The sequence below is a fragment of the Mercenaria mercenaria genome, chromosome 10 (assembly GCF_021730395.1).
Source record: "Mercenaria mercenaria strain notata chromosome 10, MADL_Memer_1, whole genome shotgun sequence".
In the NCBI taxonomy this organism is placed as follows: Eukaryota; Metazoa; Mollusca; class Bivalvia; order Venerida; family Veneridae; genus Mercenaria; species Mercenaria mercenaria.
The window spans coordinates 42,788,809-42,923,369 of record NC_069370.1 but is presented as its reverse complement, the minus strand read 5'-3'; the positions used below and the strand labels follow the sequence as shown (position 1 = coordinate 42,923,369).

The 134,561-nt window shown below is 31.8% G+C and overlaps 1 protein-coding gene across 1 annotated transcript; it reads right to left on the bottom strand.

Annotated features, from left to right (window-relative positions):
• Nucleotides 1-23,538: 23,538 nt before the first annotated feature.
• LOC123561793 (homeobox protein Hox-B1-like) lies at nucleotides 23,539-107,347 on the bottom strand. Its single transcript, XM_045354399.2, has 3 exons — nucleotides 107,301-107,347; nucleotides 57,925-58,616; nucleotides 23,539-29,249 (listed from the first exon to the last, which is right to left on the bottom strand). Exons 2-3 carry the CDS (start codon nucleotides 58,529-58,531, stop codon nucleotides 28,891-28,893), a joined length of 966 nt encoding a protein of 321 aa, XP_045210334.2. The 5' UTR covers nucleotides 58,532-58,616; nucleotides 107,301-107,347; the 3' UTR covers nucleotides 23,539-28,890.
• Between the last annotated feature and the right edge of the window lie 27,214 nt (nucleotides 107,348-134,561).

Genomic DNA, 134,561 nt, shown 5'->3' with positions numbered 1-134,561 from the left:
GATGTCGTAATGTTTTAATATGTATTTTAATAATTTGTACCTTGTTAAAGGCCTTATTGTAAATATGTGATTTAATTCATTTGTACCTGCTTATGTCATAGCATAATGAGTTAACCTTATTATTATTATTTCAGAATTCCAAAAGGCGTTGTTCTTGAAACTTCATTGATCTGCTTTCTCAGTGACAAGAACCTGTGACCTTCCTCTGCCTCTAAAATCTAAGATCAACTCTTTGCCGGCGATACCGTGAACTGCCTAACGATCATCTCTTTTACAGATTCACAATCCCTGTAGAAAGTGCTTGCATGACAAGATGTAGATCTAAAAGAAACAGAGAAACTTTACATTTAACCCTTCGAATTAACAAGGTTTGCACATCACCTTAACATTAAATGTGTCATAAAACATCTAGATTAATGGTCCAATGTTAGAATTTGTCCCTCAAAATGAGTACCTTGGACCAGATATACCGCAGATTTCTAAAACATCTAAATGATAACCATATGTGCTAATAAAGCTCTGGATTTTTTTAACACAAGTTCCAACAGTGAATGACTTATTAATCCTTACCTTGCTTCTACATCTAGAACCTCGCTAAGTTCGACTGAATCTGTTCATGAGAGGTAATGAATTGTGCAACACCCCTCACGCCGACTGGTACCGTCCTTTTAAAAGCGAAATTCTATTATAGTAAAGACGAATGTTCTCCATGACCCTAAAGGATCAGAAAATATAACAACACTGAGTCTTAGTACGGAGAGTGTTTTTACAGCCGCCACACGACACTTTAACACTGCTATTATGAAAGTTTATAAAATCTGGGAAAAGATCCTTTGGAAGCACAAGACGCAACCAAGCAACATAATAGCAGACTCAGTTTGATTGAGTATGTTCATGAGAAGTAATTAGACATGCAACACCCTGCACGCCCTCCCCTCGACCTCCACCCCGCTCCCTTACACCTTTAATATAAATAAACTTAGGACGAACTCCATACTTTCAAAGAACTAGAGAATATAATTATGCGTAACTGCAACTGATGATAATATTTTTTAAAAATAAACTTTCTCTCTGACAGATATATCAGCAGATACTACGTTAAACAGTGTAACAGTGTCCAAAATAAGTTAACAGTGGTTTGTAAGAAGTATTGAATTTAAACAAATACCGAGAAAATTATACTATAACTTTACTATAGCACCACTAAACACATTTTTAATGAACAGCAAATGCTTTTTGACAGCAAATTTAAATTTGTATGGACTGGAGATATCCTTTAACGTTTAGGGAGACTTTCCGTAACTGAACTTTTCTTGGAAGCCAATACCACCAACCTTTGATTGAGAGAAGCGCTCAATATTACTGAAAATAAAATGAAAATTGGAAAGACAGTCTAGCCGACACTTATGACCTGTTTCAGCGGTTAATTAATGGAACGTAGTGTTCACTAAGGTAATACTTGAATTTATACACACGACTTTACATAACCTGACAATATATGTTCAACTCTCTTGGAGTCATGTAGCCTATCTATCTAAGTAAGTCAGTTGCTCATTCCTAATATAAGACCTGCTGTCCATGTTCATAACAAATTGAGTAGTATGGAGTCTGTTTTTAGGCACTTAGTTACACTATGATACCAGAAAGAACAGGCGTAATCAATGTGGCATTGGATCAGTGACTTTACTAAGAAAATTTCTGGTGTGTAAACTTCAATACTTAATGCGTGTTAATATTTGTCCACCTATGAAAGTTTGCCAAAATAGTACATATGAAATACGGCCTCTTCTTTAAGTACGTTTGCGAACTACTGAATGTAACATTAAAATCCAACACGGTATACAAAGAAATATTCTCAAAATCTCATTTTTTGTGAGCGCAGAGGTATTTATGACCAAAATATTTATGTATTCCAAAATGTTTCCCGTAACCTTTATTGGCTGACGTACAATGTTGCATATAGCATAAACGAGGTACGAACCGTAACATTTTATCTTTCAAGCATTTTTTTTCTGTTTTTACGTTAAAGGGAACATCAACTTTTAACGAATCACACTAAAATGCTACATAATATCCATATTTATTGGTCTAAAGATTATATTATTATGGGCGAGGAACCTGGGATCTCGGAATATCGTTTGAATTTCAGAGCCACATATACATTTCCGAACATTGTGATACCGACGTTTGATATTGTGACTTTTAACTGGTCTATCCGAACTGTGAACTTGTCTCGTACCCCGCATACGAAAGCTGAAGTGGAGTATATTGGTTTTAACTAGTCTGTCAGTCTGTTACGCATTATTGAGCGCCCAACCAGGTCAGCTCCTACTCTACCTTTTATGAATGATCACAATGGCATTTGAATTTCAAATTTCCTTTGATCAAATGTAATTATATTTGATTATTTTACAAGTCGGAGAACAGCTTTCCGTGCTCTGCTCTTTATCAGTTCTATAAATATCAAACTTTTTTTTTGCGTATTTGTTGTGTTGATTGAAACATAAAAATATAATTGTAAACATTATTTTGAATTTTAAAGACATCCTCCAGTCTGTTCACACAATTTTGTCCGCTCTACTCTTCACAAGTTTACTATCTTTTGTGTGGCAAGTCATCGTGAAATGAGTTATGCTTGAGCCTCTTGATAAGTCAGTATGCACCTTATAGCTATATATTTTCACATGTCGAACGCCCTTTTAATTGCTTTAGTTACTTTCTTTATGGTCATTCACCGTTATATATTATGCAGTAAAGATATATGTTTAATATTCTCAAGTTTCCATTCTTTTAACAGGCGATATGGGCCTTTAATCACTCGTTATAAGGCTAATAGAAATATAGCATCCCATATCTCACCCATCTAATACTGCTGACTGTAAAGTATGTCAATGCATGTTAGGCGGATTATTACATTTGTCAGCCTATAGCAACGATTCCAGTCACACACGCACGCACGTACGCATGCACACGAATGCAAAATCACACAGTAAGACAAATAGACAGCGAGGCAAAAACGAACTATAAAGGAGCACAGTAGGGCACCGCCTAGGAACGGACAGTTGCAAAGCACCAATTGGGAGCTCAAACCGGTATACCTCACTCATAAGTCTCAGTCACACTACGCCGTATAGCGTTAATGGACGTTCAACGTATAACAAAATTTTCAATCCGTTCGTGTCCGTTCGCATGCGTTTCTTTTCCGTTTCTCATGCGGCTCCTGCGCTCCTTGTCCGGCGATGTTCGTTTCATCCGGTGGAAGGTTTTGAGCATGTTCAAAATTTAGAACGTACACCACCGGACAAAGTTTTCCGTTAGATGCAAGGTAGCAATGCTCTGATATGTTTTTTATTCGTTACTCGTGCGTTCCCTATTCTGTACTTGTCCGGTTCGCATTCGTTCTTGTCCGGTGGACCAGATTCACGGCCGGACTAGTACCGGACATTCAACGGATGTAACGTATGTTCAACGGACGATAACTGACAAGAACGCTTTGTCATCTTCTCATGCGTTGCGCTTACGTTTTACGCGATACAAGTCCGTTACTAGTACGGTGATATCCGTTAACTGAACGTTGTTCGTCCTATATATGTGCGTTAATCTTTCGGTCATTGTGTGTTTTATGCGCCCAATACACCGATCGCGAGAGCACGGAGCAGCAGCGGGGATGCTTTTCGTCACCGGATAACTTTCTGCTGCAATTTTTCTATACGTTTGGCGTCCGTTAACGCTATACGGTGTAGTGTGACTGACACAATAGTAAACACTGAAAAAGGAGAGGGAGCGTAAGACCAATATAATACAGTCGTAAGAGCATTAGACTCCTTGCATTTGCATTAATTCATACAACGTGTTAAAATAGGATTTTACTACTTTTTATTACATTCAAATCGTTAAAATCATACCAAGTTTAAACAATTATTCCTGATTACTCTAAAAGCAGTTCTAAACTTAAACAAAGAAATATACTTGTTACTACAGCATGAATACTCAGCGAATCTGCCCTAAAGTCCCATATTTTGATTTGATTGAAATTGCTTTAAAGTGGTCAAACTTGAATGTGGGTTTTCCTGTTAGACGTTTGTTCTTGTTTTTACGGGCTTGACACCCCTATACAAAATATACATATTTTTGTTTTTCAAAAGTTTAGATATGAAAATATAAAAGTTTACAACTTTGAAACTACATCACAAATGTAATTATTAATATTTCCTGAAGTTTTAAAATGGCGTTTATTTACAAATTTTGACAGCACCATTTAACCATGTGACTTTTATTCAAAATGTTCATTCAATGAAAACATCATTTAGGGGCATAGTTGTCTGAAAGACCGGTTGAAAATGACAATTTTCGATTTTATCTTGTAATAAAACGATATATTTGCACTTGCTATAATTACTTTTTGTGACATTTGACTGTTTATTTCATGACCAAAGTATTAGAATTGAGACCTTGTTCCAGATACTGATAATTAAAATGCTCTTAAAACAAAACAACAAAACAGAACGGACAATAAAACATTAGACATCCTGTATTTTTACATATCCGCTTTTAGCATATTTACATATACAATATAAAGTACTTCACATATAAATGTTTAACGGTCACTAAAACAACTTTTCTAACAATGTATTTTAAGTTGTGGCGTACCGTTTTATTTGCAGAAGAATAGATCCACGGTTCTGTCTCTTCAATGAAACGACCACCTGACAAAGTTTAAAGTTTATGCAAACATTTTAGAAGATTTAACATACATAAGCATAAAAATGCAATGTATGACTGCAAAGATGAACATGTTTCAGAGGAAAAAAGGTGCTTTAATAATAGACACTATTTCCAAAGGATCTCCTTATGGATTTTATCAACTAGTACAACAGCAATCTCTTAGTGTCGTGTGGCGGCTGTAAACAGACTCCGCGTACTTGGACTAAGCATTGTTATATGTTCTGGTCCTTTGAATTCGGCTTAAGCTGGTGCTAGGGGGCGTGAGGGGTGTGGGACCTTGTGTTACTTCTCACCAACAGATTCAGTCAAACCGAGTCTGCTGTTATTTACATGGTTGTAATCTATATTTCTAAAGGATCTTCTTATAAATTTTATTGCTATCACAAAAGCAATATTTAAGTGTTGAGAAGCGGCCGTAAAAAGTCACTGCCTACTTGAACTCAGTGTTGTTATATTTTCAGATCCATTTGGATCATTGACTCAATTCAATATCTGTAATAGAATTCCATCTAAGCTGGTGCTAGGGCGCGTGAGGAGTGCTACACTTTTCATTACTTCACATGAACAAACTCAGTCAAACCGAGTCTCCTTTTATTTCTCTTGGTTGCATTCTATGCTTCCACAGGATCTTCTTATATATTTTATTAAATGTTTGATTCTTTGAATTTTACATTTAAGTCAAAGATGTGATACTCCCATCAATCATTTTGTACAGTAACGAGGGCAGGTACTCTTTCAATATTGATAGTCTCTGCACCAGACTAAGACAGTGGCAGTCCTATCATTTCGTTTGGACAGTTACGGAGACAGTACTGATAGTCATAGCATGATAGCGCTGTACTAAGTAGGCGGTAGTCCTATTGCTCCGTTTGTACAGTAACTGAGCCAGCTTCAAAGAATAAGAATGCGGTAGATTAAAACATATGCAATACGGTTGACGTAAGGTAGAGTGATGGTCCAGTTTGTTCTAATTTCTGCAGGTCAACTTAGCAGCGATCGTAAAATATCTCACAGGTTTTTGATTTGAGTGTTATTTTCAGATCATGTAGTTCATTCAATGTATCTGCATAACAGATTTCTTGATTCCGTTTCAGTCGGGGCGTTAGGGGTGTCGCACATTTCATTACTCTCATGAACTGACTCGGTCGAAACGAGTCTTTAATATTTAGTTTGGTTGTGTTCTATGCTTCGAGACGGACCTTCTTATAAATCTTACTATCTTATTGGGTCAATCTGAAGAGACTTGAAAGCTTATTATGGAGTAGTTTTACATGCCACAAAAGGGCATACGTTTTATTAATTTGATCCGGCATTTTAACCATCAATTTCAATCTTAAACAATCAAGTGAAGACTAAAGGTACATCAGAGCCAGCACACAACGTAAGGTAACAATTATTCAGTTCAGTTTTATTCGCACAAAGGCTCTTTTAAGTTCAAACACGGTAATATATGTAGAATACGAGAACTATTGATCCATAGCATCGATGTCATGTAAATAAATATTGCCTTTACCAGTGAGTAATGCATTGATTAAAAGTACTTAATATCTATATATATTTGTGCGATATACTACTCGCAATATATAGTCGCACAATATAATTTTTGTAATACCAACTGATTTGCTACAATAAATGACTCGAGTTACCATATCTATATAATTATATTGTGCAATCAAAATGAAGGTACTGACGTAAGCAGTCCAGAAATATAGGACCTGCTTTACAGCTGTAAAGCGTTTGTAAAAGATCTGTTGTTGTTTTTTAAATCACAGCTTTAAAATTAACAATTGTGAACAGTAATCTAGAAACGAGAATATGTGATAAAAGAGACGATTTCAACTTTGAAATTGTCAACTTCCCCCACCTTGATGGAGATGTCCCTCGAGCGACATCATACGGTGTCTGTATTTCGGAACTTATTCGTTTTGCAAGAGCTAGCTCAAAGTTATAGGACTTTAATGATAGAAATCTTCATATCTCCAACAAATTATTACAACAGGGTTACCGATATCATAAACTACGGAAGGCTTTCACTAATATCGTCTGAATTATTAAAGAAGTATAATACTAACCTTAAAACACTTTTAAAACTTGGTCTTACACACCCGGTATACTATGGAGATGTAGTTTATAAAATTCGGAAAATTAAACATAATGCTTATTTTAATCAAGTATTTGTAAAATGTGTTAAAAAATTTATCAAAAGAGGATACAATGCGAAAATCGTTAAGCACAGTACATGTTTGGTGATTGACCCTCTATAGTTAATCGCTACGCTTTCCTATTATAATTAAGTGTAAGACTCTTTGATGCCTAATCAAAATGGACGGAGGGAGTGGAATTTTGTCTTGCAGCTTGCTTAGTCGTGCCCTTAAACGTAAGGCTCTTGGTGCTCTGACTTCGGACAAGTTGTTGAGTACATTGGTGTAATTATACCTTAGATTGACTCTAATTTTATGTTTTACATTGTTTTGTCTAACAGAGAATCTTCACAAGCATGAAAATAGGGTAAGTGCGAGGTTGGCATGCCCTAAACGCGTTTAGACCCCAAGTTTCCTTTATATAGGTTATTGGCCGTTCCAAGGCGGTGCCCCTATTTTCAACATGTTTGCTGTCTGTCTCGTATTTTGTGTTGCGTATGTTGTCGTCTTTGTTGTTGGCGTTTCTTTCCTCTTTCTTCTCGCTACCCCCATCGCCCACTCCCATCCTTTTCCCTTGCATTTGCGCTACCTTGTAGGCATAGGAAATAGAGATCAATATAATTGCACCTTACTAATCCTACCAGGTGTTCTGTATTACAAAAGTGATTCTATTGTGACATTTTGATACAAGCAAAACTGCATTATCTGCACTATAAAATACTTACTGGTATTTCATTTTATTATCGGCGTGTTAAAAGTTATTTTTTCACCATAAGTAAGTTAAAAAAATCATAAGAACCAGGTTTTGAGGGGTAAATCAAATACATATGAATAAATCCTAAATGTTTTTGTTGTGCAAAAAAGTATCATATTGTGTCTTAAACCATTTTCATTTTCCACTCATTTATGTAATTACAAGGGAAGTAAACTAATAGATATCTCTGCTAATAAGAACTAGCCCAAGGCAAGAGTTGTCATTCTTTGCGGATCACAACTTTAAATTAAAAATTTAAACTTCTGTAATTGATATTAACAAAACTATCATAAATTACACATTTGTGAAATCAAGTTTGGTTATTTCAAGGACTTGGAAATCAATTTCTAGACTTTATTTATTGAGTTTCTATCATTGAAAATTTTAGGACCTATCTCTATACTTTGCCTTTGCACCCCTCTCCTTTTGCAAGGAGTAAGTTATCGTGTCCACCATTATTTTGGCCGCCGGCCGTCCGTTGGCGGTGACCGACTGTTTTTTTTTCCTGCTTGTTTGTGTGTGCGTGCGTGCGTGCGTGCGTGCGTGTGTGTGTCTTGGGCGGTGCCCCACAGTGTTGTTTTTTTCCTGACTTGTATGTTTGTTAGTTGTGTGTATTGTTTTCTTTTGTACGTGGATGTCTGCACTGCGGTGGTTTACGTTGTAGGGTTACTGCGTTTTAGGAATCTGGCTTTCCCCCTTGCTCCACTTTCCCCCAATACCCGTCCGTTTTATCTACCTCTTACCCATTCCCGCTCTTTTTTCTGTAGTTTGCATATAATTAAAATGTACTTGTTGAATTTCTGAAGCGAACCGTCTACACTATTTTTCTTTTACAGCATTTTTTTGTTGTGGGCCTACTTTGCGAGGCATGGCTCTATGGCTGTGTTTGGGGTGCTCTGTGTTTCCGGGAAATCTACCCTTACCTTTTATGTTTTAAAAAACCTGTAAATGAATGACATGAAATAATAGCTGCAGTTTACAAGTGTAAAAAATTCAGGTCTAAAAATACAGCTGTATAACTATTATGTCTCAAAATAACATCTGAAATTGTTTTTGAGAGAAAAATGAGCATTGTCAGCCATCTTTAATGTTTTTTGGTGAGATATAACAGTGACATTCAGGGAGACACAACATCTAAAATATTGGAATTTTAACTGTTATGGAGTATGTGTATTTGTCTAAATGTCTAATATAGTTGTAAAAGGACATGCATATGCAAACACATGCATTAATGATGTACACTATATTTGAAGCAAATAAGTTTTAAAGAAGTACATGCAATTAGAATATTGTAATGTGTTTTCATGATAAAGAGGTTTTTATATACAAGATCTGATGGTTCTGGTGTTTCTAATTTGCAACTCTTGTATTTTGCAACTGATATTCTTTAAACACATGCCCTATGAAATAGATCATTCAGATTTTCTTTTTTGTGATATTTGCTACCCTTTCTATAGAATTACAATTCATCCTAAACTTTTTTGTACCTCTGCTTTCGTCCCATGAAATAATGCCCATTTTCAACATCTGTAAAAAATTTACAGCTGTAACTGTTGGGCAAATTTACAGCTGTAACTTTATTAGTTTTACAGCTGTGTTTTTACAGCTGTATCTAATTTGCATAATTCAAACTGTTTACAGTCATTTTACAGCTGTAAAGCGAAGCATACGGGATAAATGTTTGTTTTCCCTGTGCTTACATATGAGCTTTATAATAAAAAAGAAACACACCATTTCTCTTCACTGGAGATGTCTGCTTTGGCAGTACGTATATGCAGGGTATTCCTAACATACTTTATTATTAACATATTCTTACGATTATTCCAGCTGATGTATTAGATGCACTATTCGAAAAAAAAAGTTTTCAGATAATAGAGGTAGTTACAAAGAAAACAAATTATGAGAATACATCACCGGTGACACTTCTGCTGATAATGATTCCAACAATCTAGACAATGAAGATATATCTTATACCTTAATTAAAACAATAATGATTATATTTTATTACCATATTTTCAAGAGTCTGTTTTAGTCTTTTTTGCAGATCACTTTCACCACTGACGAGAAATAACGCCATTTTGGATACAGACTACAAAGAATTTCTAGACATAAATAGAAATATTTATCTATAATATTTTTACTGCAAATAAATGAAGTATTTTTTTTGTTCCTACTTACAGGAATGAACGGAAAACTGTACTAACTCGTATATTTTATTTGAGTTACATCAACCATCGACATAGGGGCTTGATTTGCATTGTATTTGCCATGAAATAATCATTGATTTACACGAGAAACACACCTTCATTCCTGCTTACAGTAATAAATAGATATAACTATTGTAAAACAATAACATAACACATATTATTTTAAAATGTATGGTCAAGAACTTTATAAAACATAGTATGGGTTGTCCTAAAGTTTGGTCCGAATCGTCTGGTCATGTTTGCCCCGTCGTCAGGCTGTGAGTTGTCCTGGACCATAAATTCTATGGAACCATTAACTGTTGTTAAATATATATATATATGATATATATTTATACAATGGAAAAAAAGAACAAATTCATTTTAGATTTTTTGTGTGTTTATTTTGTGTAAGAGATTTGGAAAAGCTGACCCTTTGTGAAGACGCTCCTACTCCCAAACCATATAAAATATAAAGCCACTGCTTCTGTAGCGATCATGAAATAGTTTTTCCTTTCAGACTTTTTGAGATTTATCGAAAAGCCTCTCCAGCAACAAAACAAAGTGAATAAAAAAGCGAATAATCTTTTATGAATCATTGTGTTTCATCATGATTACACAAGCTTAACATCTAACGCATTCAAATATAAATAACATAAAACTGAGGCATACAAAGCACCTAATTACACTATATCTCGTTTTTATTACAAAATATAAAGCCATGTGGAAAATTACAAAAAACAAAAGTCACCAGACAATAGAAAATGCAAGAAACGATTAAAAGCCCCGCAAAAATAGTGGTGGTTTGACATTTACGAGCGTGTGTCAATAAGCAGTCAGGTTTTGAAAGAGAAACTATCGACATATATTCATAACTATGAATATTTGTGACATGGGCAAATTAACAGGTGATATTAATAAAAGGCAATTAAGCAATTGGTGATTGACGTTTACGCGATTGTTCGAAGCTGAATGTCCCCAAAAAGTCAACCACCGACCAGTAGTGGACATTGCGACAAAGAAGTCTTAACTAGTGTGTTTTGAATCGTTTGAAAACGTGACGTACTAGCGTTTAGCATAAGAACACAACCTACAAGAATGTCCTTTATAAACATTGAAACAATGAAGCAAAACAATAGCAGACTCGGTTTAACTGAATATGTTTATGGAGCTAATCATGTGCAACACCCGTCCAGTACACAGCACCAGCTAAGGGATGGCCACTGCCAAATCTAATTGTATATAGTCCAAATATGAAGAGTCCTAATCATTTTTCTTTTCCTTGTGCCCCTGTCAACATCATCATGTTTTCTTGTACTTTACTACGTTTAAATATTTGTAGCATTTTATCAAAATCCGCATGCTCCTATCGCAAGCTAGATTAAAATGGCGGCGTATGGATTTCAAGTCCTGAAAAGTAACACTGAAAGAAGCGGAAAGGAGTTAATTTAGAGATTGTAGTTAATGACTCGTAAAATTCTTAAATAAAAATTACCCTTTCTTTTACTTTTTCTATAGCAGGGATATATTTCTTGATAGGAATATGATTCTCTAAAAATCTTGATATTCTAGAAAATGTCGAAATAGCATTATCATGCAAACGCATTGCATATGAAATATAGAATAACATGATTTAGTGGTGTTCAACAGGAATAAAGATCAAAGAAACATAAAACTTAATAACACAGAGCACAAGTACGGGTAGACGTTTTACTTTTATACCAAAAGACTTCAAACAGTATTTTATTTTTTTCTAATAATTTACATAGAACACTCACAAGCGAGAAAAAATGTATTATATATTTATTCTTTATTATAGTCTCTTCACTGTACAACATACATCATAAACATTAATGCAATGTACAATGTCATTCATTTTTTTAATTATAAGAGACTGCAACAGATAAAACTGATTTCTACAATAACAAGCTAAACGTAACTTTAAAATATACTCAATTTTAATAATATTATTATTACTTAAAATTCAAGCATTTTTGTCTAAAATATAGGAATTAGACATAAAGTACTGAAGCATTGCCATTTAAAAGTTTAAAACAGTCTTATTTACACTGAACAAGAGATGAAACAATTGTTTACAGACTGTCATGAATATCTACATTACTACATATAAGAAGAACATAATTCCAGTGTTATTGATACAGCTAAGCTGTAGTTTCATTTACATTTAATAATTATTATTATTTATGTTGTTAAACTTCTTTAAAATCTATTTTTTTGTTAAAAGTAATTTAGAAAGTCTTAGTGAACATTTAACATATAAACACATTGTAGCAAAGTGATGCATTAACAATAATTATATATTGTTACACCTAATTTTCGTCGTTCGTAATACTTACAATGCCAAAATGCCCTTACCATTTCTGTCTGATTTTTAGCGGAACCATATTGGTTGCCAGCATTTCTCCGCATGTTGCATAAACTGTGCATCCAGAATAAACAAGATAAGTTAATTTCTGAGTAACATTACTATTTTTCCTTTCATTTCTTCTGTAAAATTTTCAATATTTTTAATGTTCTCATGAAATATGAGGATAACATGCGATACCTGAATGATAATACCTGCAAATGTACTAATTATATACTTTTCTACAGCAATAACGTTCGTCACCGGTATATCAAGAATATTTTGTTTACATTTTCTAGTAAATGGATTGCTGTTTTTTTTTAACCTTACCTTTTGTATTTGTTTCCATTTGGTCTTTTTTATACGACACTGTAAGCGATGAAGTATTTATATCATTGTTTAAAATTTCCATTTCAATAGCAACTTGTTCGTTTTATTTTCTTTCTACCCGCTGGATTTCTTTTCAAGAATAAATGGGTCCGGCCGTCGGCTAGCTCAGTGGGAAGAGTTATTGTTTTATAACTATTTAATTACTTATCCAGTATTGGTTATTTAATTATGGTGAAATTTATTGCAGTTTCCATAATTATTACATCACTAATGTAAGTTGTTTAGGAACGATATACCCGATATGTAATATCAGTTTTGACAATGATCTGTTCAGAACATTTTGTGAGGCTATGTTTCACAAAACAAAAGTAGATTTCTCAGAAGCACAGAGCACCACAAACACAGCCACAGAGCAACACATTTGCAAAGTAGGCCCACAACAAAAAGAAGCTTAACGGAAAAATATTATAGACGGGTTGCTTTAAAAATTCAACAAGTACATTTTAATTTTATGCAAAATATAGAAAAAGGGGGAGGAAGGGGTAGGGGTAGAAAAGGGGAGTTGCTAACTAAACTTCATCTCAAAACAACTTCAGGAAAGGAAAATGTACACTAACGGGGTTCGTATATGTGCTATCCTACCTTCCTAGGTCTTAGATAATAGTCATTTGTCTGATATTGATAGATATTAAGTTGTGTGATTATTTCATAAAGGACCCTTATAGAATTTACCAAAGAATTATTTTTTCTGAGGCATCTTGATTTTAATTTGATGTTTATAAGTAAAATTCAAACAAAATACACAGTCAAAATGTGTAACTGTATCACATTTGGAAAAAAAACATAGTCATCTTGTACTGCATGAATATGGTTTGCGTGATTATATTTATGCTGGGCAGTGCCAGGTATCATTACAACCAACATACTTCAAAACTCATCGCTATTTGTTATCATCTGAAAATGCTGCTCGAAACTATTTTAAAACAATCTTAAAAAACAAGTAAGTACTGTTAGTACTGAATTTTGTTAAGCATATATATACCATTTAAAGTGTAATGTTTTATATTTAGGGTTACTTCCCTTTACATGTAAGTACACAAGAATACGATTAGGCTGAAAGCAGACGAACATTTTTATAACTTTTTACAAAAAAAGTGTTTGTATAAGATAAAACACAATGTGTCTGTCACATTTGAACTTTTTGTGTAATTTTTATAAAAAAGCAAAGGTTAACGTTTAGGCATCTGTGAGAAAATTGATACTTTGCTTTAATATGAGATATGGAAAGTAAACGAAACACAATATGTTTTCATTGATTATTAAATTAGATACATTTCGGATGCGTTTTACAAATCTACAATATATATTACTACTGGTAATGACGTTCATGAACATCTTTCAATGGACATAAGTTAACTCTTTTAGAATTTTTGAGTCAGTTAACTTATGCATTAGCCCTAACCAGGGTTTTCAGCCTAAGACAAATTTTTTAGATACATTGCCCGGAAAGAATCTAAGATGTATGTTGAAATGTTATCAGGGAAACACATAAAAGGACACTTTTTCGGCAGAGAACAAGATATCTTGACTGTTTGTCTATCTTCGATTTTGAAGGGTGTCAGTTCTGGCGCTATAAGCAGAGTAAATTAATACCACTACGTGGTAAAGGTTATTTATTGTTTGGGTGTTTTTATTTTCTTTCATTTCAACTAAAATATCAGGATACACTTCGTTTACGGGAACTTAAAATTGTGAAATGTCTGTTGTTCAACCACTGACGTCAATGATGATAGGAAGGTAAAATTGATGACAACAGATTAACGCTCGATATTTTGCAGCACTACGTTTTCAGTTATTTATGAAATGAAGTTTCGAGACATACACCTACATTGTACAACGTTGTGACATGCGTTTATTTTTTTATAAGGGTCTGAATTGCATGTACGTCTATGGAAAACTTGTTTTGTGGACTTCATTTCTATGTTTCCATCATTGCAGTCATTTTAATTTATGTTTATGTTTTATTTATGCTCAGCACAAGTATATGTTTACTCATACCTCCATTTTACTTGTAGCCTGTTGGACTTTTGTCCTTGCATTTAAAATTGGCAACGTTTTATAATTGTTTCAGCGACTGAATTATAGTTTTCTACATTCTGCAATGAGTCTCCTTATTTTGTTGATAGATCGTCGTACAGTACAGTAATATAAAAATAATCCATACTGTTGTTATAGTATTGAGTAGAATTATTAGATATTAAAGTTCAGTCTCTTTAATTCGTAGATTAGGGTCAATCAGTAAACAATGCAACTGCCTACATGAGCATAATATAACTACATAATATGACTTATGTATTTTCCTAACTCAGTTTTGCATGTTCCTTTATACATGCTTCCATAAAATTGTACAAATACATTATGTTGTTAACAGTCAGTTAAAACGCTTGTATGAGCTTCATCTCTTTCCAACTTTAAAAAAGGTTTATTTGCTTAATACAAACACACATTCTAACTTACCTAACTGGGACCTCCATAGCCAAGTGGTTAAGATTACTAAATTCAAATCACTTACTCCTCACCGATGTGAGGTCGAGCCTCATTTGGGATGTAGAATTCTTCAAGTGAGGAAGCCATCCAGCTGGCTTACGGAAGGCAGGTGGTTCTATCCAGGTGCACGCCCATGATGAAATAATGGCTGAAGGATCACATTGGGTCTTCCTCCAGCAGGAAAAAGCTAGAATGCGCAAAATGACCCATATTATATTCTTACTTACTTTGTCAGTCAGTTATTTATCTATTTAGTTAGTTGGTTTGTAACGTAAAATCGCGCACCTGCTAGACTGGTTGAAAGTTATTATTATTAGGTTAGTAGACTAGTGCTACGTAGCTTTAAATTTTTGCACTCATTTTCCTTAATTTATTGACAAACCATTGTAATAAACAATACTGGATAAGTTCAGCAATGTCAAAATGATTAATGCTGTTGTTCTTTATTTGAATTAATTTGTATAAGGTGACTAGATGGTAACTTGTTATTTATACGCCGAGATTCCTAAGAGTTTGGGTAGAAATAATTGCTAGTTTATAAAATAAGGAATAGGATGCCATTTCAATGATCATTTCCAAAAATCATTTCAGTTCTACTTAATTTATAGACCACTTTTTCTACATTTACTTATATTGTGTCATTTTATTTGTTATCTGCCTACTCATATCACCACCAAAGACATGCATTTCGATTCTCTGCAACTTCAGAGAAAATTGATGCCTTGCAAAAGATCATCAGGTGTGCGCCATTGTTTTAAAGAGCCTTTTTTTTTAACTGAATACAATTTTGAGCATTTTCTAGATTCTGCATTATTTTCTGTATATAGTTGTTTTTGGTGGGGTATATAATTCATTCAGCAAAATTCAATTCAAATATTACATACAAGCTCAATGGCTTTTTCAATACTATACTAACATTGGTGTCACTGCTTACTATAAGTTATAAACAAAATGAACAACTTTGACAAATAAAAAAAACTGATTTAAAGCTGAATCTATAATATAACTGTAATACATAAATAACAATTTCGTACAAATATTACTATTCAGTTCTATATTACTGATTATAAAAAGCTGTTATTCTACCAAATTTGGCATATATATTTTCAGTCAATTTTATCTATTGGTTATTTCTGTTTTTAAAACTACATTTCAGTTCTGTTTCTATATAATTCTGAATATATATTCTACACTATTTTTACAGAAGTCGTCAAAGCCAGCTCAGGCATAACACACTTCATAGCAAATGCTTTGTTTTGCGGTGTTTAGTATCAATCCGTTAGTATTCTGACAAAATGACGGTCATATTTTGATAATGTTCAGCTTTTTTATATAGATATAAGCATAATATTTCTCATATCTCTTATAAAAATATATTTCATCAGTACAACTAACGAACGTTCCTGTTCGAAAAAAATCGCTAGATCTTTCTGTTATTTTTCTTCAAAATATGTCCGCAAAAGAACGAATGAGTTTTGAAATGTGTGAGGACATATCAAGTATGTCAAGGACAAACAGAAGGAAACACTACGGGCAACATTTTAATCCTAAACAGCACGCTTACAATATTTAAGTGCAAAATGTAGAACTACCATCTAAATTAAAGTATGTCATTTTGAAAACAAATACATTTACATTTAACAATAGATATGTGTGTTTTTAAAAGTTGGAAATACCTGTAAAACTATGGCAGACTTGTTTTGGGAATTTTTAATTTTGCAATATATACCGAGCTTCTATTTTTATTCTATGTTCGTCGTTGTATAAAATGCATTATTAGCAACTGGTAGATTAGGCTAGCAAGAAAATGTAAGGAAGTAATGAACAGGCCTGCTTTGTTTTTTCAAGTGATAACACTATTCTTTTATTTTTTATTTCAGACGTTCAGTAATGCCATTTTGGCCATTTTTCTTAAATATAAAAAAGTTATGCATGTAATAATGACAGTTGTGCTAAGAATAATACATGTGCAGAATTTGAATAAGTACAATAATGTCAAATAAAAAAATCTATCATGATTATTCTTTTCTAATTTTGTGTAAGATGACTGGGCTGAAATTATGAACAGAACAGAACAGAATTTTATTGAGACTTTTACATCGTACATCGTGTAAACACCAATAGTTACAATACATGTCACCTTATCTTATTCATATATGTTCTTTAGAATGTCGACTTTGCAAAGAAACGGATTAAAATTAATAATTCTTAGTTACTTTTAGTATGCCAATTGCCAATTGAACATTTACAAATAAGTTTGCAACTATGTTTATCAGTATTGGTAAAAGAACACAAAGATATTTTAAGGTTTACTTCTTTATTGTCAATATCACTTCTTCATCCTGCCTGGCTCCACAGTGAATATACCGGCAACAGACATGTTCACCATTAACTCGAATGACTCCAACTTACAGTGGAATCTGTTTGCTATATAATAGAAGGCATAAATAAGATCCTACGTAGGAAACAAAACAATAGTATACACAGTTTGACCGAGTCTGTTTATGAGATGCAGTGAAATGTGCAACCCTAGCATCGGCTGAAGAGGAACACTTTTGTACAAATGTACTGAAAAAAATCCTCATTGATTGAAGGACCAGAAAATGAAAAAAAAAATAAATAAATAAAAAAAAAAATAAATAAAAATAAATAAAACACAGATACACTAATATTTTGACTAGGCAATTTTTGAATACTAGTCAATACCAGAATGAAATTTCAAATAAATTTCATTTTATTTTCTTAATCTTTACCGTTGTAATTGATGTATTGTCGCAAACCAGTTCAAACAAAACTCATTTTTATACAAGTTTTAAATGCTAAATAAAAAAAAATACACAACAGAATAGTAAATGCATGTATTGTCAAAATTTAGAATTGTTTTAATCAAAATAATTCCGTTAAAGGCGTACGCTAGCATTCCCTGTATATGAGATGGGCGAAATTTTTCCCAATACCAGAATTTATTCAAACTTTGGATATTGAAGGATAATCATCTAAGAAACAAAGGCATGCAATAAACGTCATAGGTCACCAGTATTGAAAAAGAGTTATCTGCTCTTGAAAACGGCATTTTCATATCTTTGTTTCTAGATTTCGCCCGAATTCTAGCGTACGCCTTTATGGGAAATGTTTTTACAACTTCAGGTGTTTCTACAATCAGTTTGATTACCTGTTTATCTTCATGTGATATTTTGGAAATATGTTCGTATTTCAGTGAGTTACATGTCATCTTTTATTCCCAAACACCAGAGTTTACATTTTCTCTAAGAGGTTGGGGCACTCGTGAAAATATTGCATCTGATGCTCACTCGGTGAAAGCTATTTCTATCTTATACGGAAACAAACAAATATTCTACATATCTCCTTCCTAATTGTGTATGGCCGTCAACCTTTCGCGAGTTCTCATCTGCTGTCTTCAACAAAATAACTAGAGAGACAACGGAACAATTTTGATATTGATGGTACTAATTGAGAGCTTCTTTATTTAGAGTGTATAGTTCAGACTGTCTTCTGCTACCAACGGGCGTTGATCCCAGTTTATTTCTATGTACAGGATGGCATACAATGTTATGTTAACAACAGACAAATTAGCTGACCAAATGCAAAATATACATCATTAAATAGTTAGATAAATGCTACTGACAATATTACAGTTGAAGGTCAAGGTCATAAAGGGAGATAATCAAAACAATAGATTCAATAATACTTTCTATGACAAATATATGAGAAAAAAGGCATGGAAAATAGTATTTAACAAGAAAAGAAATAATGTATTTTATGTTTCTAACAAACAATGTGGCAGTCATATTAGAAAAATAAAAATAAACGGCACTATGACCCTTTAAACGTTTCTTCAATAAGGAACTACCCGGCGAAAGAGTATATGATGACAAATTTCAAATGTTTATTGTTTTAACAATCGATTGAATATTGATATCTACTTTTCTACCCTTACATCGCCTTTTGTTTCTTTAATCAAATTAATCAGTTTCAGTTTATACTCACTTCGTGCAATTAACATTGTTTCGAATACATGTGATTTGGTGACCGTATAATTTCCTTTTTCGACTTCGAATTTCGCAAACAACGTCGACACTATGCCTAGATTAACTTTACAGGTCAAACGACGCTTAACTCGGAACATAAAATATCCCGTTTTATACTTCTGCCGGCAAGAAAATTAATTCATACAGTCCTCCCTAAATAAATGCTAGAAGCTAATTTTTTTTTACCAACGAACAACCAAGATAGTTTTGTAAGCTTTTCATCGAGAAATATGCACTCATTCTCTCGAGCGTCGGGCTCCTAAGTCATGTACTAGTCCTGCTACAGAACTCGTACATAATCTCGTTACAAATCTAACAGCGGAGAAAGAAAATGACCCTGTACAGTAAGACTGAAGTTGGCGTAATTAGAAAATAGCATGACCTATATTTAACTGTTCTATATTTCTTGTCTAGGTAATACGTTTTAAGATAAATATATCTCCTAGTAGGTTTTATATGGCCGTCAACCTTTTGCATTTTCGCATCTGCTGTCCTGGACTAGATAAACTAGATAACAACGAAACAGTCCTGACATTGATGGTACTAATTAAGAGCATCTTTGCGTCTATGCAGAGAGTTCAGTATAAAAATCTTAGACAGAATGCAAAAACCCAAAGTAGCATCTCTAGGGAATTATTTGAACGGTTTCTAAGCTATAGAGGACAGTTTTCCGTAGTGGAGTTACTGCAAGCTATTAAGACTGGTTTAAAATCTCGGTTTCTAGTACAAATGTACCATAAGTTAGAATCTTAATATTTTAATCGTTTGTTAATTATAGCAGTGGTACATATAACTTTCAAACCTTATGTTCCAGCAAAGGCCTAAATGTCTGTTATCAATTGGATGTCTCAACCATATACTGGATAGGTTACTTTCTGTTTTCCGACTGATGTGCAACCAGGTGAACAGCAATGTTGTTCAGATGCAAATTATTACATCACTCGGACTGCGACCTCGTGATATATCTGAACTCCAAACAAAAATTTTATTCGAAGACAAAATCACTGTTTGAGACATATTATGTCCATTCTAACACGACATCGAAGATTTCTAAGTGGAGACACCCACTTTGATGTAATAATTATGACGTACAAACACTCATTGTGTTGCATAATAACATCATAATTCCAGTCTTCATTGTTTAATAGGGAAATAAATAGGTTGTGTTAGATTGTCGCATAAAATACAGTAATATACTTAAAAGATTATTAACGCGACATTCTTTTCAATGTTTACTGTTTTGTACATTTCATTTTCTGGTCACTACCAGCACGTGTAAGTGTTCATTCTTGTTACTTATGTGTGCTAAGACATTAATTAAAAACTTTTATTATCCAAACACTTAATCACTATATTGTGTTTAAAGGCATTTTATTTTGTTATTAAACAAAGAAGGCTGAACATTGTGTGTTATTATACATTCTAAGACGACCAGCGAATAACCTACATACATGTAGAGCAAAATCTATCTCGGGTTATTCTGCAATAAATCACTCGCAATGACGTCATCCGATCCAGGTGCGTAGCACGGTCGTAAAAAGTAGTTATCATTTTTTCTAACACTGTTGATACTAGTATGTCGTGTTAGAATCGGAATAACAAGTTCCCAATTGTGATTTATCGTAGAATAACCCTACTGGTACTGATGATAAACCCGGACAGATGATAAAGTCGACCACCTTAGAAATATTCGATTGCAATCGGTTATTTATAAAATTGAACACACCATCTAATAGTTTTCACTTACAACACCAACTGGTGTAAACAAAAACAAAATTGGTAAATATTCTGTATAAACAAATGACTTACATTTATTTGTATAAAAAATATTTATCCAAAATTACTGGGGAAGAGGGTGTTTTTTGCGCATGCTCACTGTCGAAACATGAAGGCCTGACATTTGGTAACTTTTCATTTCTTGATCAGGAATGACTGTTGCAGCGTTTTGGGGAAAGTTTCAATATATTAATACCAAGAAAAGTTTGTAAATGACAAAGTGTTCGAATTTATCATCAGTCAACGTTCATACAGTCCCCATTTTACATACCCCTTTCAGGGCCTCACTTCGTGTGAGTTTGCTTACTAAATATAAATTTGAATTATTTAAAGTTTTCAGCAAAGGTAAAGCTTTATATTGATACCGACCATTGATTACAATTTGCAGAAATAAAAAAGTTACAGGTAAAAAACCTCATTTTCTGTTCGGGTTTATTATTATTTCTTAAACAATTCATTTTTCTGACGTCACAATTATTACGTCATATAGCGTCAAACGGCATTGCGGCGCGCTGGAAAAGAAACCAACGGAAAACAGGCAAATATTTAATGAATGTCGTCAAGGATGTACTTTAATATCGTTGGTAACGCGTTAGAATTGAAATAATATATCTTGTCTTGAATGACATAATTGTTTGTCGATCATATCACTCGGGCTGCAACCTCGTGATATAAATTCTTCGCAGCTGAACTCCAAACAACGACAAATCACAAAAAGAATATATTATTTCTTAAACATATGTTTTACTCTATACGTCTTTTCACTAAGTAGTATTGTCTTTATATTATTGTCTTTGCCATGTATTTTGTTATTATATTTGTTTTATTCTTTTTTTATTATTACATGTATTTCATTTATTTCCATAAAAATGCAATACTTTTCGGTACATTTTTCTCAAAATAGGTTTTAAAGTTTTGCTCTGAGTATTATATATACTTTATATTGTAGCCATTAATTGTAAATAGTTTTAATTTCTGCTTTGATAGTTTTTTCAATTGATATAACGGTCGCTGAAATAGATCTTTGTTTTATCCATATTTTAGAATATCTAGCTCAACCATGACGAAAGGGTATTACTGAAAGTATAAACCACAGGAAAGAAAATAAAGGAAGTGGTGGGGTCCCCGTCCCAATAAATTAAACATTAAACGTACAATGAATTTGAATAATTTGTTTTGACGTCTACCTTGCAGTGGAGACGACGAGAAAGGAAAGTTCATTATTAATTAGCTTGTTCAAAAACAAGTTATTTTAATGTATATATTTCATTTGACACTATGTGTTACATACTATAGAAAGAATGAAAAAATTGCACTCTAAGACGTGTGGACTACATGTAAGACTGGCCAAATATATTATCTCTTTAAATAAAGTTATCATCATTAAATCAACGTCCAAGTATTTCCGCCATATATTCTCTAATTATCCGTCATATATGTAACCACAGTCCATACTGTATCAGGAAATGAAGTCAATTGAATTTTGATATATATTTTTGGGCGTGGTTTTACTCGCTACCGCAGTTGAGAATGGTGAAAAGCTATTGTTGTTGCTTAATTCATATGTAACCTATATGTTTTTGTTTGTTTTCTAGATGGAATTTGCTGTCTGACATGTTTTTTGTTATAAAACTGCATTTTATTAAGGTGACATGGACTTACATAAAAGACAAACTATAAATTGAGTAATTCTCTAAATCATTCCATCTGGTAACAGGTGGTACTGAGTCTCACACCATAATGTCATACCAACCGAAACCTGCGCCCATCAGGCGGGTCAAAGCTTTGATTCTTTAAATGTACCAAATTGAGGAAACCATCCAGCTGGCTATCGAAAGGTCGGTGGTACTACCCAGGTGCCCGTCTGTGGTGATATAATGCACGGAAGGGGCACCTGGGGTCCTCCTCCATCATTTAAAAGCTGGAAAGTCGCCATATGACCTATAATTGTGTCGGCGTGACGTTAAACCAAACAAAACAAACATATAAATGTTCCATTTGGTATTCAGCCTACCAGACCTTTCCATAAGTCAGAAAAGGCGAAATGTAGTATACATGCATCTTGGTGATTTTTTATGTGGATGTTAGGTATGCTAATTCTTATCTAGTTGTCCGAATATAGAGTGTTAAGTTTTATTATATGGTCTTACGACAATAGTTATTGAGTCGTCATGTGTGTCTGGGTTTGTTGAAAAAAAAAGAGTCAATATTTGTGTGTTAAGTTTTGTTGAAAACAAATGTAGAGTTGAACTGGGATTCGGATATGTGATGTCAAGTTTTGTTGAAAACAGATATTGATTCGAATTGATTGTCTGGATTTGTGATGTTTTGTTGAAAATAGATATTGACTCGGAATTCGTTGTCCAGATATGTTAAGTTTTGTTGAAAACATATATTGATTTGAATTGGGTGTACGGATATGTGATGTAAAGTTTTGTTGAAAACAGATATTGACGCGAATTGGTTGTCTGGATTTGTGATGTTAAGTTTTATTGGAAACAGATACTTAGTCGAATTGGGTGTCTGGATATGTGGTGCAAAGTTTTGTTTATGTGGTTTCATGTAATACAAATCTCTTTCGTGATTTTAGAGTTTTGTGTATTAAATGAAGAGGCTGATATAATGGCGTCTCAGGTAGCGATAATGGCAAAAAAAGAACAAACAACGATAAAAAATTAACAATGTATATATTTACGCCTTCTTATATATTGAATCATAGTACACAAAGTTTGACTAAACAACATAAACGTTAGTACAGAAAATATTCATTTTTTTTGTGTTTCACATGTTTCGCATGTTTAACATTTATCACTCCAAGTTATATTGGTATTGATTTATTTCATTCACATTGCTCTTGACTGCAATTATAGCACCTAACTGCACAGTCTGAGACTTGATATATGGTCCATGTAATTATGTGTATTTCTTTTGGAAATGCATATTCTGAACTGTCATTTTAGATTTATCACATTATGCCTGAAACTTTTCAATGTATCAAACCTGGTAGGAATGTTTTGAGTAAATAGAAGGAAATATCTAATAAAATGAAGTTTGGAAAGAAAGAGACTGTGGAAAAAGACATTTAAGAATAATTACTCGTGTATGGCAAAAAATTTATGCGCCCATTTTTTCCAATGTTTAACATTATTTATCAGAAAGTCAAAAAAAACAACCGATTATTCATTTTTTCTAAAACTTGGAAATCAAAACATCCCTACTTCTTAAACGTAAATTTGTTAAGAATTTTACTACCAAACCCCATGTTTTTATAAATAGAAAACATATAATCATTAAACTTTAGAATTATGTGATTCCATGCTTTCATCAGTAACACCTTTGCTTTCAGTTGTTTACTTCTACACCACCGTGTCCTTCTAATCAACGTTCAACTTCTAATGTGTCTATACACTGGTTTGCGAAAGTATTAGATAAATGTATTAAAAAAACAAAGAAAACAAATTGACAAGTATAAAAAAATAAACACACCAAACCACTGAAGTGAATTTGCAAGAGATGTTGACTCTTATTCTTGTATTAACGAAAGAAATCAAAATAAAACATGTTGATTTTTTAAGAAACCAAACTGAAGCGTTAGTAGGAACAAACAATGCTAAAGACACTCACAAAAAGCAAATATCATTTAAATCTTTGTATTGGAATTAAGATGTATGCTTTAGTGTTTGAGGTAGAAATTCTCTTTGATAGCACAACATATATTTCAGGACGATTAAGATATCTGCTTCAATCATAAAGTTTGCATTTATGTGAAAAAAATAAGAAAAGAAAACCAAGACTCTTAAAGCTTTTATCAAGTTAGCCTGTTAAACTACACACTTTAAATTTTGGTTTGAACTGGATATAAAAAAAATCTGAAAAAGACTTGACATCGTTATTATCGAAATTTGTAAAAAAACAACTGTCTTTAAAACAATTCGAACTTGGGCGACTGAAAATTAGTAAAAGTAAATTTCTGTGACAAACATTTTATAAATCTAATAAAATATTGACGTTTGTAAAACTGCTTATTGGTAAATAATATAGGAAAAAAAATTCATACATTGCCATGATGATAGCACTTGTTTCGCCTTAATTTTGTTAATGATAAAAACAAAAATAACGATTGAAATTGAATTTTTGGAATACGTTACTGGCTAGAGAATAGTGACATCTTGCATACTTGCAATTATGAATTTTGATATATCAAAAATATTTAAAATAAGTATATTCTAAAGAAGTAACCAACATCTGTTTTGTTTCGGGGCTATCTGAGGCTGCTACGCTTCCTTTGTGACCACAACCAGCTGATACATCAAACTTATAAACTGAAAGGCAATGTCAGTCCATCTCTTACATCAATGAAGAAATATGAGGCTTTAAGGAGTCTGTTACAAGACTTTCTAAATAAAAGAGTTGTCCATGATACTATTCATGATACTATTCAAAATCCCAATAGCTTTTTATCCATCTCTTACACCAATGGAAAGACATGGTGCACTCCGGTGTCCGGTAAATATGAGAGTTGTTCAATAAATTCTATTTAAATCCCATTTTTTATGATGTTTATTCATCGCCTACACCAGTTGGGAAACATGGAGCTGTTCGGGGTATTGTACAAGACTTTCTAAATAAGACATTTGTTAATGGTACAACTATAAAAACCAAGATTTGTTTTCTGTAATCACTGTCATAGAAAATGAAATGCAAAATACTTTTTAATCTAAACTTAAGAAGTTTCAAGTTAAAACATGAAGAGCTGAATTAGGTTTGCAAGTTGTAAGTAATGAACCACACACGTTATAATGTCACATTAGATATTAAACAACGTTTAGAATAATAAAAAAGTTTATGCTTTGAAAACGACAGAATTAACATGATCTACTCAACATAACGAGAAAGAAAGTTTTCAAAAGTAATATTACAGAGCATAATTATTTCAGCAAATCAAAGTGAACGAAAAATCCTTAAGATTTTCAATATTGAAATGAAAAAATGGCAGATCATCTTGAGCATGTACTGTAGTAACAAAAATAGTTCTTTGACTATTTTCACTGATGAAATACCGTTAGTAAAATGTCTCAAGTACAAAAATGTATGAGATATTATTTTTCTGTTAATATTAGTTAAGACAATGTTTGTTTTCGACGCTCTGTGTAGAAATCAAAGTAAAGTCAATCAACCTATTTTTAACAAAATGAAAAAAAAATCTGCAAACTGGTTATGTATCAAATAGAAGTAAGTCTTGTACGTATCTACTGTTAAGTAAGTCGATTGAATTAAAAGCCTTCCAATTTTGTACCAGATGATGTGTAATTGCGTTCATCAATTATTGCATTTTCTTCGTCTATGCAACAAGAATATTTTTATTTGTTTTCGAATTCTCTATCATACCATTATATTTTTCTGACACGTTCAATTTAATACGATGTTTTTGTGGGTATTTATAAATATCTTAAAGTTTTTGTGTCATTCGCGCTGCTCCTCTTCTGTTTTTGTTTCAGAATAAATTGCGGATTCGCGAGTTACTTGAACTTATTTTTTTTTACAGTTGAAGTAATGCTTTACCACATAAAAGTCGAATGAGGTAACGCCACAAGATTGATCAGTATATGTGTTAAACTAAAATTGATCACTTATGATCTTAACTATAAGCGAAGTCATTAACACACTTAGAAAAATTAAAAGTTAGTCTGACGTGTTGTAAAAGCGGATCTGTACCCGTTCATTTTTATTACGTTGAAAAATAAATAATATCTTTTTCAGTATGTATGTTAACTTAATTACAACCCTACCCATCCCCCACTCTCAATTTCAAGGCTTTGCGAAAGTTAATTTTTACCAAAGCTTATGCTTTGGTAAAAACTGTTTATACAGTAATGGTAAAATGTACATTTAGGATTTTGTGTAACGTTGACGTTATGGTGAATGACAGACCGTCAATTTTCGTCACTGTGAAATGTATCCAGTAAAGTAAATTTGATAAAAGATTCACTATACCTTTGTTAAAAAAAAGTGAATCTACATTTTACCGACCAAGTGTTTTCCTTATTTTTCAGTTACTATTTTAAAACAATATGTGTTTTCTATACTTTTATATAAATAACAAATTATAAATCCAAAATATGGCGAATGATATAATAGTGACGATTCATTTTCTTTCTTATTCATTTTATTTTAATATTTAACATGAATATTTGCATTTCGTAGCTCACAAATACCTTCTACGATTTAAGATGAATACACAATAAAAATAAATTGAGACCGAATGTAAAAAATGAATAATAATGATTTATTTAAAAAAAGCAGAAATTCAGAAGATATGATAGAAAATGAAATTTCCGGGGTTTTTTTTTTGCCGCATATAGACAGTTTGTGATGGTGCAGTTGACTGACAGAGCGTCGCCTTTTATTTACCAAGGCACAAATAATATATATTTGAGGATTTTTCTCTTGATTATACACAACAGACATAATCGAAATAATACATAACTATTATTATTGTTGTTTACTTATTTATTAATTTATTTATTAATTTAGGTTGATCACTCTACTTAGGTGTTGCACGTTAATTAAATTAGAATTTTAAAATAAAACAGTTTTGCTTTTAGCACGCCTTTTGTTAGCTTATATTCCTCTTCTCACATTCATCTTTTTGGATTAGATTGTTAAAAATTACGCTTATTTTTTTCCCGGCTGATCAGCATTTGATAAATAATTTGAAACATAAAAAACTGTAGACAAGAAACACTGCTTCTTCTTTATGAAAATCAGTAAATTTTTGGACAATCGAAAACAAATTTATTCGGAACAGTTCAAATTATAGAATAAAAAGATATGCTCTTGGAACTTCTTCTAAATTTGCAATTCTTCAAAAAAAAAATTAGGTTGTAAGTCTCGCACAGATATGAAGAAAGAGAACTGTTTTTAAAATATTAACTAGATACTCTTTTGTTATATACTGACCAAAAGAGCTAACCCGTCAGTTATTATTTTGATCATGTGGTAGCACAGATAACTAAACTATATCCAATTAAGTGTTAAATTTTGTGACAGATATTTTATATTTGTTATCAATTTTTTTTACCGCCATACATTCAAAATTTTATGAAAATTTGTTTGCCAGGGAGAGTGGGGGTGAGGAATCATGTCAAATGAAATCTATTATTTTTTGGCAAATATCAGAATGGCGGGTTAGCTATTTTGACAAATATAAAGAAGTGAAAGCCATGCAAACTCTGCCACCGTTCTAGAAACAGATAAACATAATCCGGACAAGTAACAAAAATATAAGTTATGGTCGACAAGAGACTATGTTCCAGACAAATTAAAGTACAATGAGATACATTTTATTCCATTATAAAAATAAGCAGAAAATGTCAACAAGTCGTGAACAAAGTGAAAACATGGGAAAATGTGAAATATATTATGCATATTAGTAAATTTTATACACGTATAATATCGCAATGTCACACAAAAGCATGAAAATGTTCAGTCTTTACAGGAAAATTCGCGTATAATTGACCAATTTTCGACATAGGTATCACTTGAGCTCAGTTGTGTGCTAAATTGCGGATATACAACTTAGTTTCTAAACGACTAGTTCTAACTTTAACACATATATTCGTGAGCACTTTTAACCGTTGTTGTAATTCACATGAATCTGTTCGGAATTTCTCAAACAAATTCCATATTGCACATAATTTTACCAACGACGAAACTGACAAGATACAACTGACTATGTTGACGCCATGTTTTTAAACGCCACGTGATATTTCAAAAGAAGTCACGTGTTCATGTATGACTAGACAGCACAATATGGCGGACATAAGTTTGGGTTCATGACAATAAACACTCCAAAAATAACTCCATTATGAAGAGTGCAGGAATTCTTTGAAACGATTATGCAATTATTGTTAGGACTTTCACAGAACTATCTATTCCGGCTAGGAAAGTAATAACTATCCATTCCAGCTCGGAATGTTTGTTCGTTTTACTATTTGAGGGTCAAATGCTCAAGTATTATTTATCTCGTATCATGACACATGGCTATTGAATTGACACCCATGGAGTCAAGTCCTATTTGACAATTTTCTCTATTAGCAGAGCTAAACTGGGCTTCTCTCATTCGCTTTTTCTGTTTCATTCTCCGATTTTGGAACCATATTTTAACTTGTGTCTCGTTCAGTCCAAGCGAAGCGGCGATCTCTATTCTTCGTGCCCTTGTAAGATATTTATTAAAATGAAATTCTTTTTCCAATTCAGTAAGTTGTTTGTTAGTGAAGTTTGTCCGACCCATGTTCGAGCCTGCACCACCGGCGGTCTGTGCTGTCTGAGCTGCGGGGTAACCATAGTCACCGGTCTTTGTTATAGGTGGAGCTGTTGCTGAAAAAATGAATGGTAAGAATTTTATGAACTATACTAACGAAAACTTAAGTTAAATGTTTTGCCACTTATAGCAAAACACATTATCTTTAGCAAACCAAAAGACTAATAAAACAATAGTTACTGCATAAAGAACTTGTTTTCTAGACAGATATGTATAAAGTATAATTGTACCGTATAACATCTGTCAATAACTTTACGATATATGTATTGTTTCAATTACCTTCTGTTTTTCTTATAAGATTTTTCTTCTTTTCTTTTCTATTAAAATTTGTTCCTAAACTGTTTTTTCTAATATGAAAATTTTCCATTAGGTTTTCTTTTTAAATTTGTTCCAAACTGCTTTTTTACATGAAAAACGTCCATTATTTTTTCTATTAAAATATGTCCTGTTTTTTTTCTAATATGTAAATTTTCCATGATCTTTTCTATTTAAGAAAATATTCTAAGATAATAAAATTTATTGCTCAAGGTAAAATAATACTGCTTCTTGTATATTTTAGGAACTGACTATGACCGCGTTTTGAGTGCGTGTGATTCGGTCCATTTTGAGAAAATTCATTAGGGTTTTTATAAAGTGTATTAATTACTGTTATCTATAAATTGTTCTTGTTAAGGATACTTTTGATGTCATTCCTGAGTTTTGCATATTTGTAAATTATAAGTTCATTATTTTGCCTTATTATCTTGAACATTTTAAAGTTGCTTAACATGACATGACACTGTATGTACTGCTATACAGTCGTATTTTGCCTCGTTACTTCAAAAATCTTCAAAAGTTACTTTACATGCCACAGTACTGTAAATATTGTTATACATTATATGATATAAAACAATGACGTAAGTATCAAATCTGAATAGTTAACAGTGGTCGAAATTTCGTTAATGTTAATTAGCTATATTCAAAAATTTCAAATTGATTCTAAGTACAAAATTGAAGAAAAACTGCTCTAAGTCATTTTATTCTTTAAAAATGTAACAAAAACAATAATTATGACAATGAACGTTTTTGATGTAAAATTCAGTTTCAGTCCTCACGTTTTAATGAATTGTAATATAATATGTATGTCAATTGAGGTCAAAATTTAAAGGTATCTCCGAACATGGAAAGCATGTTCAGGTAAGGCGACCTAAAATTTGCAGCGCCAATGGTCGGTTTGCATAATGTGGTAAAACGTTGTATGTTTTAAGTTACGATGGTAACTGTTACACAAACATTGACACTTACAATACATTGGCCCACCCATTAGACACTAATTAACATTACTTGTCGTACATAAATATCGAGTCACCTAGTCTATTGTCGTTAAAGTTAACTTTAAGTTTTAGAGGCCTCCGATTTTTGCCATTTCATGGTTTGACATTCATTGCTTGTCTTGTGCCGCTACTTCTGTACTAGCTTGGCAATTATAATTCAAAAATACAAGTCCCCCAAATTTCGAAGTCTGCATGTCACAAATTTAATGTGGTTGAACTGACATTTTCACTTGTATTAATAATTGTAGGAGGATGTTTTTTGTTTATGGTATGAAAAATGAAAGAAGTTTTCCGGATGCTTCGTGGTGATTCAGTCGAATAAAAAGTCTTATATGCTACTTTGTATGTTTATAAATGATAAAAAAGCATATTAATATTTTTGCATTTTAAGATTTGTTACAAATAGTGTCACAATTTAGATGACACATTGTTTTTGATTGAAACTTTTTACTGAAAAGCAGAAAGTAAAAACTTAAACTTAAATGACATTTATTAGACCGTTATTTGATTCTGTTCTGTTTTATTTTGGCGTTTCTTATAGCACAAAGCATAAAACATTATATAAAAACACGAAACCATTAGAAAAGTAAGAAAAAAGAGCTAAATATTCCCAGCTTCAGAAATATTCTAGGTAAAACATGTCTTTATGCGTTGAATAAAACGAATAACAGCTTTTGAATCCATTGTCTACATTCAAGTTAACGCAAGTAAAATACATCAGCCAAAAGGAATAACTGTTTGCACAATAGACGTCAATGCTTGCAGGGAGTCTACTCGTTACCTTAATCTAAACCAACATTTTTGAAACCGTATTCATCTACCAGAGCATAGTTTGTACGAGCAAAACAACATTTACGACGACGTCGACGACGATGAAGATGACACTTAAACAGAACAACAAATTTCATTTTCATTTAAACTGGAACGTTAAAGTGTTATTCATTCATTTCTAATTCTTGTAAAATGTTAGAAAGACATATAAAACTTTTTACTTAAAACTCTGCTAAGATCAGCTTTTCAACGAATTATTCTTTACTATCAGTACATACATTCTTTTTAAAATTCAAAACTCATTATGTGTGTGACTTTGCTAAAATTACAATGTATGCATACTTCGGTAAAGGTGATGTCATAAAATGTAAATTGTGATGGTTACTTCCATTGAAGTGAAGTCTAGATTATGTGCCTGGCGACTCGGAAATTGACAGCTTTATACCATTTATCATTACAGATTTATGCGTGAAAGTAACATCAAACGGCGGTTATAATAATTAATGGTATTAATGTATAATTTTATCGTATTGTTTTTGCTCACTTTAGAAATCATAATTATCAATGCGGTAGCAGTTTTAAAGTTTATGCAAATGAAACGTTGCCGTGAAGTGTGTTTGAGGACTACTTTTTGCAGTGTAAGAATACCATAAAATATGTATTTAGTGTTTATATATATGTAATGTGTTTGCTTCATGTAATATCGACGCCGCATTGTCTTTCTTAGTTTACCAAGTTTTATTTCAATTGAAATGGTGCGTAAATGTCAAATATTAAGAATGCAGGGAGTGTATATTAAATATTTGCGTGTTATTATTCAATGTACAATGTTGGGGGAAACAAAAAACAAAGTCGCATATCCGATACAAATTGGCGCGTTCCAACAACGCTTCCTTTCAAAAGCAGTGTATTTATAGATGTGTAAACGACATATATACATGGAAGATTTAAGTATAAAACGACAGAAAACACAGGACAAAACATATTAGCCTTTGTCCTGCTATATTTCTAAAATGGACTGGTCTATCATTCAGTTTGGGCAGTACCACTTATTATTCAAAGGGGAGTTCACTAAAAAATTACTGACTGAATAGCGAACAGTGCATGCTGATCTTGGTCCGCACTGGCCGCTATGGCAAAATCACTTGCCACCAACAGGCTAAAGGTTAATGAATACAGTCTTGTTAAAAAAAAGATATTGTTGCCTCATTTCTAACGGTTTCGCTACGCATACATCTCTCCTACAGACATCGGTTAGAAATGTCAAAGAAGCCAGTCAACATTTCTACCAAACATTTTTATTTTTCATTTGAAATATTTCTACTAAACACTTATTTTGAGACAGAGTGCTTCTACTTGTAAAACCTTCGGTCGACCTATTCTTCTCTCGGAACTAATTGATTTTCAGAGAAATGTTGCCGACCGGCTTCAAAATGAATAACGAGAACAGTTTCGATTATATTATTTCATTTATCTTTTAAATAAATTCTAAGCTTGGTGTTCACAATATGTCACTGGAAAATAGAGAACTTACAAAGACATAGGCAATAACTCAACACTTTCAATTACACGTTAAAGAACTGCATATGGATGCTAAAGAGTATGAAATGTATTAATTAAACGAAGTGTTATAACGAATTAATTAAGGTCAAAGTGTTAATTTAATTGCAAAATACTTTTTATGTGTTTTAAAGCAGTTTAATCCTGTGTAAATATTCAGAAATAAAACGGCGTATAATTGTTAAGTTAACGCTTTTGTTACTAAAAATCTTCAAAATATTGTCATCGGCCGAAAATTACATAGTAATGATTTGAATTCATGCGAGTCATTTTACTTTTAAAATGAAACAAAAATAGGACAACACTTGTGTATTATTTAGATTTAAAGTAGTGAGATATGGAAAACTTTTACAAACATTGTAATGATTGAATGTGGAATGGTAAGATTGCAAAGAATAATTTAATTTCTTTCTGTGGTAAAAGTCCGTTTGAACATCTATTATGAAACAGTACAATATTTTTTCGGTGATGTGTTTAATCTGATCTAAAGTTTGCCCTACAACAGACACAAAGTTCACCAGTAGACTCAGACAGTAGTTAAAACATCCACACGTACTCTTGCCAGAAAAGTAAAACCTTAAAAGTCAGCCACTCTGTTGTTAGCAAAATATCCTCTCGAAGACATTTTTCTTCCGACTTCTCAGCCGAAGTTATCTTGTTAGCAAAGAGAGCATCAATCACTATAGCACCTTGGTCTGTCGGCAATACGGCCGAAACATGTGAAAATGAGAAAAAGGAATTAAATTAAGCGGAAAGATTAATAGAGCGTCGTCAGCAATTTTGGGGCCTTTGCGTCTTTTAAGAATAAAGGTCTTATACTATTAAGTAAATGCCTAATCATTCGAAGATGAAAAACGAGCAGGACAAAACCCAGAATTGCTCTGAAAAATGCATCTGATCTTTATAGATATACGGAATTTAGAATAGTTTCTTCTATCGCTTTTCAAATTTCTATTGTTTTGATGTAAAATACTTCGTCTCCAAATGTACAAAATCCAGAATATTTTTTTTATATAAATCAAACACAGTGGTTTGCGCCTAACAAATTGCCTCGACGAGTTCCTTCTTACAAATACTCACATCTTCGATTTTCGTGGATTTCTCTTTAGTAGCATTATACACTTCAACTTTAAATTATTATTTACTCAGATAAATAAATGAACAAGCGACAAGTAAAATATATAAGAAAAATATATTTAAGAAAAGGAAACAATACAAATTAATTCAAAACATAGAAAAAATTGTAACTTCTTATATACTTTATTGTAAAACATTGTTTACCAATGATGTAAAACATTATTTTCCAATGAGGAAACTTAAATAAATTAAGAGAATTAAGAAAATATATTTAACGTTAGAAAATACGAGGAAGAAAGCAAAACTTAGGTTGTATTTGATGTGATTTGTATTCACAATGCATGTCAATACTGTTTGAAGTTTTGTACATGTCATTATCTCGTGATTTACATGATTCTGAAATCTTTTGTGTTGCGTCTCAATAAACACGTGCTCGTTAAACATTCAAATTTGATCTTTCATTTAAGATTCGAGCATGAAAATAGGTGGATGAATGGTAAAGTAAGGTTTAAACATTAATATATGAAGTACAGAAGTATCTTTAAATCTCTTTCAATATAAAGAAAAATAAGCTGCGCCGTAGTAAGTTCAGTGTTTATATCTCTCCCTCCATCGAGTCCCTCTACCTTGAATGTCCCAGCTTGGTGCTCTTTCTAATAATCGCCATCTTTTAAGAAGAATAATCTTCACAAAATGCAATAAAGAACTGTATACTCTATCTGCCGAAAGTTTTGTATTTTATTTGGAAAATATCAGATGACAACGCTCCCAACCCGATCCCGCCTCTTTTCCAGCAGAATTCGTTACTCAATTTTCACTAAATAAAAAAGTAAGAGTAACCGTTCAGTATTCTTTATAGAATAAAACTCCTTTCTTTCAATTTTATTCCGCTGCATTTTTACAGTATGTGTTTCTGAAAGTCACTTTAACCCGTAGCCTGCTGGCGGCAAGTGATTTTGCCTTTGCGACTAGTTGCAGACCAAGATCATGGTCTGCACTGTTCGCTATTCAGTCGGTAAATTTTCAATGAACACCCTTTCGAACAAAAATAGTACTGCCCAAATCGAATGATGGACCATTCCATTTTAGAAATTTAGCAGGCTTATAGTTAAAAACAGAATTGTGAATTGTGCAAAACGAAGCACGCATCAGCAACCTATCACGTTAAGTGCAACGTCAAATTAATGATGAAGCACGTATTACGTTGGTAACAAATTATGGTAAATATAGATATAACTTGTCGCGTCATTCCTGGAAAATACAGTATGTAAATATGCGTGAAATAGAGATTTTAATTGCTATTCTAGTCTTTGTGTGATACCATATTAATGCCATGGTGAAAAACGTTAGAATTTGTCTCGTCATACCTAAACTCTGTTTTTCTTCATTTTGCTTACTCGGCATCAAATTATGTCTGATGTCTGGCGATGTTTTTCATCAAGCAGTCCTTCAAATATGCAAATATGTTTGTAAAATAGCAATTTGAAACTAATCTATATATTCTTTATTCTCAGAATATACTAGTAACAAGTAGGAGAATTATTCAACGCCATATTCGTTTTGATTTTCGACTGTATTGTGCACAATTTTGTTATAGCCGTTAGAAAATTGTAGGGTTTCTTTTTTTGTAGAAATTCAATGGAAATTAGTTAAGGTACATTTTTCTTAAGTTAAAATAGAAGCAGTATTCCCTCCTTTTTGTCAAACGTTTTTTTTTTTGTCTCTAGAATTCGGAATCTCTTAATGGTTTTCATAATGCTTCCTACATGCAAGATTTTTACATATTTATTTTTTCCTGCTTTGAGTTCAGGCACATTAAACAACATTTTATTCTGTTTAAGTATCTATTCTCTTTTGTATAACTTTTCTATTTCACATGACAGGTAAAAATGATGTATCTGTGAGAATGCTGGACAAATGGTTCCGTCTTAGTGAGTATAATACGTTGTTTACCTTGCATTCGAATCCAATATTGCGTTTAATTATGAGGATAGACAGGATGAGAATGACAGACTTGTTTTAGCGATTGATTGATAGTACTCTTGCATATTGCTTTTGCCATCGGCTTATGGATTGGTAAAGTGATTTCACTGGCATGAATGTCACCGCGGAGAGCCGCTACGGGAGCACATGCAATGAAACAGTATTTGTCGCCTTTTATAGGCCGTTCTGAGGTGAGTAAAATGCTCCAGGTAGGAAAATGGTTTAGAAACATACTTGTTTTACTATAAATAAATCAATTTATTGGTTGATTGTTTAAGCAGTTGATAAAACAATGGTTCTCGGCTGTAATTATTTTTTTTCCTGGAGAAACTGTTCAAGTGAACACCAAGGAAAACTCCATATATAGAATAGCTATATAATCATATATCAATTGTATGGTAACATGTGGGGCTTTACTCAAGTGTAATTAAATAGATTTGGCTAGATCAATTACACTGCATATCAGTATTGGTGTTGTACACAACAAATACAGAAACGAATTCTGGGTTTTAGTAAAATGTAATGCTGGGAAATGAGTTCACTAAAAGTGTCAATGTTGAAAAAAATGTATTATTTATATTATAGCAGGATTAAAGAATTCTCTTGTGCATACTTAGAATTTAGAAAGATGAAAAAAGATGACACTTTTATTTCAGCATTTCTTTCTTGTCCGTTTGTTTATATTTGAATGTAAAATATGTTTCAGATTAAAGACAGTATAAGTGTCTGTATCTATATAAACCAATAAACCGCCGACGACCGCCGTTAACACGATCCAAACAGTTTTCATTGTAGCTTTTCTATTTTATAAACATTACAAATTAAACATCTGAAGTTATGAAAAGTGTCCATTTTTCAGGAATTCTTTTGTTCTATCAGTTCACCAGCAAGGAAAGTTAAATCTACAAATCTGGAAATGGCAGTTTCCTTTAAGATAGTGGACCCGTAATGACACTCGTTAATTTCCGTGCGATTACGTATACTCCGTATCTTACTTCGGCATTCTTCGTCGGTCACATGACCATGGAGTTTCCTACCTGCCGGAAAATGGCGAAATAGCATAAGGAGAATATATGTTATCAAAAGGAAATTGTCCATTATCATTATGAGTCCACAGCCTTAAAATTGTATGCTGATTTGATTTTCAACAATAAATTTTGCCACAAAAGGAAGCTGTAAAGCATTCCCCATCAAAGAGCTTGTTCTTTTATATTCAGATTAGGAAGCTATAGGAAAAGCTTATACAGTAAATACAGCAAAATATGAATATGAAAAAAGACTTGTGCATAGCTTGATACTGATCAATTCAATAGAAATTGATTGATCTTGTTATAATTGGTAGTGTTCCTTCCGTGCTTTGCCAATTATGTTCAAAGAGTTCACTTTGGACAAGCCGAAACACGAGTCCGCTAGAGCAAATATATTTGTTCATTATACCAGTCCTGTTTTTCTTGATGGAGGCAGAACCACAAAAGAAATCTGCTATATGCACTTTGGTGCTGTAGAAGTTGGAAATGAAATTTGCTTTACAAACCAGTTAAGTATAAATATTCACACGTAGTCTTCCATTCTTATCCTGTATCCAGCTGTATCAAAATACACAAAATGTATACTGAATCGGTAATTCTTTCTAGTTTTCTGTCATGTATAATTTATTTTCTTTTATATACATGTAATTGGCGTTGACACTTATAACACCTTAGTTTAATTGTTCTCATATTCTGAAAGAGCTTTGTTAAGTAAACTTAAAGGGTTATAAACTGAGGCTGAGGCAAATTGTGGATGAAAAATTAAAATCCATTACATCATTGTTGAAACGACGTTTCTTGCTGTTTCCGACATGCTTAGTAAAAAATGATATACGGTTTCTTACTATGACGATGCCGCCGCATAATTTTCATCCTTTTACTAACTTGAACTACGTATGCCAGGTTAGAATAACACCTAAAACTGCTATAAAATGTTACATTCCATTTCTCTCTTTTGATACTACTTATTTTTTATCACGGACAAGATAAGGATAACTAAAGTTTGATGGTCAAATTCTTGATTGGTGGATTTGTCATATGCTTTCGCGAATTTATATGTTTTCATACAGCAGTTATTACAGCAAGAGTAAATTCGGCTAAACGGGCTCTTTCTATTTTCTTTAATTAATTTAGTAAAATAGAATAAATAAATCATACACTATTTCTTGAAAACATATCCGAGTATCCCTTCGACACGCATGTAAATCATCTACTTGTAATAGTTTCTGCTCAAAGACAACTGTTTAAGTAATAGGTGATGTTGACTAAAATATACATTTTGTACATATAGGTTATGTTCTTATTTTACTTTTCATATTACACACCAAATTCTATTTTATTTTTTAAAACTGCTTTTGATTGTTTTTGGATGTACATAAGCAAAGCTGGTTTGCACATGGTTGATTTTGGATGTGCATGTGCAAACCAATTTTGCTTCAAATGCTACAGTTTAAATACAGTTTTTTAACAAACACTACTTCCCAGAATATACAGAAAACAAAAACTAATTTTACAATCTACGTAAGTTGATTATTTTCCAAATTTAATAGTTTTCTGTGCTTTGCCATGAATACCAAATTTACTATAGTATTGTTTTGTGGTACGTAAATAACCTGGAGCAATCAAACACAGTTGCAACAGGTTCGCTTAAATATATCATATATTACTTTTTACGTCAGTTTACGTGCCTTCTGAAGTCACAGCTTTGATGATATACACATTAACATATGTTCCTTTATCATTTTAGAATAGAAAATATGATAATTTACTGACAACAGCTTTGCTGGTTTTGATAATATATACCTCTTCCGCACACACATTTTGTTTTATTCTTTGTAATTAATCCTCCGGCAATGCTCAAAGTTCGAGCAACAGCTTTTCAATCTCAAACTCATCCCATTCATTTTTGAGCTATTTTTCTTCGAACTTCAAACTTGATAATATATAATATTCAGATGTTTTTGTTTGTTAAAAAAAAGAACGATTATGATGACAGAATTTTAAGCTTTTGGGTGAAGAATTTGGTAAGCACAATGAAAGGTTGAAACGCCAAATATTCATTCAGTTAATATTTCAATCTGAAACTGAATTATGACGTTGTCTTATTTTCCATTTTTTGACGTCTTCTGTGACGTTAATTGATAAACAACAGATGGCACTGAAGGTCAAAAAGGGAACTGATGTGTATAAAGCATCTTTGGTCCAACTGTCCAGTCCTTAAACTGCACATGGCTCTACGTAAGATAATTATTTATTTTGTTATATCATACTTAATAAATATAGATTCAATGACAATGCAGTATGTTTGAATAAAGAGGGAAAAATGCAAAATGCAAATAAGGTTTATTGTTTACGGAACATTATCAATAAGACAGTTTCCATACGGTTTTGTATGCAAGTTCGAAGATGTAGATATATGTAAAGTTCCAAATGCTTTCGGATTAGCAAAACTCAAATACTACAAATTTATTTTACTTCATACAGCAGCCCAAAAATATGTGTTATAGCTGTTCATTGAAATATTTGCTATGTCACAAACACATGGTAATGAAGGACAAACATTTCATATTTGTTTTGCGCCATAAAACTCAGCAACAAGTTTTTAGTTTCATGACATGCTCCTTTTTGCCTTGTGTTGTTCATAATGCAAACTGTCTGGGACAGCTGAATCAAACATCCTCTGATGACGGTAGTGGTAGCAAATTAAGGAACACTCCACTTAGTAATGTCCCTGGTTCAGTTCACGGAGTTCTAACATAAAACTACTGGCAGGTGTGTTTGAGAAATACTGTAAAAATATCGTATTATTTTTTTTTTGTCTTTTTCCTACGCTATGAATCTTGCGCAAAATGTAATGCAAGTCATCAAATGAGTTTAATTCCGATTAGCAAACATTATGTTTTATTTACATGGGGCTATCACATAAATCAATGGACATTTGGACCAGAGAGTTATACAATATTTATGAAGTGTCTTCGTTAATGAAATCAACACAGTTATAGGCGTAACAATATATCATTTGTCCAGATGATACATTTGTATATTTGCCTTGAATATTTTTATTCGTTATAAAGAAGCAAAGAGGCTTTCATCAGGACTCAGTCAGGAAGCTAAACCCTTTCCAAAACCGTATGTATTTAGTAATGTTTATGTTACTGAATTACCAACTCTACTAGAACTAATCAAAACTTTTCCATATGGGCTCCAGCTCCGCTAAAATGTAACATGTTTGTCCGGAATAATCAAAACACGTAAGTATTAATTTGACAAGTGTTTCATTTCCTTGAAGAAGAAAATACTATTACGTATATATCTAGAGCATCATAAACAAATACAACAATCAACCTGACTGATCCTTTTAAAGACACTCATATATATTAGCCTTAAATATTTAAAAGATGATTCATATGAATATTTGATGATTCTAACAGACAAAAATGACAATATCAATTAATTGTTATTTTAATGTGATTGAACTCTTGTGAATTCAGTAGAATTCTTATTGTTTGGAATATTTGTTTGATTGACACAAAAAGTTATTTCTTCATGTATGTTATAGCAAGAAGGAAATTGCGTTAATTTAACATTAATTGTTTAAACGATGTGCTTCAATCTCTACGCTAATTTCTTCTTCAGAGCATTTCTGTTCTTACCGTTTTCTCTGTTTTGATTCATTATTTTTGCCAATTTTAAACGTTTCAGAATGACACCCTATGATGAATGGAGAGAGCGATTGTTCCAGCTTTGGGAATAGTGCGTGAGACGATAAAATTGTGTCCCTTATGTGCTATAAATCAAAAGTGGTATTTGCTTTAAATTACGTGTCAATATTGCCAGAGTAGAAGGACCAGTTTCATTATTGTGTCATTTAAGTCTCTGCCTTGACAAACTATTGTTTCTGCAAATAAACCGGACAAAGATGGTACAGACATGAACTGCAACATTTAATGAATTCAGTTTCGGTACTATTTGTGGACAAAGACGGTGAAAAAAGAACGACACCGTAGCATCTACTATCGAAAGTGTGTGATTTTAAAAATATTTTTTCTATGAAACTTCATCAAGATGGAATATGGAAGTTCTTCTCAATGAAAAAGTAATATTGTGATACCTCGCTTTCATAGATGTTTGTGTCTGTCAGCCTCAGAATTTGACCAAATAGTATTTTTATACATTTGTCAAAAGCAAACAATATGACGACTTAAATCTACATGAAAAATAATATAATAGTAGAGTTTAAGTCATCTTTTATTTGAATAAGATGTGGTATCACCCACATTTCCTGCTTGTTAAAATAGGTCTGTTTGTAATCTAAAACGTACTCTAATAACACGTTTGTGTAACGTTGTATATTTTTTCTGTTGATATTAAAGAAAAGCAAGCAGCGGGTATTCTTATATTAACGAATTATAATAAGAAACAGGAGTAACTACAATGTTTTATTTTGCACAACTAGTTTCTGTTAACATTATACTGAGTCTAAAATACGTTGCATCGATTGTAACCAAGCATCGAATGCCATATCACTTTCATTAATTTGCCCAACAGAGAAAAACGCTAGTACTGAAATAATTAGTTAGGACCTCCTATCCCCAGAGGCAGTTTCAAACATGTAATTATGCTCTTGGATGCACAACCTCAATATCAAGACCGAAAATGTAAACATTTGTTAGAATATCAGTTCAAGAACGTACACGTGTAAGAATATCCAAGACACGTGACCATCACGTGAATGTCTTGCAAAAGAAATATTTACAATATTGATACAGGTGCTTGGCAAATTGAAATCGATTGTCACTAAGTTTTTATAATAAGTTTGTAAATAGAATCCTTCAAGAATAATTAACAATAAACTTGTTGAAAACGTGACTAATGATTACGAAAGTAAGTCTAGTACGCTCCTTGACACAACTGTTTAACTATGAGAAGTCGTCCATATTTAGATCTACAGATACTAGAATCTTTTCATTTAAAAAAACTTCGTATTCCCAGATTGGATTGTTTAATTAAGATTTTTAATTAGAAAGTGTTAACTGATACAAATCTCCTATTCTGCAATAAAAGTAAAATAATAGATGAACTAAAACACCGCTGATTAAAAATAAGCCTGAAAGTCAGCAACAGTTTTGAGAAGAGAAAGCATTAAAAGTTTTGATATGAACGCATGTTTTTGCTATGCAAACTCTTAAGGCAATTAAACGCTGTTATGTGCATACTAGTGTACTATTGACGTAATGTGTTTACTGTTTAAACAGTTTTAATGGTATCAAGTATATTGTAAACATTCTCGTCTGGCTTAATCCATATTGTTAAAAGTTTAGATATGAATGGACCTTCCTCTGCGAAGAATAATGATGACCAGACAACCGTTAAGCAAATACTAGTAAGCAGTGGAATAAGGCAATGTGGTCCACTAAGTCCGTTCTTATTTATTTTATTTGGTTGGTTAGCCATACTGTGTTTACTCTTTAAATGCATAATCAAAAAGTATTGCGTGTGTATTGTGTAAATTTGTACACCGCAAGTTATGTAATGCATTAACTAATAAAAGTTAATTTGATCGATATCAGTCTAGTTAGATGAGGAATTTATTTCAACCTGATGTAAGTTACTAGGCCATCCAAATTTCTTTTTAAACATGGTGTAATCGAAAGAATCTGAGTGGAAAACGGGTACATATTTAGTAGAAAAAAAAAACGTTATACAAAAAGGTCATTTTTTATAAATGTTCGTTTTTGTTCTACACCTACTGATAGAAAAAAGAATGCTACTTTTTCTTAAAACTAATTGTTCTTTTTCGTGGTCATTATGATTTATGTCGACATTAAAATATTATTTTACGATTTTAATCCTTTTGATCAACATATATTAAACATTAATGCCGGACTACCGGCAAAATAAATATAAAATGAATATAAAAACTAAACAAAAGAAAACATCATATCTGATAAGTTTATTATTTTCAGTTGTCAATTTTGGTTGTCAACATAACCGGCTTTTCTTTGGCAATTTGACAAGTTTTACCTAAGTCTTCCTTATCAACAGCAATAAAACTATTTCTTTTCTCTTTACCGCAATCATATGAACAAAATTATCTCTATAAAATTTTATTCGTAAATTACTGAAAATTTCACAACGATATTTGATTTATCGTGCTTTTTGGGAACCTTACATATATTTCTTTCATCTTTACCTTTTGGAACAAGTATACATTTTCATAATTATGTCTGGACAACATACCTGCCCAATGGATGCTTACAATGCAATTTTTATTCTTTTTCCTTGATCTCAATGAAATTTTAAATTATGAACAAATTTAGACGGTAAATTAAATACAGGACACATCACGTACGACAGGGCGAACGGCAAATTTAAGATAAAGTGTTGGGCAGGCATGCAAGATGACATTAATATTTTTAACCGGAGTCAGCGCTCGCGTCTGACTCGTTCAGGCATTTTAGTTTGTGTTTTTTTTCCTCTTACAAAACATGTCTGCAGCTTTAATTACTATTAGTATGGTTGCTGAAAATGTGGTATTAATTTCATTGTTTAAATTAAACAAACAGATTTCAATTTTTGTCTGAAAATGGGACGATGTCTGTTTTATTTTTTAACTGAAAACGAAAATGCGAATATTTATTGCGGTGATAACGAAAGTATTAATGATGATGATAATAGTGGTCATGAAATCATTTTTGTACAATGGAGACTGACGTGTTAATTATAGTCAATTTGGCGTTGCTGACGATGACACTGGTGATATTAACGGTGATGATGATGATGATAATGATGATGAAGACAACAACAACCACAATATTTACACAAAATAACAATGATGATGATGTTACAAATATAATGACGATAACAACAACTACAACAGCAACAACCTAATAAGATTAATAGTATTCATTCTCATCATCATCATCTTCTTCTTCTTCAGAATTCTACTCCTACTATAATAATAATAATAATAATAATAATAATAATAGTGATTATAATTATAATAATGGATATAGTATTTATTACAACCATGGCAATCGCGATCGTAAAGCTATAACGATAATGATCGTGTTATTATTGTGGACACCATATTTAGCTGCAGGCAAACCTTGTGTTCAAAATGGTCAAGACAGTGACACTTGCCTAAAACAGTAATCTTGCTCGAGAACAAAATATTGTATCCAGAAAACACCAGCGTCCTATATTTTCCAAATACGAGTACTAGTACCATTTTGCGCTGGAGCAGACTCCACTGAACCATCGAAAATGGCTGAAAGCTGCAAGACCCACATTCGTGCGGGTGCGAATTGAGTAGATAACACACACAGAAACGTTTCTTTTTAACGAGTTAGTAAGCATTTGAATTATGAAATTCAGGTGCGAGATGTATTTCTATGCTGTCTAAATTAAAATAGTTCGGTTTTGTAACATATACGAAATAATTTTCTTCCTTGGTTTAGTTCATACAAGGGAAAATGCAATTAACATCTCTTTATTTATAATATTAACATTTGATATGTTTTATTTCATTATCATAATATAAAAGCTATAATTGTAATGTCAATTTGTAAAGGTCATTTACACACTGAACAGAAATATATGACGGTTCTTGTTTCCGTTGGAGAACCCTAGTTGTAGACCAAACAAGATCATAATTTCATACAATTTATAATGTTTTAATGTTATAATGTTTTAAAGCAATTTATTTAAGCAACTGAACAACTGCCTTTCTTCTTGTATCACTTTGTTTTGAATTCACGTTGTAATTTGATCCGTAAAATTACTAGTACAAAGGCGCTTGCCGTCATTTACCAAGTGCGTATTTATAAACGTTCCGAAAATGAAATGCAAACTTAAAAAACACTAAATTTTCATATCTACTGTGAACTTAAATCAAAAGAGAATAGATAAATCAATGGATTGATAAATATTTTTAAACTGCAAACATCTTCAGAGAATACCTTTGTTACAGATATTATAACGAACAAATTTACAGGAAATTAAAATGTTGACACTTTTCAGTCTAACAAGTATAACAACTAAATTCCTCACTGAGAGCGTTAATGAATCTGGACCCAGATTTCTAGAAAGATCACTGTATTAGCGACAGTTAACAAGAGAAATCAATATATTGATATGTATTTACACTTTTTACGCTTGATGTTTTGCAATTTCATGATTACTTTTACTTTGCTGAACCACAATAGACTTTATGTTGACTATCGAAAACATTCTGTTCTTATCACACTTTAAAACATGAGCGGTAACCGCAAGGATGTTCACTGTCACCCCCGACAATTAACCCTCCATTGGTTAAATTCGTTTCTTGTTTGTCAATACATAAAAACTTTGATGAGTAATAAAGGCAACGAAGGACATTTTGTGTCCGTTATTCACAGTGTCCTGATTGACAGTGATCGATCATCGATTTTTACCATATTTTCAGAATTCCTGTGTATTACTTTTTGACAAGAAGGTTATCAACATGTCAAAAAGAGTGTCCGCTTTGCCATGGACCTACAGGTGAAGGGACATCAGATATTTTAACTGTAGTGCACATTGTCCTCGCAATATTTCAATAGTTTCAAGTTATGGAAACAGTCAGTGATAGTTCAACATATCAACTTGAAGCATGAACTCATCAACAACCTTACGATTGCTTTATAAAAAAAATACATTAATCGGTCAAAAGTCAAAATTACTGATCCTCAGTCCGTTGAATCTCAGGCAATAGCTTTGACTACTGAACGGTAGATATCCAGTATGTGTATAATTTCAACATTGTAAACTGGTGTGATTTGAAAACCCTTTCTAAAACAATTCAGAAAAGACTTACAGCGAGATTTTATATAGGCACTTCTAAATTATTGTGTTTATTTTAACCTTACTCTGTTGATAATCTGTAATAAAGAGTTGTTTCAATAGCTTCTTTATAATTGATATGTGAAACATTCAGTCAAAATGTTCCATGTATCAATAGGTTCTTGTATACACCTAGGATTAAAAGCGAAAGAAGGCTATTTTTATCTTAAGTTATATGCACGTGGATCTTTTTTTGTTCTCATCCCCTCTGTATATTCCTATTCAATTTTAGAATGTAATGATGTGAAGAAATGGATTTGTTATGCAAAATACCTGGCACAGATTTTATATTTGAAAATATGAGCAATTACTACATACAGTTTATGTAAACATAAAATTAAAACATTATATTTACAGTATTTTAACAATCTACGGATACTGTATGAATTAGAGTTATGAATGTAACACTATATACACGATTAATGTATACATTTAGTAAAGTAATGGCAATTTATATATTCAGGAAAGTAATAGTAATTTTGGTGAGGGGTTATTACATTTTAAGTAACTATCTAAAGAAAAACTTCTTTAGTAAATGTTGGGCAATGGACAAATTTAACATATTTTTACTTGTGACAAGGGCAGATTTCAGCGTATATGCCGACATCGGATTAATACCTAATTAGTCAGTAGTAAATTGCGGTGATATTGCAGTAAGAAAATAATTAAGATGTTCGCGCGATTATTAAATTAACAGACCTGTCTAAATGACGGATAGCGTATACAGAACGGTACGGGTCATCCGTTAGATATTTAATTAGAATGACCAAGACGGTTGAAATATGCTCCGTCGAAACATCCATCATAGACCAACTAGGACCTATATTGACAGAGACATAAATATCTACATATCTTAGCTAACTAGTCCACCAAACATTATTTAAAAGCCTGAGTAATGATCAGATTTAAATACCAGGTTGACTTGTTCCACATCTTAGTTCACAGAAGTCGAGTTATAATGTCAGTTTATATGTGCAAAATATATGTATTTTTTTTTGTATTTAGATTCTATGAATTGTAAATGTTAATAATGCTTGTAGTTTTTGGGAAATATATTTTATGCTTAGAGTGTTATTGCTACATATGATCATATATGACACACAGCGCTTATTGCGTGCTTTGAGTAAAGACATAGTGCACTTTCTGAAAATAACAATCCGAAATGTCTTTTCAAAGTTTCATACAATTTAACACATTTTGCATAAGTATTACACGTTGCCAAGAACAAAATGACATATACATCTTCAATTGTTATTCAACGTTAAGATATTAATCATCATAAGTGTTACAATTATTTATGCATTTCCATCATTATCAGTATCATGTTTGAAATTATTAATATGACTTTATTAGTATTAATATTATTATTACTATTATTATTATTATTATTATTACCTCTGTTACGAATTACTTTATTATTATTATTAATGTTATTACTGTTGTTATCATTGTTACAAATGTATACGAATTAACATTATTTTGTGTAAGACATGTTGTAGCTTTGCGTGTTTAAGAAAGGTTTAACTGTTAAAACTACTGAAAACATTCGAACATTTTACCGGTAAAATTGGCGGGAATTTACGTCCGTCTGCGGACGGATGGCGGCTATTTATGACGACACTTTAAATATTTCATTATGACAATGGATCCTAATCACCGACGATAAACGAGTAGTTTGCATGATAATCGGGCATTTATTCCTTTAATGGTCATTTAATGGTTTCCATCATTGTCTAAATGTTGTAAGTTCAGATTATAAACAATAACAGGTTTTCAACAGCACTGAAGAGTGAACGAATCTGCTCCGTACTGTTTCTAATTGACATACCGTACTGTAAGTCTGATATGACAATCGAACCTCTAAGATTCTCTTACGTTTGGATATTTAAATACCGTCTGGAAGAAGCAATAATTAGTACAAAAAGGAAACCCGCAATAACCTGCCTGAAAACGAGTTAAACCATTAAGGTCCGTGACAGTTCCAATTATTTAGACTAGCAGTCACGATTTTGCGGAAAACCGACATAATGGCTGCTATCAAAATTCAGGAACCAGTCTTGGAAGCTTTTTGAAAGCTTCCGTTTCGCAGAGATTCTTCAGGATCCCATCAGAGCTTGCACACGAAATAGTAATTTATTCATCAAAACAAACAAGCGCCCGCGAGATTCAGCCGTATTTACATTGAACATGTCACATTCAACATTGTTATTACGTTCTGATTTGAGTTGATGTGAGTAAATTATCATGGTATACAATTCCTTAATTTTAGGCCATGTCCAAATATGTTTATCTTTTTAAAACGTTTCTGATGGCTAGCAGATGATATAAACACTATTCTGTCAGTTAGCTCGACAACATTGCTTTTGGCAAATATAACCTGGAAAGGCAATGTTTCACTTGGTTTTTCTTTGGCAATATTGAACTATTTGCTGGGTTAATAGTGTTTTAAAAAAAAACATGTAACATTTTCGTTAAATGTTTTGTTTCTAAAACCAATCCAGCACATTTTAACGCAACAGGTTTCTGAGGAAAAAAAAGCATAAAGAGAATACATATTGTGTACTTGAATAACATTTTTTTTCTCTCGCACTGTTTTAACAATGTTTGTATTAATAGAACATCATTCGATACTATTATTAGAAAAGAGTACATTTCAAAATTGTGCTATTCTCTGCACATGTTAACTTCTAGTTTTTCTCCCAGACGTCTTACACACCCATTGCTATTCCTCAGTCTTTGAATTACTATCAAATGAGACTCAAATTATACCAATTCATCATAATTTTGCAGGCACAGCCATTAATATCCGAGTTTAAGGTGACAAAAAAGATAAAAAGAAGAGAACACAGGATTGCTGAAAGTTGGAAAAAATATCCCTAAATCTCAGAAGTGATCACTCAATTGCTTCAGTTTGTGTTTTGGCAAAAATTGACACTAGTATTGAACTAATTAAGGGGTCCATTTATCATTTTCGTCTCCGCCGTCACCTTGTGCGACCCCTCGCGACCCGAGGCGGAAATTTGCTGGCAATATCTGTTTAGCTTTGTTAAGAAATATGTTTATTTTAAAAGGAAGAGAAATGCGATATTGTTTTTTCAGGAAGAAAATGTGGTTAATAAGAACAATTTTTCTCGGATGATCTTTCGGGAATTACACTGGAAGTGTGAAGCATTGTGGGACTGACTAATTTCACGCAAACGACAAGGAAAACCCATGAACATTCTTTGATGAAATTGTAATAATTGCTCTGTACCTACTGAAAATAACTACGATATTGCGTCAGACTTAATCGAACATAAAAATTATGATCATTTTTATTGCTTTAACAGCCTTTACTTATTAGGGTCGTATGAATAAAAACGTTAACATTTTTGTCCATATGAATCACTTTCTTTAAAACAATAAATGCAATTTAATGTTTTTGTTGACATTTTCAATACCTAGGATATGTAAAATCTATAATTGTATGATGTCTGCCTGCCAGATTTTACTCATTAAAAGAGACACATTGTGGTTATATTTTTACAAGGATGTCTTTATGTGACACCCTTGTCGAAGTCTACGAAATTTGGCGCCAAAGGTTAAAGTTACCTTGTTTGAACATTGTTACAAAAAGCAGGAGGCCTGGGAAACAATGCCAATGTGCTCATAATACATATTTTCAATTTCACGGACTGTCAAATCTGTGTGAAGCTTGTGTGGTCATTTTATGCAACTGATAATGATTGCAATACATTTGTAATAGTTACCTCCCTTTTTTGCTAAAGCGCCACTTGTTATAAAATCTGGGAAACACTTTTAAAGAAAGTTAAATAGAATCTTCTTTAAGGGAATAAAAGAATACATAGTAACCATTTTAGAAGTTTTTTTTTCTGAAATAAACTGTGCATTGTGATAGATGCACGTTTTGTTCAAAGTTAACAGACCTGTTTACATCTTTAAAAATCGTTTCAAATGTTTTAAAATCTAAATTGCGAAACTGTCAGACCATTGTTAGCGCTAATTGTCTGCAATACAGTTTCGTATGTTATTGTCATTTGCATGACGGAAGCATATATGAGCCGTGCCATGAGAAAACCAACATAGTGGGTATGCGACCAGCAAGGATCCAGACCAGCCTGCGCATCCGCGCAGTCTGGTCAGGATCCATGCTGTTCGCTAACGGTTTCTCTAATTGTAATAGGCTTTGAAAGCGAACAGCATGGATCCTGACCAGACTGCGCGGATGCGCAGGCTGGTCTGGATCCTTGCTGGTCGCATACCCACTATGTTGGTTTTCTCATGGCACGGCTCATATGATAATTATGACCACACTACACGACCAACACCGAAGAATACTTTTAAGGGAACGTCTCTAGAAAAAGTGTAGACCTGACTTTTGTGGTTAGTTTTGCATATCTTGGCGTCCATACGGTGTTTTCTGAAGTTAAGCCGAAAGTAGCAAAAACAGACTTTGATACCCTATATATTGTAGGCTTTACAAGGATGCCCGCCAAATGTTGATATTTATATACTTAAATGCCACTAATACTGTACTGTGTTAGACAATCTTTATGTCATTTACGATGAAGATATGAATAATAAAGAAAATTTACAAATTTCCTTAAATCACATTTCCGTTTTTTTTTTGTTTACTGTATATGTAATTGTATAAGCTTGTAAGCAATGTAAAAACTGTCTGAAATGTCCCATAAAGGGCTGTTGTACATTTGAAGACTTATAAATAAAGTTTCGTTATGTGAAAAAGTGACATGCCGGTTTGTTCAACTACAAACGCCATATAAAGGTGTTCCTAAAACAATTAAAAGTTTTCTTTACACACGCTGAAGTATATTCGAAAATTAACAAATCCCCTCCAGAAAAAAGAAAACAGGTTTGAACACACAAGCGTTTCTATCATCATATTTTGTGTTTCCTTTTCTCAACGTTCTTGATCTAAAACCATTCTTAATTTTTTTTAGATACAACCCTTTTTGCACTTGTCGGAAAGGTCGAATATAAATTGCAAATAAGTCTTAAAAGTTACTACAAAGAATTATTATTTGTTCAAGGGGTTATTGTTGTCCACTTCGAGACATGATCTAATTCTAAAATAAACTATCATGGCGTCAAGTGCAATTTCTTAACAGATCGATCCGTTGCAAAGGCTCTTAACCGATGAGAAAGTCATGTTATATTGCAACAATTGTTCTGTGGTTATAAGACAACGATCAATTTCTCCGAAGAAAAAAAACAACAACAACATTTTAATGAAAATGTTTAGTAAACAACTGTTTTGATTGTGTGTATATGCACCAAATGTTGAAAAGAAAGAAAACTTATGAACGAGTCAGTTGTCAAGAACTTTTTACAGGTATCCAAGGAATAAAATTGAATTTGTAAAGATATTACTCTTTCGTTTAATTTTGATATGAGGAATGTTGATTTTCTTTGCCGACTTGGTTAATATCTAGAGCGTATTGTAAAACGTTTTGATATCCATTATTTATCTAATTTAATACATGTATAAATCATTTCAATTAAACATGTTTCATTGTTATTCGATTAATGTCGAATATTGCCAGATAGTATAAAAGGAGGTAAAGTAGAAAACACCGATTTATGGGATATCAGTGATTTAAATTAAAACTGCATCATGCCGGCGGCATTAATTTCTATACGACTTTATCAACAAAATTCAATATCACTAGCCATATATAAAATTCATCAGTTATTTATAGTGTATATGTATCAAATATTAACCTACGTTGACTTTTTACAAATTAGCTGTAACCACTAATCAACGTAATTACTGTAATGAAAACCAAGCACACTGTCATATCTTCTTCACGCACTTTTTGTCAGAACTTGGGCGAAATGTAATTAATCACGACCTCTTTTGAAATATTTCTACAATTTGTATCTAGAACAATTATCAAAAATAAATGAATATAGTCATCATTTGTATAACAGTAATTAAAGCGCTGTCAATTTCAGAAACTGTAATAAAAAGAATCTTTTAAACTGTTATTAGAATTCAAAAATAAGAAAAAAGTATCACGAAAGAAGGTAAACAGTAGGTTTCGTATGCTTTAAAGAATAAATCCTTAACTAAATTGCATTATTGTATTAATGAAATATAAAAAAAGACAGCATTTAATCGAAGTCACGCAAGGCAAACGGGAAATCGTAGCAACTGATGGAGATTAAAGTGACAAACAGTTACAGGAAGCTGTAATAGCCAGTCCTTATTCCGTAATTTCGCATCACAAGACTGACCATAGGACAGAGCGATCAAACAATTCTCGATGAACCACGTTCTAAGATCAGTGTCTTTAATAGGAAATCAATCCCGTGTAATTTGGTCATTATAAGGGCCCTTATTTGTTCCTTAAGAGGGAAGGTGGACACACAGTGGAGATCATTCATCATCATCTGACCAGAAAAGGTCAGCATATGGTGTGAAGTTAGATGACATTTAAAGAGGAGAGATGTATTTTACATGACTAATGAAGTGTACACAATAAAGTACGGGACAAAGACAGAATTAATCCCAGACTATAGTGTTACTGTCGATAAATTTGTGAAACATCGTTGCAGAAAAGAACAAGAAGAAAACAGAAATACAATATTTAAATGTTTAAGAACGCTCGGAAAATGTAGAACATCAATATTTTTAAAAAATGTTTCTCAATATTGTTTACGAAAAGCTGAGCATCCGGCATCAAAACGCTTAGTACAGTTTTTCTTCCAACATAGCTACTAAAACATTTTCTTCTAACATTATCAATAGGTTATTCAAATTGAGTTAATTTAAAATAGATATACCTTCATTAATTAACATTTTCACCATTTGGTTAAAAAAAAATCATCGAACTTCTGTAAATTGCCTATTTTCTACCTATTTTTGTTAAAGGTAAATTACTATGGAAAGGTAATTACTACTAGTTTTATTTGAATATTTTGTGTAGTGGAGATTTTTACACCCAAAAACTTCTCAAAAACATGAATGCTAAATATATACAGTAAGTATTAATAATTATACTAAAAGCTATATGTATAAAATGATGGTAATATGTCATGACCAGTTTCATTGAAACCAATTACCATGATGATATCCAACACCCCCATGAAATGTAAATGCGATTTGCTTGTACAATATGTACAGAAACATGTTGCTTGATCCGTGTTTTTTTCCACGTCTGGTGTCCATAAAAATATCATCACAGACACTAGAGAACAGGGAGTGACTTGTTTATTTAATATATTAATGCGCTTTTCCATGTTCATGTATAAAACTTGACCTTATAAAATGTAAATACTTCCCCACAAGCCATCGTACAATTTTACTATATACAACTTTTATTGACTCCAAGTGTCAATTCATAAAGCCGTCTAGTGTATAAATAAACATAAATTCAAAAGAAAAGTGTGAGCATGTTGATAACAAAACTAAATTTAGCTTTCTGACTATCAGTCACAGAAGTGTTGTGTGAAGATGTGAGCTTATAACAGCATATAGAATATAATTTAAATATATTAGACCCAAGTTCACATTTGAAAATGTAAACAAATACTTCACCTTAAGGTAATGTACATGTTTATGTCTATCAATAGTATTGTGAGTTAGGTTCAAAATAGTATACACTAATACATGTGTAGCTAAACACAGTATAAATGTGTACTACCACTCAAAACACTTCCACTGTTTTAAACTAATGACTAGTATACATGGCATTAAGTTGTGAATGTAGCCCTACAAAATAGTAAAATAGAAAAAGTGGAAACTCCACAGGTCGCTCAACACGACAAAAACGAAAATGTTGCAGGCTCGGTTTGACTAAGCCTGTTCATGGACGGTAGGGGAAATGCATGCTACCGTCCACAACCCCCTAGCCCCGGGATGAGCAGAACTCAACAGTTACACATGCTAAAGTTTTTTATAATTCATTAGATGAGGATGTTCTACATTTAAAGTTCCTGTAGTAAATCTTTAAGAAGAATTTGAACAGCAGGATAAACAGTTGGAATAGCCTACTGAACAAATATTTCATATTTGAATATGACAGTCAAAAAACGTTTGAACTGTTCATTTTCTTATCTTTAATATGTAAAATGGTATGGCTCTTTAACTGGGTAATGTTAAATTCAATATGTTCTTAAAATAAAGTAATCAAAATCAATAACATTAATAAATATAACTTAGAGTTATAAATATCTGTTTTTACTTTTACATGCTATCATTAATCATGCGTTTTCAAGTTTGGATCCCTATTTATAAAACGTTTATATCGGTCGAGCATAATATTTCTGTTGGAGAGGGTACATGTAACAGACATGGTTTTGTGTTTGCCATCTTGGACCATGTCAGCTAACACTTGGACACAGAGCAGCTTTTGTTCAATCAAGTGCTTACTTTGACGGTCCTTTTAAAGTACCTTCCCTTGATTTTCGAGAGGTCTTTAAATATGCTAAATGAATTAGCGAGTAGACGTGCAATTACAGTAAACAAAGAGAGGAGCCGAAGTCTCGCCGATGTTTGGTTTTAGTGGAAAAGCATACAAACGTGGGAATAGTCGTGTCTATAACCGTACAAATGTGGGAATAGTTGCGTCTACATGTATCCGGTGTAAAACAATACATGCATTGATCCTTATTACTAAATGACAGAAAGGCGCGTGAGTGAACGCTGACTGAGCTCGTGTTTTTGTTCGACACCCACATAAATGAGCTGTGACATGCAGATTTATACTGGACAAACGGACGAACGGACGAGAGAAATACAATGTGAAGCAGTCTAACAATCTTTGAACTATAGATAAAAACATTTTTGTTTGGTGGAAGCATGAAATGTATTTCTTAATTCTTTTGTTCTTGTTTTACCTTTAAAGTTAGATAAAAAATTTTGAAGCGTAATAATTCACATGATGACTATATCATTAATACTTGAAGTAGGGAAATGAAGTTTACATAGATATCAGTATGTTAAAAGGATAGTTTTAGTTTGCTCAGATCTACTCTCAACAGAAATTTTGATTTTCAGACACTACTAGTATAAGCACGGATTTTGTTTTGCACAGCTAAGACACGCAGACGTTTTCTCTTCAAGAAAAAAGAACCCTTTAAAATTCCTCATTTTACCACAGCAATACATGCAGCATACCAATACTAGATGATTCTCATTTGAGAGAGAGAAGAAAACACCGCCCGTTGATTCTATTTCGGTCATATGCCATGTTATAATAAGCACTTGTCTCTAACAATGCCGCGGACTTGAATCCACTTGATGTGAATAGATCCTGGCGTTAAATGGACAGTATTAGTTGTTACAAGTTTACAAATATCACCATCGGTGATTGCCGCATGCTGTCTTCTATTACTAGGGTATTAAGACAGTGTCCTTTCTACTTTAGCAACAATAAGGAGATCGTCTTTGACGCGTAGCCCGACATTGATACGTTTGAATTACGCGTTCGTTTGAAGCAAAAACAGCGCGGTCGATCTTTTGCACTGCTTTTGATATGATTTGTGAATGAAAATTAAAATAGTTTACTCTGTGTGTTTTACATCATTTCTTGCAAAACAAATCGATAAGATAAACAAAAACGTTGAAAGTTTGGACGGTGAGATCAAAGTACCTTGTCAGAAGAATGCAACACAAAAAAAGCTACAAAGAGACTCTAGTTTTAGCGAAATTTGACGTTAAAGCGAACCTGTATTATGTATGAAAGACGTTGGGAAATACCGACTCATAAAAGTTTTTGCGTTAAAGTTACACATGAGTCAGAAATAAGGGCGATGAACAGTGTTATGTACATTAATGTCTTCACATTTCAGACAGTTTATTTTGGGAGAATAGCGGTATCGCAATGTTTACAAACATTTAATAACCGAAGCAATATAATTTATGAAAACATTAACACTGAATACTGAAAAATATGAAAGAATTAATTGCAGTGGCTTAAACATATTGTTAGACTACAGTTTTTCATTAGCAATATTAAATTCGAAGAAAAGACACGAGTATATTTGATTATAAATAAAGACCGCCCTTTACCAGCCTCATTTGATAGATTTCTTGTTTCGTCTGAGATTTTGTTACATGACTTAAGTCAAATTATCACAAAACCTAAGTGCTTAATGTTTTTGTATTAAAACGTAAATAAAAAACTTTTAATTTGAGTGTTTGACACATCTTTAACTCTGATATTCATATAGAATGTAAAATCGATAAGATGTTTTACGCACAGTTTTGAATAATAATAAAGACTGAAACAATTGATTAATTTTTGGACATTTGATATAAGAATTGATACATTTTTGTGCTATTTAAAGCCGTTTATATGAAAATCAAAAGACAGTGTATTTTAAGATATCATTGACATTTTCTTCGTTTATTTCAGTCTATGCTGATTTAACGTTATTTCATTATTTATACTAGCAAATATTCCTATGATAAAAGGAACTATGTAGATGTCCTTAAGCAAATCTGGAGATTTTTTTATACTCTTCTTATGTTAATGGTACCATTAAAATATCCTTATTTCTCTTAGATGCTACTACATAAAAAATATGTGCAGTATGTTTCAACTCTAGAAATCATAGTGAACAGTTTATATCTGTCATAATATCTTGTCAGTGACAGGAATAACAATTACCGCCCCATACGACAATCTTTAGGACAGAAATTCAATGGTTTTAGGCCATATTTTTCTTTTTCCCAATCGCTTCCTCTTATCAGATTTGTTTCACAAAAGCTCTCATTATTAGGTATTGTTGTTAGATATTTATCTCTTTAATAAATAAACAAAGATGATATATTATTTCTATCTTCAAAGGACAAAAGCGACAGATTTTGCATGTTTGGTTAATGATAGTTGTGGAAAATCTCCACATTTGCAATTTTATCTAATTTGTATTTTCGCTGTGATATCGATTGATTTTAATTAAGGAATTTAATCACTTCATAAAAATGAAATTTGTCCCTTAATTCTTTTACAAGTTAAGCAAACGTTTATCTTTTGTTCTCAAAGATGCTTATAATAAATCTCGTTATTTTATCAGTCAAATAATCATCAATTAAAAAGATATTTGAAATACTGTATTCTAAATGTCGCGTCTTCTTTGAAAAATCCAACTTTGCTTTTGACTTTTATGAAAAAATATTTTCTTAGATATAAAGCATGCAGCATTTTACCTGAACTTAACTTATATCTTTCACGTTTCATTTACAAGCAGACTTATATCCATCTATTACATACACAATTAATTCATTAAATCTTAATCTGAAAAAGAGTTTTGAATTAATTGAAATAAAATTCATATACTTTAATTCCAACCTCTATGTAATGATTATATTTATTTGATAATTTTACTTCATTGTACATATAAGTTATCTCTATTTCTAATTATTTTCTGATATAAATTTTGCTTTAACTAGAACGGTAATCACTAATACTTTAAATATATACATTTTGTGAAAATTATATTTGAAAGAAAAATATTATTAAACAGTATGGCAAATAAAATACTTATCATACTACCATTTCATTATTATTATTATTATTGCTATTATTATTTTATGTCAGTAAATTTTGTAATATACAATGTATGTATTGTAGTCCAGGATTATATGTTTAATAACATAATTTTCTGTCAGAACATAATATACAGGGGTCTGTTTTATATACATTCATGTAAATTTATTTAACTTCTACCGTAATACTTACTACTCATTTTAATATACTTCAAATAGATTAAGTGAGAGTCTTTTACTTTGACAGTGAATCGTATTGATGAAATATCTTTTATACTCTTACAGATGACACATGGAAACCTGACTAGCTTCAACACTTTTATTTTTTTATACCCTGGTAAAACTTTGATTTTGTGTGAATTTTTTTCGATACTGTTTCCTCTAAAGTATTAAATATATATCTGTATCATATAGAAACGATATACATTTCTTAAATTATTTGTTTTAAATGTACAATGACATACATGGATATAATTCGTGACTGAACGTGTTTTATGAACTAACACGGCGACTCTTTTAAGCAGTACTCGAAATTTTCTAACTTATTATGTCTAAAACCTTTGATATGTGAAGTATAACTTGTTTTCAACCAAACTTATATCATATTAACAATTTAACCTACCTTGTTTACCAGGATTCCTTTTAATCTGCATCCATCTAAACGGTTTGGCTTGTAAACTTTGGGGTGAGGGTGACTCTGATTTCACCGGTGACGGGGGTGTCATCTGAGGGAGGTAGGCTGTATGACTTCCATTTGGTATTGAGCACTGTCCCATTGAATCAATGCACGGGCTCCCGTACACCGCTCTTCCGCCGCCCGGGGAATGTGGCGGTATGCCTCCATGTGTTGTCTGCGAGTCGCAATTTATTGCCGCAAGTCCTGTATAAGGGTCCAAACACTGAGCCAACTGCCCATCTATCTCCTGATATCCCGTGCCCCTCACTCCCCTCCCCATCATTGAATTATTTCCATTCACGTTATAATTTACATTTTGATGTTGAGAAACTACATGTCCATTTACAAGTGACAGGTCCACTCCCCCGTGTGATAAATTTATGTTATTATTATCAGAAGCATAATATCCGTGTTGTCCTGTATCTATAGAACGATTGTTCATAGAGTACCCGTAGATCGAGCCCGTACTGTCCGGAGTGTTCACACTGTATCCCGTCCCGTAAGAATGCGCATCCAAATTGCACAATGTATAATCACCCTCTGTATTCATCATTTCTGATAGCTCTTGATATTCTTAAACAATCGCTATTCCTTGTCAATTCCTAAGGCTTAAATTGGTTGTCTCGTCCTAGATGAATCTGAAAATAAATGAAGGTAAATTACGATGTGAAAATGACAACATTAGTAAAACCCATCCAAACCACGTGCTCGGCAGGAGCCAATCAAATAAGCGCTTCAGGCATGACCGATGAAAGTCCTAGCTTGATAGATGTAGCTGTGATGTATGGCTCTAAGCATTTCTGTTATTTTTTTTATCTGAAGTCAAACAGTTTCAAACGCCTAGAGTTATTTTAGTAAAAATATTGCAATATTTTAGAAAGTTGCGCGATTACCTGTACTCCTCTAGTCACACAATGATTTCAGCGTTGACTACTAACCTAGCGGAATTTTTACTATGACGAAAGCCGTTTGCTTTATTGACAGCTTCAAATGTCTCATCGGCGTTTGACACAGCCTTCCCTATACTAAACGCAACGAGCGATATCAACGTGCAAATTTTATTGCCTAATACAACATTAACGCATGTCCGTATATGATTTCATATGAAAATGATATTTGAGCGGATAAGATCACACGAATTAAGCGAACTTATAATTCTCCCCTTTTAACGAGTATCTCCAGGCGAAACCAATGCATTTTGTTTACGTCATGCTGGGACCAAACGCTGTTAAATGTGGCGTAGTAATTTTTTAATCGGACGCTTAAACGTTTTGACTTAATCTTATTTTTGATATACGTGATTTTGATTCAAATGCGCCCAGCAGCTCTAAAGACCATAGATGAAAATGCTTACAAAAATGCTTAAAGAGCCACGTACCTGCTTTAAGTGTTATATTATATTTTTTTCATTCGTTATTTTGTATAAAAGTGTACTTTTACTTTTCGTCATGGTAGTCTATTTCAAGATTTAAAATAAACATTGCCGTGTCAAATGACCTGTATTACAAAATCGGGTAGATATCTTTAGTTTAATATGACTGTAAGGTATAGACATAACATGTAATGTAGCAAAATTTAAAGAAAAAAAATTGTCCGAAAGTCATTCTCCGCATATAAACGCGATGTCCTATTTTACGTAATAAATTTATATGGAACATTTAACCAAGAGATGAAAGAAAATCTTTAAAAGTAAATGAAATAAAACTGGATACCAAAAATAACATGAGTAATATCTTAAATAAAAGTCGATTTTTTTAGCACATTTCACCGATACTAACCGAGTGGAATCTTTCTAGAATAAGACAAAAATAACTGTACTAATATCGTATAAGATCTTCACGCACGAATTTCATATCATTATTGTTTGACACGTTATCGTTTATACTTTTAAATACAATATAATTATTTCTAAGATAAAGATCAAATTTACTAACTAAAAGTAAGTTCCCACCTTTACAGCGTTATGCGAAATAAGGAAGTAATTTATAAAACATTAAATATGACCGTCCAGCTTTGGTTAGAAGACCACATGCCTGTACTACATATACAATACTAACCCGATGAAATGATGAAAGATAATCAACACATGTAACAAAGGATGCATATTATAAAATACAAACTGCCTCCTTAGCTACATTTCATATACTTTAAGTATTTAAATCATATAATATTGTTAAACATGTTCTAATGTTCGTTCTTTTTTCAGTCTCTAGAAAATTGTTGTAATCATCAATATTTTTAAACCATTACAAACACTAACTTGAATGCATTTTTAAGTCATTCTTTAGTTCATTCACTAGAAATAAAAAAAGCTATGCTCTCTTAAGCCATTTTCAAGTTCTTTCAGTAGAAACAAAATGCGTCTTCTCAAATCATTTTCGTGTCCTTTCATTAGGGGGAAAACGGTCTTAAATTTGCCAGAAAAGATACATGCGTAAATATTATCAAAACTTAAGAGAGAATGTCAATGTATTCTTTACTAAACCTATGCTTTATGTGCTTTATAGTAGAATACACTATATTTTGTGTACTTCTTTGGTTAAAGCTCACATTTCCGTGTTGAAATCGTGCAACAATTCCGTTTTCCAAAGAAAACCGAAGCTCCACCATTTTATGTTATATTTTTCAAAACGTCCATCAGTAGACATGCTAAAGTGCTAAGAAACAGAAATTTCGAAAGTGATCGATAATCTACCGATCACACGTGATCTCCCAAACAAACTGACTAATTATTGAACACTTATAAATTATTCATCGCCTTAGGTATTTTGATGACTTAGTTACATGTTTGACAGTTGAAGTCTCATCTTACATTTAGATCAGCTTTTGACCCAAATATTATTATGATCTAAACAAGTATATGCATTCAGTTGTTTCTCTCAACGGGTTTAAAGCGTCTACTACTTTTCAAAATGCTTATGTTTTTTTTAGTTTAAGGATAATTATGGTTGAATATTTTAAGTTAGTGGACATGTGTTGAAAATCCGTGTTTTCCCGTAAGATTACGTATTCAATGTATTTCGGCAGTCTACGGTTGTTGCCGAAAAAACAATATTCGGTTATGACCGAAGGATGCCGAAATTCAAAACAATGATTCGTAAACGCACGGAAATTGTCGATTATTAGTATCATTATGAAGCCATATTTGCACAATTTAGATCACATGGCGGCTGTTAGGTTTGTAATGGCGACAGAAGATCCGAATACGCTGCCTCTGAAATTGTTTTATGCAGTCACGTGCACCTAAGCGACTGTTAAGTTTTAATGGCGAAGAAGATGCAAATATGCTCCTCTTGAAATTATTTCATGCATTTACGGGCACCTAAGGGTAATTATAACCTTCTCAAGTCTGCTATGTAACTTTCTTACATGAAATAATTCTACAACCCAAACGAGATTTCGAACCGACATCAGTAAGAGGGAAGTTATTTGAAGCCAGCAGCCTGATTCATTCAGTCACGGACGCCTCTTCAGGCATATGAAATACTGTATCGTAAATAATTAGACGCCAGTCTTGTTTTGGTGAACAAGTTGTTTAGTATTTTTTTTAGTTCTAGGCAAGTCAGTTTTTTATTTTGTTTCTTTAGCACTATATATAGTTGTTAAATAATAATAATATTTTTATTTAATTTGTATATGAGGCAAACTCTGAAAGCAATGTCTGTTTCATCAAATGTGCTGCTTGCTTTGAAACTATAGAATTTTAACAAATAATTCTTTCACCAAAAACAATTCAAATCTTAACAGTAAATTGTAAAATGAGACAGAACCCATGGAAACATTTCTCTCACTCATGCATAACTGTTGATAAGGACTGAAAACTGTAAAATAGTAACTACATTATCGCAACAGCAGCAGAACAAAATGAGTTGCTTATAGGTTCATATTTCTAATCTAGGTCTAATATATCTTTAACTGTCTTATACAATATGATACATATAATATATCAAATGTATCAAACACACAACGGTCACCTAGAAAAGCAATTAAAAAGTTGTTTAATAGATAGAAATTTAAGGAAGGCATAAATATTTAAAACTTATCAAGTATTGTTTGTTTTTTTGACTGTGGAAAAGTGTTGTAATAAAAAGGTAAAATATTTCGTTCATCAGAACAGCAAACATTGAAAACGGATATTATCTAGTTTTAATTTATTTGCCTAGAAACCTTCATCAAAATTTTGCGCCAAAACCATTTTATGTAAGTTTACCTTGTTTCTAGTGAAAATGCAACAGTAAGAGCTATTTAATTAAGATAATAGTTCTCATAAGCTTCTTCTGTTGGTTTCAAGATTAGATTGTCTAGGCAAAATATTACTGAAAAAAAATATGGTACAATGAAAACATAAACAGGGGTTATGAAATAAAAGCGGGTGTGTGGAAAAAATGAATTTTCTGTCACATTTTGACTGTAAAATGTAAATACAATAGTACAGACGGACGTAAGACCTTTAGGTATGAAGTAAAACTGTGTTGGGATACATCGATTTCAGACCAAAAAATGTGTATTTCCATGGCAACCGCAGGAATATGACCGTTCATGCTCTTTGTAAGTATATTAATTAGTTGCTAAGGAACAGACAACACGACATGAGATAGTAAATGCATGCAATTTAGAATAAATATATAAAACTTATCAAGTATTGCCTTTTTATAAAAATAAAACATTTTTGACGAAATGTCGTCTGCGCGTTGTCCGAATAATGCTGAATAGCCTAAACGAAAATACGTAACAGTACACACATTGCAGAATGTCATTCTAATATGCGTGGGTAGATTTAGCAATGTATCCGTCTAGTCTACGTCCATTGAAATTCCATTAAACTAATAATCATGTTTGGTGGTGCTATATATAAAATTTGATATGAAACTTCATACAGGCTTTGAAATATCATTGCAAACCGTACTTTTTGTTTGTTTTTGTTTTGGATATAGAAAATTTACTTTTCTTTTGTTTCCGCAGACATTTATTTGTAAAACATACATAAGTGTACCATAAAAACGATATTATACTGTAATGACTGACAAGGAGTTTTTCAACTTTTAATATCCATGTCAGCGACAATTTTGCATGAATGGAGGTTTTAATTATGCAAGGTCCTGACTAAAAGTATGGTTCGTCTGTTTATAGCTACAAAATTTCCATTAAAATTAAAATAAAACAAACATTATATGGCCATAAATTTAATGCAGATGCAATATAAATGTTACTTATGCATTATCTTACAACATCTATCGCATCATAATATTTTGTGACCATTCTAAAGTTTGCAGTATCATAGACAAACTGACTCACAAGCAATATGGACAGCATGTATTACGCGTTTTTTTCTATGCTCTATAAGAACAGCATATGCCTGCTTATTTTAATATCCCAAAAACAAATTTTGGCTGTTTACTAAAATACACGTTAAAGATAAGTTTCACTCTAGAATAATATTATTTGCTGCGACCTCATGTTAGAATTACTCCACATATGAACTCCAAGCAATGGTTTTATTCAACGACAAATCACTGAATGAGAAATATTATTTCTTACTTAGACAATGCTTTAAAAAACAGTTGGGCACGTTGGTGCTACACGGGTGTGAAACTTAATGATATGTCTTTTTCTAATGTTTTATCTGATTATGATAAACATTAAAGTATACCCTCAAAGTATTTGACATTGTTATGAGCTGACATTAAGTTTAATGGTATTTTATTCATCTGCATTTATGACTTCCTTCTTTCTATAGATGCCTAATTTTATTTCTTTATTTTCTTCATGTGAGCGCGATCTCGTTATGCCTCCGCTTGAGTGCGATCCCATTACGCCTCAATTTGAGTGCGACCATGTTGCACCTCTGCTTGAACGCGATCCCGTTGTGCCTCCGCTTGCGTGCGATCCCGTTACGCCTCCGCTTGAGTGTGATCCCGTTGCGCCTCCGCTTGACCGCGATCCTGTTGCACCTCCGCTTGACCGAAATCCCTTTGCGCCTACGCTTGAGTGCGATCATGTTGCGCCTCCCCTTGGTTGCGATCTCGTTTCACATCCGCTCAAGCATGTCCCCGATGCATGTCTCGTTGCGCCTCCACTTAAGCATGTCTCATTGCGCCACCGCTTAAGCATGTCCCCGTTGCGCTTTCTTTTTTAAAAGCATGTTCTGTTGCGCATTCACTTAAGCACGTCCCCGTTGCGCTTTCGCCTTTAAACGCATGTTTCGTTGCGCCTCCGCTTAAGCATGTCCCCGTTGCGCTTTCGCTTTTAAAAGCATGTTTTGTTGTGCCACTGCTTAAGCATGTTTCATTGCGCCACCGCTTAAGCATGTCCCCGTTGCGCTTTCGCTTTTAAAAGCATGTTTTGTTGCGCCACCGCTAAAGCATGTTCCCTTTGCGCTTTCGCTTTTAAAAGCATGTTTCGTTGCGCCTCCACTTAAGCATGTCCCCGTTGCGCATCCACTTGAGTGCGATCCCGAAGCACCTCCGATTAAGCATGTCCGCATGGCGTCTGCGCTTGAGAACAACCCTATTGCGCCTCCACTCTAGCGCGATCCCGTTGAGCCTCCCCTTCAGTGCGACCTCAAAGCATCTCCGCTTGAGAGCAACCCCGTTGCATCCCGTTTGAGAGCAACTCGGTTTGAGTGTGGTACCGTTGCGCCTCCACCCCAGGATGTCTCCTTTGCCCCTTAGCTTGTTATGCCTCCGCTAAAACATGTCCTCGTTACCACTCCAGTCCAACAAGAAGCCGTCCTGATAATAATGTAACTATCAAGACTAATGATACCATAAAAGGGGTAACAGCGAAATTCAAATAATGCCTTCTTTATTTAAGTAAAAAAAAACTTCAAAGATCTTCAAAATACCTTTTGATAACAATGAGTTCCAGACATGAGGCAATGATGTTACAACTGTTTATGTGCACTTAGATTTTTTTCACCTTGAACCCTCGTTATATTCTCTTTTCATATTCAAAATATTGGAAAAATATCCGTTGCCTATCAAAATCGTGATTGGTGGTTTTCAAAGCAATTGGAAAAAGGTTTGAAACATTTGTCGTGACGTGATTTTTAACGCATTTTCGCACGTTTAAACGCGTTTCCATACTAACTGATCATCGGATAAAGACATCACGGCACCGATACCGTTTTTTTTTACTACAGAATGACGCTGGTTGCAATTTGTAACAAAAAAATGGTCTCACTTTATTACCCATTTGATAGAACACTTTGAAATGTATAAAATTAGTTGTTTCAAGTCCACGTATATATATAGTTACTTTACTGTTTATATCAACTAAGAAGTTTGTGTTCGGCGAAGATAGATGAATGTTTTACGTAAAAAAGCTACTTATAGACATGTTGTTGCGAAATTTAATTTTTCAGAAATATTAAAATGATATGCGAAAAGTTCAAATACTGGCTGCTTTAAATGTCTTTCATTTTCATCTAATATTGGGTAAAAGCCAACTCTCCAAGACATTAGAAGACAAAGAAAAGATTTTGTTGAGATACAATGTGAGAACATAATCATTACGCTCCTACCAACATTAGAAGGAAAACACTGAATTAGTTACAAAACAGTTGTTTACAGACTCTGTATTGAACACTGTTTTGAACGTACTGGAATATTTGATTAAATAACATATATTACGATCAGTGTACAAAACAAATTAGGTGTGCATAGCTGCATGTTCATATCTTTACGAGAGAAGGTCATATGCATATTTAATTTATTTATTACATATGTCAAAACTTGTATTCAAATGTGCAATTGATGACACCGTTTTAAACACATTTTGTTTACACCGAAAGTGAAGATAAAGCAATCGATCAACTGTTATATTGATTATGTGAAAAACGAACATTTGACTTGGATCATGGGGTCATTTCAGCTCAATCCATCATTTCTGTCTGTTTCCATCAAATATTGCGAGTCTCAATTTGTTAAACAAAACTCCTCTTTTAATGACTTCAAAACTGAAATATGATTGGATAATTAAGACGTGAGCATATGTGTAACGTAGGATTAAACACCCAGACCTGGCAAATACCAGAATTTTTAATTTGAAAGGATCACTGCATTTCGGAAATGTCGACATTTTGTTCCATCGATGAATGTCAGAATAATTTGTACAATATGTTTGAATGTCAGGAAGCCGGCAATTTGTATACAAATTTAATTACTTGATGCTTTTATTTCAGTTTTTCAAAAATATTTCACGCGTCTTGGTCACGGCCTTTTCTTAGCTAAAATCGTAATTATGCATCCAAAGATAATTTTTGTTTCTCTTCCTTAAATTTATCGAACAGATTGATAAAACGAAAAAGAGGACATCGTGTATAATGTGGTGCAAATGAAATCCGGTTTATGGCTTAAAGCATCAATTTATTTTAACAACTCCCCTTAAGGTGCGTAAATACCTTTTGAAAAATAAAATGCTATTCAAAACAGCAACGGCATTTTGTAAATATGATAAAATAAAAGTAAAATTTTCAAAATATTTATTTCATAAAATCGTTTAAAATGTTACAATATTTCGCAGTTCAACTTTAGAAAAAGACTACCATCCTTCGGGCGAAACGGCCTTGACAGTTCGACACGCTTCTTGATATGACTTCAGGAGCTTTTGCAACGGGAGAAGTCAATAGCCCAGAGGCTTAAACAATGAAATAATACGTCAAAATTTTAAATATTAGTAACATTATTAGTATTACAAATGTATTAAAGTGCAATAAAACGTCCATGTCATATGTTTGACACTTAGCTCTGGGTTAAAAAGTTTAAAACAATTGTCTAGTTAGGTCGCGGTGATTTATGGTAGTTTTCATACATTCTAACAAGCGACTTGATGCTTTTTTTTTGGAAAGTCAAAATATTGTTTAAACAGCATAAATACACATGATACTAATTTTATTGTGTATACTGAAAATATTGACTTGCAATGCATAGAGTCGAAGAATAGACATTAAAAAATAAAACGCGACATTAATTTTTATAATGGTAACTTCACAACAAAAAACATAACACATATGATAACATCGAAATAACATAACTCTAATAAAAAGTTTCATAACGTGCTGTTGTTGTTGATGATGATAAAATAATGTTGCTAGCTGTTATTATTATTATTATTTTAATATCACAACGTGTGTAATATAGTAGGAGTTGACTTTAGATTATCCTTATATTTTTATAATGTAGATGATAACTGAGATCATTGGATAAATGATGACAAAGGGGTCGAATTGACAATGCTTTCTGATGAAAGCCATTCAAATTAGCGTACTTTTGAATACTATATAAGAAACTTAGAAAATGTAACACAGTAATTTGCATATTTTGGACTGAAAGTACACTTTTCAATTTAAGATTGGACGGTTGGGGACGCTATTTGTTTTATCATACATATCAAAAAGTTACATAATACAAATAAATAATAAACTACCGACTGACGTAATTAAAACTTTAAAAACAGATAGCAACGTTAATAAAATATTAAAATTAGTATGAAATTATGATTTGAGCCGTGCCATGAGAAAACCAACATAGTGGGTATGCGACCAGCATGGATCCAGACCAGCCTGCGCATCCGCGCAGTCTGGTCAGGATCCATGCTGTTCGCTTTTAAAGCCTATTGGAATTGGAGAAACTGTTAGCGAACAGCATGGATCCTGACCAGACTGCGCGGATGCGCAGGCTGGTCTGGATCCATGCTGGTCGCATACCCACTATGTTGGTTTTCTCATGGCACGGCTCATACGAAGTACAGCTGAATTCCTTTCATTTTATATGTCACATTTTTTCTTCCTGACTAACGCTATTGGTAGGTTTTCTAAACATTACATTATATACAGGAGATTTTTGATAAATACTTATATATTGCCTTCTATTAAAGATACAATACATTCTTATTTACAATAACTAGCAAATGTAATTAAAACTCATCGTTCAAACACTTGTTCCTTCAACGCGATTTGATGTTTGTTTTGGGTTTAACGCCGTTTTTCAACAGTATTTCAGTCATGTAACGGCGGGCAGTTAACCTAACTAGTGTCCCTGGATTCTGTACCAGTACAAACCTGTTGCCAACTTCTTACATGAATCAGAGGTGGAGGACAAATGATTTCAGACACAATGTCTTTTATAAAATCGTCACGGAGAACATATACACCCCACCCGGGGATCGAACTCACGACCCGCGATCCCCAGATCGACGCTCTCCCTGTTGAGCTAAGCGTACTTGTGCCACTTCTGCTACTATTACTACTAAAATCTTCTTTATTTTCATACTCATCGTAAACGTCCGAAAGAAACAGAAACAAAGAGATTTATAGGACAACAAAACATTGCATAAAATTAAGTAATGTCTGTATGATACAAGTTATATGAATTAAGGTACTAAAATGGTCGGTTGCATAGAGAAAATAAGTACTCACAAATTGACAACGGAAGCGACATCTAATAGTATATCTGACATATAAGCGGAATAGCATAGCTCTTAAAACGTTATTAAGGTTATTTTATACATTTACCAAAGAAACTTTCTGAAAAGCTATGTGAAGCTTAAATGGTACTTTTGTGCCTGCTTTATGAACATGATTATAGCGAGGAGGCACAGGACCTGTTCGTTTCACACAGTCTGGGATACGTCGGTCGCATGAGCGGCTTGAAAAAGAACTCTCGGCGGTTTTTGGACAAAAGAAAGTTCCAACGTACGCATATATAACGACTTGCAAGTACAATGTAGAAAAATAAATGTAAAAAAAAATTATGATTTTATATAGTGCCCTATTCCAAATAAGTCAGCGAAATCATCCTTGAGGTATGATTAAATCTTTCCTGATATTTACTCCAAATTTCAATATGTTTATCCGAATTTACATCGCGAAAATATATGATTTGCCGCTTAACTTATCTCGTAAAACTGTCGCACATCGGCGTACACTGGATAGACCCGGGCAGTGCCGGGAAGCCAAACGAATGCATAGCCGGCTGCCAGCGATGGAACGGCGTACGCCGCAGAAGTAACACGAATTGCCCCTGAGAAAGAAAAACTAGTCTTTTTGTTCTTTTACCAAAATATGTGTACTGTTACAATGTACGTGGCACATTTTATGCGTACTTAAACTTAAATGTGAACTATTTTGTTGTATTACATTGTTAATGTATGCAATGTTGTATTTCTGAAAATAGTCTTCAAGCATATAAAGTGACGAATGTTTCATATTGCAACTTTGACAAAGGTGGAACGTTTTACACGTAGAAAAAATAATGACCCCTAAATGGTTTGGATACATCGTGGTATTTCTTTAGATATATGGTAATTTAATAATATTGCTGACAACCCCATACAGCTTCTGTTGAAAGCGATTAACTTCTATTTTGTGTATGGAGTTGATATTTAATTTCCAAAACCTTGTACAGGAGTATCACACCCTACAAAGGTAAAGCGAACGCATTTGAAATCGTATTTCTTTGCGATTATCATGACAGACATAGAGTGCCATTTATAGCTCAAAAGGTTAATACATTCATAGATGACATTTCACATCAATATTAGTGAATGTATGAGAAGTGAGTTTATTAAACCTCAATTGCGCTTGCAGGTTTCAGTAATGCAAGACGCGGGAGCAACCATAGCTCTCCATAGGCCGTCACTTTCGCTCGGCCAATTTAATTTAAGCCAATTCAATCAATCCGGCAGGGGGCGCAGCATGGTGTTATGCAAATGATATAATTATTGAAAGAAATCGATTATTAACTTAATCGAGAAGTGGTTTGTAGCAAAAATAAGCATATGGTTCTAGAAAAGAGGATTAAGTGAATAATGTGTTTATTTTTGAAACGCTCAAGTTATTAGCCACGGTTATAAATGCTTTTATACTTGCATGATTTCAAAACATTAAGTAAACATAAAATGAGGTAAACGATGAATTTTTGATGACATATTACAAACTGCTGCGCATTCAAAAATACAACCTACTCTTTTTGGCAGGCATTCAGCGAATTAATATTTTAGTACGATTGTTTAACCTTAAGCATGCTAGATAAATTGTCGTCTGCTGGAAATGTCGTCTGCTAAAATTGTAAAGTTCATTCAATTTGCTCCAAAATTGGAAGAAATATTGTCAGAGTAGCAAACAGCTTGGAACCAGATCAGACGCCGATTTAATCGGCGTCTGATCTGGTTCCAAGCTGTTTGCAAAGGTTGTTAAACTCGCCTGCAGCAGGCTAAGGGTTAACTTCAATAGCTCTGCAATTATAAAGTTAAACTGTGATTACCATGAATATCTAACCAATAAAACATTTGCAGTAGGCCTAAATGATGAAACGTATAACAAGATCCCACTGAAGCCTAGAACGCGACTAAGCAAAATGACAGCAGACTCAGTATGATCAAATCTTTTTCATGAGAGGTAATAAAAGGTGCAAACCCCCTCATGTCCCCCACCGTCTGGCACCGGCATGAGCGGAAAATTCTGTTATAGTACAATTGAATGGACTCTATGATCGCAAAGGACAAGAAAATATAACAACACTTAGCCTTTGGGACTATGGTAACAGAAGGACCGACAATATGTTTGTTAAATTTGTATTTAGTATGCTTAAAATATGTCCGTAAAACGTCGCCGAATGTTTACGAGTTCAACCTCATACGAAATGCACTATCACACAATCCGGAATTTAGAAATTAATAAAAAAGTGAAGTTGAACTTTATATTAAGTGTAAAACGTTTAAATGTTTTCGTGTTGCCTGTTAAGAATGTACTAAAGCTAATCTTAAAAAGTGCCCCTTCATTTTGTCAAAATTCTTACCACAAATAGTGAATACGAACCTTTTTACTTTTTGAAAGGTGTAGGTGATGGAAAATTTACATCTAACAACAATCTACAAGATGAAGACAAAATGGATACCATGAAACATTCCATGAAAATGTTACATATAATCTAATCTAATTCCTTTCCTCAGAGGTGCAGACTTGCGAAACACCCTAACGTCCACTAGAATCGGCTTGAAATACAAGAATAAATATCAAACAGGGAATGCCTCTGTCTCCCCAAAGCGAAACCCACAGCACGCAGAAGTGCACACTTCTAACATACACACAAACTCACACAAAGCAAACACACAAGGACAAAACAAACAAAGGAACACAGTGGGGTACCGCCTTGGAACGGTCAGTGGCAAAAACACCGCTGGGGAGCTTAAACCAACTGAAGCCGAACTGTATTGCAGTGACTGATTAAACGTAGCAACAGTGCGTTCAGGTATGGGCCGGCTTTCTACGGCCGCCACACGACACTTAAAGACTTCTGTTGTGAAAGTTAAGAGATCAAATTTATTAGCAAATCCTTTGGAAATATAACCAGCATGTTGAAAATATGGACACCACATTAGAATGGTCAGTCCATTGAAGAAAACATTAAAAAAAGACAGCATGAAACAGGACACCAAAACCAAGAAACAAGAATACATTAGACGAAATATCTTAGAACAGTCTAGGTAAAGATGGCAACTGAGGGTAGGTGTGGAAGTCTGTCAAGTTAAACTTTCTTGATGGTTACAGAACTCAAAAAGATGCCCGCTTACCTAAAACTTCAGTACATTGAGGTACACAATAATTTATCAGAAATTATAGCACAACGAATGTAACTTCTACTGGTATATCCGAGACAGTTAAAAGCGGCATTCTACTCTCATAAAGGTCAGATAGCAACAGGCGCGCTTGCCAGTCCACATATTGTGTTTGACTGACCGAAATTCAGATCTACAAACAGCTTCATTAATGTGACTATTGACTATCGTATTTCTAAAAGAACCGTAGCGATATCAATGGAATTGTCAATGGCATCTCCTGATGCTGATTGATGTAAAAAATAATATACATGGCAATTAGTGGCCTTACATTTTTGCACATGTTACATCTTGGAATGGGGATCCACTTCTTTGTAAACTTGAGCCGCAGATTTTGCTTGCGAAGTCACATATAAAGTCAAACAGGCAAAGACAACATAAAACATGGAAGAATTGGTACAAATGGCTTTCGGTGCTTCCGAGGGATCTACTTTTCAGATTTTATTTACTTCACAACAGCGGGTGTTAAGTGCTGTGTGGCGGCCGTAAAAAGTCGCCCCGACTTCATCTCAGTGTTGTTATATTTTCTGGTCCTTCGGGATCACTGATTTCAATTCATTTAGATTTGAAGATTGAATACTGCTTAAGGCGGTGCTAGGGGGCGAGGGCAGTGTTGCATTTTCCATTACTGCACATGAACAGACTCAATCAAACCGAGTCTACAATTTTCACTGTTTGCCTTGTTTTCGGTGCTTCCGAGGGATCTACTTTTCAGATTTTATTTATATGCTATTTAACAGAGATAATATTGAAAATATTAGTAGTGAACGAAACTCTCGCAAGTTATACTGGAGTATTTCAATAGATACTGTTATGGCTTTAAACAAATGCAATTTTATGGCTTTAAGCCAGTGATCAAGGACAGACTCGATTAAACGGAGTCTGCTATAATTTTGCTTAGTTGCGTATTGTGCTTCTAAAAGGATCTTCTTATAGATTTAGTAAATGTTATGTAGTTTACCATTTCCAAACATATACTGTTGTTTTTTTATATAAAGTTTTCACTGCGCAGAAATATACCCATGAAATTTACAAAATATATATATTTTCCATTCTTCTCTGGAAGTATATAGAAACTTGGAGATATAAAACCGACTAAAAGGTCTTTATAAGCCGCCTTTATAAACAAAAACAATATTATGTAACTTTTTATTTTATGATAAATTTCACCCATTAAAAAGCAAAATTATCAGTAAAAGGGTAGAAGTATTTTACGCTTAACTAATATTATTTAATTATCTATTCCGTTTTACTGGTATGTTGCACGATATGGTGCAATATACATTTCTTTGTTACTGCATATGATAAAACACACATGAATTCTTATTTTTTTAAAAAAATCTTGCATAACTCGTACGAACGGCCCACTAGAGATGTATATTTTTTGTTTAGACAAAACCATTCATGAGATATTCTGTAAGGAAATTCAACGTCATATGGAAATCCACTTTTAATTAGATGCTTTCGGGTTCAGTTTTAAAATCATTCGGTTGCATAGATGATTACCTCATATGACTCCACTTAAAGCTTTCTGAAGGTATGAAGATATGAAAGTGACCTTTTATTTTTACTTACACAAGGCGATAAAATACTTCGCAAAATGCGGATACATTATTTCGTCCTTTCAGATTTGATACAAAATATGATAAAAAGATAATTTAAAACAACATATGTTTTTTTTCAAAATGTGCACAATGCACCTTTTTTGTTAAAAATAAGGCTTTTTACTTTGAACCGGAATTTTGTATTGTTTCTTAACAAAAAGAAGACACATGTCCAGCAAGAAAAGCCACAAAAAAGCAAACAAAAAACAAACAAACAAAAAAAAAAAAAAAAAAAAAAAAAAAGAAAGAAAAGAAAAACAAAGCACCCGCTCATACAGCACTCCAGATGGAAATAGGTATACGTGTAAACGTATACACGTGCACATCGCCTGAACACATGCATACATAAACACAAAATCATGTGCAATAACAAAAACACAGAAATACAAACAGACACACACAAACATGATAAATGGACACAGCAGAGCACCGCCTCGGAAAAGGCTATAGGCAACTTTACGCCAGGTTGTCTATTATACATCGCTGTAAATAAAGGGTTTATTATTCTTTATATTAAAAACGAAAAAGATAAAAGTAAACTTACCCATTTCAAATTGTCCAGTTTGATTCCTTAAACTTAAAGTTTAAAATACTTCTGTAATTATTCAGATATAAGGAGAAAATATGTAAATTGGCTGTTTATTGGGCGTGTATTATCAATTCTATTTTGATTGATGTGGGCTTCATGCAAACTACAAGTAATGATAAATACCAACAGAAAACCAGCATAATACATGTACTGCATTTATTAATATTGTCACGGTCGAAAAATGCTAGAATGCTTCCGATAGTTGTATTGATTATCACTTAGTTACGTCCCCTTAATCGATACCTACCATTTGCTGCTATATGCAGCAAGAGTCTGCTGCTGATGTTTAAGAGGTAAGTACATACTTCATAGTCTTTGATATATTATTTTTAAGATCGTTGGGAATATCAGAAACATGTCTACATTTTGTGGAACATTCTCTGTGCGTTCGTTTTCTCACTTGACGACCAGCTTCCCCCCTCCCCCCCACTGAACCTCTTAGCCAATTTTTTTTCAGCTTCTTTAAAACAAACCAAGCACAGGTCATGTTCATAAAAAATAATTCGTTACAACTCAACATGTTTTTAAAATTTCTCATATACTATCAGTGCAATAATATAATTTAAACGTTTTTAGACTGAACGGCTGAAAGTTGGCAGTGGCGGAAGAGGGGAGGGGAGAGAGGGGCTGATCCCAAGTGTATGTTGATTAAGTGGTGAAAATCTGTCCTAAAACATTAATACATTTCTTCTTTAAAGGTTGTTTAATGTTAACTTTAAGCTAAGACCACATTTTTCATGTCAATTTATAAATATTTCAATTTATGTTTTCAAGCTTTCAGATGGGAATGTAAGTTTAAAATTTGGAAAAACTCTGTTTGCCATTGGAAGATGTTCTAAATATTAATTATTTCAAATCAGATAGCAGTATCATTCAAAAATCGCAACACAATTTTAACTGCATCACATACTTATTAGGCAATTAACATGTTTTTGTAAAATACGATTTTTGTTTTATTTTTGTTTGTTAGCATTAACTATCACAATATGTAGCTAGTTTCTATATTTAAAAATATTAATTTGAATCTGGAGGACGTGCACATTTTAACCATACACAATGCCAACCGTAACAGAAATTTAGAAATTGCTTTAAGAATTTCAATGTTGGTGGGGAAAGTGGGGGAAAAAAAGGTTTCATTGGAGAATTTACAATGGGGTTTTAATAAGAACAAAGGTTGTGTGATAATTGATGTTTAGGTTTGACTCGCAGAATAACAGCATTATGTAACATTATAACACTTCACAACACTGGCGTCAGACCAGAAAATTCCATTGTACATATTATACTGTTGGTATTCCATGATAACCATGGTAACCAAAGGGAAGATATTCTAGCCCACTGCAATCACATATTTCTCGCTTGGAAAATGGTTACTTTGCGTTGGGTACGTTATAGGTAAACTTCCCTAGTGAATTTCCATTCCAGACAACAATTCTTTTGATTGGCTGATGGGAAAATGCAATTCAAGCGTTCTTTCAACTACACGTGTATGCTAAAGCATATGTATTACACATGAATACGCAATTGGATTTTTCAGATTAAAAAAAACCCAACAAATGTGGACCACTCTATGGTTCATCTAAGACGACTTTCATTCATCATTTCGAGTTTTATTGTAAATCCCAGAGTATTGAACAATCTTTTATTGTTTGTTCACGTTTCCCTGTTTATGACCATGGTGACCATGGTTATCATAGTAAGCTTAGAGGTAGGACATGACAGGTACAATATTTACTTTTTAGTCTAGAGGCAGAGTTTCAGGAGAGCTCCCTACAAGGCAGAAATTGTCTTTCCGATTTAGCCATCTTTTTCACATTACCATTTCCAGAACAACAACTGCAGTTTAACAAACAATTTTCAGTTCATAGATGACAAAGACACGTTGCCTGTGGTCAGAAAAGGATGTAATAAGGAATGGTCCCTTTTCTTACTCGTTTGAACAATAAACAATGTCGCAGGATAAACCCCGATTTTTATTTGCTTAGGGTCAGGTTAGTTCTAGCGGGTTTCAATCAGTTATGGAACTATTTCGCCCTTTTGTCTTCCTCACATTATAAACATCTGCTTTGTTCGCGGTATAACACATTTTGTTGAAAAAACCTCACAAATTATCTACTGTTATTTTGATACTAAAAGGTAATATTTACACATTTTAGTTGATAATACCTACAAAGAACATATATAGGTCAATATATTCATAAATATTATTACTACAACTTCTGGAGCATTCGAGGTGTAAACCTTCAAAATACAATTGTGGACCTCAAAAAGTTATTCGTTATGTGCACTTTTAAAAATGATAATGAAGGATTTATACAACGAACAGAAGATCTGAATGAGAACTAACAATTGTACCAGGACCATTTTTGGAGTATAAGATTTTGTGAACAAATATCGTTTGCTCATGTTAGTAGGTCGTAAGTGTCGATAGTCTTGTTAAAGGTGGTTAAACAGATTTTGATCAAATAAAGGATTTGTTCGAAACTTAACATCTGATCATTTGCATTTATTTGTTTTCACTTAACGCTTGATTAAAGAGTTTTTCAATGTCTGTGTTTTTCAAAAGTTGATTTCCCTTCGTGATTGTCCAACCAAATAGGGTTATGCGAAGTTGTCTATCCTGTGACATTGATTTTACTTTTATTTGGTTTTTAGTCACATGAACACAGTTCACAAGGCGACTTTCTAGCTTTCAGTGGCCAGGCGTTATATACCTTTGTAGAACAAGCCAGTATAGCTTCCTCACATGACGACCTGAGTATTGATGTTTTAAGCGCATTTAAAAGGAAATAATAAGAATATATGTGGCTATTAAATATTTTACTTAACACGAAGGAATAGAGCATTTACAGAGAGGCTTCTATTTTAGTAAAACAACGAAAAGTAGGAAGATTCAATTTGAAAACATTCACACTGAAGTATTTATACGCCAATGCAAAATAAAATTGACCATTTAGGGTCTTAAGGTTTAGCAGTATATCACAAACCACAGAATGTTTTAGAAAAGAAACTACATCATTCTTTAAAAACAACCTATCTGTCCAATACATTTTACCATTCTGTCCCGTAGAATTGGATACTTAAAATATTCTAAAAGAGTTGTCCCCCTTTAAAAAGGAATGCCATTTGTAAAGAAATAAAAGTAAACAATTGTCAAAAACGATAATTGACCTAGTCATGTAAAGTTTTTGCTGCAAATGCATCAAAATGGAGACATATAACAGCTTTTTAAAAATGATGAGTTTTTAGAGGCGTTGAACTGTCCAGAAGTGTGGCCCCTTCATGCAGTCCCTTACCAGAATTTAATACATATATGAGTAAATTGACAATGGTTTTGTGGAATAATATATAAATGCTTTATATGCTGTGTAATTTTTATGTAAAACAATTCTTTCTTTCTATGATGTGGTGATGTTCGGTCTTTTTCTCCGAAACATGGGCCTAACTCTTAAGGAAGATATGACTGGACAAAGTGGTTATTTCTCCAAATATTATTAATAATTTGTTCTGTTTTCGTTGGGTTTAAAGGCAAACTGACACAGTTGTTATAGATTATATGGCGACGTTCCAGCTTTTGATGGTGGTGGAAGACCCCAGGGGCCCCTTCGTGTATTATTTCATTAGGGGCAGGCACCTGGATAGAAGCACTGGCCTTCCGTTAAGCATGCCGGATGGCTTCCTCACATGAAGAATTCAACGTCCCACGGGATGCTCGAACATACATGAATAAGGGGCAAGTGATTCGAAATCAGCGACATTAATCACACATCTACGGAGGCCCCTTATATTTAATAAAATTGGAAATGAAAAGATTGGATTCAAAACGTTTCTGACAGACAACCCTTATCTGAATGTTAAAATGTTTCTGTTTTCACCACAAGGTTTGTTTGTTTGTTTTGGGTTTAACGCCGTTTTTCAACAGTATTTCAGTCATGTAACGGCGGGCAGTTAACCTAACCAGTGTTCCTGGATTCTGTATCAGTACAAACCTGTTCTTCGCTAGTAACTGCCAACTTCCCCACATGAATCAGAGGTGGAGGACTGTAGGACCACATTCGTAACAGATCGCATTTGTAACAGGTGTTACAAATGCGATCGCATATGTAACAGGTGTTACAAATGGGATCGCATATGTAACAGAAATCAAGCACATTTGTAACAACTTTTGAGACAAATGTAATCGATGCCGATTTTTGATGTGACATCTGATCACATTTGTCACATGTCATTTTCAATCGGAAAAATGAACAAAAAAGTGCATTTTTACATCTGAAACACATTTGTAACATGTTTTAGCTCCCTTGTATACGAAGTGACAAAGTAAGCTATTGTGATCAACCTTTGTATGTCGTCCGTCGTCCGACCGTCCGTCCGTTCACATTTTGTTTGTGAATACGATAGAGACAACATTTATTATTTGATTTTGACAAAACTTGCACAGAACGTGTATATATCTATGATATCTCGGTTCCTTTCAAAAACCAGCCATATCACCTTATTCGTCTTGGAGTTATGGCCCAAGAGATGGAAATAATTACTGATTATAGCCTTGTGAACCCGATAGAGATCACATTTTTGTTTATTTTGACTAAACTTGCATACAACTTATATATCTATAAGATCTCGGTTTCTTTCAAAAACAACAGTATTGCACCATTTTACTTAGAGTTACGGCCCCTGAATTGGCAAAAAAAAAAACATGCTGATTTTATCCTTGTCAACACAATGGAGACTACATTTATTATTTGATTTTTATCAAACTTATAAAGGATCTCATTTCCTTTAAAAACAGCCATATCGCGCCATTTGTCTCGGAGTAACGGCTGAAATGGCAAAATTTGTCTTGTGAACACAATAGAGACCATATTTATTATTTCATTTTGACCAAACTTGTATAGAAGTTAAATATCTATAACATTTCGATTCCGTGCGAAAACCAGCTATATAGCACCATTTGTCCTGGAGTTATGGCCCCTAAAATGACAAAATTTGCTGACTTTAGCATTGTAAACATGACAGAGATCACATTTATTTTTTGATTTTGACCAAACATGCATTGAAATTATATATCATTAAGATCTTGCTATTTTTCCTCGAAGAGTAGCCACATCACGCTATTTGTCTTAAAGTTATGGCCCCTGAAATGGCAAAATCGCAAGTTTAATAACATGTTTAGTGTAGTATTACTCATGTTAGCGATAGTGGGCCATGACGACCCTATTGTTGATTAGAGGGATATTTCCGGTCAGGTTAATAGCTTGGTACTGGTTTGTTATCTGGCAATTAAACTTGGAAAGAATACAGTTATCATGACTGATCTGTACATAGTAGCATGGTTCTACATGTACATGTCATTTATAAATTTCCCATATCGGTTTTGGTTTGTAAGATTTCATTTTTACTGAATGCATGAATATATGAATATGTATCATTAAAGAGGAAGGTGCACACCATATGCAATCCCTATTCAACTTTTATAATCAGCAAATCGCTGATTGTATCGCTTCAACAACAAATAAAATGCACTAAAAACAAGATCAAGGCAGTCTCGACTACAAAGAAAGTCTTATAAAAGCTTGTTTTCGTAGAACACCGGGTATATATACATTTATGTATACTTAATCATTTACGTATACTTTTGAATAGTGACTAGCTTGACTATTCGAAGACTGTTCATGGCTATTGTTCTGATCCTGATGTCGTCGGCGTGCGCAGGTTCGTTTTCAAAGATAGGTTTTTCGTTTTCGTTTTGTATATCTTTGTCAATCCGCATTGCTTTGAACATCAAAAATAAAAAAATACTTATACTGACGACAATGGATACATCAAATGAAATATGTCCTATTCAATACCCTGACGTGAAATTTATTGGATAATATTTACTAAGAGAGTCTTCTTGCCAGGCCTGGTGTCTGTATTCGTATGGAAACACTCTTATTTTGTATCTCTATATGAGCGGCACAAGTAACTCCATCGACGAGGGTGATGCAGTGGATAGTTTTGCAGATTACGAAACCGGCGGAGCCTGTTGAATTCCCAGTCAGAGCCGGAATTTCCGCAGATATTGTGTCTCTCATCCACCCAGTTAAGACTTCACGTGTATCGGTATGTTTTACCAGACCCGTAAACGATTGTATGAGTGTAAACTCGTCAATAAGCCAGGGTATAATTTCAATTAATATTAATATTAATATTAATGGGAGGAACTAACCATCGACTAGAGTGTCGAGGGATACACGTTCGAGACCTGGTGATAACTACTCGTATCTGTTGCGATTTTTGCCTATCAGTGCTGTTTCAAGCTGGGAAGTTGTCTGTTAGTAACATAAAGATACTGTTGTACTGATTTTAATATTTTTGACATTTTATCATCATTATCATCATCATCATAATCATCATCATCATCTTGGACTGGTCCGTTGTAGGATCAATGGTAAGATTAAATGCCCTAAACTGTATTACCTAAATACTGTTGAAAACAGGCGCTCTGGATCCAACAAACAATCATAATATTCATCAAAACCATTCTACAGGGTGCCAAAATTTGAGTTGCAGTAATAGGTGTAATATGATCACTACAGATTGTCAATAAATGGTGGTTATTTGTACCAAAGTATTTGGAAATCTGACTAAAGCGAGTTATGATCCGGACAAGAATGTATATATTACAACAAAATAACAAAACAAATCTAAGTTCAAAGATGATCATTTGTACCAAATAATTTGAAAATCTGACAATGCATGGGCAAGTTATACCAAGGACAAGAACCTATATATAACTGCACGAACGCACAAACTCCGCTATTTCACGGCGGGATTATAATAAACGAAGGCCTCTTTCCTTACAAGCGAGCTCAGTGGGGTGAGGGTAATTAAAAACTAAGGTGTATTTTCTTAAAATCTCATAGACATTAGATCACAGCATGAACAAGGTCGGTTCCTCCTAGACTTGAGGCTAACGACTCCGTCCATGACAAGTTGTATATAATTTGTCCCAGGACATAGCAACTTCCTGTTTGTCACCCAACTTGAGACAGCTCTGGATAACGAAAGATAGGTACAAATCTATGTCGCCACCGGGTTCGAACCAGTGACCTGAGCATGTGGGACTACATTTCAGCTAGTCGAGGTAACAGTAGAAGTAGCTGAAGTTGTAATCATATTATAGTGGTAGTGGCAATGGATGCAGAAATGATAATAAAAATTGAGCCAAGTCACGGGAAAATTGGCATTCGGACATTTTCGTGAATTTCCGGAAACTCTATATTAAGGCTGACCTGTGCATTTATGCATCTGAATTAGGGTCAGAAAACTTCATATTCAGGTAGAATAAGCCTTCTTTGAAATAGCAGCGAACGGTGTGGGCTATGATCAGACTGCGCGGATGCACGGGCTGATCTGGGCCCACACTGGTTGCAAAGCCTCGAAGATTCCCGAAGGCCCATTTTCTCATGATGCGGCTCAAAACCTTTTATGGCGTAATTGACGTCGACGACAACGACGCTAACTTGTAATGGTGCTTATGGCAGTCATTTAATGATGTTGCGATGACAACTAACTGATTGAACATTTGCAGTATAAAACTTAACATGATACATATGTGATTCTCATGTCAACCCCCATGTTGGACAAACACATTCGTAACACATTTTACCTGTTACAAATGCGATCGCATACGTACGAAATCTGTTACAAATGCGATCTGTTACGAATGTGGTCCTACAGAGGACTAATGATTTGAGACACAATGTCGTTTATCAAATAGTCACGGAGAACGTACGCCCCGCCCGAGGATCGAACTCATGACTCCGCGATCCGTAGACCAACGCTCTTACCTACTGAGCTAAGCGGGCGGGCAAGTAAGTAATAAGAAATTCTTTAATATCATGATTAAATCATAACTGTCACCATCACTATATGACGATATTCTACTACTATGACTGTAACTATACCTAAACGCAGTGCTGATTACAATAAATCTATTTGTTAAAATATGAGCCGCGCCATGAGAAAACCAACATAGTGGCTTTGCGACCAGCATGGATCCAGACCAGCCTGCGCATCCGCGCAGTCTGGTCAGGATCCATGCTGTTCGCTAACAATTTCTCCAATTCCAATAGGCTTTAAAAGCGAACAGCATGGAGCCTGACCAGACTGCGCGGATGCGCAGGCTGGTCTGGATCCATGCTGGTCGCACACCCACTATGTTGGTTTTCTCATGGCATGGCTCATATGTTTTTATACTCAAAAAGTTGTCTTAGTTTAACACAAAACTAGATTGCACGAAATCTTTAACGCTTTTTGTAGAGACCGTGCAAGAGTTATTCGTGCACTTTGATTTTGTAAATATATAATAGGATGTATACGTGCACCGGTAACGAGTGAAATTGTAAACAATGGACTTTATGTCTAGGAATCATTGGAATGAATGAATGACAGTCGATCTTAGGCGTAATACTGATTGACAGCGAATGCTAATGACTTCGTGTGATGCAGAGAGGTATTTAGTTTGTAACTGTAATTTCCTTTCGATTGAAGCCATTTCGAAACATGTAAAATTGTTGCTGAAATCTTGACAAAATTTGCTGTCTTCGCTGTACGCGTTCTGTTTAAAAGGCAAATATAAAATATTTGGTATAAGGTTTATTTCACTGGTACTGCCAGTTAGTATCTTCATACCGTAAAACACTTTAGAAAAATTTGGGCACTTTGAACAATTCGAAATGCTGGAAAAATTAAGATTATATTTTTTCTTTACACGAAAATTGCCGTCAACTGAAAAATTCAATACAACAAAAATCCGGAGTGCTCCGAACATGTCATTGTCACAAAATTGTCCCAGCTCACTTAATGTAGTTTGATTGAGAATAAGGGTGCACTTACACTGCCTAGCTATAGATTCTACTGTTATAGCGAAGTGTCTGAAATGTTTGCCTTGGGTGCGAGAGGTTTTGGCTTCGAGTCCCGGTATGACCTTGAATATTTTGTATTCTATTACAGTATATTTTTGAAGATTATCTGATTGTTCCAGATGTTCTACATTTTAGTGAACAGTATAAAACGATCATTGTATAGCAATCAAGATCATAGTTGAATACAAAAATGAAATACACCCAAATAGAAAATATCCAATATATTGTGCCCCTTTGCTATTTCTGCTCTACATGCTCAAGAAGAGTTGCATTTCCTTGATCACATACTATTCTTTTATATGAAAATATTTAATAGATCTACTCATAACTATGCCCGTTTGGTTGAGAAATATATGTACATTTGTTTGCATTTGAAAGCTTTTTAACTTTAATACCTTTGTTTTGAAAAATTGTACTATTTCTGTAAGGATAGAAATAGATCTAAAATTACCAAATATGTAAAAACATATGAGGTTGACTGTGGGTTCGCACCATCTGAATATTTGTTTAGCAATTCAAGGGTAAGATGACACTCCCTCTTCTTCACTGACTACTCTAACAGCGAATTAATTTAAAGTATCAGTTCTGATTCAAAAGATTTATTTTGCTTAATATGTCAATCAAATCAACTGTATTTTGTAAACAAGTCGTAAATGATACAGTAATTGAACTGATATAAATGTATTTTATTACTTTCTGTCTTAAAGTCTTTCAGGATAAATAGGCCCACCCGCTTAGCTCAGTAGGGAGAGCGCAGATCTAGGGATCGCGGGGTCGCGAGTTCGAGCCCTGGGCTAGGCGTATGTTCTCCGTGACGATTTGATGAGAGACATTGTGCTGAAATCATTCGTCCTCCATCTCTGATTCTTGCGGGGAAGTTGGCAGTTATTTGCGGAGAACAGGTTTATACTGGTACAGAATCCAGGAACACTGGTTAGGTTAACTGCCCGCCGTTACGTAACTGAAATACTATTGAAAAACGGCATTAAACCCAAAACAACCAACTTTCAGGAAAAAATGGGTCTCAGACCTAAGTTGTTTTAGTAGAAAACATTTGTAAACAGACTATAGGCTATACAGTAGTAAATAAATTTACTATATGTTCTATATAAAATTAACAATCTTCTGAGAGCTGTAATACATAGCCAGGCCTTTTAAAAAAAGAGTTACTAGCCTATGTTCTTAAATGACCTATAAACCACAAAAATAACACCAATAAAAGTAGGGGTCATGTATCTTCTAAGGAAATGTGGGTATGAACACATGCGTAATAAGGTTTGTTTACATTTCTATAAATGTAAAATATCTCCTTGAAAATGCTACAAAAATGTCAAGTATAGGTCCACAATGAAATAAAAACAGAAACTGGCTTACATAAAACATGAAAATGCCACTTTAACTGGGAAAAAATGCGGATCTTTTTCTTTCCGCCATTATTCGAAGTGCTGCTTGATTACCTATTTAGTACTATTGTTCCTGTAGTGTAATGAGGCCCGTCTCATGGTACTGTATTCAAGGGACACAACTTGGGAAAAACCTCTGGTTGGTAAAATGTCGTCTGCAGTTGCTGTTACTTCCTTTACCCGGAGTTTACCCCTCAGATGTTATTTACTCTTTTTCGGGAAGGAAGAAACTAGGCAAAACCATGATTTAATGAGTAAACAAGACAAAGGAATGACGACTGGGATGCTATGAAAACAGACAGAAAAAATAAAACAGATAAAAACTTGGAGATCGGAAAATTAATTAAATCGTATGCCTACCTGTTGCAATAAACATACATCTTCAGTAGGTAGCTATTTTAGGTTAGTGAGTGGGCTTTAACGAGTCATAACATTTTCGTCACGAGCATAATTACTAACATAATATAGCCAGCTAAATATTATTCTTTTCATTACGCATTTTAGCTCGACTATTCGAAGAATAGTCCGAGCTATTCTACTCATCCTGGCGTCGGCGTCGCGTCGGCGTCGGCGTCAAACCCTGGTTAAAGTTTTGCATGCAAATACGTATAGCTATCATTTAAAGGCATACAGCTTTGAAACTTTTTTTCTAGGTAAATTTCCAACCTCACTGGGTCAAGTCCCATAACTCTGACATGTATTTTGGTAAATTATGCTCCCTTTAAGACTTAGAAAATCCTGGTTAGGGTTTTGCATTCAAGTTACTATATCCAAAACTAAAGCAGATATTGAATTGAAACTTCACATGTGTCTACGGGGTTATAAAGCTAGGTGATAGCATCAAGTCCCATAACTCTGAGTTGCATTTTGGCTAAATTATGTCCCCTTTTGGTCTTAGAAAATCCTGATTAAAGTTTTGCATGCAAGTACATATAGCTGTTATTTAAAGGCATATAGCTTTGAAACTTACTTTTTCTTTTTTTTAGGTCAGTAACAATAACAGCCTGTATCTTAATATTTTACCCTTTTTTTATCATGAGGGACCGTTCGTAGCTATACATGTATCTAATTTTGATATTGTTTTACGGTATAAATGAAAATTTACTACGTAATATACTTAATATATCTTGGAATTTGTTTATTTGTTGCTATTTTGTAAGGGTTAAACGTAACAGCAACACAATTATAGGTCACATGACGACTTTCTAGCTTTCTATGGTAGAGCAAGACCCAGGTATTCATTCCGGCATTATTTCAGACCCGACCTGAATTGATCCACTGACATTCCATAAACCGTCTGCATGGCTTCCTCATATGAAGGAATTTCACAATTCAAGCGAGGTTTCGAACTAACAGCGATAAGGGGCAAGTGATTTGAAGTCAGTGATCTTATCCACTCGGTCATTGGGGCACCCAGCTTGGAGTTTATCGACTTAGATATTATCATAGAGGCTAGTAGTCGTAAAAATGCATTTTCTTTAAAAGTGGGTGCACCGAGGCGGTATGTATGCATGCATTTCAGTTTGTGGTATTCTTTATTCTTAATGTTGCTCTTTTGTTCTAACAGTATTTCACATTACATTTCATAACTTGTCTCTGTTTTGATTGTATTTTGTAACATTATTACGAAAAATATAAGAAAATTTTACTCAGTCATACACTCCTATCCATTTCGAATAAACCAACCTTTTGTGCTCATTATGCAACTGGCTTTGATTGGTATAAAGTGCCAGGTGGGAGCAAAATTGTTTGACGTTACGTATGTCAATTGCTACATGTAAATAAAACCACCTTTGAAGCTGGCAAAGGAAGGTGTAAATTTTATAAACTAGGTGCCGGTGCTGTCATAGTATGATCTTTTTATGACAACCGACAAATTACTTCGCTCACACATCAAAGGAAATTACTAAAATGACATTACCTTTTGTTTTAGTCTACATTCATTATAACTAAGCCACCAAGGAAAGGGTCAATGGTTTCTCCAATTCAGTGAATACAGTTAATATCTATATGCTTTATGCTTTATGTGAAGAGTTTATAGACTCTCGTTTAATGATCAGTATACTGTGCACCTACACAAAAGGTCATGCTTCAAATCGGTTGGTTGTTTGTTTTTGTGTGAAACTTGTTCACGTAGATTTAGAAGGTAAGGAAAAGTGTGAAATTTGTTCTCATAGTTTGACAAAGTAAGGAAAAGATAAAGAGAACCATTTGACTTTAAATACCGCTGTTATAGTTGGGACAGTATGGTGGAGTGGTAAACCGATTAACTTCTTACGTTTGCCCAAACCGCCGTTCGTTCGAACCGCAATCAGGTTGTAGATTTATTTATATATGGAGGCTATCCAACTGTTCTGCTAAAGGATATTAGCTTGACCCAAGAGATTGCACGGTTCTGAAACAATAATAAGGGCACGTGGTGTCTTTCTTAATCACGTTGATTTGAGATTAATCAGATGACCTAAATTGCGTATGTTTGTCGTTGTAACAAACCCAAAAGCATTTTGCTTCCAGAGCATTTTTACCTGCAAACAGAATGTCGTCTAACATAGGCGTCCTATAGACATACGATTTACTTTCACTGACTTCCTAGCTATGTTTGACAGATGGTTCCTAGCATAAAATGAAACAAAAAGAGGATTACGGGTGTGGAAAAGACCTCTGCTATATAACATTTTATTGTTATATCTTTAGGCAGATCTGCCGAACATTTGTTCAGTTGCCAAGTCTGGCATATATCATGCTTGCATTCAACAAATGTTGAAGACAAGACTTCCTGAAAAAAGCCTATACAAAATTCAGGACATGGCACTTTTAGGTGTGCCAACAGGAGTGTTTTGTTTACTCTGCATCCATAGTTGATTAAAAAGCTTGTATTGATGTTATTTTCTGTTTTGTCTTACCAGGTTTAGATTGATTTTTCTATTTTCTCCTATAAACGACACTCCATTATGATACGCTTGAGCTTAAGTGTTTAAAACAATGTGAGATATTCAGACTAAGGTCGACTGTGTTTGAATATTTTGTATCATAGGAAGAAGGGGAACAACTGCTAATAAATACGAATAATACCTCAGCAGTTTCCTTTCTTTGTTGCAAGAAAATACTCGTTATAAGTTACTGATTATCGTAAAACTTATTTACTTACTGATGTCTTTGCTGTATTTCTTTAGTCAACGTGCATTTGAAAAATATAGATGAAAATAGTTCAAAAGTGATTTAACGTTTACTCTTCCTTTTATGTAAGCATTTGGGCCATGTGTTACTCAACTAAACTCAACTGTAGTAAAAAAGAATTATCTTGAATTCTCAACACAAGTCATGAAAGAAAATAACATTGTTGCTTGCTCAAAGTAATTGTTTACAGAAAGGATTTGTGGTCAATCACATTTAAGCAACATTTTGTGACATTTTGCAGTTTTCGTGTATTTTGTTAGAGATTTATGTGAGGTACAAAAAGACCAGTTACGTTGAGTTAGTCCTCTTTAAGAAATATGTTTTATTTCTTTTTGTGAAAATTTGTAATTTTACTATAATTTCTAGTTTTACATTGTCTTTCAATGGCTTTTTTTGAATATTTCAACAATCTGACCTGCATTTCTTGGATTTCTAATGGATTTCGTCTAGATATATTATTGTCACAAATATCATACAGTCGTTATTCATTAGGCAAAATTTGTTAATTTCAATTTATTCTTATGCTAAAATGACTCTATTTTGGTTGGGCAACCAGAATATGTAAATCGAATATCAAAAATACCTCCAGTGAAAATCAGCCATGTGGACCTTCAAATTAACTAACGTTTATATCTGTTTGATCAATATTTTGAATCTATCAATATCAACATATAGAATTTGAAGAAGTAGTTTCAATAAAAATGTCTGCCATTTTGTAAATAGTGAATAAAAATGTTAAAGGGATATCACGAGTTTGGTCGTTTGATCTGATAAAAGCAACATATTCCCATTGTTAGGCCAGAGTTTTTTTATTTTTCGTTTTACGGGAGCGCCGGTCCTAAATATTGCAAAAATGGAATAAAATTAAAATTCATTTTCCCGAGTTTTATTTTATTTTTTCCGCCGGTCAGTTGTTTACAGCCCCAAAGAAAATAAAATTAGTGTATTTTCACCTGGACGTAATTTCACAGGAAGGGAGTTTAACGCGTGCAAAATATCGTGTTGTGCGGTACATTTATCGGCATTAACAGGGTGTAAAATTCCACTCGCCCGCTCGCATTGGCGAGTTAAGTCTGAGTAGGACGAGTGGACCTCGCTGTGTACTTGACCGATTGGGCGAGTGGTTTTTTTACGTCCTTACTTTACCAAAATTCAGAAATTACATATACAAAACGTCAACAGACTTTGAGATGGTTCAGTCGCTGCCTGGATTGACTGGAATTTACCCGCGAATCGTAAAGATATCAAAACGTCATGCCGGTAATTTTCCATTCCACAAGCACGTGTGACCTATCGTAACATCTAATTTACATCGACACGTACACAAAAACCGTGCGTAGTGCATTCATTTTTTAATATTTTCGCTTCAAGTTTTCAACACCCCTTGAGAAATAATACTTTTTGAATTCTATAATGATTTTAATAAGATATCGACAGAAATGTAGGCAAAATTCTATAAAAACGGTCGAATTTTCATATAATCATTTGTAAAAATTCAAACAGCGCGATCTTAGTTACTTATTTCTTTCTAAAAGTAGATAAATGATGAATACTATGGGCTTAAAATTCAGACTTTTGACCAGAAAGTACAAAAAACAGAATAAAAAAATCTTAAATAATGAAAAGGCGGCAGCAATTACAATACATAGAGTAAAATGATTTCTGTTAGTGCGGCAGAATAGGTTACGTGACCTCGTGAACGTAAATAGAAATGCGATTTTAAAATAAAGCAATGTGATGTCACTGCGGTTTTAATAAGTTTTAAATGAATCTTTGTACATGTAGTTTTTGACCAACAATTTAAAAGTTTTTCTTGTCAAACAATAATGTAAATTCCTTGAGGGCAAATAGGTCACAGAGGTAGGATATCCACTATAGTAACTATCGTTTGAGACATTTACCTTTTATACGGGATATAGCACGTTCGCTTTTGATAACAAATTAAAGAAGAAACTTTTTATTGATTTCTATTTCTCAGCAATTTTAAGAACCGATGCGGTACGATCAGACAATGATGTGTCACATGGCGCGAAAACATGACGTAATGCCATGACAATCTCGAGCAAAAATACCGCTTTGATCTCCGCTTCAGATGTCAAGATACTGACACACTTCTTTTAGCTCTTTGAGGGGGTGTAAATTGATCATGAAAACAAGGTCAGCATTACTTAGTTTATCACTGAATAATCACCGATAATCTTTAACGTGCTTTTTTTCTCTCTTTCTACACGGGTGGATGGACGATGATTATTGTGTCCAAATTTTTTTTTTTAAACTTTTCAAAATATATATTTTTCGGGAAATAATACTATTGTACATAATACTCCGTTCATAAAAGTGACAGTAAAAGTATTAAATTGTCTAAAGATTGTCTTACTCACATTTTGTTTTCAATAGATTCAACTTACAAGTTTGCCATAGAAAGGTAATACAATATCAAAGGTGCTTTGACATTAAATTTTATTCAAAACATTAATTGTTTGCAGAACAAATAAATGTTTGTAACAGAAGATTTTTTTTTACATTTTTATTTCAATGGTGACCCCTCACACTTTACACAGGCTTGGGACTGTCTGGCATAAAGCAGCTGGTAGTGTTGGCAAAATCTCAGACAGATGGTCCATTTCTTTTGTAACTTCAATAGAATTCGTAAGTGTATAAACAATAATAAAGAATACTTTTTATTGGAGACAATATTTTGACAAAAAGTGATGCAACTTCAGTACTTGAACTAAGTATATATAAAAAGGTGCAAATTACAGAGTTAAATGAGGTAAATTTTCAGTTTACTTTTTGCTAGATTATCTTTTGTTTTTCATCACTGAAAAAAAATCTTGCCCTCTGCACTGTGACTGTTATTCAAAGTTATTAAATACTTTATTTTGCTGATAAAACCCAGTATATTATGAGCTGGCATAAACTGTAAAGTTAGCTCGTTAAAGATGATATTGGTGAAAGATACAATAAGTAAATATTATGTATAAAAAGCAGAGGTTACACAGCAGAAGATGCAAGCAAACCAAACCACCAAAACTACTACACTACTAGGCCACTAAATTATACCAGACCTGTTTAGTCTCTACTTGCTGTCACTGAAATTTACTGTGGCTGTTGTAACAGATAAAATAATTTTTGTCTTCCACTTAAATTAAGTAAAACAAGCTTTCTGAATTTTAAAGACTTGCCAGTGTGAGTTACAGTGCCTGAAGCAGTTTATTCACAAGCATGCATGAAAATAATTGTCTGGCATGTACATTTTGACAAAATTTTATTCAATGTTCATCCTGTATAAATGACTTTTATAGTCTTAAAACATAACAATACATCACAATATTTAATACTGGACACAAACACAAGTAAACAAAACTTGAAACGAAAGTTCATCAAAATAAAAAAAATCTTAAAAAATTCTATTTTATTTTTATTTTTTTCCGAGATGCTCACTTTCAAGCTTTTTATTTTTATTTTTATTCCCTCCTCCCCCTGCTCATTTTTCAAAAATCTCCCGTAAAACGAAAGATAAAAAAACTCTGGCCTTAGTTTAAAAGAAACACGTTCAAGCCAAAAATTGGGACACAACTGGGAACGGTCAGGAATCAAGAAAAGATAAAATGGTATTTAAAGCAGTCTAGGCAGTGTAAGGTTTAACAATGGTGGCAAAATGTTACATGTATAAATGAATCAGATAAAATAAAATAAATAAAAATGTAATGCTCCTTTCTTTATAAAAATATAGAAGCATGACATTGTTCGGGCTATGAAATACATCTCGGATGTTATCTGAAGTATTTTAGAATTTAAGCGAAAACCACATGGATTCAAAAGCCATTCTAAACTGCATAATATAGTACTATGATTGTGATATGCCAGTGAAAACCTGGGTTATTGAATGTTATTTTTGTAACTTGAAAATGAGAACACTGGCTTTGCTCTTCACAAAGGCATCGGTAGTTAATAGATTGTCTTTTAATGGTATGCATTTCTAAACAAAACTGGCGAAACCAAAATAAAAATGTTTGTTATGAGTTCTAAAGTTTTAATCATACATACACAGTTAAGAATTTTGACAGACTGACTTGAATTTATTATTTCGATTTGCAGTGAGTGAAAAAATATGCATAGAGTTTGTACAACATACATTTGGAGATTTTCATGTTAGTATGAATAACTTTTTATTTTTTAAATCTGATTTTGACTTTATTTGTGAATGGACTCTATAACACTTTCAAGATATCTTGGTTAGTATAAAAGCAACATTGCCACCATGCAAAAGAAATAGAAAAAAGGAGAGAAACATGTTTTTCCAAATTGCGAGAAAGAATGCATTTTTGGCCATACAATTGACATTATTAAAGATTTTTTAAAAATTCAAACGTATGCTACCTCGACCTAAAATGACGTTTGATTATATCGGTGTTTTGCAAAATAAGCTTCGTCGTCATTCAAGAAAAATTCTGTTAGGGTTAGTTGGACCAAATGGTAGATACGATATTTACTTACTTAGATGATCATGAAACATGTGTAAGAGTATTCAGACGAGTGGGCGGAATTTCGCTTGTTTTTCTTTTGAATTTGTTATTTCAGAAATCTCGGATAAGTTGATATCCGTAAATCACAAAAAAACGTGTTCAGAATAAGCAAAACCCAGACATATACAGAAACTCAAATAATTTGTATGTTTCTCGTGTTCATGTTATCATTAATTAATAAGTATAATTTCATAATAGCCGTAGCTTATTAAAAGAATACGCCAGCGCTCTTGTTTTGTTGCACCCAACCTATGGCTGTATAGTATCCATATGTCATAAGCACACATATACATCAAACTATCGACATTTCAGCAATTATTCGACGATTCGTAATTTTATTTTAATACGCAAAATTCTTCGCCCGATGAATGATCGAGTACCAGGCCTTAAATTGTCTCTGAATTTTCTAGCCGACGGCTGTATACCTTCAATGATACGAGACAACAAAGTGGAGATTCTCACATCAAAAACAAAATAATGGTCCTAGTTTATTTGCTTCTGTCGTGAATTTGCATATAGAAGCAATTAATAAAACAATGAAAGAAATTAGTAGCGATAGAAAAGAATAAATTGCTTTGCTGGAATATTATGGGTCAAAAATGCAAATAATATTCGAGACACGTGCCTGGGTCATGGATTAAATAAACTAAATAGTGTTTAAAATTATTCACATAATGTTAAAGCATATTTCGATTTCGGTAGATAACTTATTCTGTTGATAAAATATGACCTAAAGTTCCACTTGTATGGGCATTGAAATTAACAAAAACGTGAATTTATTTATATTTATATCAAAAGCAGTCACGTTTTTTTTTTCAGACGAAGGGTTCAGAGAACATTTGTTTTATTTCAAATATGCAAAATGAAATGCTAATACCCGTGACTTAATTATAATATTAAACGCCTTAAAAGTTTGCATACTCCATGAATTACTTTGTATAATAGAGGGTTAACCTTTTTCAGAAATTGATTTTTGAGGGTATTCACGTAGAAGCTTTTATCTTATATCATATCATGCATTTACCGTGCCCACTATTATGAATCACACTTGTATCTTAGCTTTCTCTCTCCCTTGTAGAAGCATGAAGTATGAGAATGTTATCAACAAGTTTACAAAATTTAAATGTATTATTGGTTTCATGCGGAAACAAATATATATTCAAAAATAATAATTTTGACAAAATTAATATAAGAGAGTAACATTTCAACAATAAATTGAACGCATTATGGATATTTTAGCACATGAATATGCAATTGTTAATTTAATACTTATATATGTATTATGCTTTAATTAGAACAAATCGACAATTACAATACATCTTGAAGAGATGTATATAAAAAGCCATTCGAAGTTCCAATACAACAAAAGCCAAGAGGGACCACAACTGTACAACTGTAGAACTTCTCATAGATATGTCGAAACACTTGGTTCATTTTGCTATTTTGGTTGTCGAGCTCATCTGTGTAAGATCAACATTTATAAACAACCAATTGTTTTACTAACTCTTGTAATAACTGTTATATTGAAAATTGAATTCTTCATGTGAGGAAGCCATCCAGCTGGCTTACGGAAGGTCGGTGGTACCCGCCCGTGGTGAAATATTGCACGGAGTGGCACCTGGGGTCTTCCTCCATTATCAAAGCTGGAAAGTCGCCATGTGACCTATAACTATAATTGTGTCAGTGCGACGTTAAACCCAACAAAAACAAAATACTTCCTGACATAAGAGACTGCACCGCCACACACTACATATACGGCACAAATAGAACATGACTGTTATACACCAAAAATAATCAAAGTCAAACTGTTTTTAGAAAATAAGTTAGCTCGTTACGAAAAAACTAATTCTCTATTATTGTCCAGGAGATGAGTCGAAGACTTATAAAATGGAAGTACGAGGGCAATGATCTATGACATGATATTCAATACAATGATTCAGCGAAAATTTTGCGCCAAAAAAATGGACAATACCTGACGCAAACAACATAATATATGAAATAGCTCTATTTAACAAAGGTTCAAAAAATTCTTGATAACATGAATATGACTAAACACGTGATGAAAGGGAATGTGTTACCTCAAATCGCAACATTTCCTTTCTACTTTCACCTTCTTACTGATATCTTGTAACACACATTTTTCAAAGGTAAAATGTTATCTTCGTTTACTTTTGTCCTAAATAACAGATATCAAATAACATTTAAAATTTGCCAACAAATTAGAGCCAACAAATTCTGTTAATGAATAGTCATGCATGACTGAGAACGACCAACGGAAATACTAACAAATGCCCATTTTCAATGCCTACTCATTAGCGCGACCCTTGGCAACTCCTCTCTTCTAGCCTTCTCGTTTCTAATCTTGTTGTTAAAACTGTCTACTTGGTTATTTAGTCATTCATCTAAACTTAATAATACGTGTATACACTGGTCTTTGGAGACGTTAAGAAGTTATATCAGATTGCCATTTTACTATCAGATTAGCTTACCGCCATGGACAATTAGGTTTGGTATACCCTTTGGCTGTCAGCGCTGCCTGGCACCATTGGCTGTCATGACACTGTTTTCAAACAACGATCTCTCTATATATTGGCCACTCGGTTGGCATGATCAATGCAGTCAAAGTAAGAAATCCCTCCTAAATTGGTCAGTAAATTGTCGACGCACGCGACCGTGTCAGGACATGGAGGGTTTGAGAAAGCCGGAGACAGATAACTTATCCCTAAGTAGCATGATCGTGTCAAATGATATTTAAAATATTTAAATTACCTACAATTACTGAAATAATCATTTCCTTTAATGTAAACTATATAATTGATTTGTCGCGTGGCGAAACTTAACTTACTCTTAAATTATGTTTGATATATAACCGTAAAATAACACTTTAACTGATACATTTCTTACATACCTATGCTTATTTAGTAATAGAGACCAAAGGAAGGACATGCGTGCCACAAGGACTAGATATTTTTACTGAATCTATGAGCCTTAGATTTGGCAGTGATCTACGTTAATCTTTATTTGTATTCTAGTACAATTCGTTAAAAATATATTTTTGTAGAAGCCAGACGAAGAACGAAAATGTGTTCTACCTTGAATTAGATGTTAATCGTTATATGGCATTTAAATGGCTCAAACATATTGTTATATAGTTCGCAGTGTCATGGTAAGCTTGTGCTGGCTGACCATTTACTCTTCAAACTGCCATGTAGGGCAGCATATACAATAGTTTCTTTTTCTTTGTTTGCTTCACAAAAAAGACCATCGTATATCATTAAAGAAAATCATTATTGTTAATTACTTCTTTTTGAATATATCCAAGTACCATGCGATCACTGATTAGTTTGTGCAGGTTATGTTGTTAAAGGCTCATTAGGAATGACCAGGTTGTAATGAGGACTATAAATGGGTAGAAAGAATTAACCATTGTTTTCACAAGGGCCAAATATATCTGCAGATCTCTACACCAACCTAGGGTCTTCACCGTTCACATCAATCACCCCCGGTTTTTGATAAACAATATGCATCATACTTACTAATGGCTTTAATTATCGAAACGAAACACTCAAACATATTTCTTTTTGAATGCTTGACCACTCCATTAATTGCTTTTTGATGATTCTCTGCCGGTTTTACGAAATACTATCCAAATTTAAAATCAGATATATTTTTAAAGAATAACAATAAAAGCGTGGTATTTTTCAAAATTCAACATTTTGTCTGTAAAGAATGCTTCAGAAGAAATAAATTTGTTACTTTAAAAAACTCGCGTCGCGAAATTTGGATTAAAATTTGAATATCTGGATTATGATTTAAGTGGACTTAAAGAAAAATATCTAAATATGGTATACATATTTTATTTATTGTTCCTTTTCATATGATAATAAATGTGATGTCCGTAGTCCTTCCTCATGTACATGTTTATATCTAGAAACAATATAGATGTTGTTGTATGTAGTTTTCCGTGTCCTTGTACATATTTGTCATGTTTGTATGTTACATTTAACAAATTATTGTATCATGTAACAAGAAACGTTTATATGTTTACGTTACTTAATAAAGAATCTTGAATCTTGAATCTTGAATCTATAAAAATGTACTTTCTAGCATATGGTGACTATTTTCAAAAATATAATTATTAAAGATATTTACAAAGGTTAATAATAATCCGCGATTAAACATTCCGTGTTTGCAAACATTAATTAACACTAATTTTCAAATGTTTTCAATTACAGAAAATAAAATAAAACTTTTAGAAAAATAATTTATCAAAATGACAAAGTTGAAAACAAAACAGTTTCAGAGACATCCTTTGACTATCATAAACATTGCGGCCAACTCTGAACACGTCATGTTAATGCTGGCTTATAATACATAGTGAATAAATATGAAAGATAGATAAATATAACAAATCACTTATTTACTAAGAAATATAAAAGATCTCAATAAGATGCACTGTGTATAATCATTTAATACATGTTACTTCCTATTTTGTAATTAGACAAAATAAAAATGAAATTTTAATGAAATAATGATAATAAACATACTACGAATTCATCTCAAATATGAAATATATTACATGTTCATCTAAGATAATGAACATATTTCATGCACTTGTAAATTTTATCAATTTAGTGTCAGAATATTCCTGTATAAAATATATCAGAATTTTAATAATTATATTTGTACATTTTTACCCTAATGCGTATATTGAAATATACGATAAAATTTCTTATTCATGTGATTTGCACAAACCAAAACATTTCTTTTGAAGATATATAAAAAATTCACTCAATAAATGATATATCCGCCTATATTCCATATTCAGTTAATAAGAAAAGCTAAGTTAAATGTATGTATTTGATAATTTACAAAAAAAAAAATAAAAATATCAAAGGGCCCATACACACCCTTTCAGAAAATAAAACAATATAGCTTTAACAATTTTGATATAAAGTATTACAAAGCAAATAGTGGCAACACACTTCATGGATGGAAAACCAACGAACTTTTTTTGAAAAAAAAAAATGGTACTGTACAATTCAGTACATTCACTGACTAAGAAGTAAGCCGCCTTAATATTGCAACTTACAGCTTCACCCACTTTGACATAAACATAGTCGTTTTGCTCAAAAATACAGCCACGAAAAAGACGATTACATAATCACTTGGTACAAAACCTAATGTAATCAGATGTTTCGAGATTTTAAGGATCACTTGCAGTCCAAATTTTCTTTTGTGACAGAGTATTTGCAGAACATGTGTCGTCAAATGGTAAAATAGTACCCTATAAATTACAATTAATTATATTAATATTTCTATTGTATGCATTAAACATATGTCTTTAGTAAATATTGTTGTCATGCGTTCGTTTAAAAAACAACAAAGAAACAGTCACTCAGAGATTAATCTACACAGTTTTAACTACGAATCTTAAAAATAAAATCCCCAAAACAAGCAAAACATCAAATAAAGTAGAACCGAGAAGCCACGGACTGGTGTCAGTCATTAGAGTCTTTTAAATATAAATCTCTTCTTTAATAATATTTTCTGAATGTTTTATAACTGCTAGTATCTCTTTAAGTTATTTGAGATGAGCCTAGATAGACAAAATGTTTCTGCGAAAATGTCAAAATCCGTATGGTGTAAAAATAAGAATCATTCCATATTACTTGATGTCAACGGCTTTTCTGTTGAATTTAATAATAAAATTAACAAATATATAGATGTATGTATGTAAAAATCTGTGCCGGATCAAGTAAATTATAAAGAAAAAATAAACAACATTACATGAGTTACTTAATATTTGCCTACCGGTTTCGTTTATTACTTATCAGGGCAAATAATATTGTAAACCGGTAGGCAAATATTAAGTAACTCATATAATGTTGTTTATTTTTTCTATATATAAATATGCCCCATGTGGTTCTGGGACGATCTGTGTATGAAAAGAATTAGAACCACTGCCTTACCCATGCATGATCGTAACAGGCGACTAATAGGGTCTTAACACACGGTTTTGCTGTAACTCTGTGATGCCAGCAGGTATGCAAATTTTGATTCCATACCTCATGTTTTTATTTCGATGTAAATGAAATGTGAAACCAAAATTTGTAGTCCTATTTGGCGCCATATAACCTATACTGTGTTGGTGCGCCGTATAACCCAAATAGATAAATAAATAAAGGAATATATATATATATCGTATATATAGGTTCCTTAAATTGTGACAGCAGAATGAAATTTACCGAATAAATATCAGATGCAGTAAAATGTATAATCAGGACTTCCCGAGTGAAACTTAGTTTGATTTTACATGTAAACAGGGGCCTCCGTGGCCAAGCGGTTAAGGTCGCTGACTTCAAATCACTTGCCCCTCAACAATGTTGGTTCCAGCCTCACTAGGGGCGTTGAATTCAGTAATTTAATGCATAAAATATGTATATTTTACTAATTTGAACTGATGGCTCCGGCCATTGAACAGACATAAAAACCAAATGGGCAAATCCTGATACCATTGTATGTCTGCTTTCTGTAATGATCTCCAATTTGCTCTATTTCTATGTTATAATAATAATAATAATACGAACATATGGGCATGAAGCGGTGTACATATTTTGAATTTGCTTATTTTCAAGAAGACACGCATCTTCGAAACTTAATACGTATAGATTATAGCGAAAATAGTCCTTTATCCAAGTGATAAATGGAACACAAGTAGTATATCCACGTTTACCCTACGTCCAAACAATTGACCTTTTTACAATTTGGATTTACAAGTATGTCCATCAGAATGTTCACCAGAAATCTAGATAAAACTTGCCTTTTTACAGTTTGGATATACATGTATGATCATCAGAATGTTCACCAGAAACCTAGATAAAACTTGCCTTTTTTATAGTTTGGATATACGTGTATCATCATCAGAATGTTCACCAGAAACCTAGATAAAACTTGTCTTTTTACAGTTTGGATATACATGTATGATCATCAGAATATTCACCAGAAACCTAGATAAAACTTGCCTTTTTTACAGTTTGGATATACGTGTATCATCATCAGAATGTTCACCAGAAACCTAGATAAAACTTGTCTTTTTACAGTTTGGATATACATGTATCATCATCAGAATGTTCACCAGAAACCTAGATAAAACTTGCCTTTTTTACAGTTTGGATATACGTGTATCATCATCAGAATGTTCACCAGAAACCTAGATAAAACTTGCCTTTTTACAGTTTGGATATACATGTATCATCATCAGAATGTTCACCAGAAAACAGTTTTTTCGAACAGGGTATTTCTTTTCCAGATTTAGAAGAATCAGATCGCGTTTTGAATGTATTTCATTTAATTATGTTTAATTTCTAATTAGTAAGTCTGATTATGCTTTTTAGGTAAATATTTCAAAATCTTTCTTGATCCGGTATTATTATACATCTTCAATACTTACATGAATGAATTATTGAAACCTCCTTTTTAGCTCGACTATTCAAAGAATAGGTAGAGCTATTGGACTCACCCATGTGTCGGCGTCGGCGTCCCGATTTGGTTAAGTTTTTGTATGTAAGCTGGTATTTCAGTAACCACTTGTGGAAATGGATTGAAACTTGTTCACTGTGACGATCTGACATGCATTGCACAGGTGTCATTTCTTCTTTTTTATTTTTACACAATTATGCCTCTTTTTCGACTTAGCAGTTTTGGGTTAAGGTTTTGTATGTAAGCTGGTATCTTAGTACCCACTAATGGGAATGGATTTGAACTTCACACACTTGTTCACTGTGATGATCTGACATGCATTGTTCAGGTTCCATAACTCTATTTTGCTTTTTTACAAAAGTATGCCCCTTTTTCGACAGCAGTTTTTGATTAAGTTTTTGTATGTAAGCTGGTATCTCAGTACCCACTGATTGGAATGCATTGAAACTTCACATAATTGTCCATTGTCATGAGCTGATATGCATTGTGCAGGTTCAATAACCCTGTTTTGCAAATTTTACAAAATTATGCTCCTTTTTGGACTTTATTACTCATTCAACTGACAAGGCAGTTGAATAGTCTAGGTTGATTTCCTCCGACAGCTCTTGTTAAATAATGTTAGAATTTTTCATAACAGTAAATATTATATAAATGATATGATAAGAGTTCTTCTTTAGCAATATAAAAACATTCATTTTCTGAAAAGCTTCTTAAGAATCATAGTATGCACCTAAGCAAAATAATTGTAGTCTTGATGTAATTGCCACTGTTTAAGGATGGTTACGAAATTCCCAACATGCCTGTCCACATATCCCTTGCTTACGTGAATACCAGTTACACTGTAACGCTTCGAAAACGAACACTTAATATTACTTTGAATAAGTCCATTTTTAAAGCAAAGGTTTTCAAAAAATTTTATTTGGGGATCTAGCATTATTAGTTACTCTTCCTTCGGTATAATTCTATAAAGAAGAAATGCATATGAAAATGTAAGTCACAAAATGACAAAAACATTAGTTAAGATACTGGCTTTTACTTGATACATGAAGCAAATCAGCAGATCCTAAAAGTCAAAATAATTTCCTCATGTGATTGTTGATGCTTATTTAACAATAGCAATGTAGTCCAAATTCTTGCATATTAACTCTGAAGTCTAGGTGTTAATCAAAGACCTGTTTTGTTATCTGTTTTGGCAACCATAACTTTGAATTATCAGTTTAAGACATTTTTCAAGGAAAATTGTATCGTATCTTTTTACACACACAAAGTGTGTACAAAAGCAACTTTTATTTTTGGATGAACACTTTTCCAATATTGTAGATTCATCCCTTGTTTGGCATGCTTTTGAAAAATTCCTGTGTTCAAAAAACCTAAATCTGTTTATTGAAAAGTATATTTTTCAGTGCGGTATGTACAAACGAAGAGATTTTCATGAGTTTTACCTCGCATATCGTAGAGAATTTTCACGCAAAATCATCCGTTTCATTTTCACGGATAAGTGGTTTCAAAATCGACAATTAGAAAAGTCCCGTAGAAGGTCTAAAATCACCTTGTACATGTAATTTATTTCTGTTATACCCAATATCTATACAGTTCCATTTTATTAAGGAGGTAGGTTACCTTAATATTTGTATGTGTGCATGCCTAACCGGAAGCTAATGTGACGATTTACGACGACGTTTACGACAAACTAAATGTGTTTGTATATCCATTCTTCAGAGAAAAAAAATCATGAACCTGTCTCCCATCTAATGCTTAATGGTTTAATAATGCAGAAATAATGGATAAATTGCCGCAGAAACGCTTCAAAACATTGTTGCTTTAAAATGACGTCATTGACGTCATGACGTTACGTGTCAGTTACCGCGCAAAATTAATAGCTTTTATTATAAAAGTACGTAATTCTGTGCATTTTCTTTATTTGAACTATTTTTAAACAGCCATTATTTGCTGAAATATTTTTTATGCGTCTTTCGCGCTGAATAATACTCAATATTTTGCTTCTTTTATGTAGTTATATTGAAATGTTATGCGGAATGTAAGAAAATGGATGATGGTAACCAATGTTATTGGGAATATAGCTGGGTGAAAGGTTACTTAAGGTAGTTTTGCACGTTTGGATCGAAATACTTTCTACAATGTAGAATTTGATTAAACCCTGATTTTTCAAAACTTCAGAATATACTTAGAAAATTCAGCAAATAAAAATGATAGGGTCGTGTGCTTGATTTTTTGCTAGCATGATTTGAAAAATTTGGACCTCACGCATTTTTACATAATGGGAGTCTATGGGAAAATCACAACTTTCATAACATTTTCGTGAATAAAATTTATTCTGCAATGTAGATTTTAATGAAACTTCTCACAGTCGTAAATAAATATATGGTCTATAATATGGTAAAATAATATGTACAGGTCCGTGTGCTTATTTTTGAGATATTTGAACAAACTTAAAGTAACCGCACATTTCAAGATAATTGAAGACACTATTTTAAATTATTTAACGTCTCAGATGTTTTAATATCATATATTAACTTTAGAAAGATAGTAAAAGTGCCATTGAATTAAATTTACTCACGGGTTGGCATTAATTCATAAAATGATTTTTATTTCCGTACGCCGAATCCAGGCTTAATTCTAGGTTTCCTGGAAAAATGACGTGACGCCATCACTTCCGGTTTATCAAACGTGCAGAACTACCTTAATACGACCATTTTTAAATAAAAATTAGGCAGTTTGATTTGTAATACCTATTTTTCAGTTTCCGTTGATAATTTGTTACTTATATATTAAATCTAAGCTCTAAAATTGTTCAAATTTCAGTAGAAAAATGTGGTTTTATTGAATTAAATTGATGTTACCATGGAAACGAAGCCCGTGACCTATGTATCTAAATGTAAAATTCAAAAGCGTTGGTACAGGTCTATTTAAGGAACACAGCTTCGGCTTTCTATTTGCATTTCAACAATATCCATAATAATAATAGCGGCATGCAGAACGATTTTCCATAAAAAATGTCAGACGAGGGGTACTGCTGTAAGTATTTTAAGCTGTGAAATTTGTTTAGATAAAGGCAATTAACACGAAAATATTACTTACGTTAGAAATAAAATGTTTTTAAAGCTACATTAACAAGAAATATAATCTTATTAAATATTTTTTATAAGAAATTGCGATAAAAAGCTAGATATAAGCTATTTTAAACATCTCTGTTGCCATGGTTACTTTAAACTTTAAGAAAAATAGGGTACCATGTAAAGCGCTTGGTATTTGCTAATAATATTACCCAAATATTCCATGTTGGTCATTAAGAGAATGGCACTGAAGCTGTTGAAAAACCTGTTTTCGTACGTAGTTGTTAAAAAATGAGAGAAAATGCGCTACCATGGAAACACGAGTCCCGTGACATATACATTTTAAACTTATATTAGAAAACTAACGCCCATACCAGTAAAATTATTAATTATGCAGACTTCTACGGATAACAATGAAACCAAAATACACTGAAAACTGTTAAATATACGTATTTTCCTTCTCCTTTCTATATAAAATACCTTTGGAGGGTCATGTTCTTCAGACCTGTATAAAAATTGTACTTAAAGGGCCAGAGATAAACGAAATTGAGATTGTAGCTGTTAAAACATTAAATTACACGAAATACAAAAAATTGCTGCGGTTCAACTAATTTGAATTTACCCTGGTAACAAAGTAACCTACCTCCTTAAATAACATTGAATGGACCCAATGTTGCCAGCGGATCAGAAAAAAGACAGGTATAAACTGGTCATCTAATATGAGCTTGTTTCCTATATATTCAGATTATTATTCTATAATTAATATTGCAGCTATTCAACATGACAACAGTTTTCATTACAAATAACCCTAAACTAAATATATTCAACACTTTAATGCAAGTTTTGTTTTCGCATTAGAAAGTTTTGTTTTTTTTTAATGTGAGACTAGCTTTTTCCACTTTTATTTAAAACTTCTTAGTATGAATATTACTTAACACGAGAACCGTTTACATTCTGACAAAGACACACGTTAAATATTCAGAAAAATGAAGGAAGGAATCGATATTTCAGATAAGAACTAAATATTCATATGAACTTTATTAGAAGTCACTCCTTATATCTCTAAATACGACCGTCATCATTGTTTCCCATTTAAAAATAACATATTTGCATAAAACACGGTCTATTTTCAGTTTAATTTTGGAAAAGTAAACTTTAGTATTTATTCGTAAATTTAATAAACGACACGTTGTTACCTTTCTAAAATATAAAATAATTTGAAGGAATAACATGTTTCTTTAGCTATAACACCGAGTTCATTTTCTTCACCTCGGCTATTTTGCTATTTGTTAACACCTTAGACTTCTTTGCTTTATTGGCATGATAAATGACAAATAAGTAAAAACTTCTTGTTTGTGAATGGATAAAAGCCTTTTTCTTACGAAAAGTAAATATATCTAAATACCTCTGAAGCATTAGCAGACCGTTTTAAACACAATTTAATTTCTTTGTCAGGGCTTTGCTTCTCTTGCGCTTAGATCAAACAGTACGATCAAATGTTTCTTCTCAATATCTTTTGAACATGTTACATACTTTTGTGTTTGAGTTTGAATATTTCAGTCATCGATCATGCGAACTTTATAGTGTTAGTCATCGAGCATTAAAATTAACAAGCGAAACAAATGTGTTGCATTATCTAAACAAACAAGCTTCGGACTTTTAAAGACTTTTAGATGATAGATCAGAACTGTATTTTTACAACAAAACTTATTTATTCTAATCAGACAAAGAATCGTATGTTTAGACACTTTCTATCTGCAAAACCGTTGCAATATGACGTCTGTTTAGAAATACATTTATTTTTCTTTTTTTCTGTTTTTTTTTTTTTTTCCAGTAATGTCTATGACTATTGTCAAACAAAATAACAAATACGATTGTTATAAAAGATGAATGAACTATCTTGATCTAACTGTGTGCGATATTGATGCTAGAAAAATATTGATGCTAGAAGAAGTGTAGAAAAGGGATACAGGTTTGAATATTTAAAATAATTGAGGACCAAGTTCTACATTTGACATGCTCTTTGAAACACTTAATGTGGTTTCTGCTTTAACAGATTTACACTTAACTGAACATACCTGAATCAAGTTATAGTGGATAGAAACAGAAATTGTCAAAAAATGAGAAAAAGTAATTGAACCAAAACAGGGATCACAAATTATTGAATTGTCAAAACTGATAAAGAATACACGTAATGGTATTTTAATTGCTAAAACTGCCTTCATACTAAAGTAGTATATTACTTCAATAGTACAATGTCATATATATGTTTTAAAAGATGGAGAATATGTTAATAAATATACATCATTCTTAATTATCTCATGGACGGTATTAGAAACGAAAGGAGCAACAACAGCAGTGTCTTAAGTCTTCAAACTAATCAGAGTAAACTAATCAGAGTTTGTTAGTGTAATGATAAAAAATTCATGCAGTTCAAATACAAAACAAATTAAAACGATAAGTAATAAAAAAGAAGAACATATTTATTTCAAACTATTAAATGATAGAAAAGGGAAACCTGTGGTAGTTCTAATTTTTTAAAGAATCCTATTTCGCTATTCCTTTGTTATGAAGCCTGCAACGTACCAAACAAAATTTTGTAAATAAATCGGTTCATATTTTCTGGATATAATATAGAGGCTAGAAAAGGATGAGTCAGACCAATTCAATGTAAGCATTCTATTGGTGAACTGGCAAAGATTCGGTGACAATACCATTTGCTACATTCGATCAAATTGTTGCGCAAATGCAATTAAGGACTATGATCTTCATCGCACAAAAATCAGTTATATATGTTGTTTAATATTATGTACTTGGTATCTGTTTTGCAATTTTAATTTTAGTCCGCCTGCTTAGCTCAATGCGGTGGAAAGCGCAGATCGCGGGGTCGTGAGTTCGATCCCCGGATGAGGAGTATGTTCTCCGTGACGATTTTATTCAAATTATTCAAAGACAACGTGTCTTAAATCATGCGGCCGCCGGTTCTGTTTCATGTGAAAAGTTACTTTCGGAGAACAGGTTAGTACTGGTGCAGAAATCTATTTCAAACTTGAAAAGAAACCAATATAATAGAAGTTGTTAGCTTAAAGTTGAACTTGTTTGAAGCTTTTTTATTTATTTGAAAAATTAAAGTTTACAAAGTTTACAAAGATGTCATGTTGTCGTCACAAGCTTGCGTATTGGATATCTACCTTTGAGCTTACCGAAGAGAATGCGGGAAAGACCTTTTGGTAATAATTACAGGTATCGTTTATAATTTCAACGATCGTATTAGGTGGATTTTGGGCTAGTCGTTTTTCACATATAACTAAACAATCCAAATTTTTATTACACACGTGCATTTTATATATATTAGAGGTAACGCCTATTATATAACATTTTAGGACAAATTTGAGGGAAACGATTTTGAATCGTTACTTGGTATCAAGGCAGTAATAAATGTCAAAAAGTGACAGTTTAAAAGTTTCTTGCAGGACGATCAATATATATTATTTTCCTTTGATGTAGTAACAATGAAGAAAAAGAAAACAATGAAATAGGAAAAATATACCTATTTGATTAATTAACGGAAATTTGTCACTGTCAGTATACTACAGCACAAAACTACGATAGTAAAATCGCTGATTAATTTGTTTGAACGTTCGATCATTATAGATCTTTGTTTTCCAGTTTTACAAAAATTAGATATCATGAATTTTGTACGGAAGGGAGCCGAATAACCTTGTACTTAAATGTAGTCCATTACAATGCAATTTACTGATTTTACATTCTGTTTTTTTTTATTTCACAAAAAGAGAATATTTTTATTTATATTGACAATATTGAATTTAAGTCCAGTTATTTTAAATATGAAGGTTTTATTTTTTATTCTTTTATAAACTAGTATTAACGTATTTCTTTGGCAATCAGAGATGAAGAAGCAAATGGAGACCATTTTAGGTTATCTCTCAAAATTACTTTTTATTAATATTTTACATGCGTTTGGTTATAATTATTTGAGATCTCTAATTTTATGTCAAGTGAAAAAAAAAGTGATTATTTTTTAAAATATTCAAAATTATTTCATACATATATTTTATTAAATTTATTGTTTTCAGATACACTGCTTTTGTCTACATAAGTACAAATGTACCATTTTTATGTTTACAAGTACACCATGTTCATGTTTACATGTAAACCATTTTCATATTTATATTAAGCAAATAGTTAAAATTTTGAAATTGTGACACGTTTTCTCTTTAATCCTAGTTTTGTTTCTTTTGTCAACTTGCGTTTTATGCATTTATTCTGTAGCCATTAAAAACTGCCACAATTATAATTCCTAAAACGCTGTAGCCAACAACACAATTGTATTTCAGTTTCATAAATAACATACAGGATACGTCAATTTAATTGAGGGTTTCTATTTTAATACGTTTTATTTTGTACATAATCCTTTTAACCTTCAGCCTGCTGGCGGCAAGTCATTTTACCTTTGCGACTAGTGCAGACCAAGATCAGCCTGCACGTCTATAGTCTGCACTAATCGCTATTCAGTCGAATAATAAATGGCATTGCACAAATTGAACGATAGACCAGTCCATTTTAGAAATTTAGTAGGATAAAGGTTAATGACAGCATTCCTCATCTTTCATAGACTGATTTAACTGGATATGAGAGACATACAGTAGTTACACCATAGTCATTCAGGCATCTGTCAATAAAAGCAGACTTTGACTTTTAAAAGATACAGGTATGATCACAGTCTGCCACGGACATTTTCCTTTCAATCTAATATTCGTAAGAGATACATGTAAATACTACATATATTGAAAAAAAAAACCAAACAATTAAATAACAAAATATTGCATAAACCTTTTTTCACATATTTTGCATGTTTAACATTATGACAATAAACATACATAACATGACAACAAGGTAACAAAAGTAACTTACAGATCGTGCGAGCTAGAGCTAAGGGAGTACATCAACTGTATGCAGAAAATGTCAAAAGAATTAAATAGATAAAGTTAATGCTCTAGCTAATGATTAATAATGACAAATCTGTAAAATTAAGAGCTATCATTTATAATATTGTTTGTGATTTTTTTTTGAAATGCTACTTTTCATCAAAGAAAATTTGAAAGCGTTGCATTTTGTACTTACTTGTTTTAATGACAGTTTGAATTTGTAATTAGAAATGCCATCAATTTTGAATGTAATATTTAACAAAGATACAAAGAATCCCTAAGCACTTAATATGAAAGAGGTTTGTTGTTTGTATAACTATAACTATAAGAAATCGTGATGGCAATATGTAGGTTTGTAAAGTAAAGGTGTTGCGATTATGACAAAGTTCCAATGAGATTCACTCCTTCTGTTTTTCAAATTCTGTCTAGATTTTGTGTTCTCACCGAAAGCATATGAGATTTAATTCGATTCACTTGCCTATCTTCGCGGTGGTTTATATCTCGCAAGGTCTGAAACTTTAAGAGTACAACAGTCCCGTCCTCTGTGAAAGTAGGAAAATCATCATGTGGTCAGAATTATTTCAGTATGACTTTAATACAATAAAGCAAACACGAGAGGATATATAGACAGTAGAAAAGAGATAAAGGACACTAAAGACCTGTTATTGGACTTACCTTATGGTGGCTGTAAAAAGTCTCCGTTATATATTCTAGTCCTTTAAGAACACGAAGTCCATTCATATTTACTATAATAGAATTACGCTTAAGCCAGTTCTAGAGGGCATGAGTGGTGTTGCATCAACTTTCAAAAGGATCTGCCTGTAGATTGTATTTGGTTAGTAATGGCAACAATTAACAAATGTGACAGACATACAACGTAAAAATGGTCACAGAACATTGCAACGTCAATTCATGCAAAAGTTTGTCGTGCCTGTTTACCTGTAACTAGCTTGTTTGTGATTCGTACCATTATGTGATGTGTCCCGATATATTGTCTTTTTATCAAATTTTCCTTGTAGATGGGTTTATTTAGTATTCCTCTGTTAAACTTTAACAGGTAAACAAAGCCGTTGTCGTTAGCGTTTTATTTATTTTGTAATACTTCAAGAGTGTCTACTTTTTGTGTATTCTTGTTTTGAATTGGCCTTTTCAGCGATTTTAGGGTCCACTTCTGCACTTGTTTATGCGTTTGTTTTAAGTTTGCTGCGTTCAGCGGAGTTCCGTTTCTATTTTTGTTTGTTTGGTTTAATACTTACTTTGGTCCTTTTATACATTTTGATTGTTGAATATGTATGATCAACATCCGATTTTCAGTACTGTCATTTTGCTACACAAATGGTTTTGCCGTGCCCACTTACCACATTAGTAATGGCGGTCAATCACATTTAAGCAACATTTTTTGACATTTCCACTTTTCGAATATTCTGTTATAGATTTTTTAAGGAACAAAACGTAGGATTAGATCCTTATAAGAAATATATGTTTTAATAGTGTTTGAAATTTTGTGATTATCCCCATTTGATATGAAAATGTTTAAAAAGCGGAGTATTTCTTTTGATTGTAGTAAAATTTTTAATTTTATATTTGCATTTGATAGATGTTGGGATATTTAACAATCTGAACCAGAAGACAAGATTTTCAAACCTCGCGTACTTTCTAATTCATTTATTGCCAATCTTTCTTCGTTGCGCGACCAAGATAGGCAAAGAGAGATCATAATAATTTTACAAACTTGAATTTCGAATAAACTTTGACTAACTGTAAAATTGTCAATGCGCGTCTTTGAAATATATGATAAAAAGTTCTTATATTCATATTATTCCTTAGACCAGGTATGACTAACAAATTTGTACTTCGGCGGAGACATCTCTAACTGCGTTGGGAAACCAGGATAGGAAAATCAAATATAAAAAACGCCGGCGAAACTAAATCATGTATTACACACTCAGTGAACATAATTAAGTAAAAATAACTGTTCAATAACTTGAACCAGTTTAAACCCCATACACGCACCTCGAGCAACTTAACTGACAATCAAATAGCCCTGTATAATTTAAAAATAATTTATCTGATGATTTTGTTTAATCTATTGTGCATCTTAATTAAACTTTAATTCTATACGTGTTTCAATATGTATAATTATTTTCCTCATAACCTTTAATATTTATTTCCTTTATTGAAGATGCAAGATAAATGTAAAATAACATATTGCGCTGTATACTATTTTTAACCACGTCTCTATTTAAATAATAATTTTTTGAATTTTTTACGAAGCAACCCTCAGAATTATAATCTAGTAATATTAAGGTAGGAAGTTTATATTACGTCATATGTATGTAAATTAATTGTGTTGACATTTAAACAATGACATGCAGTTTTGAAGTTTCTATTTGAATGTGAAATACATAGACTGTGTTGGAAAGCGGTTGAGAACATGTCGACAATGTACTTTAAGCGCGCTTGAAATTTTCCTAACTTGATTTCTTGACTTATATTGCAGTTTTTATACGTGTATTGCCGGTGGTTTGGTTTACCGAATCGTTTGAAGTGGTAATTCGCTTCACAACGTTGGTGTCTATTGTCATCAGTTAATGAAACAACGAACTATCGTCGGACGAGCAATGTCCTCTTAACAATACGTATATAACGTTAAGTATGACGCATGTTACCAAGAGCGTTGTCCAATTTGACCCATAAGTATTAGGCCTATAAGGTCATTGTAATTTATTGACTGTATTGACCTACAATCACTTTATTTAATGTTGCAATATTTCATTTATTCAATATTTGATATAAGATAGTGTAGTGCAGGATAGTTACTGAGGCAAATATACAAATTACGTAACAACAATGTTAATAATTCTAGCATATAAATATAAATAAATAAAAAGATAAATTATGTCATATCTTAAAACACTTTGATCTGTTTAAGCATAATTAATCTCAGTAGAATATTATAGATGCGTATAGGCTGTTTATTACTAGAATAGCTTTCTAGGGAAAATTAGCACAACACTAGGAGACAAAATACCAAAATAAGTGAGTCGATGATCACCAAATTAATTTAAAAATCTGAAAAAAGCTCGTCTTATTCACTTCAGCTGTACAGACGGATGTTCATATTGCAAAAGTCTTCGTCAACGTTTTTGCCATAACACTATATTTAGTGAGAAAGTTCCAAATTTTCAAATTAATCATTTCTCTTATATACTGATATTGTATAAAAATATTGTATAAAAAATATTAATTAATAAAATCTGTAAATAGATCCTTTGGAAGCATAGAATGCAATCAAGCAGAGTAATAGTAGATTCGGTTTGATTGAGGTTATAAAATATACAACACCTCTCGCGCCCCTAGCACCGGCTTTTGAGTCTGTTCATGAGAGGTAATAAAATGTGCAACACCTCTCAAACCCACTAACACCGGCTTTTGGAACTCTATTACACATCTATTGAATGGACGCCATGATCCCAAAGGACCAGACAATATAACAACACTGTCTCTTGTAGCTCTGTATAAAGCGCTGTATATTGTTTAACGTTAAATTGTTTGTGTTGTATGTATATGATGTATACAGATGAGACATTGATAAAAGAATAAACCTTAAACCTGAAACTATAAAATATCATAAAAGATTATTACGTTTTGTTTTCTCTCACAAATAACAGAGTTATTCTTGAAAATGGCTTACTTGAAGCATTCACAATACCGCTTATGAAAATATAAACCAAACCTTAAGATATATAAGCTCATTTTTTGGCAAAATCTATTGAAATTTTAAAACCATTTGGTCGTTACAAAAACAGAAAATGTACTGGCCTGTTTTAGTTACTACATAAACGATATAATAATTGCAAAAGGGTTCTCCTTAATATTTTGTTATAGCCGGGCTCTGTGGAATTATAGCCGGGTACACTTTTTAGCAGTTTATCGCGATAAACATATTATTCATTTAAGTAAATTGAGGTGACGAACTATAAGAATGATATGAAACTTCTGAAACTGTAACATATATTAACAGTAGTTATATATATGGGGTAGCGAGCGCAGTTTAACCTAATTTAACATTTAACCCTTGACCTAAACCGACCAATGCTGACCAATTTCAACAAATTTAAAACAAATTTTAACAAATTATTGTTAAAACCTATAGTAAAATATGATTAAAGATAATTTTAAACACTTCCACCAAATATTTGCCAAAATCCTGCCAAGTGGCAGCAATGTGGCAGTCGCTGCCAACTTGACAAACTTTTGGCAGAACGTTGGCAAACACAAATTCAACCAATCAAAAGCCTGCCATTTTTCTGCCAAGTGGCAGCAATGTGACAATGTCTGCCAACTTGACAAACTTTTGGCAAACTTTTGGCAGATTATTTTTATTGATAAAATGTAAGGTGGGTCTACGACCCCCGGAGGCAAAGCCTCTGGTCTTTGATCTTATTTTCAATTAATAACTACATTATTAGTCTTTAAATAATTTTAAATACATTTGATATAGATGAGTTTACAAAATAAAATATATTGTTTGAAAGAAAGAAGATTTACTGATAATATAAATCCTCATTATGTTACAACAAAAAACGGGAGAAAAATGATAAGGGCTACTTGTTCATCTTGTGGAAAAATGAAATCAAAGTTTGTTAAAAGTACAGGGGGTAATTTAGATATTCACAAAGCAATGTTACCTTTATTACCTAAGAAAGGTTTAACACTTCCAGGATATAACTATTGTGGACCAGGAAATCCTTTAAATAACGGACCTCCTGTCAACGAACTGGATGCAGTATGTATGGACCATGATGTTTGCTATGACAGTGATGTAAAAAAGAGTACATGTGATAAGCAAATGCTTTCCAATTTGAATAAAACTAAATCAAAAACATTTGGAGAAAAGATTGCAAAACATTTAGTTGTGAAACCTATAATTAAAACGAAATACACACTTGGGTTGGGACAAAAACAAAAGTCAAAAAACGGAAAAGGGGTAGAGATAACCCCCGAATCACTGTACCAAGCTACCGCTGGAGCGATGAATTAGCAGAAAATTCACAAACCAATTAAAAGAAATTTAGGAAACGAAGAGTGATAGTTAATGATATTGATGATACTTGGTCAGCTGTTTTAGTTGACATGCAAGCTTTTTCAAAATATAATAAAGGGTAAAGTACTTGTTAACTGTTTATTATATATTTAGTAAATATGCTTGGGTTATTCCAAAAGAATAAAACGGGAGAATCGTTTACTGAAGCATTTAAAAAAAATAATTTCTGAAGATAGAATTCAGGGACAAAATCCCCGAAGACTGAAAGGGATTCCACAAAATTTAGGGTAGATGAAGGAAAAGAATTTTAAAATAAAAAGTTGAATCTTTTTTTGAATAAAAATAAGATAATATGTACCATACATTTAATGAAGGAAAGGCTGTAGTAATAGAAAGATTTAATAGAAGTTTAAAAAGAATAATGTGGAAATATTTTACAGCAAAAAATACTTATACTTATTTAAATAATTGCAGGAAAATGGATAAATATAACAAACAAAACATTCTAGTATAAAAATAACACCAAACCGAAGCTAGTAAAAACTTAAATAAAGGTACTGTTTACTTTAATTTATATGGTAAATTTAAAAGATACCAAAGAGTAAAGAAAAATTTAAAATTGGTGATCGAGTTCGCTTAAGCAAACTTAAAAGACATTTTAAAAAAGGATATACACCAAATTGGACAGAGGAAATATTTATAATTTTTTAAAATTAATAATACAAATCCCAGAACAACACTATTAAAGATTAAATGATGAAATAAATTTAAGGTTCATTTTATGAACAAGAACTTTTACCTACACACAAGAAGTTTTTAGAATAGAAAAAGTTATTAGACGAGACTATAAGAAAAAAAACAAGCTTTTGTAAAATGGAAAGGTTTTCAATGAAAAATTTAATAGTTGGGTACCATTTAGCGATCTGAACAAATTTTAAATTTAGAAATAAAAAGTTTAATTAATTTAAAAGAGTAATAAAAATCTTATTTCTAATAATAATGGAATAGAAACAATAGAAACAATTAATTATTCACTTAACTAAATTAGCTGCTGCTTACAGAAAAAGTTATAATTTTGTGGGAGAGTAAGTACCGGATTATTATTACAGCAGGTGTTTTTTGGTTGTTCAGCTGCATTAGTACTTGTTCCAGCTATTCCTATATTTGTAGCAGTTGCTGGCGCTGTTCCATCAGTAATTACCATATTTACTAACAGACTAAAACTTGACGACAAGAAATTTATTTTAAAATCACATCATCACAAAATAAAACAACTTATAACAAAAGCACGGATTGGAAAAGTAAATAAAGAAGATCCAAATAAAGTTATTCAGGATATTTTTACAATAAATATTTAGAAATGCAGAAAGAAAAAAATTATTCAACACCTCTTAAATGCATATGAAGGAATTAAAACTTAACGGATATAAAAATAAAAAAGAAGAAGAGTTGTATTAAAGATTAATTTAAAAATTTTTTCTAAAGTATTTTATATAAATGAAAAAATTATATCAGTTGAAGGTAAAAATTGCATCAGGAAAAAGTACGTTTTGGATATTAAATTTAAAAAATATAACCTAATTTTAATATAAATTCCAGAACCAATTCACAATGGCAAAATGTTATGGACTCTGATTATAATTCATAAAACCTTTTTGAACTTGCTTCTAAAGAACCTTCTAAATATTTATTTCCTTTTCAGCTAACAATTTTAAAAACAGCCCATATAAAAATGTTATTTTTCTGCAAACAGTTTGATGGGTTTCTGTCCTTGAATTTGTTATTTAACAAACATTAATTTTTACAAAACAACATCACAAAACGATGTTTTAAATAAACCCCGATTGGCCCATTAAACAATCTTTTTTTCCCCCATCATATTAAAAAAACCTTTTGGGAAAAAAACCCAAAATTAAAGGATTTTTTTAATTTTAAAAACCCGGAAACCCAGAAATTTTTTAAAGATTTTCAAAAAAGAAACAAACGAAAAAAAACAAATTTGGGTTTTAGATTTTTTAGAAAACCTACAAAAATTTTACATAAAAAGGGTTTAAAAACAGAATTTCAAAAGGTTTTAAAATTTAACAAGTTGATAAAAATTTTAAGAAAAAATACTTTTAAAATCTTTTTCAAAAGATATAATAATATAAACAAATTTCTAAAATAAAAATAATTTCTTTAAGGTGCGTTTTTAAAGTTTTTTTTTCAAAAATTTATTTTAAAAATATAGATGGTTAATAGAAAGGTAATAAATAAAAACCCAAAAATTATCTAAAACTTTAGGAGAAAAAAGAATCCAATGAAAATTCTATAAAAAAAATTTTCTTAAAAAAAAATTGTTTTTAAAATAAAAAACTTAATCAAATAGTTACGTTTAAATATAAAAATCATGTCTTTTGATAAATTAAAAAAATTTTATGGGAATCCTTATTTTTTAAAAAAAAATTAAATTAATTTAAAGGGCCCTTGGGGGGTTTTTTCTATTAACTGAAGAAGAAAATGCTAAAAATTTTAAATGTAAATTGCCCCCAAAACCAAAAAATATTCGACACAATCCTAAAAAATTTATTTCAACCGTTTTGTGACCTAATAAAAAAAAACATAAAAAAAGAAACTTATGAAAGCACCCAAAAGCCCCAAAATTTTAAATTCAGGGTTTTTAACCCAATGTGCGCAAAGGAAAAAAAAACCAAGTTAAAAGTGGAATATCAAAAACCAGCGGAAAAAATAAAAAATTTAAATATTTTAAAATTTTTCTTAAAGATTTTTTAAAAAATTTTATTTATTTTTTTTTTTTTTAAATTATTTTTTTAACCCTTTTTTTCCTTTTAGGGATTTTTTTTTTCTAAATATAAAATATAGATGAAAATGAGAAAACTTCAAAACAATATTATAAAAAATTTTGAAATTAAAATTACATAAGACAAACCCAAAAACCCAATTTATATTTAACTTAAACACTTTTAATGAAAAAATTTAAATCTAATTTAAAATTTTAAAAGGGTAAAAATAAACGTTTTTTTTAAAAAAAAATTTTTGCAAAAAGGATAAAACGGATACAATATATAAACAGCTTATTTTAAATAAAAGGGCTTTAAAAAATTATTAACAAAAAACGAAAAAAAAAAAATTTTAACATCAAGTTTTTGATGAAATAAAAATAGAATTGGTAATTGGTTTTTCTAAAGGGAAGTGGCTGGAAATAGAGTCAGTTGATGCCCCATTATAAAAAAAGATATAAGTATAGTCCTTTGGCGTTTCAAGTTATTTAAAATTTACCAAAACCATTACAAAATTCAATGAAAGGATTAATAAAAATAAAAATGAAATACAAAATTTTTAAAATGGTGTCTTTTTTAGTTTTAAAAATTTTCCCCTTTTTTGAAAAAAAACCCCTCATAGAGTTTCAAAATATAAAAAACATATAAACGATCTTGTTTTAAAACGGGAAATTAAAATTTTCCGTTACTTTAAACAAATACCTAAAAAAAATTTTTTAAATAAATATCTTTTAAATTTAAAATTTGGGGTTATGAAGAACCAGGGGAAAATTTATCCATTGTACATATCAAAAAAACAATACGAAAACCTGGCATTTGCTAATTTTTAATGATAAAATAAATGATAAAAAAAAATTTATAAAAAAAACCTAAATTATACTGAAAAGATTTTTTAAGCCCCGCAGTTCAACATTAGTTTGGAAAAAAGACTTTAATAGAAAAATTGTTTAAAAAAACCAAAACATAAAGAAAAAAAAACTTTTTTTAAAACATTTTCAACAAAATTTTTTCCCCAAAGAAAAATTTTAAAAAGGAAACATTTTCCCAAAATTTTGTTTAGCTATTAATGGAATCCAAGGCGTAAAAATGCCAAAAGGGGGGAAGTAAAGAAACAAAAAAAAAATATCTTTAAATTTTTTGCATCCCTTTTGTTTTTTTATGCTGATTTTAAAAATCAATAAAAAAAAAGTTTTAACGGTTTTTTTTAAACCATCAATTTAATCTTCATTTACTAAACCCATATAAAAAACATATAAAAGTGGTTACGGTTTTAAAAGTTGTTTTGGTTTATGACGATAAATATACAAAACCAACCCAAATTTTTATAGAGGCCCAAATGCAGTTTAAAAGTTTATTGAAAAAATTTGCTTTGGGGAATTAAATATTGAAAAAGAAAAAATTTAGGGGAAAATTTTTTAAAACAAAAAATAAAAAATTTTCAAAAAAGTTTCAACCAAATTTTAAAAAAACCCAAAAGGGTTTGTCAAATTTTTTGAAAAAGAATAAAAGGGAAAAAAGGAAAATCCTGTCCGTGCCCAAATTGTCATAAAACGGGAAAATTCAGGGGAAAGGGCTCACTCAAAAATGTAAATTTTTTTTAAAACTAACACAAAAAATTTCCCTGTTTTTTTTCCAAAATTTTTAAAGGTTTGAGGGGTCATTTTATTAGAAACCCAAATGGGGAAATTAAAAAAAGGGAAATTAAAATGTTTTTCCCCTAACAATAGGAAAAAATATAGGGGCTTTTAAATATTTAAATTTGGGTTCTTTTTTGATTCTTTCCCAAATTTTTTTGTCTCAATCTTTGGGAAAAATTGGGAAAAAAAATATTCCAAAATTTAAAATTTATCCAAGAATTTGTTTTGTGAAAACTTTAAATTTTAAATTAAAAAAAAAAGGGTTTTTTTAAACCCAAATTTTAAAAACATGGATTCTTTTAAAAAAATTCAAAGAAACAAATTACCTTCTAAAAAGATTTTTTTTTAAATTTTTAAAAATAAAAACCTAATATTTCTGATAATAAATTTACGAACTTCCAAAAATTTTTTTGGGAAAAAAATTTTAAAATTAAAACAATGGGAAAAAATCATGATCTATTTTTAAAAAACCCTGACGTATTATTTTTTAGCTGATTTTTTCAAAATTTTAAAGAAAACTATTTTTTGGAGTACTAAAAATTAGATCCTTGTCTTTTTTTAAAGTAGCCTGGTTTAGCTTGGGATGAAAATTTTAAAAATGACGGGAATTTTAAGGGTTAGTTTTTTTAATAACTGATTTTGGATAGGGAATTTTTTTATTGAAAAGGGACTGAGAAGGAAAAAATTATATTTCAAACAGATACAGTAAAAAAACAATAAATATAGGAAAAAATTAAAATTTCAAAAAAAGAAAGCAAAAACTTTAAAGTACCTTGACGCCAAAAAACTTTAGGGTTGGGCTTTTGGTCAACCTTTCCCCCCTCTGAAACTTTAAATTTATTCCCGAAAAAAAATTTAAAAAATTTTAATTTCCCAAAAGGGTAAAAGAACTTTATAGTTTGAATGTGATTTTGAATATCCAAAAAAAATTTACAAAAAACCCCCAAAATAAATACCTTTTTAGCTCTTGAAAAAATTAAAATACCAGATAAATGGCTTTCTGATTATAGTAAAAATTTTTTTAAAACAGAATTTGAAATGGGAAAAAAGAAAAAATGTAAAGAATTTGGGTTTCCAACTTTAATGAAAAAAAAAAATTATGTATTTTCATTAAAAAAATTTTTTTAAACAATACAAAAATTGGGGTTTAAAAGAAAACAAAAATAAAATAAAAAAATTAACTTTGGCCCGAAATTCCCCTTGGGGTTAAAAAAGTATATTGATTTTAATACCCCAAAAAAGATCTAAAGCAAAAAATTCATTTGAAAAGACTTTTTTAAGTTAAAAACCAACCTGTTTTTCGGTAAGAGGGAATGGAGAATTTACGTAAAGGGTTAAAAATAAATTAACACTTGATGAAAATATTTTTTTAAAATACAACCCAAAACCTTCTTTTGTTATTTTAAAAACGATTTTAACTCTAACCTTTTTGGTATTCCAGAAAAAAAAAAAAGTTTAATATTAAACAGCCCTTTTTTTATTTTTGGAAATTGCCTTTTCTAGTTTTAATCAAAAAATTTAATGTATATTTTTCATTATAATTAAATTTAAAAAAGAACAGGATAATTGAAATTAAATTTTTACGGACACGTTTCTTTAAATGTTATGAAATAAAAACCAAAGATGAAATAAAAAGCCCTTTTAAAAGGAACAAAGATTTTTTTTGATAATAGTGATTACGATATATTCAAAATTTTTTTTCGAAAATAAAAAAAAGAAATTTAAAAAAATTTTAAAGGGGGAAAAGCTGTTTGGTGTATAATTTTTTTGAATTTGTGGGAAATTAAAAAAATAAAAGGGATTCATATTTTTTAGAAAAGAATTTTAACAATAAAAAATAAAAAGGGAATTAAAAAACTTTTTTTAAGGGAAAAACTAGTTTCATAAAAATTATAAAGGTACTTTTTTAATTTCCCAACTAAAAGTAATCAAAAACCTTTAAAGTTATTCGTTCTGTTTAAACACAATCTTTCCAGAATGTTAAAAATAAAACATTTTTATCATGTTAAGATGTTTAAAAGAATTTTCTTGATAAGGGTTTATTGATACTTTAGCTTATTCTTAAATTTTTAAAAACCATATATTTTTTTAATTTAAATTATAACTTTTAAAGAATTAATAAAAAAAGCATCATCCTTTTTAAAATTTCATTTGCAAAATTTAAATAAAAAAGTTTCTTTTTTTTCTATTTTTTTTTACATGATAACTTTGAAGAATTTCATTTTCTTTATTTTTTTTTTTGGAATTTAGTTTTCCCCTTTTTAACTAATTTAATTGCATCAACAAAATTTTTTTAAAAATGCAATTTTTTTTAAAATTGCCACAATTTTCCCACCCTGAACAAAACCAAATACATTTACATTTTTTCCATTAAAATAATCCACCTCGGTTGGGGGTATAATTTGGGTTAAAAACAATAGGTTTTTTTATTTAATTCCCTTTTTCAATTTGTTTTTCTATTTTTTTTTAAATTTTTTTTTTTTTTTTTTCATTTATATTATTGATTTTTCCCCTTTAATTAATTTTTCCCAGAAAATTTTCAGTTAAAAAAAATTCCTTTTTTTTTAAAAAAAAAATTTTATAATATTTTTGTTCATTTTACTCTTTGATTATTAATTTTAGTATTTTAATAATAAATCTTTACAAGGGAAAACTTATTTTTGAAACCCTTTTTAATGAAAAAAAACCCATAAAAATCCACAAAGCAACTTTTTTTGTCTTGAATTGAACATTGTTGAAATTTTACTTTTGGTTATACTAAATTTAAACTTCTTTTTTGGGGGAACCCCCAAAGGGGTTCGAAATACATATTTTTTAAAATAACCAAACCCAATGTTTTCCCAAAGGACCAAAAAGCCCAAATTTATAATTCCAAAATTCAAACCCTTTTTCTTTTATTTTTGGTAAATATTTTCTACTAATACACCCCAAAAAATTTTTTAATTTTTTAAAATTGTTTTTACCCATTTTTTCAATTTAAAAGGGTTAGAAATATTTTTGGTTTAAAAATTTATTATTATTTTTTTACTATGGGAAATTCGTTTTAAAAAGGCTCCTTTGTGTTCAATCTGTAACCCCCCCCATTTAAACAAAGTTTAAAATTCAAAGGTTTTCCTAACAAAACGGGCCAAAACATCCCAAAAACCACCGCTTTTTTTTTTTTTTGTTTTAAATTTTTAATCACTCCAGATCCTACAAATTTGCTTTCTTTGTTTAAAGGTGAAAATTAGGGTGAAAATCAATTTCTCTTATCATTAGCTACTGAAATAATACCTTTTCCCAAGTATTTTACTTACACCATTTATTCGGGCCCAAAACCCAAAAAGGGGTTTCCGTGCTAGAGGAGCTAATATTTTTGAGCTTTTTTTTGCTTGCCTTTGGAATAATTTTTTTTCCCTAACAACCACCCAAAAGCCCTAAAAACCCAAACCAAATTTTTGAATTTGGGAGGGGACATTTGTTTCTTTGAAATTGAATTTCTAATCCCTTCTTTTTGGGCAACAGTTTTTTTTAAATTTGATTAATTTTTTTTTTGGTTAAAAGAAAAAGGGAATTTTTCCACTTTAATTGTTCAGGGTTTTAAATTTTAAAAATGTGGAATTTTATTTTTAAATAAGCTTGTCAAAATTTTTCTTTTGCCATCTGTAAGTTTAATTTTATATTCAATAAAATTTTAAATGTCTTTAAATTTTATAAATTATTTTTTATTTTTTTTTAAAACCCAAAAACAAGTTCTTTTCCCAAAAATAGTATTTTTTTCCCAACTTTTTTCCCCCCATATAATACAATTCCCGTAAAACAGGGCCCAGTGCTGCCGGCCGAATTTTTTAATTTAGCTGTTAATGAAATGTTTTAAAAGGATTTTCTGTTTTTGCTTTTTTTTTAAATTTTCCCAAATTTAAAATAAAACAAACCAAAACAAACTTTAAAAATTTAAAAATCTAAAAAGAACTTCCAGAAATTTTTTTGTTATTTTTTTTATAATAAAAAATTAAATTTTACATCGCCCTATATTCTTGATATACTTGGTATTCTGTTTCGGGATAAAAAAAAAACCATTACCAATTTCAAGACGACAAGAGCTAAAAATAAAAGTTTTAAACATCTGTTTCATAAAATTTTAAAAATGTATCTAATAAATGTGGATTCTGTCTTTGTGCTTATTTTTTTTCAGTCGTTGTAAATAAACAAATAAAAGTTTTTTTTTGGGTTATACCACCTGTTTTTTTCCTAAAATTTAATGCCCGTCTGCCCGGTGTATCAGTTGATTGTTTATCATTTCCCAAAGGGAAGCCCCTCTTTTTTTTTTAAAATTTTTCAGTAGCAATTAGTTCAAACCCAAATTCTTAAAAATCAAACGGGGAAACCCATTAAAGGAAAATTAATTTTGTTTTTAAATTCCCCTTTTTTACCGGGGGGTTTTTTTTTCCAAGCAGCATTACCAAAAAAATTTAAATTTTCATCATCATTTTGTTCAGTTTGTATGTTATTTGAATTTGACTTGGGGAAAAATATTAGTTTCAAAAACCCTAAAAAATAAATTAATTTTTTAAAAGTTTTTTAAAGCATTTACCCAGCCCCACCTTCGATTAATTCCTTTCAAAATTTTTAAAAACCTGAATTATCAGCAACAGCAAAGTATCAGTGTATCAAATAAAAACTCATTTTTTTTCCATTTTGTTTTGCAAAAACCCAAAATTTTAGTTCAACTAATTTTTTACATTTTTTATTTTGTATAAATTATTACAATCAAAAAAAATTTTTTCCCAAATTTTTTTAAAACCACAAACTGATCAATTAAGAAGCTGCATTTTTAAATTTAGAGCAATTTAAACCCTCCATCACATAATTATTACCACCCAAAAATTTTTTAAACAATAAAACTTACTTCAAAAAGCCATTAAAAAACCATCAAAAAAATAAACTTCATCTTTAAATTTGAAAAAGTGAACCCCTTTTTTTTTTTGTTGTTTAACATTTTTTCCCCAAGACAGAAAATTAAAGGCTTTTTCAAATTTGAATAGGAGTTGGGTTCTACTTTCCCCCGCAATTTTCCCTTTTGGTTCAAAACTTTGAATATTATATATTTTTTTTATTTTTTATTTTTAGTTTTTATTTTTTAAAAATTAATCTTTTTAATACTTTTTGTTGAGCTGAAGTTCCAGATCCTGAAAAATAATCTTTTTTAATCTTATATTAAATTTTCCTCCTTATTTTTTTTTAAACTTTTAAATTTTTTTCCTTGTAATTCCTTACCATTTTTTTAAACCAAAACTCCCGGGAGAAAGGTTTTTTTAAAAAATTTTTTTCAACAATTTTTTGCCCCCAGCCCCCTTTCCAACTTCTGTTCCAAACCTTTTTTTTTTTCCCTTTCAAGTGCCTTTCTTTTCCTGCTGTTTCCCGAGCTTTTTTTCCCCGCTGTGCTAATTGGGATTGAATTAAATTTTGGGTTTAAAATGTCCCAAAGAACCCGTTTTCCCGAGATGGAATTCCCCCAGAAAACCACCGGTTTTCCGTGTAAAAGATTTTCCCTTTTCCCCGTGTGAGCATCCCAAAATAAATAAATATTCCCTTTATTTTTTTTTCATAAAAATTTTTTTGTAAAATTTTTATAAAACTAAAAGGTTTTTTTAATTTAAATTTTTTTTTTAAAAATTTGTGTAAAACTTGTTTCCCAAACCCCATTAAAATTAATTATTCTACCAAATTTCATCTTTAATATATATTTTAATTTAATTTATAAAAATAATTATTAATTTTTAGAATAAACCAACTCTTTGTGGTTCTTTGTAAATGGATAAGCTCTTGTTAAAAAACTGCAGTACTTTAAAACAAGATAATAACTTTAAATTAAACCCTCAACAAATGAATTTTATAAGATCGGGAATGGAAGTAAAATTTTATCCACAGAGTTAAATTTTATAATTTGGGGTTTAGTTCCCATTCCGTTTTGTCTAATTTTTTTTTTTCAAAACCAAGCAATGTATGAAAATTTTTATAAATTTCCCAAAACCAACTTTAAAAATTTTCTTTAAATTTAAAAACAAAATCTTAAAACTACTTAAATCAAATTTTCCCAAACTTATTGGGGCAATTTCTTTTTTAAACAAATTCATAATCAACATTTTTTATTAATGTTTCCCTTTAAAATAATTAATTTAAAATCGTGAACTGTAAGAACCAATTTTTTTTTTAAATATAATATTTTTCCAATCCTTACCCTTAAGATAACGAATTCTTTTATTTTCATATTCCTCACTAATTTTTATGCCAAGAGTAGGTCTTTGGTTAATTTTAACCAAACCAAAACATAAATTTTATTTTTTTCTAAAATTTTAAAAAACGACTAAATCTGATTGTTTAAAACTTCGGAGTATTTTTATTATCTTTAACTGTTTCAGAACTTAATCAATTTTTTTTTTTTCCATTTATAAAATTCAAGAAAATAATTTTTTTTATAACATTTCAAGTTTTTCTGGTAAAAAAAATTCCCTTTTTAATAGGCTCAATTTTTTCTAATACCTTTTATTTTTTAGTTTTTCATTATTATTTCCAGCATTAAATTTAACCACAAATTAACTCCAAGGGCATTAAAACCCAAATTTTTTTGGATTACATGGGCAAACGTCAAAACCCTTGGGCCCCTAATTCTTTTTTTAAATTTCATAGATCTTTTTTTTTATAGGTTTAACCTGACCTTTTTTGTTAATTCTTTTTAAATTTTTTATTGAATGTTTTTAATGCTTTTTTTTAATTTTTATATCTTTTATTAATCAAAAATTAAAACCTCATCTTCTTTTTTGTTAATTCTTTTTTTCCCCGTTTTTCTATCCTTAGCAAAAAACTTATTTTTACCATAAATTTTTTTTAATTTAATAATTAAATTTCCATATTGTCCCAATTTTTGGGGAAACTTTAAATGGGTTATGAAGTTTTTTTTTCCCCTTCCAAATTCCTTGGGTCTTTAAAATTTTTAATAAGCGTTCATTGTATCTTTTTTAAAAATTTTTTCTAAAGAAACCCTAAAAACCCCCAAACAACCACCGCATCATAGGTTTTTGCATCTTTAAAAACCCAATTTTTTTTTTTTGGATTTTTTTACTGTATTCAATTTTTTTAAAGAGTTTAAAAGGGTTTTTAAATTTTTTGGTTAAAACCCCTTTTCTTTTTTTTAAACCAACAAACTTTATTTTTTTTTAATTTTTAAACCTGTTTAAAGGGAAGGGAATTCATATTTTGATAATTTTAAACTTTATCGATATTTTAAACTAAATTTGCTATAAATTTTTCTGTTAGTTCTTTCCGGGGGGTTCTTTAATGGGCCTTTAAACTCATCATCTTTATCATCTAAACCAATTGACTTTTTGGGGGTAATTTTCGGTCGATTTTTTCGGAAAAGCTCTTTCCCAAAACCCCTAGTCCTTCCGGCGGGAATTGGGTTTTAATGGTTGTTGTAGTCCCGGAGGGGGTTTTTTCTTCCGTTAAACTCTGCCAAATTTTTTTTGTTGTTTTTACTTCTTTTATTTTTTCAAAAAAAAACTTTTTGGAAGTAACGCTAATTGCTCCTAAATTCCAGGGAAAGCTTTTTTAAAGACTTTATAATTTTTCTTTTTTACTTTCTATTTTTTTTAGTAATTGGGTTAAAAATTTCAGTGTACATAAAAAACCCCCATTTGTACTTTTTTTTATTTTTTCTCTTTATTTAATTTTTTCCTAAAAATTTCTCCTCTTTTTTCCCACTTTTTTTTTTTTCTTATTACATTTCATTAAAATTTTGATTGCATTTTTATAATAAAGAAGAATTGAAAAAAAAATTAATATTAAATAAATGGAAATTCCCCAAAATTTTGATACAAAAAATGATAAATTCAAAAAACTTTTAAAAAAAAATTTTTTCCCTTTTTATTCCAATTTATGTTTTAGAATGTTAATATTTGGATTTTTCTGGATCGGAAAAAAAAATTCATTAATGCATATACTTCGAAAACCTCTTAAAAAATTATGATAAATTATACTTGAAAGCTAAAAACTTAAAAATCAAAAAACCAAAAATTTAATTAACAACTTAAAAAGAAAATTTCAAAAAAATTAAAGTAATCCAAATGAAAAAACTTTAAATTCAGCTGATCCCGACCTAAATTTAACCTTTTGGAAAATCTGAATCAGAAAAAAAAAAAAAGTATTTAAAAATGGAAGAATTTTTTATTGGAAGATAAAAAAGTTCAAAAGAAAAACAAAATACTTTTTTCCAAGGCCCCCACAAAAACGTTTTTTTATTTATTTTAAATTTTCTTACTATAAAACCCCCAAAGGAAAAAATGGGTTTAAATGTTTACATTAAATTTTAAATTTTAAAGTCCCGGGAAAATGGAAAAAAATAGGGTTTGTGATTTAACAAAAAAAAAAAAATCGTTATACTTTTTTCTAATGCAACAAACAAAAATATAAATTTTTTAAATATTGACAAACCAAGGAAGTTTTTAAAAAAAAAATTAAATGGAATATAAAATAATTATATAATGGGAAATTTTAAAAGATTAAAACAAATTTTAAACAACCTGACAGTATAATAAAGTTTAAAAATTTAAAATTTATTTTAAATGATTTTGCTACAAAAAAAAAATTCAAAAAGCCCAAAAAAAAACGGAATCATATCTTCACAGAAAAAGGAACTTGAAAAACACAATGAATAAGCATTAATAATTTGGGGGGTAATGAAATAATCAACCTAGGGAAAACCAGATAAACCCCCAAAGTGCAGTTTTCCCAAAACGGTTTTTTGTAAAAAAAAATTCAAAGGTAATTAATTTACTATAATCTTGAAGATATCAAAAAAATAAAACAAAAAACAAAGTAGAAATTTAAAAATAATTTAAGAATTTAAAAAAAGATTTTTAAAAAAATTTATTATTAAAATTTAAACAATTTCAAGGTAAAAATTTAAAAAAAAAATGAAAGCCCATGACTGATTTTTATTTAAAAACTTGAAGAGAAAACGGGTTTGGGCAGTACCCAAAATAAAAGAAAATTTTCGATTAAATTTTAAAAATTTTATTCCCCTCAAGTTCAAGAATTAAAAAAAGTATGATAAACATAAGAACTAAAAAACAAGGAAAATTGGGAAACTGAGAAAAAAATTACAAAATAGTATCAGTTGAAATCAGAACAGGGAAAAAAATAAAAAAATTTCGAAATGGCAAAAGGGGGAAACAAAATTTACTCATACATTTTCAAATAAATTTTTCAGAATTAAAAACTGAATGGAAAAAGGGGCCTTTTCCCCAAAGAGGGGATATAAAGATACAGCATTAGATAACCTTAAAAAAGAAATTAATTCTAAAATAGAAAGACTTTAAAAAACAAATTCGAAATTTGGGTTAGTATTGTTTTACAACCGTCCCCAAATTTTAAAAAATCAGAATTAAGTAATAAATTTTCAAAAAAAATTTTCAAAAGAATTTTAAAGAATTTTTAAAAAATAAAATTAAAAAAAAAACAAATGTTTGACTCTGAAATTGAAATTCAGCTAAACAAGAAGAAAACCAAATTTAAAATAATTAAAAGATAAAATTAATGATAAAAAAAAAAAAATAATAAATGATTTGGGCTCTGTAGTTAAAATATGGGGGATAAACAAGGAGAAAACAATCACCCGTAATAAACCCAAAAAATTTTCTGCTAAAACTAAAGCAATAACCGAATGTTTTAAAAAATTACCACTAAAACCCAAGAAAAAAAAAAAAAGTAAAAAATGTTTTTTTTTAAAACAAAAACCCCAAATTTGCAAAAACAAAAAATGTTGTTGACAAAATTTTTTGCTTCGAAGGTTTCCACAAAAAAAACCCAGTTGATGATTTTTGCGAAATAATTCTTAAAACTTAAAAGAAAGAAAAAAAAAATAAAAAAAAGAAATTTGGGAAAAAAAAATAGAAAAAAATTTTGACCACGGAAATGTTTCTTTTTTTAATTTAACAGCGGTTAAATGAAGAATCAAAAACCCGAGCCAAAAAAACTTTAATCAAAATAATTAATAAAAATAACCCAAAAAAAAAATTTCGGGTAGTCAAGGGGGTCCCGGATATATTCAACATATAATAAATAGTTGGTAATGATTGGTCTATTTTTTATATGATTAATTTTGGGAAACGGTAAAGCGTAGAAATTTTAAAGATTTTATAAACACAAACCAAAAAATAAAAAAAAGGGTTTTACCGGGTGTACTATTAAAAAATTTGGGGTTTTTAGTCAAAAAAAACCGGGTTTTTTAAAAAATAGAAACCCGGGTTTTTTTAAAAGCGACCGCCAGAAAGGGAAAAAAAAAAAAATCCAATTTCCCTTTTTTTGGTTTTGGCAAGAGGAAAAACAGGAACCCCCCTTTCCCCCCGGAGTTAAAAAATAACACCCATAGTCGGGGAAATTTTGGGCCTAAAACGGATATAAAAAGTTTATATCAGAAAAAAATTTAAAAATTTTTTTAAAAAAAAGGACAAAGTTTTAAAATTTAACCTTATGAAAGAATTTAACATTACAAAAGTATCAAATTTTTAAAATTTTGTCCCATAGTTTTTATCAAATTCCCCCATATTGGGGGAATATAAAATTAAAAAGAAAGTAAACTTTTGGGTTAATTCCCAAAAGTTTTAATTACTATGGGGTACCCTAAAATATACTTACTAAATTTAAAATAAGAACAAAAAAAGTTTTTTCTTTTTATCAACAAAAATAAACTGCCAAAAGTTTTTCCAAAATTTTTCCAAGTTGGCAGACATTGCACATTGCTGCCCCTTTTCAAAAAATTGCAGGCTTTTTATTGGGTTTAATTTGGGGTTTTTCCCAAAGGGTTTTGGGCCAAAAAAAAAAATTTGTCAAGTTGGCAGCGAAATGCCCCATTGCGGGCCCCTTGGCAGGAATTTTTGGGAAAAAATTTTGGGGAAAAAGGGTTTTAAAAATTTTCTTTAAAACAATTTTACTATAGGTTTTTTAAAAATAATTTGTTAAAAATTTTTTTAAATTTGTTGAAATTGGGCAGCATTTGGGCCCCCTTTTTCAAGGGGTTTAAAAGTTTTTAAAATTTGGTTAAAAATGGCCCGCTAAAAAACCCCCTATTAAACACTATTTAAAATATTTATCAAAGGAAACTTTAAATAAATAAATCAAGAAGAAATCAAAGCAAGAATCATTTTTTTAATATTTTTTACATGAATTTTTTTTAAAATAGTGTTTAAAAAAAAAATACATTGGGTTTTTTTTTTTTGGGATTAAAAATTTTAAATTTTTACAGAAACATAGCTATTTTTTAGAGGGAAAAATGCCCATTTTATTTGGTCCTTAGGTGTCCCAAAAACAATCTAACTTTTTTAAACCTAACAAAAAATTCTGGGTTTCGTGCTTTTTGTTGAATTTTGCAGCTCATTTCATGAAAAAAAATAATTTTTAAATGAAGGAAAATTTTTTCAAATTTTTAGTGTTTTTTTAACCCTTCCCCTGACACTGTAAAAATTGACAATCCCCAATTTTGGTCGTCCGAAATACTCTGAAGTTTTTAGGTACATTTTTTGCCGATTTCGCCCCCCTTTGGGCCCGGGCGTAAAAATATTTAAGCCCGGGACAAAACGGCCCCGGGCCCAAAAGGGGCCCGGGAAACCCGCAATACAAAGATATATATTTATGATTTTAACCCGCTATTAAAATGGGGCTAACATAAAAATTTTTTTGGGGGTATGGGTTTTATTTCTATAGAAAGTTTTTCATTTGCATTAATTTTTAAATAAATTTTTTGATATATTTGATCCAAATTTTTATAAAATTTTTCAAAAACATAAACAATGACTTCATATAGTTTTATATCCCAAAACCAAAAATTTAAAAAGTTTGTTTTTTATTTTAAAAGTACTATGATAAAAAATTTGAAAAGTTAAAAACAAAAACAACCAGTATACATTTTGTACCCAACACAAAAGCCAAACTTTTTAACCCAAACAATTGTTAAATGCATGGGATAAATTAAAGAAAGTATCCCTACATGCAAACTAATTTATATTTAGTTAAAAGGCTAAAAACAATTTTATAGGAAATTTTTTTTTCATTTGAAGTAAATATCTAAAGATAAAATATTTTAGTGAAAATGGGCATTTTTTAAAAAATTTTAAAATTTACTTATCATCCAAAGTGAAATTAACAAAATTGTTAGGAATTAAAACCCCAAACAAAAATGTTTTTTTTTTGTACTTTAGTTACCGGGTTCCCAGCTGAATATTCGCGGAAAATTTTTGAAAGTCAAAGTAAACCCCTGAAAATTTAATTATTCCCCTTTTGGACTGACCCACTGGTCATCTGAAGATAAAAATTTTAAATGAGATGACAGAGGGTGGTATACATAAAATGCCAACCCGGGCCCGTCGATCTGTGGGCATCATTAAAATTTTTGTAAATAATAAAATAATAAAAATAAAAATAAAAAATAAAATTTTTTAAAAAGGATAACATATTTGGCTAAAGCCAGTCTAACATATGATCTGGTAGGTCCTCTAACATTCATCCCAAGTTCGTAACAAAGACAATTCTTAATAATTCTTAGTGGCATACCAGTAAATAGTATATAGTACAATGAATTGTTTGAACTATATCTCTGTCATTCTGTAATTCATGAATGTAGTCATCAGTATTGTTTACCTTAATATGATGATGTCCCATGCACAACAGTCATGTTCCTCTCTGAAAAGAAAAGACATTCCGTTTTTCGGGTTTTATTGTAGTATCATGACTGTGTCTTTTATTTCAGGGATATAAAGAGTTATTTTCCACAAACTTTTACTATAACTGGGTGTTGACTTACTCATGAAACACAGAAACTTAACAAACTATTACCTCGATAATTCTTGACCTTACCGTTAACGTGTGTACAAAACCATGAACCTCTAGGTCCAAGGTCTATGTCTCAAATATTGCACATTTTTGCAGCCCATAACTACGATTTGAAAAAATAATAGACGTGAATATTCACTCGCAATCCATTTGATCCAAGTCCCACGCTTTAGGGTAGAGCTTATTCTTAAAATAGACGTTTGACCTTTTTCAGATAAAAACGTTATACATTGATAATGGCTTGACCTACATTATAATAAGTTACTATATATGAGATATATGTATATGTCCAAAATGTAAATGTTTTCTTAGGCAAAGTTCTTAGCATAATATCAAACATCCTTTAAAACAAGTATTATAGAACGGAAACTAAGCACTATAGAATGTCTAAAAAAATTAACATGTTTGTAAATTTGTGAAAGTATGAATGAAGTTTCAAATTAAATTTTGTTGTACATATATAGCGTCTCTATGTATAAATTATGAATCTAGTGTCTGTTGGTGTAACCAAGGTAACCCAATGAGGCATGCATCTTTTTGTTACGGATTAGTTAGCTCCCTTTAGGTGCAAAGTTGTTATAAATAGTGATCATTACATAAATTCTTCAAAAATGAAGACGGAAAACTAGAATTAATACCGAGTAAAAAAAACAAGATCCCGATAGTGCGCAGCCAAATCAAGCACTGTATATATGGATTTGTTCGAGTTTAAAATATACACAAAAGTTATAAATATGCATAACAAGAGCGAAATAACAAACCAACAAAATATAAAAAAAAAACAGAGCGGTGCCCGTGGGAGAAAAAAGTCACTAGAGAGTGTTTAAACTGGTTAATGATATGTACAAAACCTTACTCTGGAGAAAACCATATGATGCTCCAAAGTTAGTTACATAACGGTGTAGGTAAAATGTTCTCCCCACAAGGTGAATCCCTAATACATGTACACAATATGTAAAACACAAAAATCCTCGTGTTGAAGATATGCAAAAGGAAGATCCAAATAAGGATTTGCAGAACATGGAGCAGCAAAAATACCTTTAAGGGCCAGAAGACAAGTTCAAAGCAGCTCAGTCCAAGTAAGCTTTAAGAACTGCCAATCATTTAGGTGGTCGTAAATTCAGTCAGACACAGCCAATATCTAATTGTAGAAGAGAATTTTCCCAAATATAATTTGAAAATTGCTATGACCTAAATTCATTTGAAGCCTATAAAACCGTCAGTTCAAATATAATTACCGTTATCTGAATTTCAAGTTTTGTTAAAATTCAGACCTTAGGTTTTATGTCTAGAAAAAAACAACATTGTAGTTTTAGACAAATTTTGAAGGTCGAAAACCCATATGTTTCGTTGTTTAGGCATAAAATGGAATTTAATTATTTCCAGCTCATTTTTTTGATCTCTTAATATTTCTAATTGTTATTGAATCTAATTTAGTATTGAGATAAATTTTGTTTGCAACTTATAGAAAGTTAAGACTATTTTTAACGATATGAAATTTTGCATATTTTTGTAGTAAAAAGAAAAGTTACAGCATGCAAGATATCTAAAACACAGTGACCTGCAGTTTTTATTTGTATTTTTAATTCGTTCGTCGCATTGAACAAATAAGCATAATTTCAGGGAAAGAAATGTGTCTATTAGACAGAAACTGCGAAAAACAAGTTAGGTCATATTTTTATGCATTTATCTCAAATATTTACATCGACTTCCTCCTGCATACAACAATGTATTTATAATTTCTGCTTGCTTGATATGTATTTATAGCGTAATATATTACTTTACCTATTATATGTATTTTCAAACAATGATTTTAAATGTATAAATGCATTTGATAATCCACACATAATATGGGAGTCTTCCTGTACGTGTTTATTATTTTGTATTTAGTTCTCTGTTATACGCTAATTGAATGATATGTCGGTCAAAAGCCGAAACTATTGCACGGGATCCCAATATAGACCGACAAACCATGCAATAAGGGTTTTATAACATGACATCAGAGATATATTTCCGTATCGTTTCTCTTCGAGTTTTGACCTTAGCCTAGTGAAATAGTATTTAACTATAGACTAGTCAGTAACACAGACCAGACAGTAACACAGACTATGAACCGCCGATTTATATAAAGAGTCATGAAATAAAACACTTTCAGTTAAGGAACTATGCAAAGCATAAATCATATCCTGAATATGCATATTAATTTATGTATTTTTTAGGAGTGAGGTGGTAGGGAAGTAGTATTTTTATGCCTTATGGGCAGTCTAAATGGAACTGAATTACATTATTCTATGTTGATAAATGTTTGATTTAATAAAATATTTTGGTGCTATTTTGAAATATCGTGATATGTATTTTTAAAAACTAACGAATGGTTAAACAGATTTTATCATTTTTCATTTTTAGGGGCAATAATTCCACATCCGCTGAATTTTTTTTGCATCTGATCAAAAGCATTTTGCATTGCCATTTTTATTTTACAATTTTGTATCATACACTTTTAAAATATTGGTATTAATAAGAATTTTAAACAGTATTTTGTCATTGATAACAAGAAACAGCATGTCTAAGCATGCCACATAATTCGTCATAATACCATTGCTTTGCCAAATTCATTAACATGTTTTCATAGTGTATTGATTACTATAATCGTGGAGGGTTTTGGCTTTAGACCTTTGTCTAATAAAAGGCAGCAGCTAAAAATGAATACATTTTAAATTTTTTATGACAATATAAGTTAATGCATGTATGTGGGTCATGTCCTAAAAATACACCTATAATTTACGCATGTATTATGTTGGTCAATGCTAATATTGTAAGGTATACTAGTGGTTGTTGTCACAAAAATAAACTGAATTTTACCTTCGTAGTTTTCAGTTTGTAAATGTAAACATTCAACTATCTGTTAAAATCTTACTTCTTTTTAGCTCACCTGAGCAATGCTCAGGTGAGTTTTTCTGATCACTCGATGTCCGACGTCTGTCGTCTGTCTGTCTGTCGTCTGTCGTCTGTCAACATTTAGATTGTGTATGCGATAGAGGCTGTATTTTTCAACTGATCTTCATGAAATTTGGTCAGAATGATTACCTTGATGAAATCTAGGCCAAGTTTGAAAATGGGTCATCTGGGATCAAAAGCTAGATCACTAGGTCAAATCAAAGAAAAACCTTGTGTATGCGATAGCGGCTGTATTTTTCAATTGATCTTCATGAATTTTGGTCAGAATGATTACCTTGATGAAATCTAGGCCGGTTTGAAAATGAATCATCTGGGTTCAAAAAATAGGTCATTAGGTCAAATCAAAGAAAAACCTTGTGTATGCGATAGAGGCTGCGTTTTTCAATTAATCTTCATGAATATTAGTTAGAATGATAACTTTCGTGAAATCTAGGCCGAGTTCGAAAATGGGTCATCTCGGGTCAAAAACTAGGTCACTAGGTCAAATCAAAGAAAAACCTTGTGTATGCAATAGAGGCTGTATTTTTCAATTAATCTTCATGAATATTAATCAGAATGATAAGCTTGATGAAATCTAGGCCGAGTTCGAAAATGGGTCATTTCGGGTCAAAAACTAGTTCACTAGGTCAAATCAAAGAAAAACCTTGTGTATGCGATAGAGGCTGTATTTTACCATTAATCTTCATGAATATTGGTCAGAATGATAACCTTGATGAAATGTAGGCCGAGTTCGAAAATGGGTCATCTGGGGGTCAAAAACTAGGTCACTAGGTCAAATCAAAGAAAAACCTTGTGTATGCGATAGAGGCTGTATTTTTCAATTGATCTTCATGAATATTGGTCAGAATGATTCCTTTGATTAAATCTAGGCCGAGTTCAAAAATGGGTCATCTCGGGTCAAAAGTAGGTCATTAGGTCAAATCAAATAAAAACTTTGTGTATGCGATACAGGCTATATTTTTCAATTGAACTTCATGGAATTAAGTCAGAATGATTGTCTTGATAAAATCTAGATCAAATTCGAATATGGGTTATCTTGGGTCAAAAACTAGGTCAAATCAAAGAAAATACTTGTTTATACTCGGGGTTTTTGCTCCATTTTTAAAGATAATTGGTCAGAATATTTTTTTCCATGAAATCACTAGGTCACACATGTTAACACTGTTATGGTGTGATTTTCAGGTGAGCGACCTAGGGCCATCTTGGCCCTCTTGTTGTATATTCGTTCTATGTTTTGCGTTATCTCTCTCGCATTAGTCTTGTAGTCTAGCAAAAAAAAATAAAGAAAAAAACGGAAGTGTAGAAAAAAAATATTGTTTTTTTTTTTTCAACAAATAAAATCTATAAGAAGATTCTTTGGAAACATAGAATGCAACCAAACAGAATAATAGCAGACTCTGTTTGGTAAATGTTGTCTGCCTACTTATACATTTCCGTTTGATTTGTATTTTTGCTTACAACTGAAACTGGATATACTGACTGCATTTTCTAACATTAGTATGGACATGTCATCATTTATTAACCACAAGTCAAATAGCACAGGAGTTAGGATAATAGTGAACCCCGCTGCTGCTGTTGTTGTGACTGCTTAAAAATAAAATAAGTTATTTAAGAAGGAAGCTAGTTAGTCATTGTATCCGTACTGTTCAAGTTTTACAAATGCTATTGCGTTCTGCTATAACACAAACACTCTTCATTTTCACCAGTTTTGATGCTGATCATTAGATAGTTTCAGTGAAGATTAGCCTTTCACAACAAATTTTAAAAATAAATGCCGACGATTGTCATTTATGCAAGCTTGATATATGTTATGCTTTGGACTGACGCTTAAATGAACAAACCATAATATCAACCCTTATTATGATTTACAACTTGCTTGTTGATAACATTATAGTTCCATTTTAGTATCCTCTCCTATTTTGTTCACATAGTAGACTAGCCGCTTGACTAATATTAATTTC

Excerpts from the sequence above, each read along its gene's own strand:
- LOC123561793 (XM_045354399.2), bottom strand. The coding sequence starts at position 58,531 with ATGATGAATACAGAGGGTGATTATACATTGTGCAATTTGGATGCGCAT. Across the intron at positions 29,250-57,924 it reads AAGGAATCCTGGTAAACAAG|CAACAGCTCCACCTATAACA; the intron begins GTAGGTTAAATT and ends TCATTTTTTCAG.